The following is a 144,179-nucleotide window of genomic DNA, read 5'->3' on the forward strand; positions in this document are numbered from 1 at the left end:
GGCCCTGCCTGTCTTTGCGATCGCATTTCCATCTATGAACCAGCACGAACTCTAAGATCCTCCGGGGAGGCCCTCCACTGTCATAAGCATGGTTGGTGGGGACGAGAGAGAGGGCCTTCTAGGTGGTGGCCCCCCACCTCTGGAACACCCTTCCAAGGGAACTAAGACAAGCCCCATCCCTCCCCTCTATTCGTAAGAGTTTGAAGACTTGGTGGTTTCAACAAATCTTCGAGAGTGACCAGTGCTAGCTCAGGCCAGACACTGTTCGGACACGACCTAGCCCCCTATATATTACCCTGGTCATTCTTCTAACAGGCCCCTGGAAATAGCCTGTCCCAGCTTTTGTCGTTTACCTATTACAGTACTGTACCCAAATGCCGGTCCCATCTTACTTCAATTTGTATCAGTCTTGACCAGCCTTTTTAATTGTCCTGCCCCATTCCTTTTCCATGCCCTAACAAACAGACATGAAGAGCAGGCAGGATTTTTTCTTTTAATATTTAAGTGTTGTTGGGTAACTCCATGCTTATGTTGCTGTTACTGTTACTTTTTTGTTCTGTTGTGACTCTGTATGTTTTGATGTTGTTGCTTGGAAACTGCCTTGAGTCCCCCCCCACCCACCCCTGGGGGAGATAGAACGGTATATAAATAAATTATTATTATTATTATTATTATTATTATTATTATTATTGTCAATTTGCTTCTGACAAGATAAATAAACACTGGACAAGCAGGGGCACTTCCACACAGCCCTATATCCCAGGATATCAAGGCAGAAAATCCCACATTATCTGTAGTTCTCAACCTTCCTAATGCTGTGACCCCTTCATGCAGTTCCTCATGTTGTAGTGACCCCCAACCACAACATTATTTTTGTTACTACTTCAGAACTGTCATTTTGCTAATGTTATGAATCATAATGTAAATATCTGATATGTAGGATGTATTTTCATTCACTGGAACACATTCGGCACAAATACCCAATACGCCCAAATTTGAATACTGGTGGGGTTGGGGGGCGGGATTGATTTTGTCATTTGGGAGTTGTAGTTGCTGGGATTTATAGTTCATTTAAATTCAAAGAGCATTCTGAACTCCACCAATGATGCAATTGAACCAGACTTGGCAGAAATAACTCCTATGACCAACAGAAAATACTGGAAGGGTTTGGTGGGCATTGACCTTGAGTTTGGGAGCTGTAGTTCATCTACATCCAGAGAGCACTGTGAACTCAAACAATGATGGATCTGGACCAAACTTGGCACACATACTCAATATGCTCAAATATGAGCACTGGTGGAGTTTGGGGAAAATAGACCTTGACATTTGGGAGGTGTAGTTGCTGGGATTTATCATTCACCTCCAATAAAAGAGCATTCTGAAGCCCACCAAAGATACAATTTGGCCAAACTTCCCACACAGAACCCCTATGACCAACAGAATATACTGTTGTTTTCTGATGGTCTTTGGCGACCCCTCTGACACCCCCCTACGACCCACCTAGGGTTCCCGACCCCCAGGTTGAGAAACACTGGATTATGGTCTCAGAAAACCCAATTCAAAGCAGATATTGTGGGTTTTTCTGCCATAATATCCTGGGCTATAGGGCTGTGTGGAAGGGTCCCAGGAGACATCCATTGTAACTTTTTTTTTGTCGTGTCAGGAGCGACTTGAGAAACTGCAAGTCGCTTCTGGTGTGAGAGAATTGGCTGTCTGCAAGGACATTGCCCAGGGGACCCCCGGTTGTTTTGATGTTTTAACATCCTTGTGGGAGGTTTCTCTCATGTCCCCGCATGAGGAGCTGGAACTGATAGAGGGAACTCATCCGCGCTCTCCCCGGATTCGAACCTTCAGTCCTGCTGGCACAGGGGTTTAACCCCACTGTGCCACCGTGGTACATTGTAACTGTACTAAGCAGGCCATAGCCAGGATTTTGATTCGGGGGGGAGGGGGGGCGGCTGAGTTTGTTTTGGGGGGGGGGGCTGAGGATCTACCCTACCAAACCTTTTGTATCGTTATCCCAATAGCCCCATGCATATGAGATATACTGAGCATGGTGATCAGATCATGATATGAATAAATGTAACAGTTTAAATAATGTATCAGTATAGACTACTACAACGCTCTCTAGGTGGGGTTGCCTTTGAAGACTGCTCGGAAGCTTCAAATGGTCCAGCATTTGGCAGCCAGGTTGCTAACAGGAGCGGCACTCTGGGAGCATACAACTCCTCTGTTGTGCCAGCTCCACTGGCTGCCAGTTTGTACCGGGCACAATTCTAAGTGCTGGCGTTAGCCTATAAAGCCCTAAACGGTTCTGGCCCTACTTACCTCTCCGAATGCATCTCCTCCTATGAACCAACTAGGACATTAAGATCATCTGGGGAGGCCCTGCTCTCGGTCCCGCCTGCATCACAGGTGTGCCTGGCGGGGACGAGAGACAGGGCCTTCTCAGTGGTGGTCACTCGGCTGTGGAACGCCCTTCCTACAGATATCAGATCGGCCCCCTCCCTGTTGGCGTTTCGGAGGAAAGTTCGAACAAGCATTCGATTAAGCAGTGTAATTAAATATAGGAATATGGAATAATGGACGAGATTGGATTCTAGATTTTACTGATGAGACACTAATTGTTATATTGGTGTTTAATCGTTGATGATGCTACTGTTTTTAATTGTCCCATATTCGTTTTGTGATGTTTTTGCATTGAATTTTGCTGTTGTTAACTGCTTTGAGTTGCCTGGGGGCTGAGAAAAGTGGTATATAAATGAAGTAAATAAATAAATAATAATAAATCAGTAAGGCCTTCTTGTGGACACCCTGAGAATTTTGGGGAGGGGGGGCTGAAGCCCCTCAAGCCCCTCCCCCCCCCCCCACCGCTACATGCCTGGTACCAAGGTAATATTACCAAGATAATATTTAATCACCTCATATAAAGAACCATATAAATCACTAGCCATACCTGCCACGCGTTGCTGTGGCCCACATGGCGGTTCTGTGTGGGAGGTTTGGCCCAATTCTATTGTTGGTGGGGTTCAGAATGCTCTGTGATTGTAAGTGAACTATAAATCCCAGCAACTATAACTCCCAAATGTCAAGATTCTATTTGCCCCCAACTCCACCAGTGTTCACATCTGGACATATTGAGTATTCTTGTACAATTTGGTCCAGATCCATCATTGTTTGAGTCCATAGTGCTGCCTGGATGTAGGTGAACTACAACTCCAATACCAAAGGACACTGCCAACCAAACCCTTCCAGTATTTTCTGTTGATCATGGGAGAACTGTGTGCCAAGTTTGGTTCAATTGTATGGTAGGTGGGGTCCAGAATGTTTTTTGATTGTAGGTGAACTATAAATCCCAGCAACTACAACTCCCAAATGACAAAATCATAATTTTTTGAGGGATGGTCACTCCTTGTGTTGTGAGACGTTTTGTTGCCAAATTTGGTGTGATTTCGTTCATTGGTTCTTTTGTTTTTAAGGAACTCATTATGCACAGAGCATTTATAGATCGATAAGATAGATATAGATGCCCTGTTAGGATGCATCTACACCACAGAATTAATGCAGTTTGACCCCACGTTAACTGCCCCCGGTGGCGCAGTGGGTTAAAGCACTGAGCTGCTGAGCTTGTTGATCGAAAGGTCACAGGTTCGATTCCGGGGAGCGGCGTGAGCTTCCGCTGTCAGCCCTAGCTTCTGCCAACCTAGCAGTTCGAAAACATGCGAGTAGATCAATAGGTACCACTCAGGTGGGAAGGTAACGGCGCTCCATGCAGTCATGCCGGCCACATGACCTTGGAGGTGACTACGGACAACGCTGGCTCTTCGGCTTAGAAATGGAGATGAGCACCAACCCCCAGAATCAGACATGACTGGACTTAATATCAGGGGACTACCTTTACCTTTACCTTAACTGCCATAGCACTCTTTGGCAGAGAAGGCACAAGCCCTTGTAAAACGGCCACTCCCATGACTCCATACCATGAAGCCATGGAAGGTAAAGTAGTGTCAAACTGCATTAATTCTATAGTAATGTATGGCATTTCTTGCGATGGCGTTGGATGCACTCTGAGAGTCCTCAATCCAGGGAACGCTCCTGCACCTCGCTGTTTCATCAATCCCATGAGCCATTGCGCCACCCAGTCCGGAAGTACTGCCAAAGCGCTATTTCCGGGATGCTGGCGTCTTGTCGGCTCAGCCGCAGACTCCGTCAGCCAATCCGAAAACAACCTCTCAGTGTGAGAGGCGGGGCCTTTGGCTGGCCGGCCGACTAGGCCTGTTTCTTAGCAGCGGACCGACCTTTGGTTGCCCCTCCGAAGGAAATAGGCGGCAAATGGGCTTCCTTGGAGGAGGCACTGCCGCTCCTCTTCTTCTCCAGGCTCCCCTGAAGGCCTCCGCCGCTGGGCCGGGGGAGAAGGCCGCAGGCACGCACATGGCAACGTTGAGTACGTGAGGAAAGGTGAGTTGGAGAAGAGAGGTAAACTAGGGGGCAAGGGAAGCAAAGTGATGTTTGGAGGGCCTTGTTTGTGTCTCTGTGTGCCTTTGTTGTTATCTTCATAGTTGTGTGCCTGGCGACTTTTGGTGACTCAAAAGGTTTTCTTTGATAATTGAGAAGGTTTTACAGGTTCCATCCTTTAAAATATATTATTTCTTGACAACCTTTCTGAGCTTGGGAAAGGTGGCTTTTTTGGACTGTCATTCCCAGATTCTGGGAATGACAGTCCAAAAAAGCCACCTTTCCCAAGCTCAGGAAGTTCAAACCTGCAGAATTTGGTGGGCAAATAATAATAATAATAATAATAATAATAATAATAATAATACCACCATGTCAACTATTCTAGGACTTCCAAATTCAGACAGACATAGTTCTAGAGCACAATTCTCCTGACCTCACAATCGTGTTAAAAAACAAAGTATGGATTGTCGATGTTGCAATCCCAGGTGACAGCAGGATTGAAGAGAAACAACTGGAAAAGCTGACACGATATGAGGATTTAAACATCGAACTGCAAAGACTCTGGCACAAACCAGTAAAGGTGGTCCCAGTGGTGATCGGCACACTGGGTGCAGTGCCTAAAGTCCTTGGCCTGCACTTAAACACAATCGGTGCTGACAAGATTACCATCTGCCAGCTGCAGAAGGCCACCTTACTGGGATCTGCACACATCATTCGCCGATATAACACACAGTCCTAGACACTTGAGAAGTGTCCGACGTGTGATCCAAATCAACAGCCAGCAGAGTGTCTGCTGTGGACTCATCTTATTGTGTTTCAAATAATAGTAATAATAACTTTATTTTTCTACCCTGCCTCCATCTCCCCGAAAGGATTTGGAGCAGCTTACATGGGGCCATGCCCAGACAACATACAGTTAAAAACGGAACAGCAAAATATAAAACAGTATAAAAGCAACATTATCATAAACTATAAAAGCAAGCATCATAAGCAACAACACAGGTACCTCTAATCTCATTTTTTTGGGGGAGGGGATCAATATGTAAACGACTTAAAGGATAGGCTGGTCAAAAAGGTGGATAGAATGAATAGTAGAATAGAAATAGAGCAGTTGTAACAGGATCATTACAGCTTATATATAATATAATATAATATATAAAACCCGGACCAGATCTTGTTCGCACATGTGCCTTTCAGTCGCCTGCTGACTCATGGCAACCTAATGCATTTTTCATAAGTTTTTCTCTCAGGTGAGGAATATTCAGAGATGGCTTGGCTTGTTCCTTCCTCTGAAATACAGCCTGCGGCATCTGGTAGCCATCTATGTGCTAACTAGGGCCCATCTTGCTTAGCTTCCAAGATCAGCAGGGATCTGATTTATGTATGTATATAGAATAGGGGTTCATCAAGTGTTGTATGTCGCATATTCAGGTGACAGGCAACACCTCCTGGGATGTGCTCTTCTTGTGTCATGGCTTCACATTTTTCCTGATGTATGGTGGCTTTATCATGGGATTTCATGCATAATATTTTCAAGGAAGGAGTGCCTTTACTTTCCTCTGAGGCTGAGAGTTGTGGTAATGTGCCTTCCAAGTTGTTTCTTACTTATGGTGACTCTAAGGGCCCATCCACACAGCCATTATAACACAGAATATCAAGGCAGAAAATCCCACAATATCTGCTTTGAACTGAGTTACCCGAGTCCACGCTGCCATATATTGCAGGTCAAAGCAGATAATATGGGATTTTATTAAGCTGTGTGGAAGGGGCCTAATTTATTTATTTATTTTATTATTTTGGGTATTTATACCCTGCCCTTCTCAACCCCCGGGGGGGGGGGGGGGACTCAGGGCAGTACATATTTGATATCTACAAGTTAACACAATAAAATACATATCAAAATCAATAGTTATGAATAGTTAAAACATAAAAGTAATACAATAAAATCTATTAAAAAGAGAAAGCCAGTCTGGTGGTCATTGACTCACAGAGTTCAGTAGTTGAAGACTCCATTAAACTTATCCATAATCTGTTTCTATAGTAATTGTCTTCATTGAACTTGGAACATATAGCCGGGATTTCTAGGACTGATAGCATAGCTGGATTTACACTGCTTTTAATGTTAGTCGTGCTGAGTCTCCTTATGCAGAGAAAAAGCAGGATATAACTAAATATACTATTAATAATAATGTCAGTGTTAACTCATATAAAACAGTTCAGTGCAGTTCAACAGCATTATATGTGTCTACGCTGACCTTATAATGCAGATTCAACCCGCACTATATGGCAGTGCAGATCCAGCTTATGTGACTTACCCAAGCTCACCCAGTGGGTTTCTATGGCTGACTGTGGAATCAAATCCTTGTCTCCAGAGTCATACTCAAACCACTAGGTCACACTGGCTGAGAAAATAGAACCAATAAAAGGACAGGAGCCTTCTGTGTTTTTCACTCTGTTAATCCTGTATTTGGGGCGGAGGGGCTGTTTATGGGACCTTGGATAAACCTTATTCTGATAAGAACTTTGTGAAATAGAAATGAGGAAGAACACATCACTGTAACCCTTTTGGTTCCGACAGTGGCCAACTAGATAAACCAAAGAAGGACACAGGCAGAATATGTGAGCAATGAATTTCCCCTGTTTCTTCCCTATGTTAGTTATTCAGAGTATGCAGTCCCTGAACACAAGGACACAAACACATTAGGCTGCCAGTTTAAATAGCCTTCATTAAACCTATTCACCATGAATCTATTGGCTTCTAAGAACGCCTATCTAATAATTTACAGAGTTCTTTGTTCCAGCATAGCCACTAACTTAGATTTAGTAGTAGGATGTGTAAGAGTATAACTGAATCTAATCTTATATATTCTGTATGTCTTGAAAAAATATAAGTACATACTGTTTTCAGCTATTTCATGAAGTGATATACTTAGAAAGCCAGCCCCGTGTAGTGTTTTTTTTTTTTTTTGTCATGTCAGGAGTGACTCCTGGTGTGAGAGAATTGGCCGTCTGCAAGGACGTTGCCCAGGAGACGCCTGGATGATTTTGATGTTTTTATCATCCTTGTGGGAGGCTTCTCTCATGTCCCCGCATGAGGAGCTAGAGCTGATAGAGGGAGCTCATCCGCCTCTCCCCGGATTCGAACCTGCGACCTGTCAGTCTTCAGTCCTGCCGGCACAGGGGTTTAACCCACTGCGCCACCGGGGGCTCCACTGGTTTGGGTGTTAGACTAGGATTCTGGAGAACAGCTTTCAATTCCCCACTGAATTCCTTGGACAAGTTGCATCCTCTGAGGCTCAGAAGAAGCCCTAAGAAACATTGTTCTTTGACACAGCATTCAAAAGAAGGTGAAAGCAAACCCCCATTCTGATTATTGGCAAGAAAATGATTTGTTAGTGTCACTTTGGGGTCTCCGAAAGTCAACAAAGTAGCACTTGACACACATTGTGGAAATGAGAAATACTGTGGAGGTTTGCTTATTAAGATTGCAGGATTAGGAGCTTGCAGACAACACATGTCCTAGTTCTGTATAGAGTTGGTACAGCAGTAAGGAGCAAGTTTAATTTCCTGAGTAATGTGGCTAGTAGAGCTGGCTAAAGGAGGTACATCCAGGGCCGTAGCCAGAAAAAAAATTCGGGAGGGGTTGAAATTTGGGGGGGGGGTGTGAAATTTTCGCCGGGGGGGGGGGGGTTGAAACCTGCTTCCTAGCTCACGCTGAATCAAAGAGCACAGCAGGGGCAGAGCAGCCTTCAATAGCCTGCAGCTCCGCCCCTGTCAACCACCTCCCCCAAGTCTGGCCTCCTTAATGAGAGCATTCAACACCCCCCCTCCCCAACTTGGTTGCTTCGCTACATCGGCTATTGCTGCAAGTAATGACAGTGTGAATAAATTGTCAATATTTGCTTGAGATAGTGCTTGCAGTTCTGGAGGGACTCTTAATTTTTTGCATCTCATAGACTTAGCATGGGGATTTGGTTAACCAGTTGAAATTCATGAGTAAACCAGGTTTTTTAAAAATATCTGAAACATTTCGGGGGGTTGGGGGGTTGAACAAGTGTCTTGAAATCTGCACTGTTGTGGAATATTCTTTTGAGAGGAAGTTGTAAAATTAATTGCTTTTTCAAATGGTTTTTCAGATAAACACGCTCAGTAGTTTTAGTGTTCACATACCCTAATTCTCTAGTCCTAATGATTGTTCCATGGTATGCACTACTGCAGAGGCAGTAAACAGAAATGTGAACAAAATCTGGAGCTTTGCCACATAGAGAGATGGTTTATTTTAAGTAAAGCAAATATACTCTGTTACTTTTTCTCCTTCTGTTTGATCAGCCATGGATACTTTGTAGAATCCAGTTTTGCACCTGAAGCACTCAAACTACAACAGTGGTTCTCAACCTGTGAGTCCCCAGGTGTTTTTGCCTACAACTCCCAGAAATCCCAGCCAGTTTTCCAGCTGTTAAGATTCCTGGGAGTTGAAGGCCAAAACATCTGGGGACCCACAGGTTGAGAATCACTGAACTACAAGAAAGGAGATTCCATCTGAACATTAGGAAGAACTTCCTAACTGTGAGAGCCATTCAGCAGTGGAACTGTCTACCCCGGAGTGTGATGGAGACTCCTTCTTTGGAAGCTTTTAAACAGAGGCTGGATGGCCATCTGTCGGGAGTGCTTTGAATGCAGTTTTCCTGCTTCTTGGCAGGGGGTTGGACTGGATGGCCCTCTTCCAATTCTATGATTCTATTATTTTATTTATCGTGTCATCCGCAACCAGAACATTGTTTTACATTTCTAACAGAACAAAACAAACAAACAGATAAAAAAACCCACACATTTTGCAAACTTGGTAGCTGATTAAATGTCCTTTGACCAGTATCTGGCCACTTGGAGTGCCTCTGGTGTTGCCACAAGAAGGTCCTCCATCGTGCATGTGGCAGGGCTCAGGTTGCATTACAGCAGGTGGTCAGTGGTTTGCTCTTCTCCACACTCGCATGTCGAGGATTCAACTTTGTAGCCCCATTTCTTAAGATTGGCTCTGCATCTCATGGTGCCAGAGCGCAGTCTGTTCAGCGCCTTCCAAGTCGCCCAGTCTTCTGTGTGCCCAGAGGGGAGTCTCTCATCTGGTATCACCCACGGATTGAGGTGCTGGGTTTGAGCCTGCCACTTTTGAACTCTTGCTTGCTGAGGTGTCTCTGTAGATCTAAGAAAACTATTTCTTGATTTAAGTCATTGACGTGCTGGCTGATACCCAAACAAGGGATGAGCTGGAGATGTCTCTGCCTTGGTCCTTTCACTATTGGCTGCTACTTCCCGGCGGATGTCAGGTGGTGCAATGCCAGCTAAGCAGTGTAATTTCTCCAGTGGTGTAGGGCGCAGACACCCTGTGATAATGCGGCATGTCTCATTAAGAGCCACATCCACTGTTTTAGTGTGGTGAGATGTGTTCCACACTGGGCATGCGTACTCAGCTGCAGAGTAGCATAGCGCAAGGGCAGATGTCTTCACTGTATCTGGTTGTGATCCCCAGGTTGTGCCAGTCACCTTTTGTATGATATTGTTTCTAGCACCCACTTTTTGTTTGATGTTCAGGCAGTGCTTCTTGTAGGTCAGAGAATGGTCCGGAGTGATTCTAAGTGTTCAATCGGATTGCAACTTTTAGTCACAATCTTTTAAAGGGCTTTTTAACCTATAATCCCCCCCCCCCCCAAAAGCAGCTAAGAAACTGGATTGATGAAGGTCCTACAAGACTTTGCTAGGAAGCCTGCTTTTTCCAGGATTACCCAATAGAAGATTTCATTATGTCTATAGTACAAACAGACACTTTCCAAATGCCAAAGGAATGCCTCATAGATATGTGGCACAATTCCTGAAACTCCATAGAATAATGAGGTACAGCAGACAAGGAGTGTTAAGCTGCAGGCTCATTTCAAAACCTAGCTCAGCTCTAAACTGTATGGATAGCTCTGTCAAATCACTTTTATTGTTTTTAGGCAACCACTTAGGAAAATAAATGGACTATTGACAATAGGAACTTCCTGTTTGATCAGATTAAAACCCTATCTAGCCCCATGCTCTGTTTACACAGTGATCAACAAAATCCCTATGGGAGGGCCATAACAGGGCATCTCCTCATTCATGTTTCAGTCATAAGCGGAGGCAATTATGTGATTTTTTTTAAAAAAAAGTAAAATAGGCAATCTGAGGCTTTCCAGATGTTTTTGATTAGAGCTCCCAGAGGTCCTAGTCAGTATAACAAAGCCCCATGAGAAATGTAATCCAAATTCTTTGAAGGGCAGCAATCTTGCTGTATCTTCAGTGGCTTCTAACAGTAAGTTAGTAACCGGGATTGTGGCGCAGCTGGCTGAGTGTCAACTGCATTAAGATCACTCGGACCAAAAGGTCATGAGTTCGAAGCCAGCCCGGGCTGGAGTGGGTGTCCAGCCATTGTGTAGCCCATTGTCGATCTTTGCAACCCGAAAGACAGTTGCATCTGTCAAGTAGGAAAATAAGGTACCACCTTGTGTGGGAGGCTAAATTTAACTAATTTATGAGGCCATAAAGAAAAAAGACTCCGGGGAATGTGGAATGCGGAAGAACTTCATCGGTGTCGTTGATGGACGATGAAAAGCAGCAGCTCCCCTGGCGGCCAGAAAAAAAGTTAAATAGCCTCGGTGTATTTGTCTGTTAAACGTTGTTTGTCAAACTGGCATTGAATGTTTGCCATATATGTGTTACTGTAATCCGCCCTGAGTCCCCTGCGGGGTGAGAAGGGCAGAATATAAGAACTGTAAATAAATAAATAAATAAATAAGTTAGATAGAGGATTTCAGTATGCAGACAGTGGGGGAAACTGTCGCAGTCTGGTGACAGTATTGGAGTACAGTTCCCATAACCCTCAGACACCATCACCAATGTCCATTGATTGTGAGCTGTGTATCAAACTGGGGAAAGCTGTCATAAAACATGCTATCTTACAGATTCTTATGTAACCTTCATGCCTAAGGTCATCTGCCAGTTTTGCCTTTGCTATAGCACTGAGGGATTTTGTTTACATGATTCTTTCTGATAGGTTGTAGATAAGTGGTTCAGCTGCAGAACAGTGACCTGAAGAAGGGACAAGTAAGATCTGTGGTTCTCTGTTACTTGTGAGGAGTCTACAAACCTCTTCCCATATACTATCAATTTATAATATATTCAGAGTCCCGACCACCTAGTGAAATACTCAAATCTACCCATTTCCAAACTTGCACTCTCAGATGATTATAAGAGTACAACCAAACTTTCAGGATAGCAAAATAACATTTTGGGACAAGATTCAGACAGAAGGGAAAGACAAAGATACCAAGTTTCTCACCATTCGACAACCATCAAATTGCTGTCTTTTGGCCTCGACTCCCCATCTGTAAAATGGGAATAAAGGTCAAGGCTCTGTGATAATTATGGGTTGTACACTAAGCTATTGTGAGGCAGATAAATTAACTTCTGTGTTTATTCTTGACATACTGTAAGTTCACCTATGCAACTAATCATTGACTCAATAGGCTCTCAGTATCCACTGGAATTTGATTCTAAGACCCTCTCCTGTGGATTCCAAAGTCTAGGAATACCCAAGTTCCAGTATATACAGTAGTGTAATATAATGATGTCTCTTATGTAAATGGCAAAATCAAGGTTTGTTTTTTCAAGCTGTGGTTGGTTAAATCCATTGATGCAGAACCTGTGGAGATAGAGGACAAACTGTACATATGTCTCTGGTACTGCTTTTGAAAATGCCTCAAAGGTGCAAGTTTGTATTTTATTTCTTGTGAGTTGTAGATAGGGGAAAAGGTAGAACAAAATTGGGATACAGACAACAGCCTCCGCCTCCACATTGAAGCACACTCAGATTCTGTACTTCTGGTTCATTCTTGCAAAATAAAATGTGTGTGTTCCAGGCTATAGCCCCTGTTCATCAAGAATTAGAGCTGAGCAATAATTTTGAGAAATTCAGATATGAAAACAGAAGAGAGAGCAAATTATGTATATAGCACTTAATATTAGCAGTTCTTATGAATGAAAAAGCAGGAGAAGTAAATAATTTATATAGTTTTTCATACTAATGCTTCACTGTTAGTACTCACTTTCTGCACATTTTCTCAAGAATTTTAAAGTCATCCATGTAATCAATAATTTATGATTAGGGCATTTGTGCAGTGTAGACTGATATAGTCATAACTTCTGCATTGCAGATCTGGAAACAAGGCTGAAAAATTTATCCAGTAACTTCCTCAGGCTGAGCTGAGATCTTCAGTGACGTGCTTGATACAGTTAACACAAACACTACACAAGTTTCTATCACATTCCTTTAGACTATAAAGTTTAGTTCCAAGGAAGTCTCAATTCATGTCGCTCCAATTTACAACATTTCCCATTTCAGAATAGCAAGACTAGAACTTTTCTCCAGAAATACATAAATCTTGTACATAAATCTTATCCACACTGCACAGGCCGTGTGGTGTTTGGACTGGTTTCCTTTTCCTGTCTAGGTTAAAGAAATTATATGGGGCTGAAAGTAACTGGAGTCTTGGTGTTGCTGGGTCTTCTTTGCCTGTTCAGTAGGGGGAGTCTGAGAGGGAGGAAGAACTCAAGTCTTGCCTCCCTTTGGAGGAAGGGATTTCCTTTGCTTAGGTTTTATGCATTAAACCTCTTCAAAATTGAAGGTGGACAGAGTAAGATCACAAACTTGTGGCAGCTTTATCCCTTTGGTTTCCAGTGATACTTTATGAAAATGGCACCCCCATATATATCTGTCTGAATATTTAGAGAACCACTTGTACTGTTAAAAACAGTGTTGCTGAAAAGTGGTGGTCCAGAACTGTTGACTAAAGTCCCTGGCACATTTTCAGAAAAGAAGAAAAAACCCAACAAGCACAGTTATGGTATGGGCATCATAGGAGAAAAATATTATTGTCACACTCCATCAGATAGCTTAAGGTGTTCTGGTTTAAAGAAAAGATCATAGCCTTAAGAATGGAAGTAGTTATACAACTGCAAAGATTGTCCAGGAAATGTATGAGACTTTCTCCCTATCTAATTTGTTGTTAGCTGAATCAGCCATTAAAAAAAGAAAATACGGACTGCCCCACTTATACAATTGATATTGAACCAGATGATTGACTGAATCCTCTCTTGATTATCCTCACTGCCTTAGTAAAGGGGTGGTATACCTGTCTCTGGGCTGTGTTATTGCTACATCTCTCTCTGTGTGGTGAGGTGTTACCTAGGTGCTTCTATGTTAAATGCTTTTGCAAAAGTAACTTTCAGGAAAAGACAAAAGTGCAGTACTTCTCTCTTGGCATATAATTTCTTTTTGGCTTCTTTTTTGAAGTAGCATTTAGTCTGGTATTTTCCATATCTGCACTTTAAAGTATTATAGCATAGACATTGATTTCCCACCTCAGTGAGAATTAGGATTTTGATTCTTATCTTTAAAATGGAAAACGGTTGCTAATCTTTCATTCATCCCCTTGTAAAAAAACTGCTGTGCAGCACCTGCTAATTCCAAAGTACATGTGTGTGCAATGTATTAGTATTAATTCCGCTAGCATATGTGATGCATGCTGACACCTCCAGGTGGGGCTGGGTGTAGTCTGCATTTCAATGTGAAAATGAAGTGTGTCTGTCAGTTACATTTAGTGTTGTGCTTGCAGGAGATAAGAGCTTGCCTGTGTGCTGCCTAATACTGGTCCGCCATAAAGGATTTGAATTGTAGAGGCTGGAAGTACCCTGAGTTTCATATCCTAGATCAATACAGAGCTTGTCGAATTTCTGCTCATTTGTTTGCTTTTGGCATGAAGAAGATTAAATTGGGTGCTCACTCACCCATGGCGAGTAGAAGTTGCTCTTGGATAAGCTGCCAATTATGCCCACCTGCATTCCAGGTGGTGCTGTAATGCTGCCGTAAATGTCTTGAGGTAGTTGGCACTGTACTCAGACATTTCTATACCTTTGTTTTCAATGTCTCCAAGATAAGGAGATAAAGAACTGTATTAGTGGCCGTTGTGTTCATCACGAGAGAAAGAGAGAATGACATAATGCTGCAGCCTTACACAACCGGCCATCTGCATTGCCAGGCTTGACTTTTGTGGATTTGATTAAAATGTTCTCTAAGAATCTGTAGATCCCCTGAGGCAACTCTATAGTCAACTTGCACTTGAAATTGACCATAAATCCTAGTAGAGAACCAAGGGATTCCTAGAGAGAACACCTATCTAGGAATCTCTAGGTCCTGCAGTGCATTTCTTTTCAGCAGTCAGCAAGCATTGACCACAGAATTGTGCTGGAGGACTGGGAGGTTCTTATAGAGATGCTCTCACCAAAAATAAAGTAGCGTTTTTAAATTGAGTTTTTCACTTTCATATGAACCCTTTGTCCATAATCTCAGCGAATGTAGAGAACTAACTGTATACCTTTTTCGAATGCATGTGTGTGTATGTGTGTATTAATTAATATATGTTAAAGAGATGGAGATACACAAGCAGGACAGATACAAAGGAGAGGAGCCCCAGTGCTGAAATAACAGACTGGACACATCACCATAGAAGAAGAGTTCCATTGCTTTTTAGGAATTTTATGGTTTTCAAATTTTTGTGATTTTATTGATGAGATTTTACGCCCTATTAATTGTACTTGTGTCATTGTATTTGTGCTTATGTATTGTTGTCTATGTGTGGTACTTGGTGTGCTTCTCTGAGCCGGCCCAAGTTCCTTTGGGGAGATGGTGGCGAGGTACAAATAAAGATAAAGGTTTATTATTATTATTATTATATTATATAGCAGAGACTATGAGAGATAACAGACGAAAGAAAGGAGAAAGGGGGATGGCTGAGATTAGCTCTAAACTAAATATGGTAGTGGATTGTTTGAAAGCCTTGCACAATCTATTTCACTGTGTTGCTGTGAGAATAATATGAAAACAGTTCTGCACCCTCCCCCTGACTCCACTATAAAGTGCTGTTGGAGGATGACGCTGCAAGAACTGAGAAAATATGGGACAGAGGTGATTTTGCTGCTGCAGAAATGACCGTGAATAAGGAGGCCTGAATGTAGCTTCATTAGGGAGTATAAGAGTTTTCTTCTTGCAGTACAATTAACAGTTTATTCTTATGTAATCAGGTTCTCTGTCCAAAATAATAATAATAAAGGCCAGTTTGGTAATTAATCTAATGATACAGTCCCCTCTGAAATTATGCAACCGGAACAATGTTTGTTCCACACACAATGAGCTGGTAGTTTTTTACTTGTATTTTTGCAAGGCATGAAGTAGTTCCTGCTTATCACATCTTCCTTCCACCATCTGAAATGCTGATTGTATAAGATGTATAAGCAGCTACTCCCCTTTCCTGTGGCTCGGCAGATAATAGTTGTCAGCTAAAACTGGCTGGATGAAAAAGCATCCCAGTTGGGAGTGGTTGCTGCAGAATTGGATAGTGGTCAAAGGGGTTTTGCGCAAAGAACGTGCCAGTACATTTGAGACCATTAAGCCTTGTCTGTGCATAATGTAGGGCAGTTGCCTGTGGCATCCAAATTTGAAGCCAATTTCATGTTGCAGCAGTACAGAACAGACAATGGCGCTTTTCAGAAAACAGATCCTGCACCAACTTATTGTAAAGTTAATCAAACAAACTTAGATCCAGTTTCTTTTGTGAATTAATATATGTGGAACAGTGTTATGATTTTGTATGCAGTTCCTCCCTCTCCATGAATTTCACCATTCACCACTAGTCCACAAAAAACCTTGATATTAGCATGTGATGTTCCATTTCATTATGCCACTGTATGAGATTGTGTATCCATGGGTTTTGGTAACCATAAGAGATTCTGAAAGCAAACACCAGCAGATATCAAGGGCCTACTATATATTAAAAGTGAATGAATAACATGCATTTTAGTGTGTTGTCTTACCCTAGCTATCTGTAACTGACAAAATTGTGACATTTTCTGGAAGAAGCCCAATCGTCTTTCCAAATTCAGATTCAAGTGTTGTGACCATTTTGAAAACAGTATGTAGTCATGCTTTTCAGCCTAGATGAGGAAGTTTATTGTTTAACATCTATATGAAATATCCGGGGGAAGTAATCCAAAGATGCCATGTTAGGTGACACAAATCTATACCTTTGTTTCCAAGGGATTCTGTGGCTTGGAGGCCAGTTTGTAGTGAATTAATCTGAAGCTTAATTTAGTCACAGTGGAGGTAGTCTGAGTCTATTGATCTGGAGATATGAATACAAATGATACAGCTTTGCATTCTATCTAAAGGACCAAATTTATTCCTTGACGGTGTTTCTGGGCTCAGCACAGTGAAAGCATAAATGGGGGTAGTAGAAACCCTCTATTTTCTCATTGGGGGCACATATAGAAGTCCTTCCCAAAAGAGATATGATTGGCTGTATCGTTTTATTAGATTTTAAAGTGTTGTTTTATTAGATTTTAAAAACTCCCTGAGATTTCAGTTGAACACATTTCTTTGGCTACTGGTTATTTTAAGTGGAATTTAACATTAGGCTATGGTTTTGTGAATCTGTTATTAGGATAGAATATATGCTTATTGTAAGCCATGTTTAGGCAGGAGGGATTCTGTTTTATTAAGCAGATAGGATCTGTGTTATAAATATATAAAATAAATGCTCTTTGCTTGCCTTTCTACTTCTGGTCTGCATTCTTCATCTGCAGACTATTTTGTGCATATTGTACATTTGCGTAACAAAGTACTTCCAGGCTTGAGCTCTTAATGGGTTTTTTGGGGTACTGTATATAACCTTTATACTCCTGCTCATTGTTTCTTCCGTATTTATACATGTCTAGAAATTTTAGTTTAAAAATTGACCCAAAAGTCCTGGCATGAGTTATTCATTGGTGAGCAATGAGTACTGTAGCTTAACTCTTAGAAACTATTTCTTCTCTGAATAGAATGGTGAAAGGCAAGAGATTAATTCACCCTCATAGAACCTAAAGAAGCACCGGCCTCCTCTACTCTCTTTGCCATGGCACCTCTTCTGGCCTTTTTAAATTCCTGGGCAGGGAAATGGTGGTGGCATTGCTGCTTTCACTCCTCCACAGACTAAGTCTTGACTTATCCACATATTATGTCAAACTCTATAATTTTGGGCCCCAAAATCTTCCCTCAGTGTATAAAAGGTAAAGATTTCCCCTGACATGAAGTCTAGTTGTATCCAGCTCTGTGGGGTGGTGGTCATCATTTCTAAGCCAAAGAGCCAGCATTGTCCATAAATACCTCTAAAGTCATGTGGCCGGCATGACTGCATGGAGTGCCATAACCTTCCCGCAGAAGTAGTATCTGTTGGTCTACTCACATTTGCATGCTTTCAAACTGCTAGGTTGGCAGAAGCTGGGGCTAACAATGGGAGCTCACCCTGCTCCCTGGATTCAAACCGCCAACCTTTCGATCAGCAAGTTCAGCAGCTCAGCAGTTTAACCCACTGTGCCACCAGGGGACCCCTACACGAGTAGATACAGTAGTCTAATTTTACATGACTGTTTTGAGTCTGAGACTGCTGAAGACATGATTGCTGGTAGCTCTGCAAGACACAAATGTTGTGTTTTACAGGTGAACTGCATAATGGCTGAAAGTGCATCTGTAGGTATGGCGGGCATCACCCCTGTCCAGCAGATGTTGGCATCTGGGACAGGGGCCCTCTTCACCTCTCTGTTTGGTAAGTATCCATTGTTTGTTCTGTGTTTTCTTCTGCACTACTTTGAGTATTGTGGATGCATGTCATAGCATGTATTTATTTTTATTTAGAGAGTTTTTACCCTGCTCTTCAGCCACAAAGGCACTCAGAGTGGCTTGCAAAATATTAATTTGCCCTCACGCTTGCAATCTACATAAAATAAATAACATGTAACACATAGATGAGACATGATGTAGCTCTGTCTTGCTATCTGCCTCCCTCCCTCCCACTCAGTGACTAGTGAAATGGCAGTTGAAGGTAGTGAAGGTGTTCTGACCCAGACATGTAGTCTGAACTTCTATTATGTGACTTTGGTCACATAATATGTCGCCTTGCCATACTACCCAGTCCTACACAGCAGAAATTGTAACCAAACATTTTGATGTTCATTTTTAGTCACACCCTTGGATGTGGTAAAGATCCGACTACAGGCTCAGAGGACACCATTCTCCAAAGGTAGGTTATTATTTTTATTAGCCCACCAAGAGCCAATGGGGAGGAAAATGCTGTTGGCCACGATTAATTCCCTCTGGGTTTACAGAAGGAAGAACAGCAGGAACCTGGATCTTAACTAAAAGCCTTTAGTGTCTTCCTTGATTGAAAGAGCTTTGGAATACAGAACATTCTTTGTACAAATCCTGTCCTTCCTATTAATAAATGTCTGTATGTGTGTATGTCTGTGTAGTAATATCTCAGCATACTATACTGACTGCTTTTCTTGAATATGAAATTCCATGAAATTCAATTGTGAGTGAATATGGACTATGTATGTGCCATGCTGAGCAGAACTGGAGTGCCTTAATTTTGCCTGTATGGTTTGTAACTCTTTTCTTCATGGGACCTGACCCTATTGTGTCAGTTCCTTTGCACATATTAAACACCCGTCTCTTATATTTCTCAATGTCTTATCTAAAAATGGTACCGCCAAACTGTTGAACAACCTTCCTGACTTTGAAATATGCAGTTTCACTTGGCACTGGCTGCTGAATTTCAGGCACATTGCCATAAGAGAAAGGTCTACAAATTTGCTCTTTAAAAGCAACTAAACTAGCCAAATGCATGGAGAAAATTAATCATTGGTACTGTGGTTTTGTTTTTTGTATCACTGCTGAAGGGCTGCTTCCAGCCTCCGACAAAGGTCCTTGTGTCCCCATAGTTACTTGTCCCCCTCCCCACCTATTACTAAGTATGTCCATGTTGTGTCTTTCAGTGTTGTCAGTACAGTCTATACCCTGGAGCATTCAGCAGGCCAAATGTGAGTATTTCAGGTCATTTCCCATCCCAGCTGTTACTACCAGCTTTGTATGGGTGCAGTTCTGATCTATTTACTACTCACACTCCAAAGGAGAGTATTGTAATTCTTTCTCCCTCCTCTCCCATTTCTGCTGTAGAAAAGAAGTTCATATAATCCCTTCTTTGAAATATTTAGTTTTTGTGTCTGTAAAAAAAAAAGCTTTAATATAACATGGCGGCTGAAATAGTAAGTTATTACATTCTGTATTTGAGTTGCTCATAAAGCAGCTTCAACAAGTTAATCCATCAGCCTGTTTCAGTTATGGGGATAATTCTGACTTATTTCAGAATTATTGTAGCCATCTTCATAGGCAAGGATTTTCTGAAAAGAGCTGATATAAGTTCACTCTCCAGAAAAATAAAATGGTCCCTATCTAACCTATATTCTCATGTATACATTTAGAAAATTCAGTCAAAAAAGCAACCTCCCAAAACCTGGACCACAGGTTGCTGTTAGTACTGTACTTTAACTTTTATTTAAAAAGGGAACCACCCCTTTCTCTGAATTGAATAGCAAAAGACAAGAGCTTCTTCTATCCTAGAAGGACCTTAAAAGGCATCACAAAAGAAAAAAATAGGGTGAAAATATATAAAATTTGAGCACTAGTTCTAAATTACAAAGTTAATATTTGGCCATTCAAGAACTTTTGGAACTGGATCTAAGCTAATGAAAGGAACAACTGCATCTTTTCTACCCAGCAGCATCAACAATAATAGGTGGAGGAACAGGGGTTCTTTGGTGAAGCTGTATCTAGTTGTGGTGGAGGTGACAACCTGCTGCTCCTTCTCCTTCTGAGGGTATCTACAATGGCAGTTGCATGGATTAGGGATTTCTGCATCTGGATACTCGCTCTTTGGTTCTAACATAAGTGTTACATTATGTTAGAGAAAAGCATTATCTTACCTACTGCTTTTTCCATAAAGTCTTTGGGAATCTTTCACCTTGGAGTCTTTGACGGACTTGAGATGCATGCAGTTCGAGTTATGTGTACTCTGCTTGCAATTTGCTCCAGTTTGAATTCTTTGATCAGTTATGCAGAATACAGTTGGCACTCATTTGTGAATTTGACTTTTGTGGGTTTGTTTATTCAGGGATTTGATTAATATAGTATCTCTAGGAATCTCTAGTGCTTTCAATGTGACCGTAGTCAACTTCTCACAGATATTGACACAATTTCAGTGAAAGACTAGAACAGTGGTACTCAACCTGGGATCCCCAGATGTTTTTAGCCTGCAACTCCCAGAAATCCCAGCCAGTTTACCAGCTGTTAGGATTTCTGGGAGTTGGGGGCCAAAAACATCTGGGGACCCCAGGTTGAGAACCACTGGACTAGAGATTCCTAGAGAGTTGTTCTCTCAAGGAAAAAAACCCACCTTTTAGGATATGATTTTTCTACTTTCAAAGAGGTTTTGTGCCGCTGATCCCAGCAAATGTGGAAGACCTACTGTAATTTCAAATATGTTTGATTTTTTTAAAGAATCATTCTAGTTCGTAATGTGAAATTTCCAGATTGATCTCTCTTTTTTGCTCCCTTTCTCAGTTGGAAGTGAGGAAAAGGACAAAGAAAGAAACATTTCCATTTAACTCTATAGCCATGCCAGCTAAAATACTTGTTTTTAAAACAAAACTGAGCATATCGGAATGCTATGCGGAGCTAAGTGTCAGGTAGCACAGAAAACACTGCATGTGGTAGAATTGGGTAAAAGTTTTATCCCATGCTCTACATCTAGAGTTTGTGAGTTCTCTCTGTGTTCCTTTATAAATGTTATGATTTTCCTGAACCCTGTGCTCCTTTGAAATGGAATAGGTATGTGTTGAGTGTAATGTATTTGATATTGCCTTTGTGGAATTAAATGCTTAGGATATGATACACAACATAATGTGTTTTGAGCATAAAGAAGTTTGTTTGGATATAGTTCTGGCTTCTTACTACCAGACATGCCTCTGCAGATGGTGGTTGACAGAAGGGCCTCTCCTGAATAGTTCAGGGATATAGCCTAGACCAGTGGTTCTCAACTTGTGGGTCCCCAGGTGTTTTGGTCTACAACTCCCAGAAATCCCAGCCAGCTTACCAGTGAAATGCAATTATCACTTCATATTTAGAAGGGATTTTCCCAAAAATTCAACATTGTATCTTAGGGCTCCTTAACGTGTTCTATTTCTGAGGGCAAAATTAATAAAGTGATACTATATTGTCCCAAAGCCATGTGTGATATTAATTCATTTTGTTTTTCTGTACATTTCTGACAAGATTTTCTGTTAATGTGATCTCTCGGACTCTGCTTAAGAGAATTTCAATATTTCATTACTTCCAGTCTTGCAGCCACTAGCAATATTAAAATCAGTTCTATGTATTCAAGTGTTTTGTTATTTGAGTGTAGGAATAGTGTATCAATCTATGGGTGATGGCCACTTGTTGGCCTGATAGGTGTATTGTGTCCAAATTTGGTGTCAATTCATCCAGTGGTTTTTGAGTTATGTTAATCCCACAAATGAACATTACATTTTTATTTATATAAATCAGAGAGCGAGAGAGAGAGAGAGAGAGAGAACTGCAATATTAAAGATCTGTTTGAAAGAGTCTTTTCAAAATGCAACTCTACAATTCTATACACAGCTGATCACATTAAATACTAATTTGAGTCAGTGGGTCTTACACCCAAAAAAACATGGCATAGGAATTTGACCTAAACACTTAGAAATGGCTGACAGGTACCTGATGTAATGTGAAGAAAGAAGTATAAATATCTATGACCTTCAATTGAGTCATCTAATTATATGTTTATATAATAAATACTTTTAAAATTTAAAATTAAAATGGAATACTGATGTCAACTATGTACTGTATTCAAAATGATTATTTTAATTTGGGTAAAATAGCTTTGTATGACATTGATATCAATATTTTATTCCAATCAACATCTTTTTGTTGTATCTCAAAACCATCCTGCCAACCTCCTTGTATCCCCATCAATTTTCCACACTGAATATCAATTAGTCATTGGTGTATTCTGAGTTCTCTTAAAAATAGCCTCTCGCAGAATTTATTACTGTAAACTAAAGAGAATATAACCAAGAACCATGTAACTGTATGATCTGACATCTTCAGTGCAGGTGTACTAGTTCTAATTCTGGAAATACATTCCCAGTCACAGCAGAAATCTGGATATCCAAGCTCAAGGATTACTCCAGGTCCTCAAACATATCCGGCGGCAGGATATAACCACCCAGCAAAGATTAGATCACTATTCCCTGGTGTACTTTTCAACTGATCAGAAACACTGTGTTGTCCAAATTCATCTTTAGTTTATTAACTGTCATCCAATTTGTTACTGATGGCAAATTTAAAACCAAAAGTACTGGCATCCTAGCAGCCTCGACTTGCAAGCAACAGAGTAGTACCTCTCAAGGAGTAAGCATTCTGTTCTGACTTTTTCTATGTGGCCCATGTCCCTATATTTTTATATCTTTGGCATACCATTCTCCAAAGCCTACCATAACTTATAGAGGGTTTGGATACTATTTTGAGAAAGCACAGGTCATCCCATTTGGAATAAACCTGTAGGTAAACACAGGATTTGGTGTGTTTATTTTGGTGTTAATTTACTTTTCACCTAATTGTTTTGGCCACTGGTGAAAGGAGAATAATATGTACACCAGTGATAGACTTTTGGTCAGGGAAAATAACTTTTATTCCCAAGTTGAGAGAGTATTTTGCTTTAGACCATGCAACAGCTATGGCTGATCTGGATTTGAACTATGACCTATCTCAGGCCGCTCTGTATGTAGAAGGAGTTATGTGTGATACTCAGCCCCTGACCACCAGAAATGCTTCTTTGCTTTGTATGTTTGTCTCTTCTTAGTGTTGATAAGTACATACTCTTCTTAGTGTTTGAGAGAGCATCAACTATTAACTGCACATTTAGAACTTATTCTGCAGTCAAGGCTATAAACTAGATTCTCAAGAGGTCAAATTCTATTTTGAGAAGTGAATTCTTAAGTGGTTCTTATTAGGGCCTATGGGATTTACACAATCATATTTTGGGGACTCAGGGAGGCAACATATGTGGATTTTTTTTTTATAACTGTATATGGCTGGGTAGGGAGTGACCAAGCAAGAACATCTGATGGTGTAAGTTCCCCCTTTCCTGAGCACCATTCTGTTTTATTTTTCCCCTCTTCCCCTTCCACAGGGAAATGCTTCCTTTACTGCAATGGCCTGATGGACCACCTATATGTGTGTCAGAATGGCAATGGCTGCACTGCCTGGTATAAGGCCCCAACTCAATTCACTGGCACTTTGGTAAGAACTTACCTGTTGAAAAACTGAACCATCTGTCAGATAAGAGCCGTGGGAGTTTCATAGTCGCATTGAGTTAGCTATGTAAAGCAGTATGTTAACCTGAGTAGAAATGTGGCCGGATCAGTGTTTTGTAAAGTTACTTTGGGGTGAAGTGGGGGGACAGCAGAGGCCCAAGTCTGCTAGCCAGCATGGCTATGTTGGTTGGAGGGTTCTAGAGGCTATAACAAAGTTTTGCTAATGTCTGGATTTATCATAGTCTGAATGGCCTTTTAAAAAAGTAGAATGGCTTTAGTATTATGTGATAGACCTCCAGATGGCTTGTATGGAATTTGTTACATACATTTGTGTATGTGGCCTAACCTAATGCAATTAATGGCATCCTAATATAAAGTTTAAGCTTCTTGTAAATAAGCTTATGAACATTATTAGCTGAAGAGAGTAATAACCTTTGACCACAGATTTTGAGGAAACTTTATTTTGTGATTAGTGTAGAAATGAAATCAGATTAGAAGAAAAACCCTGACTTTTGTCAAGTAGTCTAGAGCACCACTTCTTGAACAGTGAGCCCTGAATGAATTTCTGGTCATCTACAGCTACTGAGGAAATTGATTAGTGTTGGATTTACTCCAAAATATGCATCAGTTCAACAGCTTAGTCTAAAGTACATTTTAGTGTTTTCTTTTTACTAACTTACTTTTCTTTTGTCTTTTTACTTGCTCCAGGATGCTTTTGTGAAGATAATACGCCACGAGGGCATTCGATCTTTATGGAGTGGCCTGCCACCCACACTGTGAGTCTAAGCATGATTAGTATACAACCAGAACACCACTACCCCATTTCCATATCACAAGGCATACAACACTTTTCAGTTATTTATTATAATAATAATTCTAAGAGAACTGATTGCCCTGAAATACTTCACTCTTACCACACACACATACACTAGACTCATCATATCCACAGATATGACAAGAATTCAACCCCATGAAAATATAGAAAAAGTGGGTGATCACAACTGATATTAAATGCTGTGGTGTGGACATGCATGCTTCAGCACATTCCCATCACTGCCATTTAATATTACGGAATGTAAGAATCCACTGTTGGTTGAAATCATGGCTCTGGTGGGCCCATGTATGCACATGTACATGTGTATGTATGTTTTTATGTGTGTGCCTGACATATATACAGGTAGTCCCTGCATTACAAACATCCGACTTGCATCCGACTCCTAGCTACAAATGGGGGTGAGACAATGCGTGGCCGCATTTCTATGTACGAACCCACACGATCTCTTCGATCATCTGGAGAGGCCCTGCTCGCGCTCCCACCTCCTTCACAGGCGTGATTGGTGGGGACGAGGGAGAGGGCCATCTTGGTGGTGGCCCCCCGACTCTGGAATTCACTCCCCAAGGACATCAGACATGCCCCAACACTGGCAGTTTTTAGGAGGAGCCTGAAAACGTGGTTGTTCCAGTGTGCCTTCTCAGGATAAACTCTTAGCAATATATCCTCAAATGCACTTTAATATTGATTTAGGATTGTCTGCGCGCCCTCATCTTTCTTTGAAAACCCTGTCCTAGTTATACCCTACCTTGTTCATGCCCAGCATTATTTTAAATTTTAATTATTACATTTGGCCCGGCCATAGGTTTTTAAATGCTTGTATGTTATTGTTTATTGTGTATTTTTTGTTTATGAGCTTTATTTTAACTGTTTTGTATTGCTTATTTGTTATCGCCTTTGTTTATTGATGTACTGTGGGCTTGGCGTCATGTAAGCCGCACCGAGTCCCTTGGGGAGATGGTAGCGGGGTACAAATAAATTATTATTATTATTATTATTATTATTATTATTATTATTATTATTATTAGGAAGTGAGAGGAAATCTACCCCTAGAAAAATAAATTCACTCCTTTAAGAGTTATCATGGTGAAAAGGTGTTTCCACTGAAGCTTGATCACCAATCCTTGTTTCTACAACTACTCAATTTTTTCAAAATGCAATTTTTACAGAGATAGAAAGTGAGGTCAAATCTTCTGAACATGGGCACAGACAGAAAAACAAACACCACAGGGGATGTTAAGGTTAATGCTATCAAAAACAAAAAAAAAAGGCTGGAATTACCGTACATTTTTAAAATGTACCTGTTCTGACTTACATACAATTTCATCTTAAAAACAAACCTACAAAACCTATCTTGTTAATAACCTGAGGACTGTTTGTATATACATACAGCCTCAAGTAAGAGATCATAATTCCCAGCTTAGCCCCTGGAAAAGATCTCACAACTCCATTTTGGGGTGGGTATAAAAAATCATTGGAGTGATTTGTGCTCCAAAAGGGAGTCATATGGCTTTTGTTTTTGACTATGTTAGATGCTGCAGGATAGGCTTTGTTTAGGGTTATTTTAAGGAAAGGCTTTTGCCTGTTATACTTCTGATGTGACCCTTTAAAAGATGTAGTAGATTTCTGCTAAAGCCCAAGAAATCGGAAGGGGATTTTAAGTGAGATCTCTTATTTTAATTTTTTCAGCAATATTGATTGAATTGTAGCTCTAGTTCTTGCCTTATTGGGGCCTTTGGCACTTTGTTATCAGAATTGTTGATGGGTTTGTATGATATTCATGCTATTCATGGTATTTTCATGGTATATTCATAGTATTCATATGCTATTTATGGTATTTTTGTGGTAGTTTCTATGTGTGTACACCCAAAGTGCTATCTTGAACCATGGTACTTAATGTTCACTTTTCAACAGAGTGATGGCTGTTCCCGCCACTGTAATCTACTTCACTAGTTATGATCAACTACGTGATTTTTTACATTCTAAGATGGATAGCCAAGGGCGCTACATCCCACTAGTGGCTGGAGCTGTTGCTCGATGTGAGTCTTACTTTCCTTTTATGTTTGTAATTCTCCCAGGGATTGTCTGCTTTGTTGTTTTAAATAGATATATATGTTTTAAAATCATTAGCTTTTAAGTGTTGTTCTTACCTAAGTGCTTTAGCCTCCATGTTTTGGTTCTGTTTAAGGGTGAGAGTGAGTTTCTTAGAGATAATACCTTTTTAGTTTTTAGTGCCAGTAACCGATTACTGGAGATTTGAGGTAGAGTATGCATTGTATTAAACACATACATGTGAAAGAAAGAAATGCATTCGAAAACAGAACAGATCTATAACCAATTAGCCTCAGTCCCTTGCAGCGCTGTGAATTTTTATAGGATACATGCTTATTGTAGTAAACACTGACTAGGAGATTTCAAGAGTTACATTTTTTTCCAAAATTATGGATAGTTAGCCGGGCACATTCTTGCCAAATGGTGCTTCAGTTCAGATTGTACTTCATTAGCTTCTCAGCCCTAGTTGCTTCTGCCCTTACATCTACTTGCAACAAAGAGATGATAATGATTATTTGTTTTACAGGGTATTTAAATTGATTATTCATTACTGAGTGTATGTGCTGCCTTTCTGCTGAAAGTCCGATAGCAATAACAGAATGTGGACAAATTACCAAATTATAGTTAGAGCATACTGTGATGCAGGAAATACCTTTTTAAAATACATCTACCAAATTAAAATTTACTTTAACACACAAATCTTTGGCTGAATGAAAATAGTTGCATCGTTTGGCAAAGGGCATTACAGATGCAGCTAGTTTGGCTATTTTAGCAAAGTTCCACTGAAAAGATCCTCTGTTGTGGCCCTGCCAAAAATGCTACTAAAGGTGGCCCGAGAGAATGAAGGGTCTCTGGTGTAGTGATGGTGTTTGAACACTTGTATGTTAGTATATAAATGCTTTAAAGTAAATAATGATATTGGCAAATACACTTTGATGTCTAGAGCCATTGCTAATCGTCTTTGTGTTTTTTATGCTTTTTTGCTTGGGGCCAGCAACAAAATGAACGGTTCTTAGAATCTGTTGGGATTTGGTTCCAAATCCTCCCCATGGCTGCCAAAATGTATGGCTTCTCAGGTCCCATTATATACAATGGCATAGTAAAATGGTGTCCTTTATATAAAATGGCAAATCTAGATTTACTTATTAGATTTTTTAAAAACTGCGTTTATTTATTTATTTATTTATTTATTTATTATTTCTTGCATTTATTGACCGCCCCTCTCAGCCCGAAGGCGACTCGGGGCGGTGAACAACGACAAAGAAAGACAGTATACAGTAAATCGTGACAATACAGACCAGACAAATACAACATAACATATACTATACTAAAAATCCGCTTCGTCAAGTCCTGGGGTCATAGCCGAAATTCATAGTCCTAGTTCATTCCAGTGTCATTCCAAGATACACTCAGTTGAAGGCCTGCTCGAAGAGCCATGTTTTCAGGCCCCTACGAAAGGCCATCAAGGAGGGCGCCTGTCTAACTTCGGTAGGGAGGGTGTTCCACAGCCGGGGGGCCACCACCGAGAAGGCCCGCTCCCTCGTCCCCGCCAGACGTGCCTGTGAGGCAGGCGGGACCGAGAGAAGGGCCTCCCCGGATGATCTCAAGGCCCTCGTGGGCTCGTAGGCCGAGATGCGGTCTGCAAGGTATTTTGGGCCGGAACCGTTTAGGGCTTTGTAGGATAACACCAGCACCTTAAATTGGGCCCGGTAGCAAATCGGCAGCCAGTGGAGCTGGGACAGCAGGGGCGTTGTATGCTCTCTGCGTCCTGCTCCCGTTAACAACATGGCTGCCGCGCGCTGGACTAGCTGAAGCTTCCGGGCCGTCTTCAAGGGCAGCCCCACGTAGAGAGCGTTGCAGTAGTCGAGGCGGGATGTGACCAAAGCGTGTACCACCGTGGCCAAGTCAGACTTCCCAAGATACGGGCGCAGCTGGCGCACGAGCCGAAGCTGTGCAAATGCTCCCCTGGTCACCGCTGAAACCTGGGGGTCCAGGCTCAGCGATGAGTCCAGGGTCACACCCAAGCTGCGAACCTGTGCCTTCAAGGGGAGTGCGACCCCATCCAACACAGGCTGTAACCCTATACCCTGTTCGGCCTTGCGACTGACCAGGAGTACCTCTGTCTTGTCTGGATTTAATTTCAGTTTGTTCGCCCTCATCCAGACCGTCACAGCGGCCAGGCACCGGTTCAGGACTTCGACAGCCTCCTTAGTAGCAGGTGGGAAGGAGTGACAGAGTTAGACGTCATCTGCGTACAGATGACACCGCACCCCGAAACTCCGGATGATCTCACCCAGCGGCTTCATGTAGATGTTAAACAACAAGGGGGACAAGATGGAACCCTGAGGAACGCCACAGGTCAACGGCTGCGGCGTTGAACAGGAGTCCCCCAGTAACACCATCTGAGTACGACCCTCCAGAAATGACTGGAGCCACCGCAGAGCAGTGCCCCCAAGACCCATCTCTGCAAGGCGCCCCAGAAGAATACCGTGGTCGACGGTATCGAAGGCCGCTGAGAGGTCCAGGAGCACCAACAGGGACACACTCCCCCTGTCTAGCTCCCGGCGCAGATCATCCACTAAGGCGACCAAGACCGTCTCGGTACCATGTCCCGGTCTGAAACCAGACTGTGCCGGATCCAGATAATCCGTGTCTCTCAAGAATACCTGGAGTTGTGAGGCCACCACGCTTTCCATGACTTTGCCCAAGAAGGGAAGATTGGAAACAGGCCGAAAGTTGTCCAATTTAGTGGGGTCAAGTGATGGTTTCTTCAACAGCGGCTTTATAACAGCCTGTTTTAGGCTCGCTGGAATCTTGCCTTCCCGAAGGGAGGCATTAACCACCACCGTTACCCACTCGGCCAATCCCCCTCTGGCCTCCTTCAGAAGCCAGGATGGGCAGGGGTCTAGGATGGACGTGGTGGGTCTCATTCCTCCAAGTACCTTGTCCACATCCTCGGGTTTCACAAACTGAAAAGAATCCAACAAAATCGGACAAGCAGGTGCTTGTGTCACATCCCCAGAGACTGCACTTAATGTGGCGTCCAGCCCAGAACGGATCAAAGCGACTTTGTCTGTAAAGAACCGAGCAAATGCTTCACAGCGCGCTGCCGAGTTGTCAGGGCTCCCACCTGAGATAGGGGGAGTTAAAAGACCTCTGACAACCCGGAACAGCTCCGCCGGACGGTTTTTTGCAGACGCAATAGTGGCCGCAAAGAAGGTTTTCTTTGCGGCTCTTATTGCCACGGCATATGCCCTTAAAAAGGACACAAACCGTGTTCGGTTTGGCTCGCTTGGGTCCGATCGCCACACGCTCTCTAGAACCCTCTTCCTTCGCTTCATCGCTGCCAGTTCCTCAGTAAACCAAGGAGCTGGTTTAGCTCGGTTACTTGAGAGGGGACGTTCCGGAGCGATCTTGTCAATAGCCCTGGTCATCTCCCCATTCCAGAGAGCGACCAAGGCCTCGACATGATCACCTACCGCGGTGGCGGGAAACTCCCCAAGAGCCGTCAGGAATCCATTCGGATCCATTAGCCTCCTGGGGCGGACCATCTTAATGGGTCCTCCACCCTTGCGGAGGTTAGGGGGCGCAGTGAGCCTAAATCTAATCAGGAAGTGGTCGGACCACGGCAACGGAGAGATGGACAACTCCTCCACACCGCCACCCTGCTCCCATCCCTGGCAGAAAACCAAGTCCAATGTGTGTCCAGCACAGTGGGTGGGGCCAGATATTTGTTGGGACAGCCCCATGGTTGCCATGGCGGACATGAAGTCCTGAGCCGCACCTGTGAGGGTTGCCTCGGCGTGGATGTTGAAGTCCCCCAGCACCAAAAGCCGTTGGGACTCCACCGCCAGGCTCGAGACCACCCCCGCTAGCTCAGGTAGGGAGACTGTAGTGCAGCGAGGTGGACGGTACACTAGCAGAATCCCTATTCTGTCCCGGTCACCCACCCTCAGGTGGACGCATTCAAAATTTGTGGTCTGCGGGATGGGGCTCCTGGTTAGATGGATGGAATCTCTATAGACCACTGCGACCCCGCCTCCCCGTCCTCTGGTTCTTGGTTGGTGTTGCACGGAGAAACCTGGAGGACAAAGCTGGGAGAGATTTACGCCCCCCGCTTCATCCAACCAGGTCTCAGTGATGCACGCCAGATCTGCCCGCTCCTCCAGGATTAAGTCCTGAATCCAAGTTGTTTTTCCGTTGACAGACCTGGCGTTCAACAACACCACCTTCAAGCCAGAGGGCCCGCTCACCTGGTTACACCAAATTGCCTTAGGAGACCTATTGGGGATAGTTAATTTGGAAAAGCGGTCCGAATTAGGCCGAATTCGAGGTCTCCTTCTCCCGCATCTCCTCCTTCCCACCACGACCTCTATGGGGACCCCTCGGCTAGTGGAACACCTCCCCCCCTCCATGCCGCAGTTATGAGCTATAAGATTACTTTCTCCTACGCTTGTTGTCATGTTTATTGGTTCTTGCCAGCATCCCCCCTCCCCCTCCCCCCCCCCTCCCCACCACACTCTCCATCACAGGCTCCGGGCCACCTCTTCTGCCTCCACACCAGAGCAACATAAACAGTACCCAAAGGGGGGCAGGGGGCCACATGGGTAGCAGCAATATGGGTGGTAGTCGATGTTCCGACTGCTTCAATAGTCCAGTTCTTAAAGTGCCTAGATTTCAGGAGCAGTTCATTGGTGGGCGTGAATGATCGTAAATTAATTAGCAGCAACACACATTCAAAGGCACATTTAATAAAGTGCTAGGTCTAAAGTGCTCTACTTATCGATATAAAGTGCGGCACAGAGGGACGGGGAAAGGGTGAAAGTGCTGGTGCAATCTAGCAGCAATGGCAGGCGCCTAGGTGCTCTAAATCGTTCTTATTACAATGATGACAGATGACAACAATGGTTACCAGGAAAGTGGTAGTTGGTATTATACGATTACCCCTTATGGGTGATAATGATGGTAGTTAACTAAATATTGCTATGACCCCGATGAGACTATAGACGGTTGGTAAACCAGCGGATATGCTTCCGGAGTTGATAACTCGGGGGTGGGGCAACACAGATGGTTAATCACATTCTGCTCAGTAAGTACCAGCGAAGAAGCCAGCTTAAGGTCTACACAAGCTTAAAGGTCAACACAAGAGAGGTCCACACAAGGACGGTCAGCACAGCTTAAAGATCTACACAAGCTTAAAGGTCAACACAAGAGAGGTCCACACAAGGACGGTCGGCACAAGGGTCTACTCAACTCGTTGCTTTGCCCTGGTGGAGTTTGGGCCGGGGAGGGGCCGTGAGTCTACAGCCGCCTGATGGAAGAGGGGCTGGATCATAAGATGGAAAACGGCGACAGCCCCCCCAGCCACGGCAATGACGACAGGATGGTGATGGACTCGTCGGGCAGCGGCGGCAACGGCCAGGCGGCAAAAGAGGCCACTACTCCGCAGCGGCCTGGTGAGAGGAGGCCACCACTCCGCAGCGGCCTGATGGAAGGGGCCGCAGTGGCGGCCTCACTGCAGTTGCGGCCTGGCTACCGTGGCGGCCTGGTGGCTGCGGTCCAGCGGTGGCCTGGCGATGGTCTGGTCGGCCCAGCACCTCCCCGTGGCTGGTGCCGTTGCAGGCAACGATCCCTTCCTGGGCAGGAGGCAGCGATCTCCTCCGGGCTACAGCGCTGGCAACGGCCCAATGATGGTGTCGGCCGCAGTAACTGCAGCCGCGGCAGCCGCGCCTGGTGGTGATCCGGCAGCTGTGGAAGTGGCAGCGGCGTCCGGCTGGGTCCTCCCTGGGCTCAAGAGGCCCCCAACGCCGAGGCTTCGTCAAGTGCAAGGCTTTCTCCAGGAACGCGGCGGCGCTAGGACCTGGGGCGGGCAAAAAGTGCTCAAGAGGCCCCCAACGCCGAGGCTTTTCGTGAAGCGCAAGGCTTTCGCCAGGAGCGCGGCGGCGCTAGGACCTGGGCGGGCAAAATGGCGGCCGCGACAGAGCTCTCGTCGGGCCAAACGGAACCCCCGCAGTGATCCCAAGGCCCAGGCGGCGGCGGGACCGTCGGCCAGCCAGGAGGCCCGCAGCAGCGTTGGCGAGCACCCTCCTCAGGGGCCGTATGCAGTCTCTTCTTGACCGCGGCAGCAGCGAGTAGCAAGTAGCAAGGCCCGGCTGCAGGCAAGATGGCGGCCGGGACGGCAACCACGCCAGCTCTCGCGCCGGGCTAGACAGGGCTCCACAGCGGTCCCAGGACCCAGGCGGCGGCGGAACCGCCGGCGGGAGGTGCCCAGGCAGACAGCTCACCAGAAGGCCAGCAACGCTGGTATGTATCTTCCTTAGGGGAGCCAGTCACAGTCGCGGCGCTCCCTTCCTCCGCCTCCTGCCTCTCCCGTCTCTCAGCCCTTGGTTCTTCGGGTTCTGGGCCTCAACACCTCGTCCTTTGGTGTCGGTCTCACCTCCCCCCAATTTTTGATGGTTCAAGGGGGGTTTTTTCTAAGGATTCCTTAGGATTCCTTAGGATTCTGAGCAGATGGCTAGCGCAGCTCGGTGTTGTCGCTGCCGCCCGCCATCACCGGAACCGGAAGTTAAGCTATTGATGGTTGAATCTGTAGATACATAATCCATGGGCCCAGATAGCTGACCGTAGTTATCCTCATCCTTCTTATTAGCATCTTGTGAGATCTTGCTGACCCATTGTGAGACAGAATACTGAGCTCGATGGACTTTAGATCATGCTCTCCTGTATTGTGATGCAGGAGCACCCCAATGCCACTTTGGTTGATAAGCCAGTTAGTTTGTAATAAAGATCTACCACGCTATGTTCTATGCATTTACATTCCAGTTGGTGTCTGAGGGTGGAGGGCAAAGAAGTATCTTTTATTTGAAGTGTGGTTTTCAGTTGCCATTCTCTTCTTTAGTGGGTGCAGTAACTGTGATCAGTCCCTTGGAACTCATCCGAACAAAGATGCAGTCCCGCCAGCTGACTTACCATGAGTTGCGTGTGTGCATCCAATCTGCTGTGGCCCAGGATGGATGGCTGTCCCTCTGGAGGGGTTGGGGACCCACACTATTGCGGGATGTTCCCTTCTCAGGTATGAATAGGATGAGGAAAAGGGAAATCATAGTCCCTAGTAGTCCTCCTGCTCCCCCTCCTCCTCCTCCTCATTATTATTATTATTATTATTATTATTATTATTATATTTTATACCCTGCTTTATCTCCCCTCAAGAGGACTCAAAGCAGCTAAGGGAAATCAAGATTTAAGATTTAAGGGGTTTGGAATGAATTACATACAGAAGCATGATAGGAGCTACCCATGGCTTCTTCTAGAGCAGGGGTCCTCAAACTAAGGCCCAGGGGCCGGATATGGCCCTCCAAGGTCATTTACCTGGACCTGGCTCAACCTAAGTCTGAAACAACTTAAAAGCACACAACAACCCTATCTCATCAGCCAAAAGCAGGCCTACACTTCCCATTAAAATACTAATAAATTTATATTGTTAAAATTGTTCTTCATTTTAATTATTGTATTGTTTTTAGGTGGGGTTTTTTTGCACTACAAATGAGATATGTGCAGTGTGCATAGGAATTCATTCATGATTTTTTCAAATTATAATCTGGCCCTTCAACAGTTTGAGGGACTGTGACCTGGCCCTCTGTTTAAAAAGTTTGAGGACCCCTGATCTAGAGCTATTGACAAATGTCAATTCTAGGGTATCCAAAAACGAGAGCCTGGCTGTTCACTTTTTCTTGAAACAATACCACTTTAGCTGATTATTGAGTACAGTGTCACACCTTTTCAGAACCACAGGACATTAACAGTATATGTGGTCCGTGTATATTGTGGCATTGTCTCCTGTAATGTGTCTGAAAGTGGATTGGAGGAACATCTGTCCGGTATATCCTGATATTGCATGGAGTTGGCAAGTAAGCCTTCTTGGCACCATTCTACCTTGGAGATACCCTGCACAGTAGCGCCCAAGTGATGTAGCCCACAAGATTGTTCCTCTCCAATTTGTCCAATGACAGGAGTTTCTGCCTTCTGCGGTAATGTACAGGTCAAGTAAATCAAAAGCCATTTCATCTGAACACAGTGTCATCCATAAAGATCCTGGGTGGGAGAGCTAAAAACCTTGCAAATGACTACATATTCCCCCATTATCAAATGGAAGTATAGTGTGTGTGTCTGGTATCTGCAACTAACCTTCTGCTTCCTTCTGATTTTTCTTGTTATTTCTTCACAGCTTTGTACTGGTTTAATTATGAGCTGGTGAAAGATTGGCTTTGTAGTCAATTCTGTCTTGACAAGGCCACCTTCATGACCAGCTTTGCAGCTGGTGCAATATCCGGGACGGTGAGTGCCAGTGTTTCACAGGGATTTGAAAGATTGTGCAAACAGTGAAATGTAGAGCAAAGACATAAAGGACTAAACTTCTTTTTTTCTTGCCAAGGATGGTGTTCCCCATGTTGATTGTGAATACGTGGTACTTCAGAAGCAGAGTAGGGCAATTGTTCCCCTTCACCCACCTTTCAGTGGGTTAGGTTCTGTCCATTAAGAAGCAGTGCATTGTTCTTCAAAACTTTTCACCAATTTACCTTTCTGTCAGCTTATTTTTTATTTCACTCTTTCCCAAAAACTCACTTAACTAGTTTGGTAGGGAAACGTCATCTTTCCCCTTGTTATTCACAAAAAGTGAGAAGTGCCCCAAGCCAAGGAAGGACTCTTGCCATTAAGAAATAGAGTTTGACACTAGCAATTTGGGATTTTTTTTGCCCTTGGGACAGTACAAGACCTTACCTTCTGCTCTGCTTTTCCCCTCTGAAGGATATGGAGCACTTGGACCAGTGTAATTGCTGTGGCAAAATAAGGTGGCAAAAAGGCAGTAAAAATGAAACCTGGATTGACAGGATTCAGTCTATAGGTCAGGGGTCCTCAAACTAAGGCCTGGGAGCCGGATTCGGCCTTCTAAGATCATTTACCTGGCCCTCGCTCAGAGTCAGCCTAAATCTGAAACGACTTGAAAGCACACAACAACAACAACAATTCCTATCTCATCAGCCAAAAGTGGGCCCGCACTTCCCATTGAAATACATTTTTTCTTTTTGGTCGTGTCAGGAGCGACCTGAGAAACTGCAAGTCGCTTCTGGTGTGAGAGAATTGGCCATCTGCAAGGACGTTGTCCAGGAGACGCCCAGATGATTTGATGTTTTATCATCTTTGTGGGGGCTTCTCTCATGTCCCCACATGAGGAGCTGGAGGTGATAGAGGGAGCTCATCCGTCTCTCCCGGATTCAAACCTGCAACCTATCGGTCTTCAGTCCTACTGGCACAGGGGTTTAACACTGCACCACCGGGGGCTCCTATTGAAATACTAATAATTGTCTAATTGCAAAAAACACTTAAAACAATAAAGTAATTAAAATGAAGAACAATTTTAACAAATATAAAATTGAAATACTAATAATTTTATATTTGTTAAAATTGTTCTCCATTTTAATTACTGTATTGTTTTAAGTGTTTTTTGCACTACAAATAATATATGTGCAGTGTGCATAGGAATTCATTCATGGTTTTTTTTTTCAAATTATAATCCGGCCCTCCAACAGTTTGAGGGACTGTGACCTGGCCCTCTGTTTAAAAAAGTTTGAGGACCCCTGCTATAGATGGTACTTGACCTCAAATGATTTTAGAAAAAGCCACAAAGAGGATTTACCCACTTCTTCCCTCTAGAATGGCAGGATGGTTAGGAGATAATTCTGTAACTTTCTGCCCACCTTGCTTTTCATAATGATCAAATGGGATTTGCTGTTGTTGCAATCAAAGTAGCTGATCTGAGGTAATGGCCATTCAGTTTAAATGCCGTGCTTTTCCTGGGCATGATTCAGCTGTCAGTACCTGTCAACCACGGCTTTGCAGGATGTTTAGCAGGAAGTTACAGTGGATCAAACTATCTGGTACAGCCTCACTCGATATAGCATCTTTGCCTGGACTTCTGCCAGGTGGACCAATAACTTTCAGAGCTCTCTTGTATAGTAACTGTATATTGCTCCAAAGAAACAAACCACTATCAATGTCCACATAAGCCATGATGAATCACACCATAATGCCAATCTGATCCAGAATTCTGTTTACACTATTGGAGGTCTGCCAGACATGAATGCAATTGCACCCCCATCTCATGATCACCGACAATTGCAGTAAAAGACACGTAGCATTCAATACTATAAATTATGTGTAGCCATCTGATTAATACCCTCTGATCTCTACTTTCATGAACTGGGTCTCAGCTTGTTGTCAAACCCATTAATATGCTTAAGTAGAATTCAATATTTTGAAGATTCCAGGAGCTCATGTCTCCTTCATTTTAGCCTATCCGTTTTAAATACAGAAAGTGGCATTAATGGACATCTGTTGTTTAAGTGCACAGCCTTGGGGTCCTTGTACCCAACCATGTAAATAGGAATGTTGCTAAATTTACCGTAGCCTGTTTAATCGTGACTGCACTTGGTAAACTAAGGAGGTGCAAAAAACTGCTGGTTCCTTAATGGATCATAGTTCATTCTAATATAAAAGTGCAGTTATTTTGGAATTGTTTAATTCAAATCACTCTTTAGAAGGAATTTTTAGGTTGATTAGTTGGTTTAATCCTTTGCAAAACATAAGTTAGCCATTTTCTCTTGCATGGAAATGACATTCAGAAGAAGGCTGCTTCACAAAGTTCTCTTAGCTGGATCAGTCAAGAGACTCAGTCACAAATATTATACTGACAGTATGAAACACACATGGGATGTCATCAGGAGAGAGAAATGCTGAAATATATCAGCATATTCCCTCTGAAGGGTGCACAGAAGCTATCAACCAGCATCAACAATATCCATGTCTTGTCCTGTGGCTTACAAATAATGTTAGAATAGCTAGCAAACTGTTTCTGGTCCACAGGAATAGACTAAATCTTAGAGATGATCATCAATTGCATCATCTTTATCGTAATATCTCTCATTCTAATATTTTCTGGTTTTGATCAAATTAGGAAGTTTTTACAGTAGTGACACACCTTCTGTGGTGTACCAGCTTCATAGTGTCATATTATTAAGTGGTTTGGGGCTATACACAGTGGATCCCACTTGCTTAATTTGTATAAGCTCTTCTTTTATGGAAAAGATAAGCAACTGTGGAAGGCTAGGAGGCTGTGTCATCTCATTGGAAAATCTTAGAAAAATGCATCCCCTACATTGCACCCACTTCTTCAAACGAATAAATAGCAAATTTGTCACAGATGTCCCCAAATGGTCTATAAAGAGACATTTTCACCATATTTTTAACTTGTCTAGACCATTTTACTCCCACATTTTTATATCAGGAAGTGAGTGGAAATTACTTTTATTTTTTGTTTCAGAGGGTTCCTTTGGATCTAAATTAGTTTGGGGGTTAAAACATAGTGTAAATGCTCTCCGTGACCTCTAGAGGGCATTTGAGTATTTTTTTTAAAAAAAATCACAAAATGTTTTAACCCCTTGAACAGTGGTTCTTAACCTGTGGACCATCAGTGGGCCGCGAGGACGAAAATCGGGTCCATGAGCTTACTTCCTCTTTATTTTATTTATTTTATTTCCACTCCTTTCACACCACCTGCCACCCCTTCCCTGTCGCTAACCAGTCCCGACCCCTTGGATAGACCACATTAGCTCTACATTATCATATATGGCTTTCTGTGGGTGAGCTTATGGCAACTACTGGATGGCATATGTTCTGTATTGGAAACTAGAGCTGATGTGGTCTATCCAAAGCAATTTTTGGAATCGGCACTCCAAATAAACAAACGGAATCTAAAGTTGACCAAAAACTGATTCGTAACCCTCTTGGTACTAATGTTGGGGAGTGGTCCATGGTCAAAGTGATCCCTGGTCAAAAAAAAAGGTTGGGAACTACTGTCCTAGAAGAACCAGGGGATCACCAAATGTTTTCTCTTCAAGGCAAATAGATCCCCTGGGATCACAGAAACAACCACTTTGCTCATCCCTGCTCTGAGGAGTAGAATTTACTCCTGCTGCCTGGTAGAAAAAACAGTCATGGGAATTGACAACATGCTCAAGTAGAAAAGACTGCAAAAAGGTATCCCATTAGCAAGTGTAACCAGTGATGCTGGTGATGGTGACTGACAGATGATCTTTCTTCTCCTGCAGGTGGCGGCTATCCTGACATTGCCCTTTGATGTAGTGAAGACCCAACGGCAGATTGAGCTGGGGGACATGGAAACAGTTAAAGGTAAGAAGCATTGAGATACCAAGAGTAAGAGGATACTAATATAAGCCTGACTGAAGATCAACAGCAGCCCTAAGCTTGTAAGCATTGGGTTACAGCTCATGCTAAAAAGTAATGCAGCACAAAAAAATCAGAATTAAGACCAACAGGTTGATGGTATTCAACTTAATTGTTGCACGTATTCTTGATAGTTTCAGGATTTGTGTTATTTTGCATCAAAAAAAGATAAACAGATTTGATGACTTATTATATACAAGATACAGAATGGGGGACTCCTGGTTTGACAGCAGTACATGTGAAAAAGATCTTGAAGTCCATGTGGACAACAAGTTAAACATGAGCCAACAATGTGATGCTGCAGCTAAAAAAGCCAATGGGATTTTGGCGTGCATAAATAAAGAGTATAGTGTCTAGATCCAGGGACGTCATGCTACACCTCTATTCAGCCTTGGTTACACCATACCTGGAATACTGTGTCCAGTTCTGGGCACCACAATTGAAGAGTGATGTTGACAAGCTGGAATATGTCCAGAGGAGGATGACTAAAATGATCAAGAGTCTGGAGAACAAGCCCTATGAGGAGCGGCTTAAAGAGTTGGGCATGTTTAGCCTGAAGAAGAGAAGGCTGGGAGGAGGAGACATGATATCCATGTATAAATATGTGAGGGGAAGTCATAGGGAGGAGGAACCAAGCTTGTTTTCTACTGCTCTGGAGACTAGGACGCGGAGTAATGACTTCACTACAGGAAAGGAGATTCCACCTGAACATTAGGAAGAACTTTCTGACTGTGAGAGCTGTTCGGCAGTGGAGCTCTCTGCCCCAGAGTGTGGTGGAGGCTCCTTCTATGGAGGCTTTTAAACAGAGGCTGGATGGCCATCTGTTGGGGGTGTTCTGAGCACGATTGTCCTGCTTCTTGGCATGGGGTAGGACTGGATGGCCCACGAGGTCTCTTCCAACTCTATGAGTTTATGATTTTCTTCCTTCCCTTGTTTAGCTAACACTCCCAGATCCTCATCTACATGGCTGCTTATGCAGAAAATCCGAGCAGATTCTGGCACCAGAGGACTCTTTGCAGGTAATTTGTTTATTTATTTATTTACTTACGACATTTATATGCCATCCTTTTCACCCCGAAAGGGACTCAGAACGGCTTACAAGATATATATATATACACACACACACACACATATACATACAAACAATATATTATATTATTAGCATAGTACAATATCAGTATTAAATATTACTATATTGTACTATACCATTATATTGTAATATTATGTCGCGGTTGCTCTGACACAACAAATAAATAAGTAATATTACATGTAATATAAATATATAATTATAATATATTAGTAGTAGTAGTAGTAGTAGTAGTATATTTCATTACATTATAATATTATAAATATTATATGTATATACAATATATTATATTATATTATATTATATTATATTATATTATATTAGTCGTCCCCTGCCACATTGCTGTGGCCCAGTCTGGTGAACTGGAAAATAAAGTAATGGGAAGTGTTGGTTTCTAACATATTAAATTTCTTTATGTTTGTGGGTAAATAGTATTTCTTGCTGTTTCTTTGTCAGTGTTGATGTGGAGATTGTCTGGTTTGCCTACTCTGGAATATGCAACATATCATTGTCCTTCTTTAGGGGTCCCTTTCAAATCTATGATACTATATCTGTGTGTGTATGAATAATATATATCTATATCTATGGCTGGATGGCTCTTTGTCAGGAGAGGCTTTGATTACGTTTTCTTGCCTTGGTGAAGGGAGTTGGACTGGGTGGCCTTAAGCACTTTCTGTTGGTCATGGGGGTTCTGTGTGGGAAGTTTGCCCAATTCTGTCATTGGTGGGGTTCAGAATACTCTTTGATTGTAGGTGAACTATAAATCCCAGTAACTCCCAAATGTCAGGGTCTATTTCCCCCAAACTCCATCTGTGTTCATATTTGGGCATATGGAATATTCGTGCCAAGTTGGGTCCAGAACCATCATTGTTTGAATTCACAGTGCTCTCTGGATGTAGATAAACTACAACTCCCAAACTCAAGGTCAATGCCCACCAAACCCTTCCAGTATTTTCTTTTGGTCATGGGAGTTCTGTGTGCCAAGTTTGGTTCAATTCCATCGTTAGTGGAGTTCAGAATGCCCTTTGATTGTAGGTGAACTATAAATCCCAGCAACTACAACTCCTAAATGACAAAATCATAATTTTTGAGTGATAGTCACTCCTTGTGTTGTGAGATGCTTTGTTGCCAAATTTGGTGTGTTTTCGTTTATTGGTTCTTTTGTTTTTAAGGCATCCAGAGCATTAATATAATATAATATAATATAATATAATATAATATATATAAATACTATATGTATATACAATATATTATATTATATTACATAATATTACATTGTTAGAATAGCACAGGAGACAAGGTGGAACGGTCTTCTGCCCTCCTTTCTCTTAACTCTGGCCCAGAGCGGCAGTTGGTGCTGGGAGGAGGGGTCCCCAGCTGATGACATATGCAGGAGACAAGATGGAACTGCCTTAATTTGCGGGGTTCTGGTCTTCCTTGCTATACCTTGCTTCCTGTACTCTGAAAGCAATGAATTTTTGCCCCATTTAACTAGAGTCTTAAGCACTAGCTAAGAAAGTAAGCTGGTTGTTTACATGGTTTAACATGTTTGTCCTCTCTTTCCTCCCTCCCTGCCATCACTTCCCCTCCTAAAATATCCTATAGGTTTCATGCCTCGTGTCATCAAAGTGGCCCCAGCCTGTGCCATTATGATCAGCACATATGAATTTGGCAAGACTTTCTTCCAGAAACTGAATCGGGAGCGGCAACTCAGCAGCTTGTGAAGTCCAGGAAAAGAGCCTCGATTGGCATCCTCCAGATGGACCAAAATCATGCTGGTGGCAGGAGTGTGTAGACGTCAACAGAGGCAAGGAGAGGAAACAAGGGATTGTGAATTTAGGCACTAGAAAAGGAGCATGCAGCAGAGATCTCTATCAATCAAGAAACATTTTGCTTGCTTTTCTTATTGGCTGTGTCTCATGACAGACACATCCCAGGTGCCTTCGAGCTGGTTTTTGCCCTACTATCTTTCTCCTTCACCACAGTGAACTCTTGCCCTTGGGATGTTGCAGCTTAGGGGCCTATTCTGTGTCTATTGCTAGAGCAGGAGTTCCACACAGCATTTTTCCTCTTTGCCCCCAAAACAAAACTCAGATGCACAAAGAGGTGAAAGAAAAACAAGAGAGAAGCACATTGGCTTTGGCATTCCAAAATGAGAATGAAACATTTTCTGTTGCTGCCTTTTTGTGGGCCTCCAAAGAGTTTATATTGCTGAACAAGAGACAGACTTCTCGATCCCTGCCTTAATTTTAAAATTGTCTTGTCCTGCATTGTCTACTGTTCCCTCACATAACCTATTCAGCGCATGATGGATACTGCTGGCTCAAGTTGTAACTCCACACTGGAATTGTCTGGGATCCTGGACAAAAACACTGGTTTTGAATGCTCAGGATCCACCCAGCCCTTCTCTTGACACCCACACGAACTGCCTGAACTCTTTAACTCTTCACGCCTTAGTTGATGGGTACCTTGGAGGGGAAGGATGTAAACCCCCCCCCCCCACACACACACACACACATGCACACCACCCCCTTCCAAAACACCTTCTAAGTCAAAGCAGGGAATGAATCTAAAACAGACCAAGGTTTGGTTTGTTGCTGGGGATTTTTATGTAGCATTTTTAGCACATAGTACCCTTACTCCTTTCCATGCTGTTAAATTATGTGCCTGTTGGTTATGTTCTTGTGGAAGGGGAGAATGCTGAACATTTGTTTCTTAAATAAAAGTCTCTTTTTAAAAAATCGGAAACAGAGAAAATAATTTTTTTTGGTTTTATTTGATCCTAGAAGGGTGGTGCAGCGGTTAAACTGCTAAGCTGCTGAACTTGCTGACCAAAAGGTAGATAGTTTGAATCCAGGGAGTGGGTTGAGCTCATTTGCATTACCTACAGACATTGGTTTTCTGATACTATATATGTGGATCTAGTTGCAGATGAGCTGCTGAACTTGCTGACCAAAAGGTTGGTGGTTCAGATCCGGGGAATGGGGTGAGCTCTTGCTATTAGCCCCAGCTTCTGCCAACCTAGCAGTTCGAAAACATGCAAATGTGTGTAGATCAATAGGTACTACTAAGGCGGGAAGGTAACGACACTCTATGCCAGGGGTCCTCAAACGTTTTAAACAGAGGGCCAGGTCACAGTCCCTCAAACTGTTGGAGGGCCGGATTATAATTTGAAAAAAAAAACCATGAATGAATTCCTATGCACACTGCACATATATTATTTGTAATGCAAAAAACACTTAAAATAATACAATAATTAAAATGAAAAACAATTTTAACAAAAATAAACTTATTGGTTTTTCAATGGGAAGCGTGGGCCTGCTTTGGCTGACGAGATAGGATTGTTGTTGTTATTGTGTGCTTTCAAGTCATTTCAGACCTAGGTTGATCCTGAGCGAGGGCCGGGTAAATGACTTTGGAGGGCTGTATTCGGCCCATGGGCCTTAGTTTGAGGACCCCTGCTCTATGCAGTCATGCTGGCCACATGACCTTGGAGGTGTCTATGGACAACGCCGACTCGTCAGCTTAGAAATGGAGATAAGCACCACCCCCATAGTCAGACATGAGTAGATATAATATCAGGGGAAACCTTTACATTTAGAAGGTTTTAGAACCAGAATATAGACCTTTTTGCTTTCATTTTTCTTTCCTTGTAGGCTCACCAGATAGCTTCACTTCTCACCAAGGATAGCTTTAGAAGAGGCAGGGGCAACTGCACTCTGGCCACTTTCCTCCCAATATAGGCTGCGTCTCCTGATTTTGAGGCAAAATTGAGCCCCGATAATTATCATGAGTTTACTTGCCTTAAATGTTTATCTTTTTGAATGGCAGCATCAGAAGGTCTTTTGCCTCTGGAGTTAGACATTGTTTGTTCCTGTTTTACCAGTTTTATAGTAAAACTTCATTGGAGCCACACAGGAATGTGAACTCCACCCTTTTTATTCTGATGCATCTTAAAGAGGCCGTTAGAAAAAACAGAAATATTCCATATTTTAATAAATCAATATCTAAAACACAAGAGAATTCCACACATCCTATTCTGGGTATGCGTAGACTGTGGTTGAAAGCTCTTGCATTGCTTTGCCTTTAGTATATTGAGTTTCCTGTCTTCCTTAGCAATTTTAAAGTATTATGGTATTTTCAAAATACTTAAAATGTTGGATTTTTTAAAGTTATCAACATGCTAAGCCAACAAATGGAGCTTCAGGCAAGAAAAGGGTTTTGGGAAAGGCAGCGCCATGATAGGTGTGGTAAAGAAGAGTTTGAGGAGTGGACTATGTGTAAGTAGAGATACAAGTGTGAATGAGACTTGAATATGTAACTGATTATGAACAAGGGAGGAGATAGGGCAAATCTATTTGTAACTTTTTAAAAGCTGGTATAATTCACATTCCTGGATATAAGAGCATTACTATTTTAGTTATTTGGCAGGCTCAGAATTTGGCTCCTTTAGTCACGCCTGTCACTGGCTGAAATCCTAACTGCCTTAAGGCTTGGCTTCATCCAAAAAAAATTGCACTGGCCCATTTTGTTCAACTTTGGGAAATTCCCTTACTTATGATTTGCAGGGCACATCAAGGACATTTTTGTACATAAGTAGTACATCAAACGTCTTATGAATGAGCAAAAATATCGCAATAGATTGACTAGGACACTGGCCAACTATCACTGTCCTATGCATTTTAAACTTCATTGTTTCTCATCTTAATATAGGATCAGACTGAACAAATATAAACTATAACTTGGGGGGGAAAACCCACCCAACCATCTTGTCAGCCTTCTTAGCCAACTTAACTATTCACTCCTCCCATCTGCAGTATGTAGATAAAAATGCCTTATAGTTCAGTGCTGTTCTGGTAGTAGTGAGATAGTGCACACGAAGAGCTCTCAACAGTTAAATTGTACAACTGAAAATGTTGTTTTGAGCTGTAGTTTCTGAAATACTGTGGCAAGGTTTAGAGTAAAGACTGTCATTTGCATTACCTACAGCCACTGGTTTTCCGATACTATATATGTGGATCTAGTTGCAGACAAGCTGCTGAACTTGCTGACCGAAAGGTTGGTGGTTCAAATCCGGGGAATGGGGTGAGTTCCCGCTATTACCCCAGCTTCTGCCAACCTAAAGGTAAAAGGTAAAGGTTGTCCCCTGACATTAAGTCCAGTCATGTCTGACTCTGGGGTGTGGTGCTCATCTCTATTTCTAAGCCGAAGAGCCGGTGTTGTCCATAGACACCCCCTAGGTCATGTGGCCAGCATGACTGCATGGAGCGCCGTTACCTTCCCGCTGGAGCTGTACCTATTGATCTCACATTTGCATGTTTTCGAACTGCTATGTTGGCAGAAACTGGGGCTGACAGCGGAAGCTCACGCCACTCCCCAGAATCGAACTGCAACCTTTCGGTCAACAAACTCAGCAGCTCAGCGTTTTAACATACTATGCCACTGGGGGCTCCCCAACCACTCTAGCTGTTCGCCAACCTAGCAGTTTGAAAACATGCAAATGTGAGTAGTTCAATAGGCACCGCTTCTGCTGGAAGGTAACGGCATTCCATGCAGTCATGCTGGCCACATGACCTTGGAGGTGTCTATGGACAATGCTGGCTCTTCGGTTTAGAAATGGAGATGAGCACCACCTCCTAGAATCAGACACGACTGCACTTAATGCCAAGGGGGAAATCTTTATCTTTAGTTAGGGAGGAAAGGGAGAACTATACGATCTGTCTAAATCTTCAATAACTTAACTGCTATGGAAATGACTAGTGGTTGCAGAATTTGAAACCAAGCCTTTGGAAAACAACCAAGCCTGAATGTGTTTGTGTGAACAAAAAACGTGGTATTTATTTATTTCTTATTATTTATTTCAGATATTTGTACCCGCCCTTCTCAACCTTCGGGGGGACGGGGGACTTAGGGCAGCTTCCAGCCGGCAACAATTCGAAAATAAACCTCAGCAGCCTTGGCCTATCGGCTCCTTAATCGATTTTAATTGTTCATTAATTTAACAATCTCCCCAGCTACCAGCCTGTAACAGTTTAATAGCTGTTGCAAGTGGTGGTCTTCTTATGTACCGCAGCATTCCCAAGTCCACTTTGCCTCCTCAGAATTCAAAGGGAGACGTCCAGTTGTGCATTGTTTGCCACATCAGAAGGCAGGATGTATAAACTGGCCCTCCTCCAGCTTCCGAGATTCACACTTCCTTCCCTAGAGCAGAAATTTCCACTGAGATAGAAACATGCAGGAGAAACGTGTAGGAAGTAGGTTTTCTGGGAGTCTTGTAGGACTGAGGAAGATGGAAGAGACTTCCTGAACTTCAAAGAAAAACAGTCTCTAGAATTGACTAGATTCCCCTCCCAATTTCAAGGAGGTATCAACTTTGTCCAAAAGAGGAGCTGCGATCTACACATCGATTGCATGAGAGAGGAGGAGAGACTGAGCAGATAAAAAATGGGTGCCTTCCCTTGCCACAGCTGCTTCTCAAAAGGCCTCACCGGACATGGTTCTGCCACCTTTTCTCCACCCTGTTGTTCATTGTGCAAGCAATCACTTGTGAAGAATGTGCAATGCATTTTGAACTGCACACTTACTTGGTCCCTGACAAAATTGGTCTTCCTCTGTCCTCCTCCTCAGAGGCTACAGCTTTTCAGCAACCTCAACCATATATATTATGTCTATATATTACATATAATACAGAATCATTTTACAAAAGCACTTTTGGCAGGCAATCCTTCCAGCTTCCAATAAGCGTGCAGCCTTTTAAAAAAAACACCAGGGAGAAAATTGTCGGCATTTCCCTGATCTCACTTTTAGGAAAATAAAACAGTCTGTTTATAAGAATGTTCCATTGAGGGTGTGAGCATTTTGCTCTTTTGCATCAGGATGGATGAAGAGTCCAGTTGCCCGCTCCACAACCATAAAGTCGCCGGGACTCAATTCTCAACTCATGTTTGCCTGCCAGGCAATCTCTGCTTCCCCACAGGCACCGAGTGGTTTGCAGGGATAGCCATCTGATGTCTCAGCTGGGACTATGCGCAGGGCTGGGCTCAATGCTGTCACTCACCAGGCACTCATTGGATTTTAGGCTGGCTAAAGACTTGCAACTGGGCAAGGAGGCCAAGGACCCACAGAGGCCCAGCATGGATGGAGTTGGGTCCTTTCCTGCAGAGAAAAATGAAAGAGTTGTAATTTATTTATTTACAATATTTATATTCCGCCCTTCTCACCCCACAGCAGGACGGATTACAATGCACATATATATGCCAAACATTCAATGCCATTTAGATATACAACATATATAGACAGACACAGAGGCAATTTAACATTCCAGCTTTTTCTGACTTAATGAGAGTACGCTCGATTCCAGCCACAGGGGGAGCTGCCACTTCACCGTCCACTTGTGACACTTAGACCTTTGATGGAGTATGTCCTCATTCTTATGCATGCTGCTTGAAGATTTTATGGCATCGTAAATTAGTTAAACTAACCTCCCCGAATAAAGTGGTATCTAAATTTCTTACTTGACAGATGCAACTGTCTTTCAGGCTGCATAGGCCAACAGCAAGCTAGACGATTAATGGTCAGGAGCTCACTCTGACCCGGGCTGGCTTCAAACTCATGACCTCTTGGTCAGTAGTGATTTAATGCAGCTAGCTATTAACTAGCTGCACCACAGCCCGGTCCTAATTTTAGCAGGGTACTCCAGCAGAAGCTTAGAATGGCATTGTCCAGACTAGAATATAATCTCAAAAGTTGAGAGCCATTGTTTATACCCATTTTGGGTATAGGTGAGGCTTATTTCGAACTACAGTTGAACCTCTTCTTGTTTGCACTTTTTGCACAAACCTCTGATATTATGTATTGGTCACACTAACTGAGGGACTTTTTATTTATTTATTTATTTACGACATTTATATGCCACACTTCTCACCCCAAAGGGGATTCAGAGCGGCTTACAAGATATATATATTGATATATATATTATGCTAATAACATATATCGTATGTGTGTGTGTGTGTGTGTGTGTATATATATATATATACACACACACACATATATATACACACACACACACACACGGTATATGTTATTAGCATAATACAATATCAGTATTAAATATTACTATATTGTACTATACCATTATATTGTAATATTATTAGTAAGATTACATGTAATATAAATATATTATTATAATATATTATTAGTATTATATTGCATTATAATATTATAAATATTATATGTATATACAATATATTATATTATATTATATTATATTATATTATATTATATTATATTATTAGCATTGCCCAGGAGACAAGGTGGAACTGTCCCCTGACCCTCTTTCTTCATGGAAACTGTCACTCAAAAGTATGGTACAGTAGTATGGATGTTGGAGTGGACCACGAAAGACCAGAATATTTAATCATGGAAACCCGCTTTTGGAGGGACCTTGGGCAAGTCTTGCACTTCCATCCTAATTAGGAAGTTGTGGCAAGCCTTATCTAAATACGTCTTAGGAAGAAACAGCATAAGAGGTAAGTCAACATGAAGGCATGAAAAAATAGCATTACCCCAAGCTTTACATCCCACAACATAAAAGGGGAAATGGAAGTTGGGGGAGATAAAATTATTAGTGCATCTGAGGAAGAAGATTGATATCCATGAAAGCTCGTGCTGAGTAAGTCACCACTGAAGATATATCTACTTAGGTTTTGAAAAAGAACATTTTTGAAAAATAATCCTGAACTGTTTCTGAGGGCAGATAGGCACCAAAACAAGAAAAGACATTTTTAATCACGTTAGAAGTAATTGAGAACAACTCCAGGGTAGTTTTTTTTTATCATGCAAGTCGCTTCTGGTGTGAGAGAACTGGCCATCTGCAAGGACGTTGCCCAGGGGATGCCCAGATGTTTTACCATCCTGTGGGAGACTTCTCTCATGTCCCTGCATGGGATGCTGGAGCTGACAGACGGGAGCTCACCCTGCTCCCCTGATTCGAACCACCAACCTTTCAGTCAGCAGTCCTGCTGGCACAAGGGTTTAACCCACTGTGCCACTGGGGGCCCTAGAACTTACGCTATGATCTCATGAAATGCATGAGATCAGAACTGTTACGTATTTTTGTAATCCTGACATATACATACATGCGTAATACCTTGTCCAGGAGATGGGACACAAGTATAAATATAAAATTCTTTTATGTTTCATATACATCTTTTACATGTAATTTGAAAGTAATTTAATTAATTTATTAAAGTTATGTGTATGAAACAAAAGTTTGTATTAATGACATCAACAGAAATCAAAGGTGCCACTATCTCAGCCACTCATTTAGACGATTTTGGATTTTGGAATATTTTGTTTAGTCATATCCAAAGCAGAACTTTAGTCATATCCAAAGCAGGCAGAATATAATTATTTGCCATCAAGTAGTAACTGATGGTAAGGAGGCAGTTTCAGAGCAGCAAATAGGAAGTCCACTACATTGCAGAGTATGAAATCTGAAAGATGTGTGCCCATTGGATTCTGACACTGAGTAAAAAAGGCCAGAGTAGGTGATCAAGAAGTATGAGTTAGTCTCCCAGGAATGGTGCATTTGTCCATGCAAGTAATTTACACAGCACACATATATGCCCTAGGACACCGTTTGAGGATAGTAATGATAGCATAGCCTCAGAGGAAGAACTCGATTTGGTCCAGAGTTGAGCTCCCGAGCTTCTGCTTTGTTTACATCTCTGCCCTCAAAAAAGGAAGCACAAGACAAAGAAGGATGCCTCTGAGCACACCTAGAGTCAACGTGTTTCCTCAAAACTATGTTGTACATATCTGAAACTTGGCAGGAAAGACTGTATTGGACTGAAGCCATGATAGCAAGATAAACATGAGTGGATACATCTTGTTTTCTAAAGAAAACACTGGTTGTTCTTCAAGCCACTAAACATTCTTACCCAGAGGTCCCCAGGGTTCTTCATGCTTCCCTTCGCCCATCCTCTGGGAATCTGAACTCAGGCTGATCTCCGCTGAGAGCTGGTCTGTGCTCATAAAGCTGTGCCTGATTGGGAAAAAAAGAATTGGGGGAAAATCATTACTGTCCATAATTCAAAGTAGTACCAGAAATAGGCTATTCTGAACACAAAACCACAGTAGATTGCATATGTACGAGAGTTGAATGAAAAGTAATGCCTCCACCTTTGTAACTCCTCAACAGATGGCAGTACTGGTATGCGGCAGGTACTGACGTGTTCAGTAGGTGTCACCCCAAAGGAAATTCATCAGATAACTCTTGTAGTTTTCATGTTGGAAGTTAGTTTGGTATTCTCACCATTATTCTAATTGGTAGTATCAAGGTGGCCAATTGAAACAGTCACACGTAGCTCCAAGAGACAAGAGCTCTTTCTCCCACCCTGGACCTTCCACAGATATATAAACCCAATTTTCCTAGTTTCCAACAGACCTCACAACCTCTGAGGATGCCTGCGTAAATGCAGGCAAAACGTCAGGAGAGAATGCTTCTAGAACATGGCCATACAGCCCAAGAAACCTACAACAACCCAGGTGCACAAATGTACTTACCTTCTGTATATTTTGGCATCTGGCCGACCTTCATTACTATTCAGAGTACCCAGCGAGGGCCACTGATTCACCAGGGGTGCTGCCATTTCCTTGGAGAGCTGAGTGAACTGGGTGTTGTCAGAAGGGATGAGGCCCGTCCTGGGGGCAGAGCGGGAGGAGGGAAGTCTGGTCAAGCAGGAGGGAATGCAACCTGTCAGCTCAGGGCAAGGGAACAAGAGGGAGAAATGCAGTACACCCCCCCCCCCCCCAATTTAATTCAGTCTCCAACTGTGGCAAAACATAGTCATTTAGAGCCCCATGGTACCTTCACCTCAGTTTTCTGAAGTTTATTTTTCTTTCTAAAGTTTTTCTTGTCCACTGAGGTGTGTTAATTTTACAAATTTTACATATAAACTTTGATCAGTTAATGGTTTACTGGATTATTATTATTATTATTATTATTATTGCAATGATTTGACTCTCTGGATGTCTTTGGACTGTAACTCCCATCAGCCGTAGCTGTTACCACCAATGGTGAAAGCAGAAACTGTACTACCTGAGACTTCTAAGGAACCAACAACTGAATGAAAAACTGCTGGTGACTTTTTACCACTGTGCTATAAAGAGTGTCCTAGCCTACTGCATCTGTGCATGGTTTGGCAACTGCAAAGTGGCAGATAGGAACGTGCTCCAAAGAGTCACCTCTTCTGCACAGAGAATCATTGGTTGCCCTTTCACCTCTTTGGAAGAACTTGATAGGTGCCACAGCCTTAAGAAAGCTCAGAGCATTCTTGGGAATTCTTGGGACACCGGGATTGTGGCGCAGCTGGCTGAGTATCAGCTGCATTAAGATCACTCTGACCAAAAGGTCATGAGTTCGAAGCCAGTCCGGGTTGGAGTGGGTTTCCAACCCACTTGTGTAGCCTGTTGTCGACCTTTGCAACCCGAAAGACTGTTGCATCTGTCAAGTAGGAAAATTAGGTACCACCTTGTGTGAGGAGGCTAAATAAACTAATTTATGAGGCCATAAAAAAGACTCCAGCAAAGCACTCCAGCAAAAAGCATGCGGGGAATGCGGAAGTACTTCATCAGTGTCGCAGATAGACGATGAAAGCAACAGCTCCCCTGGCGGCCAGAAAAAGTTAAATAGCCTCTGTTTATGTCTGTATACGTTGTATGTCAAAATTGGAATTGAATGTTTGCCATATATGTGTACACTGTAATCCGCCCTGAGTCCCCTGCGGGGTGAGAAGGGCGGAATATAAATACTGTAAATAAATAAATAAATAATTGGGAATTCATCTCACCCAGCATATTCTTTTTTTGAATTCTTACCATCTGGCAGATGGTACAGGGTGACAAAGATAAGGACAAACTGACTGAGAGACAGCTTTTCTCCTAGAACTGTGGCTATATTGTACTACAATGCTTTTGTATTGATGTGGCATTGGGGGCTGTGTGGTGGTGGTTGGGGTCTGGAGGGATGGGTGTGTTGTTTTGTGGTGTGTGCTGGGGAAGGCATTTAATTTCATTGTACAATAGTACAATAACATTAACACTATTATATTGTATTCTATACTGGGATTATTATTATTAATAATAATAATAATAATAATAATAATAATGGAGCTTCTGCCACAAATACCATCTGCCTGTGACAAAGAACTGGTAGGATCACAAGCCGGAAAAAGTTACATAAAATGAACACGTCAAGCTATTCTGGGACTTCCGGATTCAGACAGAGTTTTGGAGCACAACACTCCTGATCTCACGATCGTGTTAAAAAACAAAGTATGGATTGCCGATGTTGCAATCCCAGGTGACAGCAAGATTGAAGAGAAACAACTGGAAAAGCTGACATGGTGTGAGGATTTAAAGATCGAACTGCAAAGGCTCTGGCACAAGCCAGTCAAGGAGGTCCCAGTGGTGATCAGCACACTGGGTGCAGTGCCTAAAGACCTTGGCCTGCACTTAAATGCAATCGGCGCTGACAAGATTACCATCTGCCAGCTGCAAAAGACCACCTTGCTGGGATCTGCACACATTATTTGCTGATACATCACACAGTCCTAGACACTTGGGAAGTTTCTGACGTGTGATCCAATACAACAGCCAGCAGAGTGTCTGCTGTGGACTCATCTTGTAGTGAGTCCACATCTTTCAAATAATAATAGTAATAATAATAATAATAATAATAATAATAATAATAATAATAATTTAATAATTTTAATGCAAATAATGAAAATTCTTGCAATAAAGTTTTTTTTAAAAAAGAGAGAGTGTGTAAATACTGGTCCCACTTACAGTTGTTCCTGCAGTTCCAGGATGACTCCTTCCAGCTCCCGTTTCTCTAACTGATTCTGCACCTTTGCCTCCTCCAGCCGCAACTGCAGCCGCTTGTTCTCTGCCTCCAGGTCCTTAAGCTGGGACTCTCTCAGTCGAACCAACTCCTCCAAGTAACCCTGGGATGCAAAAGGTATGTCAAGAGATACATACATGAATTATTGTGATGAGGGAGAAATGGGACCTTGTTGCAGAGAAATCCCTTCTTAGAAAGGTTTACCTTATTAACAAGAAGAACAGGAAAGTAAATAATTGCAGGTTTAAAAAACATTTATTGCTACTATCAGACTGAGGGCCCTTCCACACAGCCATATAACCCAGGATATCAAGGCAGAATAATCCAAAATATCTGCTTTGAACTAGACTATCCACACTGCCATATATCCCAATTCAAAGCAGATAATGTGGGATTTTAGTCAGCTGTGGGGAAGGGGTCTGAGACAGTAATGGAGAGGTAACAGGCTACTTTTTTTGACGAAAGAAAACTGTATACTAGAAAGGACATGCAGTGACCAGTTTTGGCACTCAGTCTCTAAAAGGTATTATTGGGGTATTAAATCCAGAAACAATAAAATAAGCACCAGAAACAAAATAAATCTGTCATTGTACAGTACTAGGCATCAAAATAAAAAGCCTTCTTCAACCCTGTAAAATCTTTAATACTGAAAGAAAAATATTGCATACATTTTGAGAATTCTCGTTCACATAATAATAATAATAATAATAATAATAATAATAATAATAAGTATAAGTATATAAGTAAGGTAAATTAATAATAATAATAATAATAATAATAATAATAATAATAATAATAATTTGTGCCACAAATACCATCTGCCTGTAACAAACAACTGGTGGGATCACAAGCTGGAAAAAGTTACAGAAAATGAACACATCAAACTCCTCTGGGACTTCCGAATTCAGACAGACAGTGTTTTGGAGCACAATACTCCTGACCTCACGATCGTGTTAAAAAACAAAGTATGGATTTGTCGAGGTTGCAGTCCCAGGTGACAGCAGGATTGAAGAGAAACAACTGGAAAAGCTGACACGCTATGAGGATTTAAAGATCGAATTGCAAAGACTCTGGCACAAGGCAGTCAAGGTGGTCCCAGTGGTGATCGGCACACTGGGTGCAGTGTCTAAAGACCTTGGCCTGCACTTAAACACAATCGGTGCTGACAAAATTACCATCTGCCAGCTGTAGAAGACCATCTTACTGGGATCTGCACGCATTATTCGCCGATACATCACACGTGTCCGACCTGTGATCCAATACAACAGTCAGCAGAGTGATTTTGTTGGCTGTGGACTCATCTTGTTGTGTTTCAAATAATAATAATAATAACAACAACTTTATTTTTGTATCCTGTCACCATCTCCCCAAAGGGACTCGGGGCGGCTTACATGGGGACTAGCCCAGTCAAACATAGCCTGGTCAAACACATCATCACCCTAATGAAGTGGAATGGGACCCAACAGCTTACCACAGTTTTGTCTTCTAATAATGTGTTATATGTCAAAATAGCTTTGAAAAACAAGGAACATACAAGGGAAGGACTGAAAAAACAAAAATACTAAATTTTTACCAATTTTTTCTCTGAAATATAGCCTACAGAACTTGGTATTTCTTAGCAGTCTTTTACTCCTAACTGGACCTGATTCTGCTTAGTTTCCAAGATCAGGTGGGATATAATGCAAAATAAATAAATAAATAAATAAATAAATAAATAAATAAATAGATAGAGTGGGGAGGCAATGTCATTACCAAAAAGCAAGTAAAACTAAATCTCCTCCAACACCCATAATGAAATGAATTTAGAAGTCCTCTGCAAACATACAGTGTTATGGGTTCCAGAAGACATGCCATTTTAGTCTTTCGGACATGCTGAAGTGCATCTCCCATCATTCCTAGCTGATCAACGCTCATGCTAAATAGAGATGACAGCAACGGCTTTCCAACAAAGCTAGAAGGTATCATATTAGGGAATTTCTCCATCAGAACTGGGAAGACCCAGGTTCATATTTCACCTGATGCTGATTGTCTTTCTAGTACAATACAAGTTAAATATCCCTTACTTTGAATGCTTGGAACCAAATGAATTTTGGATTTCAAAGGTGGATTTTGGAAGACATATTTGGACTGTGAATGAATAATGAGATATCTTGGAGATTAGATCCATGTCTAAACACAAAAAGCATTTACGTTTCTAATAATAATAACATCAAAAACTATTATTATTATTATTATTATTATTATTATTATTTTATTTCTTACCCGCCTCTCCTTGTGGCTCGAGGAGGGTCACATTATAGCCAAAACACACAAACATGCAAAAACTCATGACATGTAGTTCTATAAAAGATATATATTAACATTTATTTCTATAAAATACATATTAAATACACTTGACAGAGATTAAAACACAGGTTATGAGTTTAAAATTCATACTTGAAACTGTCTGGGGAGGCCTACTAGAAGAAATAGGTCTTTAGATGGGTTTTAAATTTTGAGGGCTCATTTAACTGTCAGAGCTCTTCTAGCAGGTCATTCCACAGTCTTGGGGCAGCCAACAAAAAGGTCCTCTGGGACTTGTACATATTATCCTGGTGATAATTTTATACAACTTTCTAAATAATGTTGTGCATGTAATGAAAATTGTGCACACGGGTCCATCAGAAGCAAAGGTGTCACTGTCTCTCCTACCTATGTGGATATTTCAGAATTCCAGAAAAGGGACGCTCAACCTATATACAATAAAGAGACAACATTTTCCATAGAACTACATTAAAGGAAGACATTGCTAAATCCATCATGCTTGCTCTGATCCTGTTAATTATCACCCCTGATGACTCAATTTACTTTTTTTTTAAATGCACATTAGATGGAAAGATTAATTTCATATTGAATATTTTGGGCTCCAAAAGATACATATGCTTTGTGTTTGAGATTCAGGTACCTTTTGTGCATACACAATGCGGAACTTCTGCTCCATCTTGCGCCATTTATTGTACCAACTGTCTTCCGCAGTCACGAGAGGGAGGTAAGGATGGTCAGGCGAACTGTCCTCGCTTGTGCTGCTCTCCAAGCTCCGGTGGTCCTCCTCATCGCTCAGGTAATCATAGCTGCTGACAGAGAGCGTCACGTTAACTGTGTTAACAGTTCTAGGATTCTATCTTAAATTTTCAGGTGGTACATTTTAATAGTTCACTATTTCTCATGAGGAAAAATAACTCCTTCTGAGGAGCATCTTTTCAACCTAACCCACATCATCTCGAACAGCATTGTTTTAAGACTCTATAACCTAATTCTACTATACTACATCAGATTACAGGTACGAAATACCAATCAGAATCACACTGGAGACTTATGTCTTTGTCAGTGGAAATAGAGCTGCAAATTAGAATTAGCTAGTTCCATAATGTCCCTGTACAGTCAAGGGCTCCTGTTATGCTACTTCACATGGGACCTGGCAAAGTGGCTGATGTGCATCAGTTATGTTGTACATCTTTTTCTTTTTCTTTTTTGGAGATTTCTATGCTGCCTTTCTCCAGAGCAGACCCAAGGCGGCTCACAACGTATTTTAAAATGTACATACAAATATTAAAACCCATGTGGAATATTCAGTTTTGCTTAAAACTGTCCATGGCTGTTGAAGCAAATGGAAACGTATCAATACTGAAACAATCACTATCACATTATCTGCAATCACACTTTGGTGCTGTTTTGGTAATGTACAATCCCACAATCATTCTTTTGCACTGCTTTATTAACCCTGCCTTTCTGTCCATGTATAGCCTTCCCATAGCGTGCATGTCTTTCAAATTTTAATTTTTTTGCCATGATTGTTCAATTCTAGCAAATTGATATGGAAATATAAAACAAAAAATGAGTCAAAGTATTGTCTGGGAATACTAAAGGAGAGAGGAGGAGAATCAAGACCACTCAAAGTACATGATTGAAAGAATATCACAACTTTGGTAGAAGGGACCCGTTGCACCAGAGGCAGTATTGGGACAGCAGTGATATTGGGAGCCACTGACAAGCTTTATCCATCAGTGAAAAGAAGTACTCCACTAATGACTGCAATGCAAAGAGCAAAAGGACAGATACGTCATCTGATATGTATAAGAAAACACACTACCATCCTGCTGTCATTGGGATTTACCAGCCTTGTGATAAAGTTCTTATTATACACTAGTTGTCCCCTGCCACACGTTGCTGTGGCCCAGTCTGGTGATCTCAAAAATAAAGTAATGAGAAAGTGTTGGTTTCTAATATATGCAATGTCTTGATGCTTGTGGATAAACAGTACTTCTTGTTGTTTCTTTGTCAGTGTTGATGTAGAGATTGTCTGGTTTGTCTACTCTGGAACATGCAACATATTATTGTCCTTCTTTAGGGGTCCCTGTCAAATCTATAATACTATATCTGTGTGTGTGTGTGAATCATATATATCTATATCTATGGATGGATGGCTCTTTGTCAGGAGGGCTTTTTTTACATTTTCTTGCCCTGGTGAAAGGACTGGATGGCCTTAAGTATTTTCTGTTGGTCATAGGGGTTCTGTGTGGGAAGTTTAGCCCAATTCTATCACTGGTGGGATTCAGAATGCTCTCTGATTGTAGGTGAACTATAAATTTCCGTAACTACAACTCCAAAATGTCAAGGTCTATTTTCCCCAAACTCCATCTGTGTTCATATTTGGACATATGGAATATTTGTGCCAAGTTTGGTCCACATCCATCATTGTTTGAGTCCACAGTGCTCTCTGGATGTAGGTGAACTACAATTCCCAAACTCAAGGTCAAGGCCCACTAAACCCTTCTATTGTTTTTGTTGGTTATGGGAGTCCTGTGTGCCACGTTTAGTTCAATTCCATCATTGGTGGAGTTCAGAATGCTCTTGGATTGTAGGTGAACTATAAATTCCAGCAACTACAACTCCCAAATGACAAAATCAATTTTTGAGTGATAGTTACTTCTTGGGTTAGTAAATGTCTTGTGGCCAAATCTGGCGGCAATTCGTCCAGTTGTTTTTGAGTTATGTTAATCCCACAAACGAACATTACATTTTTATTTATATAGATTATGTAACATACATCATGAAAGAGAATTCTGGCTCACTTCCACAAGCTTCCAGCAAGAAGAAAACTATCACATTCCTCTCCTTGCTGCACTTTTCTATTTGCAGGGATGTTATATTATGCTTTATTTTATGCGGGGAGCATTCCAAAAATGTATCTCCACAAGGACACATACAGTAATACAACATATTGACCATTTTAGGCTGCTGCTACATAATCTATATTAAATTATCTGTATGACAATCTTTTAAATTCAGAAATGTCACTAAGGAATAGAGGAGAAAAGTGAATGGAGACATCTTTAAACATTATTATATGTTAGCATAATATCTGCCACTGAATCACAGAAACAAACAAACAAAAAGATTTGATTAAACACACACAAAAAGATCTACCCAAACTTGAATGTTTCAGAACAAATAGCTAGCCTTCACAGGTTCAAAAATATCCATTGTTGTTTTCCTCGTCTGGAATGTTAAACTGCGAATACTCAAAAGACTACCCAAAAATGTAGTTGCTGTTACCTCTGAGTAAACTTCAGGTATGGTGTATAGTCAATAACCACAGGTGTCTTGCCATCCATGATCTCCCCTTTCAAGCAGAAGCTGCAGCACAGGAGAGAATGCAAGCAAAGTCAAATTATCTTATAGTACCTCACAATGTCTGCTTTGGGAAGTAATGGAATACAGTAATTCTGTGTGTGTTATCTTAATGTCTACCACTAGAATGTCCAGGTTGAGGGAGGGGAGTTATATACGAGGGTTGAATGAAAAGTAATGCCTCCATCTTCGTAACTCCTCAACAGTAGACTCTCCTCCACAGTTCTGTTTTGGTGGGGAGCCTTAGCATTGAATGGTTGTGTTGTTAAAGTGCGAAGTATGGAACCCTGAGCAGACAGTCGGTCAATGCGACTTAAGCAATGTGCAGTCATTGAGTTCTTGATAGCAAAAGGTGTTACTTCAACATCTTTAAACTTACTCACCCAACAACACAGAGTACTCACATCAACACAATAACCATAAACAGCTTGCATTCTCCGATGAATCTCCTTTGGGGTGACAACGTCTGCTGTTAAGAATTCAATGATTGCACATTGCTTAAGTCATTTTAATTGTTTTGCGAAATGTTAAAAGGGAGGGGGGTCTATCTCTGCCTGTTACATTGCATTTGCAAATGCTTGCTCAAAAAGCCAAGTTTTAATTGTTTTGTGAAATGTTAAAAGGGAGGGGGGCGATCTAATCTCCCTGGGAAGGGGGTTCCACAGCCGAGGGGCCACCACTGAGAAGGCCCTGTCTCTTGTTCCCACCAAAGAAGAAGGCGGGACTGAGAGCAGGGCCTACTCAGACTACCTTAAAGTCCCAACTGGTTCGTAAGGTGAGATATGTTCAGACACAACTTGAACCTTTAAATGAACCTTAGAACAGATTCAGGAAACTGAAAGGATGTGTAAAATATGGTCTTCTAGTTGTTGGACTACAACACCTCTTAATTGTACCCAGCGTAGTCAGTGCTAATACCTCTGAAGCCCCTACTACACAGCTGAATACCACACTGGAATATATGGCAGTGTGGACTCAGATAACCCAGTTCAAAGCAGATATTGTGGGATTTTCTGATTTAAGATTCTGGATTATATGGTTGTGTGGAAGGGCCCTACTGTTCCCACTTAGCCATGGAAATCCATTGGGTGACTTTGGTCTAGACACACTCTCTTAGTATCAAAAGAAAGCAATGGCATATCTCCTCTGAATAAATGTTGCCAAGGAAACACCAAGGTAAGTTCACCTTTGGATGGCTGTAAGTGAGAAACCACTTGAAGGCACACAAAAATGTGGGCAATGAACTTTTAAATTAAGGACATCATTGCTTCTCAGTAGATAGATTTTTGGAAAATTACTTTCAGCAATTGTATTCTCAGAAGTGAGTTGGAAAAGTGAACGTACCTGAAGTCAATGGCACTGAGTCCAATCAGCATCCCCGTGAGGACCGTAGATTCTTCTCTCAACATTATTGCCCCATCATCATAAAATCTCCTGTGATGGGAGAGAAAAAGCAATTTGTTGGTTAAATGGAGAGGGAGTAGTTGTAGGGGGAGAGAGAAGTGCTCTTTCTCCTTGGGGCAATCTGGCTTCCATAGTTCTGCTGTCACAAATATTTTTCACAAAAACATTGACGTTTTGTTGTAATTACCAAGAAACACTTTGGGCTTACACACTGACAGAGATAATGAAATTGTTAGGATTTTTTTTCTATTTACGTTGAGCCCCAAAATTCAGTTTGCAGCTAGAATTGCATTGGAGGAAGGCCTACAAACATTTCTGGGGAGATATTTTTTCAAGTTATGTTTCCCATGGCTGGGCTCTTGTCTACAGGGCAAAAGAATTGTTTTAATGATGTCTCATATATCACTTACACAGGGAATAAAGATGTCAGAGAACATCAGTACTGCAATAGATTGGAGTGTGGTTAATGAAACCATTTATATTGAACTAGTTGTCCCCTGCCATGCGTTGCTGTGGTCCAGTCTGTGTATATGTGTTTTGTGTGTGTATATATATATATGTGTATGTGTGTATATATATTTCTGTATATGACACAAATATATATATATGACACAAATATATACACAGCTGTCTGAGTGTCAGCTGCATTAAGATCACTTCTGACCATAAAGTCATGAGTTTGAAGCCAGCCCGGGTTGGAGTGAGCTTCCAACCAATTGTGTACCTTGTTGTCGACCTTTGCAACCCGAAAGACAGTTGCATCTGTGAAGTAGGAAAATTAGGTACCACCTATGTGTGGAGAGGCTAATTTAACTAATTTACGAGGCCATAAAAAAGCCTCCAGCAAAGCACTTCAGCAAAAACATGCGGGGAACGAGGAAGTACTTCATCAGTGTTGCAGATGGACGATGAAAGCGACAGCTCCCCTGGTGGCCAGAAAAGTTAAATAGCCTCTGACCGTTGGTCTATATCTGTTGTGTGTCTTTGGCATTGAATGTTTGCCATATATGTGTACATTGTAATCTGCCCTGAGTCCCCTGCGGGGTGAGAAGGGCGGAATATAAATACTGCAAATAAATAAAAAAAATAAATGTGGTTTTGTGCATGCGTTATAATGTATTTCTTTGAGGGGGGGGGGGCTTTTTAAGTCTCTTCTGCTGTATTTTTCAGTGTTTTTATGAGTGATGGTCACTTGTTGGCCTGATAGGTGTATTGTGGCCAAATTTGGTGTCAATTCGCCCACAAACGAACATAACATTTTTATTTATATAGATACTAGCAATCCCCTGCCATGCGTTGCTGTGGCCCAGTCTGTGTATATGTGTTTTGAGTGTTTTGGAATACAACACCAAGAACATCACTGAGGAATGTGGGAATTAGAATCCCGAAAGTAACATTTCTAGATTCTGGGTTACAGAGACAGCCCAAAATAAATTCATAATTAGAAAAGGCTAAATATGAGATTATTTTTGCACCTAATGGTCAAAATATAAGGTGTGAAGTTTACCTTGCAATTGGACTCGTATTTTAAAATTTTTAATTTATTACATCTGGCCCGGCCATAAGGTTTTAAATTTTGTGTGTTATTGCTTATATGTGAGTTATATTAAGTGTATTGTTTTATTTGCTTACTGCTTTGTTGTTTCACTGATGTGTTGTTGGGCTTGGCCTCATGTAAGCCGCTCTGAGTTCCCTTGGTGAGATGGTGGAGGGGTATAAATAAAGTATTATTATTATATTGTCGAAGGCATTCATGGCCGGAATCACTGGGTTGTTGTAGGTTTTTCCGGGCTATATGGCCATGTTCTGGAGGAAATATTTCTCCTGACGTTTCGCCTGCATCTATGGCAAGCATTCTCAGAGGTAGTGAGGTCTGTTGGAAGTAGGAAAAATGGGTTTATATGTCTGTGGAATGACCAGGGTGAGACAAAGGACTTTTTTCTGCTGGGGCTAGGTGTGAATGTTTCAGCTGATCACCTTGATTTGCATTCAATGGCTTGGAAGTGCCTGGGGGGAATCTTTTGTTGAGAGTGATTTTATGTGCCTGTTTGTTTCCCCTCTGTTGTTTTGCTGTTGTAATTTTTGAGTTTTTTAATATTATTATTATTATTATTATTATTCTGAACAAGCCAAAGTGACCTGTAGGACATAACGTTGGGCTGAGACAAATTCGTTAAAATAAAGCCAAAGGAAAAACTTGCAAGTCAGCTTGAAAAAACTGACCCAGCTTTGTAAAGGCAGAGGGCATTTCGTACAATTCAAGTGCATCCTAGGGTCCGATCAATATATTTGCCTCCATGGAGTGAAGGATGCGTATTACACACATAGCAGCTGTTCAGACTGGATGTTAAACCTTTTTTCAAATCAGTACAAAATAAAGTTGAAAAAATACATTGACCATTGTTCACAGAGAAGCAAATGCTATGGAAAATAAACGTATTGTAGCAACAATTCATTTTGATGTAAGCCTTGGAGGCTCTCACCTGGTGGTTCTGGTGTCCCGTAGAGCTGTTGCAATATACTCAGACATGCGCTTCTCCATCAATGCCACACGGATCCATGCCCGTCCCTAAAACATAAACGTTATTAGGACAGGCAGAAAGGCAACTGATAACAATAGTGAAAGTTTGTGAAAAGCCTATAATCGCTTCAACATGGGTCTAGGGGCTCTTCCACACAGACATATAACCCAGAATATCAAGGCAGAAAATCCCACAAGATGTGCTTTGAACTGGGTTATCTCCGTCCACACTGCCATATATTCCAGTTCAAAGCACATAATGTGGGATTTTAAACAGGAGTATAGTGTCTAGATCAGTGTTTCTCAACCTTCTTAATGCCATGACCCCTTAATACAGTTTCTTACGTTGTGGTGACACCCCAAACATGAAATCATATTTATTGCTACTTCATAACTGTAATTTTGCTACCGTTATCAATTGTCATGTAAATATCTGCTGTATTTTCACTAACTGGACCAAATTTGGCACAAATACCCGATACACCCGAGTTTGAATACTAGTGGGGTTGAGGGGGATTGCTTTTGTCATTTAGGAGTTGTAGTTGCTGGGATTTATAGTTCACCTACAATCAAAGAGCATTTTGAACTCCAACAACAATGGAATTGAACCAAACTTAGCACTCAGAACTCCCATGGCCAACAGAAAATACTGGAAGGGTTTGGTAGGCATTGACCTTGAGTTTTGAAGTTGTAGTTCACCTACATCCAGAGAGCACTGTGGACTCAAACAATGATGGATCTGGACCAAACTTGGCACAAATACTCAATATGCCCAAATGTGAACACTGGTGGAGTTTGGGGGGAAATAAACCTTGACATTTGGGAGTTGTAGTTGCTGGGATGTATAGTTCACCAACAATCAAAGAGCATTTTGAACCCCACTAACAATAGAACTGTTTTATAGATGCTATAAATTTAATTAAGCATGAATAATACCGGCCTAAATCCTACTGGTATTCCCCATGAAAGCACACCCAGAGAATCAATTGGATTTCCTTCTGTGTTGAAGTCGATCCAATGGGCCTACTTTAGTTGGGACTAACCAACAGGATTTAGGCCATATATTATTTGTTTTGACTGTTTTGACGATTATTAATCAGGACAGCTTAAAGTTAAGCTCTCAATCCAAATCTGCCTTGATTATCTTCTCTAGTTTCCTATAATTAAATTTATTTAGATGTTTAGATGTTTAAATGGTTCATTCTACATGATTATATTAAAACGGGTCTTGATATTCAGTGCCATATTTTTGGAGATTAAAAAAAATCTCTTTCATCAATGTTAATCTTACAATCTAGTGCATTACTGATGTTTTCTATCATCTTTATTCCCTGTATGAGTGACAGATGAGATTTCATTAAAGCAATGCAATTTTCCTTTAGACAGGAGCCCATCCTCTGATGCTTGCATTTTGCTTTATAACAAGTGGCCAATATTTATTTTGTTTGTAGGCACTGGTGTTTCATGAAAACAAGTAAGACAATGTGTGAGAATTTTCCTAATGGCTAGAATACATTTTCTTCCCAAATTACAATGGAAAAGACAGGAAATTACCGTATCTTCTGGCATATAAAACGACCGGGCATATAAGACGACCCCCAACTTTTCTAGTTAAAATATAGAGTTTGGGATATACTCGCCATATAAGACTACCCCTCTTCCAACACACACCAAATAAAAATTTTAAAAGCATCAGATATGATTTCAATATAGTAATTTTCCTATTACTGTACCTCCTTCTCTGCCTCTCAGATCTTGCACATGCGCACCTGCAGTCTTCAGGAGCGAGATCTGAGAGGCAGAGGAGGAGGTACGATAATAGGATACAAGGGCGGGTCAGACAGGTAAAAGAGGTGTTTTTTTCTGGGCCCAGAGCCACTCTATCTCTTTTTTCCATACTCCGGGCGCCCCGGATGCTTGCAGCTTGCTCCGCCCTTCACTTACACCTTCCCAGTGAGGCGCCCTTTCACCTCACCATCGGGACCACATTAAGTCCACGAATCCTGATGAATGGATTTTCTTTTACCATACTTGTACAGCGTCACCCTTAATGCTTTCATACAGTTGCTGCATATGGCAGGGACGCGACTACTGCTATTTTTGAGCCAACCCTCCACCCCCACCATATGCAGCAACCACAGATTCTCCCATCCGGATTGGAAGTTTCAGCACCCGCTCTATTAGACGACTCTCGCGTATAAGACAACCTCTGCCTTTTACAAAGATTTTCTTGGGTTAAAAAGTAGTCTTATATGCCGGAAAATACAGTACCTATGATCGGTGCAGTCCATCAACTATGTTTTGACACAAAGCTCACAGATAGGATTTGCCTCAAGATTAGAAAGAAATGTGTGACTTGAGCACAAACGCAATGGGGAGCTTACTTTAAATTCAGGTGTCTATAAAATGGAAGTGAGGCTACAAAGATTTATTCCACCAATGAGGAAGCAATCGTTGTTCAAGTTGTTCATGACATTGCAGGATTGCTGGCTGGGTTTTTGGTCTGAATTTCTTAAAGATGCCCATGTCCATATTACCTAGACCCCTTAGAATCATATAATCAAAGAGTTGGAAGAGACCTCATGGGCCATTCAGTCCAACCCCCTGCCAAGAAGCAGGAATATTGCATTCAAAGCACCCTCGACAGATGACCATACAGCTTCTGTTTAAATGCTTCCAAAGAAGAAGCCTCCACCACACTCCAGGGCAGAGAGTTCCACTGCTGAACAGCTCTCACAGTCAGGAAGTTTTTCATCATGTTCAGATGGAATCTCCTTTCTTGTAGTTTGAAGCCACTGTTCTGCATCCTAGTCTCCAGGGAAGCAGAAAACAAGCTTGCTCCCTCCTCCCTGTGACTTCCTCTCAAATATTTATGCATGGCTATCATATCTCCTCTCAGCCTTCTCTTCTTCAGGCTAAACATGCCCAGCTCCTTAAGCCGCTCCTCATAGAGCTTGTTCTCCAGACCCTTGATCATTTTAGTTGCCTTCCTCTGGACACATTCCACACAGCTGAATAGAATCATGGTATCATTGAGTTGGAAGAGACCTTGTGAGCCATCCAGTCCAACCCCCTGCCAAGAAACAGGAAAATCCCATTCAAAGCACCCCCAACAGATGGCCATACAGCCTCAGTTTAAAAGCCTCCAAAGAAGGAGCCTCCACCACAGTCTGGGGCAGAGAGTTCCACTGCTGAACAACTCTCACAGTTAGGAAGCAGGGTGTTGGACTAGATAACCCATGTGATCTCTTCTAACTCTATTGTTATTCTATAATAATAATAATAATAATACTTTATTTATACCCTGCCACCATCTCCCCAAGGGGACTCGGAGCAGCTTACATGAGGCCAAGCCAACACATCAATAGAACAAAAAAAAACCATAAGCAAAAACAATACAATTAATATAATTCACATGTAAACAGTAACACACAAGGATTTAAAAAACCTATGGCCAGGCCAAATGTAATAATTTAAAATTTAAAAAAAATAAATGTTGGGCATGAACAGAGGAAAGATGTATCTGATAGGAGGGTTTTAAAAGAAATGAAGGGACAGCAACCCAACGAGTAGTTAAAGTGCTTCTGAGGACATTTTGCTTACTCAGGGAAGGCACACTGGAACAGCCACGTTTTCAGGCTCCTCCTAAAGACTGCCAATGTGGGGCTTGCCTGATATCCTCAGGAAGTGAGTTCCAGAGTCAGGGGGCCACCACAGAGATGGCCCTCTCCCTTGTCCCCACCAATCGCGCATGCGAAGGGGGCGGGAGCGAAAGCAGGGCCTCTCCAGATGATTGAAGAGATCGAGTGGGTTCATACACAATGTACTCAATAAAAGGTAAGTTTGAAAGAGAATAAATTTTGTTGTATACACTGTCTGGGACAGGTAAAATGGCTGTTATTACATTAAGACAGATCCCTATTTCAGATTACATAAGATTACTGGGGAAGGATTTTAGATTTTCCAGCTGATTGGCTAAACAAAGGCTGGAGAGGGTATAAAATAGATGCTTTCTGAGCAGCAAAGTATCAGATTTTGCTCTCAGGAAATTGGTCCACCTCTGTTGCCAAGCAATTGCTGATAACCCAAACTCCTATGTGCAGTTAGATATTCTTTTCTTAATGGAGAATGTAATCTATACCCAACAACATGTCACTATAGAAATAAGATTATACGGAGCCACTAGGAGGGAGAGTACAACACTTTGATATATAATTCTAGTGCTAGTATAAATTTGTTAAGAATATGCTTAGGCTGATTCAAAGTCTACATAAACTGTGATGTTGAGGACAGTGTATTTAATATTTATCTGTGCTGTGTTGCTAAAATAAATATTAGTATGAAGCCGGAACTTGTTCTCCTGTTAATGTCCTAACATGCCAAAGTTTAAGAATACTATACTATGCCAAAGTTTAAGAATACTATAGAAAAAAAATCAGATTTGACTATTGGAGAAGACTAGGTTTTGTCGTCTTGGAGCATTGAGATTTACATTGTAGAATCCATGCAGATTGACACTGGTTGGCTTGAGGCTCTGGAATCATGAGAGTTATAGTTTGGTGAAGCAACTCTTTGGCAAGGAAGGCCCTAGAAAGGCCTTATGAAGCTACAACTCCCATGATTCCACAGCATTGAGTCATAGAAGTTAATGGTATGCAACTGCATAAATTCTATGGTATAGGTGGATCCTTAGATAGATAGGAATAAGACAAAGAAATTTCACTCTTCTATATAAATAAAAAAGTAATCTTTGTTTGTGGGATTCACATTAGAAAGGCCTTATGAAGCTACAACTCCCATGATTCCACAGCATTGAGTCATAGCAGTTAATAGTATGCAATTGCATAAATTCTATTGTGTGGGTGGACCCTTAGACAGACAGGAATGAGACAAAGAACTTTCACTCTTCTATATAAATAGAAATCTAATGTTTGTTTGTGGGATTAACATAACTCAAAAACCATTGGAGAAATTGACACCAAGTTCAGACACAACACACCTATCAGGCCAACAAGAGATCATCACTCATGAAAACACTGAAAAACACAACGGAAGGGACTTTAAAAGCCAAAAAAGCAAAAAGATGCTACAGCGCATGTGCAAAAACAACTCCCCCTGGCAGACAAAACACACAATAGCTTATCCACACTCTCTTCCGGACTATAGCTCCTAATATCCCCTAGATTTGGCCCTTTAGAAGAGGAGGAGGATCCAAATGCACTGCTTCCAAGCTCCAAGCTTTCTTGTCCTTGGATTTCTTTGAGAGCATCCTAATCCTTGCATATTTCCAATTTCCTATTCCTGGACTGCAACTCTCAGCAATCCTCCAGGTAGATAAGATAGATAGATAGATAGATAGATAGATAGATAGATAGATAGATAGGTAGATAGGTAGGTAGGTAGATAGATAGATCAGGAGGAATGCTAGGAGTTGCAGTCCAAGAATAGGTAGAGAAGGAAGAAAGGGGAGAAAGAGGAAGAGAAAGAAAAGGGGGGAAGGAAGGGAAGAGGAAGACAAGGAAGGAAGGAGAGAATGAAAGAAAAAATGGAAGGTGAAATAAAGGAGGAGAGGAAGAGGGAGGGAAGGTTGGCCACAGTAACAGCTAGTCTTAAATATATTGGGGTGGAAGAATCATGTCTGTTTCAACTCACTTTGTGGTATGAGGGTAGTTATAGGCTAAAAGCACCTGGAGATCTACTCTGACTCAGGCCCCTTCTAGACTGCCATATAATCCAGATTTTTTTTTTTGTCGTGTCAGGAGCGACTGCAAGTCGCTTCTGGTGTGAGAGAATTGGCCGTCTGCAAGGACGTTGCACAGGGGACGCCTGGATGATTTGATGTTTTATCATCCTTATGGGAGGCTTCTCTCATGTCCCCGCATGAGGAGCTGGAGCTGATAGAAGGAGCTCATCCGCCTCTCCCCGGATTCGAACCTGCGACTTGTCGGTTTTCAGTCCTGCCCGCACAAGGGTTTAACCCACTGCACCACCGGGGGCTTTGAACTGGATAATCTGAGTCTACACTGTCATATGATCCAGTCCAAAGCAGATAATCTGGATTTTATATGGCAGCACAGATAGGGCCTTAGAAGAAATTATAACTTGTAGTGCAGTCCTTAATATTTTTGTGTATTCATACGCCAATGAGCTAACACAGAGAGTAAAATGACATTTTAATCTCCCGAATGTGATACTTATAGAATTATGTTCAGTATAAACAAACAGAGGATACATTTTTCTTCAGATTTCATAATACACTTTTAGCCTGCTAATAATACACCCTTAACCGGTTATTCCATGACCAAGAAAATCAGTCTGGCAGAGGAATCTTAATTCAGCACCTGAAAATTGGACAGTGGCAAGGCTGGCCATGACAGGTATTGCTCTAACCTTGGCTCTGGAAGTGCTGATGTTTTCCATGTTTTCAATACTACTGACACAGTTATTCGGAACCTTGCTGCAGGCCAGACGGATGTAATCCCAGAAGCCACGTTGCCCGTCAGAGCTGAACCAACTGACTGGACCTGAAGAAAAAGGAGGAATAACTATGATTGGCTATGAAGAGTAGAACCAGAGTTTATCAGCCATAATACTGGATGGCTATGGTTAGTACTATCAGAACAATCCATCTACTGGGCAAAGAGTTTGGAGAAAGCAATACGGGCTGGATCGAAATGTTTCTTCTTTCACCTTGATTAGAAGGCTCCTCAGCTCTTCCTCACTTTCGGCCATCAAAGTAGTATCATCTGCATATCTAAGGTTAATGTTTCTTCCAGCAATTTTAACTCCAACCTTGCATTCGTCAAGCCCCACACATCACATGATGTGTTCTGCATACAAGTTGAATAGGTGGGGTGAGAGTATACAACCCTGCTGTACGCCTTTCCCAATCTTGAACCAGTCTGTTGTTCCATGGTCAGTACTTACTGTTGCTACTTGGTCCTTATACAGATTCCTCAGGAGACAGTCAAGGTGGTTTGGTATCCCCATAAACTGGTCCCCATAAACTTCATTTTAAATATTGTATTGTTTTTAATGGATTTTTTTGCATTAGAAATATGTGCAGTGTGCATAGAGATTGCTTAATGGTTTTTTCAAACTGTAGTCAGGCCCCCAACAACCTGTGGGACCGTGAACCAGCCCTCAGCTTAAAAAGTTTGAGGACCTCTGATTTATGTAGTGATCCGAACTACATAAAATGAGATTGAAATCCAACATTATGTAGAGAAAGATTACATTCAAGGACCGAATTCCTTTGCATTTGTTCAAAATTAATTATAGAAAAGCATGTTTTGATGAAAGCTGAACTCCATATGCTTCCTACTTGTTGCTATGCCCCGTTTATAGTCTAAAGCACTCTGAATAGTAGGAATTTCTAATCAGCAATTGGAGATAAGGATCTGTTTCAAGCTTGGAGATAGCTGTCACATAGAACCGAGCTCTAGATTGGAGCTCTGAAAGCTCTTGTATGGAATTGCAACTTTATATATTTATTATTATTATTATTTACTTTATTTCTACACCGCTTTTCTCAGCCCTCAGGCGACTCAAAGCAGTGAACAACATCAATACAAAACATCACAAAACAAGTATAGGGCAATTAAAAACAATTATAACATAATTCATTAACATCAGTATAATAATCATTAGCGCCTCAACAGTAAAATCGGAATCCAGTCTCGTCATCCATTATTCCGTATTCCTATGTTCAATTACACTGTTTAATCAAATGCTTGTTCAAAAACCAAGGTCTTCACTTTCCTCCGAAATGCCAGCAGGGAGGGGGCCAATCTGATATCTGCAGGTAGGGCGTTCCACAGCCGAGGGGCCACCACTGAGAAGGCCCTGTCTCTCGTCCCTGCCAAGCGCGCCTGTGATGCAGGCAGGACAGAGAGCAGGGCCTCCTCAGATGATCTTAGTGTCCTAGTTGGTTCATAGGAGGATATGCGTTCCGAGAGGTAAGTAGGGCCAGAACCGTTTAGGGCTTTATAGGCTAAAGCCAGCACTTTGAATTGTGCCCGGTCGCAAATTGGCAGCCAGTGGCGCTGGCGCAACAGAGTAGTATGCTCCCTAAATGCCACTCCTGTTAGCAACGTGGCTGCCGAGCGCTGGACCATTTGAAGCTTCCGAGCAGTCTTCAAAGGCAACCCCACGTAGAGAGCGTTGCAGTAGTTTATAACTTTATATAGTGACACTCTAGACCAGGGGCCCTCAAATTAAGGCCCGGGGGCGGATATGGCCCTCCAAGGTCATGTACCTGGCCCTCGCTCAGGGTCAACCTAAGTCTGAAACTATTTGAAAGCACACAACAGCAGCAACAACAACAGTGCTATCTCATCAACCAAAACCAGGCCCACACTTCCCACTGAAATACTAATATGTTTATATTTGTTAAAATTGCTCTTCATTTTAATTATTGTATTGTTTTAAGTGTTTTTTTGCACTACAAATAAGATATGTGCAGTGTGCATAGGAATTAATTCTTTTTTTTTTTTCAAATTATAATCTGGCCCTCCAACAGTTTGAGGGTCTGTGACCTGGCCCTCTGTTTAAAAAGTTTGAGGACCCTTGCTCTATATTAATGACTACACACACCCCCTCAGGGGAAATCTCACCCATCAGTTGAAGACTTACCATGTTCCCCCTTAAAACGATGGCTGAGAATGTGCTCTAAGATGGCTGCGAAGTTCACAAACTCCTCCGATGAGTCATCAATTGGTTCTATGGTATATTTTTCCAGCAGCGTCTTCACGGAGAATCTGCACGTAGACAAAAATATAACTAGGTTTGAATGAGAGATAAACAGGAAGGGACCTGATTTTTCACTAGTTGGCTCATCTCTCTATGTCTTGATCTGGATGACAACTAGCGGTATCTCTAATTCTTTACAGAAATATTTGCATAAGAGCAACACTGTCCCTTTTTGCTTCTGGAATGGCATAAGCGTTTTAGCTGATTTCATTTGAAGCAGATCATAGCAGTTTCTGTTCTGGAATATACAAAGTGATCTCTTAGCCTTCATTCTTGGTTGGAATGACATCTCTGATACTAACAGATGGATGCATTATAACCACACCACTACCAGCAGATACCATACTGATTTCTTCTGCAAACCAGAGGCAATCTCTCTGAAACCATTTTCTTTTCTTTCTCCTGCATTTCTGCCTGGTTTCATGCCTATGATTCCAACAGGCAGCCTGCACTCCATCATGCCTCTGACACCCACAACACCAGCTGGCCTGCAGTTGGTTTGCCAGAAAATGAAAATAGATAGAAGTAGATGGATTTCTTTTCTATCAAATTATGCTATACTGGATTAGTGAATGTGGCTGGGAAAATCAAGAAGGTGCGTTCTCAGTTATATCCAGTTCTAAACTTCCTTAGATTGAGGCTTGTGCTTAAATCTAATTGTGACACCAACAAGAGATGATGATGATTTATGTATTTATTTATTTATTTATTTACTTTACTTTACTTGTATATTGCTGTTCTCAGCCCGAAGGCGACTCACAGCGGTTCACAACCAACAAAAACAGCAGAAATTCAATGTCAGATATAAAACAGTTAACAATCCCGCGCAGCACACAATTAATAAACACTTATTACAATAACTAATCACTATCATCTCATCCACAAAAACATAATCCAAACTCGTCAACCATTTTCCATTCCTATGTTCATTACCAATTATTGCACTAGTTATTCGAACGCCTGCTCAAACAACCAGGTCTTAACTTTTTTACGGAATACCATTAGAGATGGTGCTAGCCTAATGTCCGTGGGAAGGGCGTTCCACAGCCGAGGGGCCACCATCAAGAAGGCCCTATCTCTCGTCCCTGCCAACCGTGCTTGAGAAGCAGGCGGGATCGAGAGTAGGGCCTCCCGGAAGACCTCAAAGCCCTGGTGGGTTCATAGGCAGAGATGCGGTCAGATAGGTAACTTGGGCCGGAACCTTCTTTTGTTTTGTTTTGGCATTGAGGGAACAGATGATGATGATTTATTGCCTGCCTTTCCCTACAGTCCAAAGCAGGACACAACGTTAGAACTTTAAGATCTTCTGGGGAGGCCCTGCTCTTGATCCCACCTTCTTCGCAAGTGTGACTGGTAGGGACGAGAGACAGGGCCTTATATGTGGTGGCCTCCTCGGCTGTGGTACTCCCTCCCCAGTGACATCAGGCAGGCCTCATCCCTTCTAGGTTTTAGGAAAAAACTGAAGACTTGGATCTGTGCACAAGTGTACAAAGAATACGTTTCTATGGTTTCAACATGGTCTGGATTAACTATTATGAACAGGGTTATGGACAAATGGAACTATGCACTTTATATGATTTTTAAATTTTGTATGCTGATGTATAGGGAGCCCCCAGTGGCACAGTGGGATAAACTGCTAAGCTGCTGAACTTCTTGACCAAAAGTTCGCAGGTTTGAATCCAGGGAATGGCGTGAGCTTCCGTTGTCAGCCCCAGCTTCTGCCAACCTAGCAGTTCGAAAACATGCAAATGTGAGTAGATCAATAGGTACCGCTCAGGCGGGAAGGTAATGGTGCTCCATGCAGTCATGCTGGCCACAAGATCTTAGAGGGGTCTACAATACCGGCTCTTCGGTTTAGAAATGAAGATGAGCACCAACCCCCAGAGTCAGAGGAAAACCTTTACCTATACTGATGTATGTTTATGATTGCTTAATGTTAATAATTTTAACTGTTTAATTTTAATGGTTAGTACTGGTTTTTGCAGGCATTGATTTTTGCCAGAATTGTAAGCCGCCTTGAGTCCAACACACACATATAATACAGTAAGCAATTATATACATAACAAATAAGTAGTGGTGGATTGTGAAGGTTGCTATTTCCAACATAAAATTGACTAGATACTCTTAGGTGAAACCAATAGGATTTACAGGCTGTTCATTTTTAAGCTCAGATTTAATTTCAGAAAGAAAATCTATTTTCTAGCTATTCAACTGAAACATAAAAAAGACACCTAGAGGGATAATTGTCCTGTGTTTCATGCATGCGTTTCAAATTTTACCCCCACACAATGTAGTAACCCTTGCCGAAATGATGAATACAAACCACTTTGAACACTGTTGGAGCATTATGTAAACACTAACAGCACCGTTCTATGAATGCTTCTTCAAAAACAAGCTCTACTGTGTTCAAAGGATCTATTGTAGTTGGGTTAACAATAGGATCAAGGCCATTTTTTAAAAAGACACAGTAACACATGATGATGATATATTATAATACAATTATAATAATGGGTAAGATCCAGAGTTTGGAATAAATGAGTTCAAAACTGTGCACTACCGATATTTTTTTTTTACCTTTCTTTGTTTTGGAATTGAAGGAACAGATCTGGAATGAAGCCACATTTCAAATATAATCTAATGAGTTAAAAATGGCACAAAATGAAAATTTTTATGACACCAAGCAACACTGTCTAGTTCTTTTATACATTTCCTTTTTCAGAGGCATTTCAAGCAGAATTTTCCAAGCTTTATGAGGACTTTTAAAAGTAAAGAAAAAGGAGGAATGTAGTAAGTTACTTGGTAAAAATTGCAGTGTAACTAATTACTTGGTATTGTTAGAAAGTCTTAATTAACTCTGATATCTGACTGAATAACAGCTAATATATAATCAGTTAGTGGAGGTTCTCCTCCTTCACTTTTTCAATATTTCAATCAATAATATAGTAGAATAATTATATTTGTAATTTTATATGTATATGTTTATTTAACTATATATGTTTACTTTACTAACGGCGCTCCATTTATTTTATTTAAGACATTTACATTCCGCCCTTCTCACCCCGAAAGGGACTCAGGGCGTAGCTCAGCATATATTCGGCAAACATTTAATGCTGGGACAAGAATTCATTATATTTATTTTATTTTATTTTATTTTGAACATTTTTACCCTGCCCTAGGGGGCTTCCAATTGGTAACAATTCGATGCCGCATCATAAAATACAAAACAGCAATTATAACAGTTAGAAAGCATAAACATTAAGATATAAAAATTAAAACAATATATTTGCAGTCCATTGAGCTATTACCAGTTATTTATCTAGCCATATACTATTGAGTACTCTGCTTAACTTATCCAAATCCACTTCCAAGCCATAGTCAAACATTATCAATTATCCTTTAACCTAATTGCCCGAAGGCAATTGCCGGCCGACCTTGGAGGCGGACAACGCTGACTCTTCGGCTTAGAAATGGAGATGAGCACCAACCCTCAGAGTTGGCTACGACTGGACTTAATGTCAGGGGAAAACTTTTACCTACCTTACCTTTACCTATGTTTACTTATGAATTAATATTTTCCATTTCCCTCCTGTTCAAGGAGCTCCACTGGCTGCCATTTATCTTCCGAGCCCAATTTAAGGTGCAGGTGCTTACCTACAAAGCCCTGAATGGTTTGGGACCAGCCTACCTGCGTGACCGCATCTCCGTCTACGAACCCATGCGTTCACTGTGCTCATCTGGAGAGGCCCTGCTCATGATCCCGCCGGCGTCGCAAGCACGTTTGGTGGGGACACAAGACAGGGCCTTTTCTGTGGTAGCCCCCATCTCTGGAACACTCTCCCCAAGGATCTTAGACAGGCCCCTACATTGGCAGTCTTCAGAAAGAACTTGAAGACCTGGCTGTTCCGATGTGCCTTTCCCGATTAGGAAATCTCCAATACCAAGTCCCAGATGCATTTTATTAGAATTGAGATTGCCGCACACTGCACATTGCACTGCCTTATAATCCTTACATATCACCTGCCACATCAGCACTTTTTAATCTTGTACCCCTCACTCTGGCCCGGCCCAGTTTTTATCTTGTTTGATGTATTGTTTATTGGTTGTGGTTCTTGTTGTTTAATGATGCTTTAACTGTTTTTAATTTGCTTTAAGTGTATTGTTATGTTGTGTATTGAGGCCTTGGCCTTTGTAAGCAGCATCAAGTCCTTCGGGAGATGCTAGCGGGGTACAAATAAATAAATAATAATAATAATAATAATAATAATAATAATAATTTAAATAGTGCTGATGTTGAATACAGATAATGGATTTGCATGCTCATTGTGTTGAAAAGTTAACATTACCATTTAAAAGTACAGAGTGATTATTTTAAAAAATAATGTCTGCTGTAGTCATTGCCAATTTATTCAATATTTATGACACATAATGGCTCCTAGTATCATAAAGCATTCAGACAGGAGCGGAAGCGCCTGCATTTCTTCATGATTGACTGATCTGCTTATAGCTCTTTCTAATCAGATGGATGTGGATAATGTTGTCACATCTGTGGGCTCTGGGAGGATCAGACTAACGGCTCTTAACACAATAACCAAAGATTTCAGTTGCAATCCTATGCATTTTCACCCCTCTAGGTTCACTTCTATTGCACTTAAGGTATATAACCAGAACAGTGGGATGAAAAAAACATAGTGGATGGGATCTTCTGAGGGCATGCCATTTGTATTTATGCACATTCTAAAAGTCAGTCCTTGGGGAGGTTGAGATGAGGATTGCCGCAAATATTATATTGAAAGAATGGATTCCTCAGCTGTCAGACGCTTAAGAAACACCTGTCTCTTCAATGTTCTACAGAAAAAATGATACTTTTGGTGTGAACTGATGGCTAGCGGTATTTGTCTTGAATCAGTCTTTTGCTTGTGAAACTCGGTGGTTGCTGTCACAGGACATCCAACTCTTTGTTTGTCACACAATCAGATGTTCCCACCTCAACATCTTTAAACTTACAATGCACAGTACTCACATCAACACAATCACCATAAACAGCTTGGATTCTCTGATGAATCCCCTTTGGGGTGATACCTTCTGCTGTCAAGAATTCAATGACCGCATGTTGCTTAAGTCGCATTGACCAACCGTCTGCGCAGGGTTCCATACTTTGCATTTTAACAACACAACCATTCAATACTAAGGCTTCCCACCAAAATGGAACTGTAGAGGAGAGTCTACTGAACAAGCCAGTACTTGCCACATACCAGTACTGCCATCTGTTGAGGAGTTACGAAGTTGGAGGCATTACTTTTCATTCAACCTTCGTATGTTTTTCTTTGTATGATTGAATAAAAATAATTTACAAAGAAGGGTAACACAAAAGGGACTGTGAATTTTTATGCAATTTTCAGCCAAATCTCTCTTTGTGTGTGTGTGTGTGTGTGTGTGTAGTTATAAATAAAAGCCCAGTTTACATGCACTGTCTCAATATACATATATACAAGGCCAAAACTCTATGCCTATTGACTTTGTGGAACATTTAATGCACATGGACTCCAGCCAGAGTGTCATTATTACCCAATTACAAGGACACTTTGAAATCACATGGTTTGTCTGCACTTGCAACAAGCACACTGTTATTTCCATTAGCGTTGGGGTTTTTTTAATACACACTAATTTTTGCATTTTATTTGTAGTACTGTCACGGTCTGGTGCAAGAGAAGGTCCGTGAGTTACACCATGAATTACTGCACTGGGTGATCCTAAACCAAGTGACACCACTGGACACTATTTATTTATTTTATTTCTTTACAGCTTTTTTATTCCGTCCTTCTCACCCCACAGGGGACTCAGGGCGGATTACGGTGTACACATATATGGCAAACATTCAATGCCAATTTTTGACATACAAACATATACAGACATACACAGAGGCTATTTAACTTTTTTCTGGCCGCCAGGGGAGCTGTCGCTTTCATCGTCCATCTGCGATGCTGATGAAGTACTTCCGCATTCCCCGCATGCTTCCCTGCTGGAATGCTTTGCTGGAGTCTTCTTTATGGCCTCATAAATCAGTTAATTTAGCCTCCCCACACTTTAAGGTGGTACCTAATTTTCCTACTTGACAGATGCAACTGTCTTTCAGGTTGCAAAGGTCGACAACAGGCTACACAATTGGTTGGAAACCTACTCCAACCTGGGCTGGCTTCGAACTCATTACCTTTTGGTCAGAGTGATCTTAATGCAGCTGACACTCAGCCAGCTGTGCCACAATCCCAGTGCCACTATGAACAGATTTTTAAAATAATTTTATAAATATGTATCAGCCTTCAACGGTCATTTATGAGAAATTCCCGACTACTCACACCCATTTGTATAAGGAAATAAAGCCTTTTCCTTTTGCAGTTATTCTAGACTGCCTTCATCTGCTCGACTATATATTTCTATTTTAGCCCAGGGATTATGAGAGACCATAAGGACCAAATTAGAATCATAGAATCATAGAATCAAAGAGTTGGAAGAGACTTCATGGGCCATCCAGTCCAACCCCCTGCCAAGAAGCAAGAATATTGCATTCAAATCACCCTTGACAGATGGCCATCTAGCCTCTGTTTAAAAGCTTCCAAAGAAGGAGCCTCCACCACACTCCGGGGCAGAGAGTTCCACTGCTGAACGGCTCTCACAGTCAGGACGTTCTTCCTCATGTTCAGATGGAATCTCCTCTCTTGTAGTTTGAAGCCTAGTCTCCAAGGAAGCAGAAAACAAGCTTGCTCCCTCCTCCCTGTGGCTTCCTCTCACATATTTATACATGGCTATCATATCTCCTCTTAGCCTTCTCTTCTTCAAGCTAAACATGCCCAGCTCCTTAAGCCGCTCCTCATAGGGCTTGTTCTCGAGACCCTTGATCATTTTAGTCGCCCTCCTCTGGACACATTCCAGCTTGTCAATATCTCTCTTGAATTGTGGTGCCCAGAATTGGACACAATATTCCAGGTGTGGTCTAACCAGAGCAGAATAGAGGGGTAGCATTACTTCCCTAGATCTAGACACTATGCTCCTATTATTGAATGAAAACAGGTGGGATATAGAAGCAGGCCTCCCTGAGTCTGTAGCAGAATGAGCCATTTAGTTACAACAAGGCTTCTTGTTGAGTTGGAGGTATAGAAAGCCTTGTACCAATGAGCCAAATCCTGATCAAACTGCAGCCAAAATGGAGGCACAGAGCAGTAACTGATTTCAGGCAGTATTTGCTTCACATTTGCTTCTGCAAATGGCTGACAGAAAACAGCTTCATGTGAATCCATCTTAATATTATCAGACTGGAAATTCCTTCCCTTCCCTTTCTTACAACTATCTTTCTGTCTTTCTTTCTTATCACATGAAAACATAAACAGACAAAAATGCCTTTCCATCTAAAGCTCAACCACTTTCTTCTCCTTGCTTCAGTGATTCTTGTGCAAGGACGGAGAACGAGAATTGGAAATCGGAAGGCCTTGGCTGATGGCTGTGCTCCTTGCTTTGTTCCTTTTGTTGGGAAAGGGTCGTGGTTGTGCTACAGCATCCTAGTCGCTTCTTGGATCCCACTCTCCTCCTCCTCTCCCCTCATCTCTCCTTTCTGCTTCTCATAAGATGCTCTCCAGTGACGTCACTTCCCAGGTCTCGCCTCTTCCCCATCCAGGGTGTCTGCATTCATTTCCCCCGGTTCCACCATAGAGCTACTTCTTAGATCGCAATTTTCCCCAGCAGAAAAAGAGTGCGGGAAATAGAAGTGTTAACCCTGTCTCTCTGCATCACCCTTTCTTCTTTCAGATATTGGCATCATCACCCCTTGCCCAGAAGTTGAATTGCTCACAATGATCTCTGACAATACCATTCAACCTTCTTCCTGCCTGTTTTCTACCCCATTCAGCCTTCTGTATTGCTTTATAACACTACTGACCTTACACCATCTCAGAAGACTGCTCACCCCAAAGAGAAAGAACTAACAGCTGAGTAGAGTTGAAGCCATCAGTCTTTGGGTTGTTGTAGGTTTTTAGGGCTATATGGCCATGTTCTAGAAGAATTTGCTCCTGACATTTCACCTGCATCTATGGCAAGCATCCTCAGAGGTTGTGAGATCAAACCTCTGAGGAGGCTTGCCATAGATGCAGGTGAAACGTCAGGAGAGAATGCTTCTAGAACATGGCCATATAGCCCAAAAAACCTACAACAACCCAGTGATTCTAGCCATGAAAGCCTTCGACAATACACCAGTCTTTCTTTCCCCAAACCCTTGGGATCAAGAGGAGAGAATTTCTTAGGGTTGTAAGATTCCCAGGTACTTCTCATGAAGGCTCCAATGAATAAATAGTCTACACCAGGGGTGTCAAAATCATTTTCATGGAGGACTACATCCGCCTAACCCTAACTCTAACCCTAACACTTACCCTAACCCTAATGCTCACAACTTCTGAGGATGCTTTCCATAGATGCAGGCGAAATGTCAGGAGAGAATGCTTCTAGAACATGGCCATATAGCCTGAAAAACCTACAACAACCCAGTGATTCCAGCCTTGAAAGCTTTCGACAATACACCAGTCTTTCTTTCCCCAAAACCTTGAGGTCAAAGGGAGAGAATTTCTTAGGGTTGTGAGATTCCCAGCTACTTCTCATGAAGGCTCCAATAAATAAATAGTCTACACCAGGGGTGTCAAACTCATTTTCATGGAGGACCACATCCGCCTTATGGTTGCCTTCAAAGAGCCATTGAATCCATACACACACACACACACACATAACATTGTGGTCAGTACTCTAATTTTATATATATAACATAGTGGTCAGTACTCTAATTTTTACCCAGTTTGGGTTCTCAGGTGTTACTGAACAACAACTCTCATCACTTTTGATTATATGCCATGAGGACTGGGTATAATGGGACTCGCAACCCAACAGCACATGTGGCTCTGAGGCTGAGAAAAGGCTAAAGGGCATTTTAAAGTCAGGCACCATATCCACAAGTTTTGTATAATCTAGTCCATTATTCTGACTACACAGTACAAATGGAAGCTTTCCGGATGCTATTGTATTACAGCTCCCATCATGATGAGGAATACAGGAGTTAGAATCCAGCCTCTGGAGGAGGGGCACAGAAAAGGATACAGAGGGTGGATTCGGCCCATGGGCCTTGCGTATCACACATGTGGATTACACCAAGCCTTCTCTGAAACATGGATCACAACAGAGCATCTCATGTTGACTCCAGTTACCTTTGGCCTGAGTCTACCCACTCTTCCACCTTTCAGCTTTGAGCTTGCTCCCTTATCTCACCTTGATGCTCCCTTCTATTTTTTTTCCAAATGGCATACTATGTCAATGCCCTTCCAGATTGTTTTCTCTAACCTGACAGGTATCTTAAGACAGGAGCTGTATCTCAGAGTCCACCTTTACCATGCCAGGCCATGGTTGACCATTTCCTTAAACTGAGAACACCCATTCAGCCAGATCCATGAGATCCAAACATACATAAATAGCCTTCCATATTATGCTGATGTCCTTCCAGATTGTTTCTCTAATCTTACGAGAGGAGCTCTATCTCAGAGGTTCCACCTTTGCCATTTCACGCCAAGGTTGACCATTTCCTTGAAGTGGGGACACCCATCCAGCCTGATCCATGAGATCCAAACATACATAAATACATCTATAGCCTTCCATATTATACTAACGTCCTTCCGGATTGTTTCTCTAATCTTACGAGAGGAGCCGTATCTCAGAGGGTCACCTTTGCCATTCCAAGCCATGGTTGACCATTTCCTTGTACTGAGGACACCCAGTTCAGCCAGATCCACAACCAGATCCACACATACATTAATACACACATATATATAGCCTTCCATGCTATGCCAATGTCCTTCCAGAATTGTTCCTCTAATCTTAAGAGAGGAGCTGTATCTCAGAAGGTCCACCTTTGCCATTCCAAGCCATGGTTGGCCATTTCCTTGAACTGGGGCCATCCATTCAGCCAGATCCATGACTAGATCCAAACATACATAAATACACACACACACACACACACACAGACACCACATGGCCTTCCATACTATGCTGATGTCATTCCAGAATTATTCCTCTAATCTTAAGAGAGGAACTGTATCTCAGAAGGTCCACCTTCGCCATGCCAAGCCATGGTTGACCATTTCCTTAAACCGGAGGCACACCATTCAGACAGATCCATCATTAGATCAACACACACACACACACACACATATACGTGGCCTTCCATACTATACCAATGTCCTTCTGGATTGTTTCTCTAAGCTTAAGAGAGGAGCTGTATCTCTGAAGGTTCACCTTCACTGTGGTTGACCATTTCCTTGAACTGGGGACACCAGTTCTATTATCCAAACATACATAAATAAATACATACATATAATATAGATATATAGATATATATCTAGCCTTCCATACTATGCCAATGTCCTTCCGGATTGTTTCTCTAATCTTAAGAGAGGAACTGTATCTCAGAAGGTCCACCTTTGCCACGCCAAGGCATGGTTGACCATTTCCTTAAACCGGGGGCACCCAGTTCAGACAGATCCACGACCAGATCCACACATATATATATATATATGGCCTGCCATACTATGCCAGTGTTCTTCCATAATTGTTCCTCTAATCTTAAGAGAGGAGCTGTATCTCAGAGGGTTCACCTTCACCATGCCATGCCATTGTTGACCATTTTCTTGAACTGGGGATGCCCAGTTCAGCCAGATCCATGACCAGATCCAAACATACAAACACACACACACACACATGGCCTTCCATACTATGCTGATGTCCTTCTGGATAGTTTCTCTGAACTTAAGAAAGGAGTTGTATCTCAGAGGGTCCACCTTCACCGTGGTTAACCATTTCCTTGAACTGGGAACAGCCACATCTATGATCCATACATACATACACACATACATGTATGTATATATATCTAGCCTTCCATACTATGCCGATGTCCTTCCACAATTGTTCCTCTAATCTTAAGAGAGGAGTTGTATCTCAGAGGGTCCACCTTCACCGTGGTTAACCATTTCCTTGAACCGGGGACACCCAGTTCAGCCAGATCTTTTATCTAAACATACATAAATATATAAATACATACATATAATATAGATATATATTTAGCCTTCCATACTATACTGATGTCCTTCCAGATTTGTTCCTCTAATCTTAAGAGAGGAGCTGTATCTCAGAGGGTCCACCTTCACCATTCCAAGCCATGGTTGACCATTCATATGCAGAACATCTCAGCCAGATCCATGCATACATAACTACACATAACTATATATATGTATGTATGTAGTTATGTATGTGCATGGATCTGGCTGAGATGTTCTGGGTGTGAATGGTCAACCATGGCTTGAAATGGTTAAGGTGGACCCTCTGAGATACAGCTCCTCTCAGATAGATAGATAGATAGATAGATAGGATATAGATATATATACAAAGACTCCCAGCTGACCCCTTACCTGCAGACGGTGATGAGGTTCTTCCTCTCCACCGCAATGTTCCGGGAGGAGACCTTCTTGGAGGAGAGCCCCAGCGCCATGGTGGACTGGAGGCAGCTGGGTTCCATCCAGGGGAGGGATCTTCTGGATCGGCCGGGCGCCGCTACCACCCGCTTGCCTTCCTCTTCCTCCTCCTCCCCCTCCCCTCCCCCTCCCCCTCTTCCCTCCTCCTCCTCCTCCTCCCCACCACCCCCTCCCCTCCCCCGGCCCCTCCTTCCCGCCCTCCCCCAGAAGACGAGGCGTTGGGTGAGCCTCCCCCAAGATCGGATGGCTCGGAAGTATCGGCCTCCTCTCTCTCGTCCTAAAATTAGCTCCAGCCCCCTTTCTTGGAGGGATCAAGGGAGGCGGTGGGGAGGGAAGGGGGTGCTGGGAAAGCCGCCAAAGAGGAGATCGGGGTCGGAGGAGGACCAGGAAAGGGAGGGAGGGCGGGGGGAGAGAGGGAGGAGGGCAGGCCGGGAGGAGCTCTCCTTGGTGCTGATTGAAAAGCCGGCCCTCCTCCTTCCTCGAAGAGGAAGCAGCCCCCTCCCTTTGGAGGCCGGTGACGTCATGGCTGGTGATGGGAAGGAGTTGGGAAAGGGAGGGAGGGGGAGACAGGAAGGGATCGAGGGAGAGGAAAGGGATCAGACTACAACTCCCATGATTCTTGATTGTGGGGGGATGTATGGGAGTTATAATCCAATCCATCAGAAGGCAGCTTTCAATAAAGGATGTCCAATGCCTTGAAACTTTGACTGTGTGGATCATAATAAATTGTGGCAAGTTCTTGGTGGGATGGGCGTACCAAGCCACCTTGTCTCTCTTCTGAGGAATCTGTACAAGGACCAAGTCGCAACAGTCAGAACTGACCATAGAACAACAGACTGGTTCAAGATTGGGAAAGGCGTACGGCAAGGCTGCATCCTCTCACCCAACCTTTTAAACTTGTATGCAGAACACATCGTGCGATGTGCGGGGCTGGATGAATGCAAAGCTGGGGTGAAAATGGCTGGAAGAAACATTAACAACCTCAGATATGCAGATGACGCCACTCTGATGGTCGAAAGTGAGGAGGAGCTGAGGAGCCTTCTAATCAAGGTGAAAGAAGAAAGCACAAAAGCTGGGTTGCAGCTAAACATAAAAAAACCAAGATTATGGCAACAAGAAGGATTGACAACTGGGAAATAGAGGGAGAAAACGTGGAGGCCGTGACAGACTTTGTATTTCTGGGCGCAAAGATTACTGCAGATGCAGACTGTGGCCAGGAAATCAGAAGACGCTTACTTCTTGGGAGGAGAGCAATGTCCAATCTCGATAAAATAGTAAAGAGTAGAGACATCACACTGGCAACAAACATCCGCATAGTCAAAGCCATGGTATTCCCTGTAGTAACCTACGGATGTGAGAGCTGGACCTTAGGGAAGGCTGAGCGAAGGAAGATCGATGCTTTTGAGCTGTGGTGTTGGAGGAAAGTTCTGAGAGTGCCTTCGTCTGCGAGAAGATCCAACCAGTCCATCCTCCAGGAAATAACACCCAACTGCTCACTGGAGGGAAGGATACTAGAGACAAAGCTGAAGTACTTTGGCCACATCGTGAGGAGACAGCAAAGCCTAGAGAAGACAATTATGCTGGGGAAAGTGGAAGGCAAAAGGAAGAGGGGCCAACCAAGGGCAAGATGGATGGATGGCATCATTGAAGTGACTGCTGACCTTGAAGGAGCTGTGGGTGGTGACGGCCAACAGGGAGCTCTGGCATGGGCTGGTCCATGAGGTCACGAAGAGTCGGAGACGACTAAACGAATGAACAACAACAATGCCTTGAAAAAGAGCCATCCCTGTTATCCCTCCCTGCCCATTCTTTTCAGGCATTCATACAGTTGGACCTTCGAATCCACGGATTCTGTATCCACGGATCCAACCACCCAGAGATTGAAAATATTATCCTCCACCACCCAAACCCCCCCCCCCCAAAAAAACCACACCTTGATTTTGCCATTTGATGTAAAAAAAAGCATTTTCTTCTACCCTTCCACACAGCTGAATAAAATCCCACATTATCCTCTCTGAACTGGAATATATTTTATTTATTTAAAACGTTGATATTCCTCCCTGCTCACCCCAAAGGGGACTCAGGGAAGAGCACAGCATATTTATATATTTATTTACAGTATTTATATTCCACCCTTCTCACCCCGCAGAGGGCTCAGGGCGGATTACAATGTGCATATACATGGCAAACATTCAGTGCCATTTATTTATCGTGTTAGGGGCAACCAGACCATTGTATTACATTTCTAACAGAACAAAACAACCAAACAAATTTAAAAAACCACAAAGTTTGCAAGCTTGGGAGTTGATTAAATGTCCTTTGACCATTATCTGGCCACTTGGAGTGCCTCTGGTGTTGCTGCAAGAAGGTCCTCCATGGTGCATGTGGCGGGGTTCAGGTTGCATTGCAGCAGATGGTCAGTGGTTTGCTCTTCTCCACACTCACATGTCGAGGATTCCACTTTGTATCCCCATTTCTTAAGATTGACTCTGCATCTTGTGGTGCCAGAGCGCAGTCTGTTCAGCACCTTCCAAGTCGCCCAGTTTTCTGTGTGCCCAGGGGGGAGTCTCTCATTTGGTATCAGCCATTGATTGAGGTTCTGGGTTTTGGACTTTTGGACTCTCGCTTGCTGAGGTGTTCCAGCGAGTGTCTCTGTAGATCCTAGAAAACTATTTCTAGATTTAAGTCGTTGACATGCTGGCTGATACCCAAACAAGGGATGAGCTGGAGATGTCTCTGCCTTGGTCCTTTCACTATTAGCTGCTACTTCCCGGCAGATGTCAGGTGGTGCAATACCAACTAAGTAGTGTAATTTCTCCAGTGGTGTAGGGCGCAGATACCCCGTGATAATGCGGCATGTCTCATTAAGAGCCATAGACACACAACATATATAGACAGACACTCAGAGGCTACTTAACATTCCAGCTACTGGCCACCAGGTGAGCTGTCACTTCACCGTCCATTTGTGACACTGATGAAGTACTTCCTCGTTCTCTGCATACTTCCTGGAGATTTTTATGGCTTCGTAAATCAGTTAAATTAGCCTCCCCACATAAATGGTACCTAAATTTCCTACTTGACAGATGCAACTGTCTTTCGGGCTGCAAAGGTCGACAACAAGCTACACAATTTTGGTCGGGAGCTCACTCCGACCCGGGCTGGCTTCGAACTCATGACCTTTCTGTCAGTATTGATCTTAATACAACTGACTCCCAGCCAGCTGTACCACATATATGGCCAACGTTCAATGCTGTGACATGGATTCATATACGGATACATAAATATGAAAAACTTTTATTTCAATATTAAAATACACAATTTAAAACCATCCTGGTCATTAGTGTCAAATCTAATTGGCCTGGTAATCTTTCCTACTGCTGCTTTATTGCCCTGTCCTGAACCTTGGTCCCACAGCCAAGTTTTTACCATCCTTCTGAAGGACAGGAGGGAGGGGGCCGACCTGATCTCACCAGGAAGGGAGCTTCATAGCCAGGGGGCCATCACCGAGAAGGCCCTGTCTCTCAACCCTACCAATTGCGCCTGTGACAATAATGAAAAGGAAAGCAGGGCCTCCCCGGAGGATCTTAATCTCCGCAGTGTGGCAGTGTGGACTCAGATAATCCTGTTCAAAGCAGATATTGTGGGATTTTCTACCTTGATATTCTGGGTTATATGGCTGTATGGGGAGCCCCGGGTGGCACACCAGGTTAAACCACAGAGCTGCTGAACTTGCTGACTGAAAAGTCCATAGTTTGAAAGGTTGGCAATTCGAATCCGGGAAGTGGAGTGAGCTCCCACTGTTAGGCCCAGCTTCTGCCAACCTAGCAGTTCAAAAACATGCAAATGTGAGTAGATCAATAGGTACCACTCCTGTGGAAAGGTAACAGCATTCCATACAGTCATACCAGCCACATGACCTTGGAGTTGTCTACAGACAACACTAGCTCTTCGGCTTAGAAATGGAGATGAGCACCAACCCCCAGAATTGGACATGACTGGACTTAATGTCAGGAGAAACCTTTACCTTTACTTATGGCTGTGTGAAAGGGCCCTATGTAACATGATTTCTATTCCTGATTATAAATACAATTTCCTAATTGGTTCTATCTAAGGTTCTGTTTTATTATTCCGATGGAGGCCACTAGGGGGCACTAAAGAGAGAAAGATAGTCCATTTTACAGGGGGAAGGAGTTGAAGGAGGAAAACCATTTCCCCTTGTTTTCAGTGGTGATTCCCCCTCCCTGCTTTCCATTTCATAAACCTTTCCACAACAGGGACATAGGTTGAAGGAATAACAGGAAAATAGGAGGAAGTAGTTTTCCTTCTTCAACCCACCCTCCATGTCCATAAAATGGACTATCCTTTTCTCTCTAGCACCCCCTAGTGGCCTCCGGCCAGATAATGACACAGTATCCCATTTCCTTCTGCCATGATGTAACACACTTTTTGTTCCTGAATTATAAATGTCATTTCTTAATTGCTTCTATCATAAAAACATGGTAAAAACATGGATGCACCGTATGCTAAAACAGTGTTTCAGAGAGGAAAGATTATAGACAAAAGTGGATAACATTATGTAACACATTTTTCCTGGGTTATAAATGTCATTTCCTAATTGTTTCTATCATAAAAACATGGGGGAAGTTTATTAAACTGCAAAAAAATCTGCAGCACATTTTGCAATAGTTTTTCAATAAATATCTCCTAAAATGTGGATCAAGTTCTTGGTGGTATGAGGATACAAAGCCACCTTGTCTGTCTCCTGAGGAATCTGTATAATGACCAAGTAGCAATAGTAAGAACTGACCATGGAAAAACAGACTGCGATAGGCGTATGGCAGGGTTGTATATTCTCACCCAACCTATTCAACTTGTATGCAGAACACATCATGCAATGGGCAGGGCTTGATGAATCCAAGGCTGGGGTTAAAATTGCTGGAAGAAACATTATTATTATTATTTATTTATTTGCTTTATTTTTATACCGCATTTTTCAGCCTAATTCGGCGACTCAATGCGGTTTACAGTACAATTTATATAACAATCACAATTAGTTAAAACACAACATACATAACAGACAATACAAACAACACAACATAGTCATCAACGCCTCAGTGAAAATCAAATTCCGTTCTCATAATCCTTCTACCATTTCCTTGTTCATTTATACCGTCTTCCTGAGTTCAGTTGCATTGTTAGCCGAACGCTTGTTCATAGAGCCACGTCTTGACCTTCCTCCGGAACGCCAGCAACGAAGGGGCCTGCCTGATGTCTACGGGTAGGGCATTCCATAGCCGAGGGGCCACCACCGAGAAGGCCCTGTCCCTCGTCCCCGCCAACCGCGCTTGTGACGCAGGCGGGACCGAGAGCAGGGCCTCCCCGGACGATCTTAATGTCCTAGTCGGTTCATAGGTTCATAGATATGCAGATGATACCACTTTGATGGCCAAAAGCAAGGAGGAGCTGAGGAGTCTTCTAATCAAGGTGAAAGAAGAAAGTGCAAAAGCTAGGTTGCAGTTAAACATAAAAACAACCCCCAAAATTATGGAAACTGGACTGATTGATAACTGGCAAATAGAAGGAGAAAACGTGGAGGCAGTGACAGACTTTATATTTCTAGGTGCGAAGATTATAGAATCATAGAGTTGGAAGAGACCTCATGGGCCATCCAGTTCAACCCCCTGCCAAGAAGCAAGAATGTTGTATTCAAAGCACCCCTGACATATGGCCATCCAGCCTCTGTTTACTGCAGACGCAGACAGAAGCCAGGAAATCAGAAGATGCTTACTTCTTGGGAGGAAATCAATTACTAATCTCATAAAATAGTGAAGAATAGAGACATCACATTGGCAACGAAAATTCACATAGTTAAAGCAATGGTAGTCCCTGTAGTAACCTACAGATGTGAGTGCCACAGTATAGACAAGGCATGGGCAAACTTTGGCCCTCCAGGTGTTTTGGACTGAAACTCCGGTAGGCTGTTAGGAATTGTAGGAGTTGTAGTCCTGGAGGATTGAAGACAATGGACTGAAGTTTACCCATGCCTGATGTAGACAATGCCTTCTGAAAAAGAAAAGAACTTCCATCAGACAAAATGTCAGATGACCTTGCCATTTATAATCACATTGTTCCTTTATCAAACTTGTCTCAGTGTTTGTGTATGTGAAGCCTTAAACCTGGGACTTATTCATTCCTTTTGACGTCCCAAAATTCCCCATGATAACTCTTTCAGGAGCGAATTTCCCTTCCTAAGGGTAGATTTCTCTCACTTCCTGTTGTCTCACTCCTGTTCTTAACTATGAGTTGTTTGTAAGTTGAATGTTCGCTACTTGGGGACTGTCTGTATTTTCCCTACGGTCATTTAGACAAAGATATCCAGCATGATGTAGGGGTTTGGGTTTTGGTCCCCGATTCTGGAGACTATGGTTTGAATATCCATTTTGCCATGGAAACCCACTGGATGGCCCCTAAAGCCCTCTGTTAGGCTCACCTTGGGGTGACCATAGTTCGGAAAAGACCTGAAGGCCCACAAAGGCAATATCCCAACAGTTATTGAATCTGCATTCCAAAAACATGTTGCAATTCCCAGAATCTCTCAGCCAACACAACCATTTTATGTTTTGTCGAAGGCTTTCATGGCCATGTTCCAGAAGCATTATCTCCCGATGTCTCACCCAAATCTATGGCAAGCATCCACAGAGGTTTTGAAGTCTGTTGGAAACTAGGCAAGTGAGGTTTATATATCTGTGGAATGTCCAGGGTAGGAAAAAGAACTCTTCTCTGCTTGAGACAAGTGTGAATGTTGCAATTGGCCAGCTTGATCAGCACTGAATAGCCTTGCAGCTTCAAAGCCTGGCTGCTTCCTATGTTCCACAGATATATAAACCTCACTTGCCAAGTTTCCAACAGACTTCTCAACCTTGATTAGCATCAGCACTAAAAGAGGAATGCCTGACATGAAATAATCAGGGCCAGCTAACGCCTCCCAACAAAGGATTCCCCCAGGCAGGAAGCAGCCAGGCTTTGATGCTGCAAGGCCATTCAGTGCTAATCAAGATGGCCATTTGCAACATTCACACTGGCCTCAAGCAAACAAGAGTTCTTTCTCCCACCCTCAACATTCCTCAGATATATAAACCCCATTTTCCTAGTTTCCAACAGACCTCAAAACCTCTGAGGATGCCTGCCATAGAACTGGGCAAAACGTCAGGAGAGAATGCTTCTGGAACATGGCCATACAGCCCGAAAAACTCACAGCAACCCAGCATAACCATTGTTAGGGTTTCTGGGCACAGCCATCCAAAGTATTTTTCCCCCAAGCTGTGGTTTAGTGCCTTTATGTTCTGTTTACTCCTGCCCCCTAGTGGTGTGTTATGGCATATTCTGCATTTGTGGCAAAGCAGAATAGGGAAATAATCTCCCCAGCCAGCCTGAGTCTGGCAGGGAGGATCCTGGCTCTGAATAGCCTGTGAGGTGTGGTCTTCTGCTCCCTCCCAACTGTATGGTCCCAGATAAAACTGGGCATCACCCAAAGGCTTGCCAACAGATTCAAACAAGAAAAGGAGAAATGCCCTGTCTGCTGTTATGCTTTAACGCTGCTTGATCGGTACCTTTTCATGACATGAAGTCTATAAAATGTTAATTGTTTGCATACTGAGCTTCTGTTGAAAGTGCAGGAGAAGAGAAACACTGAAATTAAATTGGAAATCTTGACATTATTAATGAATTCATATAGAATGGATCCATCATTGGCTGGCTTCAGAACAATGAGAATAATAATAATAATAATAATAATAATAATAATAATAATAATAATCTTTATTTATACCCCGCCACCATCTCCCCAAAGGGGACTCAGGGCGGCTAACATGAGGCCAAACCCAAAAATACAATACAGCACAATAAAATACAGAATGCAGACAGCAAAAAATTACATCAGAAAATACAATAGCAAAATAAAATAAATAAAACAAATTAACAAAATATAAAATTGAACAGAATGGGTAGGCCAAATGGATGAGATAAAATGATAAAAACCCTGGATGAAGTAGGAATAGAAAATATGTAAGTGAGGGGAGTCCAAAAAAAATGGGTTCTTTTTTACATACCAAGGCTGAAACATTTCATAATAAAATGCCCACAAAGTGCTTTTCCCTGCAACTACTGAAGGTGATGTGATCATCATCAATAACACTATGTAATTTCAACAGAAAGGAGGAAACCATGAACATGAATAAAATCTGGCTACCAGTATTTAAAAAACTCTAAAATCAAAACAGTTAAGAAAGAACAACACTCAAAAACAGGGAAATTCCAGACAAGAAACAATCATGGCCAGCTAATCACCTCCCAAAAAAGGATTTTCCCTAGGTAGAAAGCAGCCAAGCCTTGAAGTTGCAAGGCTTTTCAATGCTAATCCCCCAGGCAGGAAGCAGCCAAGCCTTGAAGCTCCAATACTTTTCAATGCTAATCAAGGTGATCAATTGCAACATTTACACTTGCTTCAAGCAGACAAGAGTTATTTCTCTCACTCTGGACAATCCACAGATATATAAACCTCACTTGCCTAATTTCTATCAGACCTCTCAACCTCTGAGGATGCCTGCCATAGATGCAGGCGAAATGTCAGGAGAGAATGCTTCTGGAATATGACCATACAACCCGGAAAACTCACAGAAACCCAGTGATTCTGGCCAGGAAAGCCTTCAACAACACAACACTATGTAACACAATTTTTTGTTCCTGGATGATAAATGTCATTTCGTAATTGGTTTTGTCATTAAAAAAACATGGTTTATTAACCTGCAAAAACTTTGTTTTTGCGGGACATTCTTCAGCACATTTTGCTATAATTTTTCAATGAATATCTCATAGAGTCTCAACTAATTCAAGATAGGTTGTGGCAGCCACAAAAATGAAGTTTCTGGAGTACAACAACTAGTTTCAAAGTAAGTACCACACAGTTAAACAGGATATGACACTTTCAAACCAGGAAGAGAAAATGTTTCAAAATTATTATTATTGTTATTATTATTTTGACACAAAAACACAGTATATCACAGCAAACAAGATCTATATGCTGGATTTCGTATCACAAAATCACAAGTCAAACACTTCCCAAGCATCTATGACTATGTTGATGTATTTTCGAATCATGCAAGCAGATCCAAGTAAAGTGGCCTTTTGCAGTTGACAGATCGTGATTTTGTCAATGTTTATTGTTTCCAAATGCCAGCTGAGATCTTCGGCACGGCACCCAGTGTGCCCATCACCACTGGGACCACCTGGACTGGTTTATGCCAGAGCCTTTGCAGTTCGATGTAGAGGTCTTGACACTTCCCAAGTGTCTAGGACTGTGTGATGTATCAGCAAATAATGTGTGCAGATCCCAGTAGGGTGGCCTTTTGCAGCTGGCAGATGGTAATCTTGTCAGTGCTGATTGTTTTTAAGTGCAGGCCAAGGACTTTTAGCACTGTACTCAATGTGCCGATCACCACTGTGACCACCTTGACTGGCTTGTGCCAGAGTCTTTGCAGTTCGATCTTTAAAGCCTCATATTGTGTCAGCTTTTCCACTTGTTGTTGCTGTTATTATTATTATTATTATTATTATTATTATTATTATTCTACCTCCCTATAGCTCATCAACACATGTCCTTACAAAGAGATGATCCTGGATGAGCCCTGAATTTCTTAATCCAGAGTCTGTTGGACTGCAGATCCCAAAATTCCCAGCTGGCAGGCCACTAGTTGACATTGGTGGTGAAAGATATTCAGAGTCTTAAGGCTGGAGAAGGTTTTATGCATTCATTTATTGAGACATTTGTGGGTGTGCATATTCAGTATGCCAAGTACATAATTTATTCCATAGAGCTGGTGAGCTGCAGAGAGCCTTGGAGAGCATGCAAGGAGGAGCTCCTGACTCCAGCCCAGCTGGCTTGTTACTGGGAGATAAAAGGAGTCACAACTGGAGGCGGGCTTTCTCCAGTGATAGGCATAATCATAAAGCACCTGTCTGCGCTGGGAGGCAACTGGCAGCGCCCAAACCCAGACAGACAGGCAGAACCCAACACTCTGTGCACACTTTAAAAAATACTAGAGATGGAATTTCATTGGCTGAATCCATTCACAACACATTTGAAAACTATTTGAAAGCTCCTCCTTTGCTTTTCTAAAATGGGTTTTAGGACCTGCGTGGTGTAGAAGGGGCCTAAGTCTTTCCCAAAATCACCCAGTGGTTGAATATAGACTCAAACTCTGTTGTGCAATGTCTCAGTCCAACATTAAAACCACTACACCATGCAGGAGAGGCTGACTACCCATAAAAGATTACTACTAACACATCAGCTCTAGATCATTAAATATGGTTTTCTGTGGGCAACTACTGGATGTCATATGCTCTCTATAAGAAACTCGAGCTGATTTGCAATTTTCTGAATCAGCACCCCAAATAACCAAACCAAATCTAAAGTTGACCAAAAACCAATTCGTAACCTATTAGGTACTAATGTTGGAGAGTGGTCCCTGGTCAAGTGGTCCCTGGTCAAAAAAAGGTTGGGAACCACTGGTCCAAACAGCCAAAACATTTTGTCCTCCTTCCTTCTCCAACATTAAATCACTCTTTTTGGCTTCTGTTGTTCAATCATTCTTCTCTGCTGCTCCCCTTCCAACAGCTAGAGCTTCAGAAGAAATAATCTATGCTTCATGTTATGGGTAAAACTTACGGTAGGAGTTATATCATCAGTGAGGAAAGCATGATGGAAGACATTGAGCAAGGTGTCACCACTTCTAATGCAACTTAATTTAATCATATTCATTGTGATGACTAGCCTAGAGAGTAGGTTTTGCCAGGAAACAACCCAAAGAACTGGCTAGATGTCAAGTTTCAAATAATATGAAAATAAGAGTTACATTCATCAGATGCAGAGTGTTTTTGCTTTTCCATGGAGCAGCACATTTTCGTTTATCCCCCAATTGAATTGATAGATATGCTAGGACAATTATTTATGCAATTCGTTTTTAGAAAATAAAAGGGAATGTTATGTTCAATGCTATGTTTCTCTGCAATTCCATACTCTAAAGACAATGACTCTGAGGGCCCTTCCACACAGCCATGTAACACAGAATATCGAGGCAGAAAATCCCACAATATCTGCTTTAAACCAGGTTATCTGAGTCCACACTGGCATATATTCCAGTTCAAAGAAGATAATGTGGGATTTTATTCAGCTGTGTGGAAGGTGCCTGAGGAAGTACTAAGTATGATGTTTCCATCTACTCATTATATATAGGCAATTTTCAAAGGTCTGGAATTAAGTAACCTTGCCAGCTTTTATTTTACTAATCCAAACCAAAGCACTGAACTTTCCTAGGCTGTTGTAAACCACCTGGTTCTTTATGCTTACTGTTTGCCTGTGAATTGTACAACTAATCTAAAACATGCTTGCAAATATTTGATCAGCTTAATGATCTCTTGACAATATAAGGACTTTCCTTCTGATCAGCTGCAAGTGTTGTTGGTGGGAGCAGTAGGTTCATGCAGACTGGTGTGAATTTTTCAGAGAGATGTTACAATAGAAAATACAGTTCTGCAAAAGAATTGTGTCAAGACTTTGGTGGCATGGCAATGAAAAGTAAAAGGACCCATTTACCTTCTGTAGGCATTAGTTAAGTGGAAAAACTATGTTATGGACATGCAATGCGAAGTGATTTTGTCCTGCTTTTTGTCTACACTCTCAAAGCAAGGATATGTAGCTTCCACCATAAATGCAGCCTTCGTTCCAGGTAAGGCACCTTATTTGGCCTCTCTCTCAGATGCATTTGTATGGGGATCTTATTTTGGACTGTATTATTAGCGTTGAGAAGCTTTTGGAATCAAAGACTTCCATCAAATTTGCTTTTTCTACATATGTCATGTGTTATATCCAGAGCTTGGAAAATGTTCCTTGTTTATACTATAGTTCTCAAAATCTGCCACAGCAAAGTCATGGTGGTGATGGGATTCTGGGCGCCCTCATCCAAAAGGTATATGTTCTGCTTATATCTAAACATATACTGTGCTAATATATATCTCATGTGAAATGATTGGGATCTTGGAATAGAAGGAATCCTTATCAAATTCTCAGATGACACCAAATATGGTAGTGCATACCCCATAGGACAGGATCAGAATTCAAAATGACTTGATAAGTTGGATTGCTGGGCTATGTAAAGTTAGCTATAATTTCTATCTTCTCCAAGATAAACATACTCAGCTCCCTAAGCCATTCTTCATAAAGCTTCGTTTCCATACTTTATCATGTGGGTTGTCCTTCTCTTGATGAGTTCCAATCCAACCTATCAAGTCATTTTGAATTCTGATCCTGTCCTATGGGGGATGCACTATTTGTCCCCTTTGAAATTCATTCAAAATGAATTTCAAGAGGGACAAATATAAGGTTCTACATCTACACAGGGAAATGAACATGCACAATGCAAGAAGAATATTGACAGATTGGAACATAGAATCAGAAGAGGCCACAAGAACTATACAGTATTATTTCAGGAGAGGTCTGACCATAGCATAATAGAGTGGTACTATTACTTCTCTTGATCTAGATACCGTCCTCCTATTTATTTACTTATTTATTTATTTTGAGTATTTTTACCCCGCCCTTCTCAACCCCCGGGGGGGGGGGAGACACTCAGGGTGGCTTCCAGCCAGCAACAATTCGATGCCCCCATGTACACATAATGAAATACAAAAGAGAACAATAATTATATATAGTTAAAAACAATCAGTCAATACAATTAAAATCTACTATAATCTACTAAATCTACTAAAATATTCCAGTCAGGTGGTCATTATCTAGACGAATTCTGTAGTTGGAGACTCATCAAGCTTGTCCATTGTGCATTACCATAGCAATTGTCGTCATTATCATTGAAGCAGCCCAGCTTTTTTTGTGGACTACTGACACCTGTATCCCTTTTTCATGCACTATTATCAAGCCAGTGTCACTTGTCCTATACCTGTGTATTTCATCTGCAGTCAGTGAAATAGTGAATCTACTTTGAGCTAATGGTCATATTTTAGAGGTTGTCCAAGGTATTGGCCCTAACCCCATGACAGGTTGGGTTTTATGGATAGCTCTTACAATGTTTGAACTATAATTCATGGTGGATTTACCACTTCACTGACCAGGACATCTGTAGGGATACCAAGGTGCTTGTTTATAAAGCTATTGTACTCCCAACCCTGCTATATGCCTGCGAGACGTGGACTGTCTACAGATGTCACATGCAACTCCTGGAACGATTCCATCAGCGCTGCCTCCGGAAAATCCTACAAATTTCTTGGGAAGACAGGCGGACAAACGTCAGCGTTCTGGAAGAAGCAAAGACCACCAGCATTGAAGCAATGGTCCTCCGCCATCAGCTCCGCTGGACCGGCCACGTTGTCTGGATGCCCGACCACCGTCTCCCAAAGCAATAGCTCTACTCCGAACTCAAGAAGGGGAAATGGAATGTTGGTGGGCAGGAAAAGAGATTTAAAGATGGGCTCAAAGCCAACCTTAAAAACTCTGGCATAGACACTGAGAACTGGGAAGCCCTGGCCCTTGAGCGCTCCAGCCGGAGGTCAGCTGTGACCAGCTGTGCTGCAGAATTTGAAGAGGCACAAATGGAGGGCAAAAGAGAGAAACGTGCCAAGAGGAAGGCGTGTCAAGCCAACCCCAACCGAGACCGCCTTCGACCTGGAAACCAATGCCCTCACTGCGGGAGAAGATGCAGATCAAGAATAGGGCTCCACAGTCACCTACGGATCCACCAGAATACTGATCCTGGAAGACCATCCTACTCGGCCAACTAAGTATTGCCTAAGTGAAGTAAGTAAGTAGATATCCAGCTCTAAAGGGGGGCGGGGTGCATAAGCATGCCCTCATTCATTCCCTCCTGCAATCAATCAGCCCCATAGTGAGTCCTTTTGTTGCCCTGAGATAAGAGAGACCCTTTTGCTGGGCCTCCTCTGAGGAGGTTTCAGTACTCTCTAAATTAACAGCTTATACCAAAGGTCCCTGTTTGGAAATCCACTTTGCAAAAACACTTTCTCCTTTTTTCTTCATAGGGCCCTTCCACACAGCCATATAACCCAGAATATCAAGACAGATAATCCACAATATCTGCTTTGAACTGGGTTATCTGAGTCCACACTGCCTTATAATCCAGTTCAAAGCATATAATGTGGGATTTTATATAGCTATGAGGAAAGGGCCCCAATCTTCCTCTTCCAAGATCAGCCCAAGACATTTTGCAACCTGAGACAGCATCAAATAGTGCCTTACTTCCAAGGCCTTTGTATACACAGTAGTAGATAGTGTCTTCCATACCATGAGAGAGGTGAAGCTATTCTGGGTTGTAGTGGGACCATTAATAGAGCCAGCCAAGTTCCCAAAACCATTTGAGAGGCAGGTCTTGGCACCTTGGACAGCTCTGTTAAAGTTCAGTTTAAAACTGGAGCAAATCACCTGTCCACCAACATGGGAGACAATCAGTACTGCTGGATATAATGTGCCCAAAGGCAAGAAAATAATCTTGACATTTGAGGCAGAAAATCCTACAATTCCTTTCCTTTCCAATTAGAGCTGGAAAGACTGCTGTCTGAAACCCTGGAAAGCTGATGCCAGGCAGTGTAGCTGATAACAGCGAGCTCCATGGATTCCTGGTCTGACTCAGTATATATTAAATCAGCTTCCTATCCGCCTGATTTCAATCATTGGCGTCTCAAATTCAGCAGTGTCATTTGGCAAGACCTGTGAAATAGATCATCTCTTGAGGTTTGCTGTCAGACAGTTACTTATTATTAAATATTATTTTTCAGCATACGGTAGATATATGGCAGAGCCATACATTGATTTTTTTTTTATAATGGTCATTCAGAATGTTTGGAAACATTCCCAGCACAGAGATGAGTCTGACTCGCTGCCGGGCTTTGCATTTGACTTGACCTTTTCCTTTAACTTGTTCTCTAGTGCTTATGATTATGACTTGATGCAATGGCATCACCCTATCTAATGTATCACAGCATGGGTGTGAAATGCGAGGTCTCTGCTGCCAAAGAGATTACAATTTAAAAGCCGTCTTTATAGAGAAAATGTAGGAAGAAATGAGATTGGAGAGACAAAGGCAGAACCTGGGAATTTTACTTACTTAAACGATCCATCATTGTCCAAGTAGGATAGTCTTCCAAGATCAGTGTACTGGTGGGTCCGTAGGTGACTGTGGAGTCCTATTCTTGATCTGCATATTCTCCCACAGTGAGGGCATTGGTTTCCAGGTGGAAGACGGTCTTGGTCGGGGTTGGCTTGACGCACCTTCCTTTTGGCACGTTTCTCTCTTTCACCCTCCATTCGTGCCTCTTCAAATTCTACAGCACTGCTGGTCACAGCTGACCTCCAGCTGGAGCACTCAAAGGCCAGGGCTTCCCAGTTCTCAGTGTCTATGCCAGAGGTTGGTTTTGAGCCCATCTTTAAATCTCTTTTCCTGACCACCAACCTGAGAAAATATTTTTTTGGATGATATATACATCTCTGCAAGTTCCCAAAGGTTATAATCAAATAAATATTTAATTTTTGCCAAATTCTGTGCTTGTTGACAAGAAAGGGATGTGAGTAATGCTGCTTCTGGAGAAATCCCTCTGAGGATTATTAATTCAAAGGCATTATGCAGGGATTCAACCTTCATTTCCTTAATGGATTTTTAAAGTGAATGACACACCATAAATGCAATGGAGAATCATATTGACTGGAAGAGTTGTAGAATTCTGTGAATGAGATCAAGTGACTGCATGATGAATGCTTCATCTGGAAACACTCCAGAAGCAGTTATAAAATGGATTATCCTTACAGTATAAAGATAGTATAGTGTAGTGTAGTGTAGTGTAGTGTAGTGTAGTGTAGTGTAGTGAATGGGGCTTGGAGGCATTGCTCTACAGTAGCTCCTGGAGGATCACTCCTGGAGGATCGTTCTCAGAAGGTATTGTTGAGGGACACCTGCTCGGCCCTGCAGACCTTGTCTTGTGGGGTCCCAGAAGGTTCAGTATTGTCCCCCATGTGGTTTAACATCTACATGGAGCCTCTGGGGGAGATCATCCAGAGTTTTGGAGTTCTGTGCCATCTGTACAAAGATGACCTCCAACTCTATCACTTCTTTCCACCAACTGCTAAGGAGGCTTTCCAGGTCCTAAACCAGTGTCTGGCAGCTGTGATGATCTGGATGAGGGTGAAGAAATTTAAATTGAATCCAGACAAGACAGAGGTACTCCTGGTCTGTGAAAAGGCTGAACAAGGTATAGGGTTATAGCCTGTACTGGATGGGGTTACCTCCCCCTGAAGACTCAGGTTCACAGCTTGGGAGTTCTCCTGGACACATCGCTGAGCTTGGAACCCCAGGTTTCAGCAATGGCAAGGGGAGCTTTTGCACAATTAAAACTTGTGCGCCAGCTGCACCCATACCTTGAGAAGCCAGACTTGGCCACAGTAGTCCACACTCTTGTTACATTTCAAATAGACTACTGCAACGCACTCTAAGTGGGGATGCCTTTGAAGACTGTTTGGAAGCTCCAAATAGTTCAACGGGCTGCAGCCAGGCTGTTAACTGGAGCAGTGTACAAGGAGCAGACATGCCCCTTTTTACATCAGCTCCGCTGGTTGCTGGTTTGCTACCGAGCACAATTTAAAGTACTGGCTTTGGCCTATAAAACCCTAAATAGTTGTGGCCCAACTTATCTGTCCAAACGTATCTCTCCCTAACAGGCATGTAGCCAGGGGAGGGGGACTTGAGGGGCTTCAGCCCCCCCCCCCCCCGCCCAAAATTCTCAAGGTGGTCCGCGAGAAGACCTTACTGGTACATTATTTAAGCTGTTACGTTTATTCATATCATGATCTGATCACAATGCTCAATATATCCCATATGCATGGGAGTATTGGGATAATGATACCAAAGGTTTGCTAGGGTAGATCCTCAGCCCCCCCCCCCCCCCGAATCAAACTCAGCATCCCCCGAATCAAAATCCTGGCTATGGGCCTGCTCCCTAATAACCAGTTAGCATGTTAAGATTTGCTGGGGAGGCCCTGTTCTCAATCCCATCCCTGTCGCAGGTGCGATTGGTGAAGACAAGAGACAGGCCCTCTCAATGGTGCCCCTTGGCTATGGAATTCCCTTCCCATTGACATTAAATTGCCCCCCCCCCCCCCCCCAGTATTAAGGAAAAGATTAAAGACCTCAGTATGATACCAGGTTTGGGGAATAATGTAATATGGAATGTGACACAAATGTATCAGCACTAACAATGACTATGGGTCTAGGCACTGTGTTTTAATCTGTTATAATTGTATTTATATGTTTTTATCTGTTTTTATTGCTTTGTATGTTTATTTATTTATTTGTAACGCAGCATTGAATTTTGCCATAACTGTAAGCTGCTCTGAGTCCCCTTTAGGGTGAGAAGAGCGGGGTAGAAATATAGGAAATAAATAAAATAAATAAATATAGTAGGGGGACTGTGCAGTGAAGTAGTTATAGCACTGGCTTGGGAGATCCTGTTTTAGTTCTCAACAAGCCACAAAACTCACATGTGGGTTGTTTCGGATCAGTCCTCCTCTCTTGGTTTATCTATCTCACAGGGCTATTGTAAGGATAAAGTGGAGAAAAAGAAAGCAGGGTTCCCAGAATTCAGGGTCTAACCTTAGCTTGCAGGGTTTTGGCTCTATTTTCTAGATTGCAGAGACTGGGGAGGAGAGGAATCTCTGGGCAAGTACACTGTCTTTAAATGTGTGTGTATTGCTTATTTGTTAGAGTTGGCATTACTTGAACCAGAATCTCTGTGTAAGTGTCCTTGATGTTCAAGGTATCACCAAGAGCTGCTTATTGTAACTATCATTATAACATCACATCCCAGTTTCTGCGATTGGACTATGATTGTGGGTAGTGCAATTTTAATATGGAATGTAATGTTTTTTAAATGTTTAATATGTATTAATTTAATATTAATAATAATATTTTGGAATTGTACGTGTTTTAAGGCATTGAATCGTATGCGTTTTAAGGCTTACGTAGAGGCATTGCCTTTATGTAAGCCGCTTTAAGTCCCATTCATGGTAAAGAAAGGCAAGGGATAAACAGGGTAAATAAATACATTTCTGTAATATTGCAAGGGTCACCCTGAGATACAGATCCCAGTCCTAAAATCTCAGAGAGTTGACTGTGTGGTTGGAGTGCAGTTTGAGCTAATGCAAAATCATGGTGATATTCCCTGAACTGTGTACATGTCTCTATATGGATTATGCTTTTTGGTCTACTTCCTAGAATCATTTGAGCACCTCAAGCATTCTATTGACAGATGTGCACAGATAGTTCAACAAAACAATAAATATGCAAAGAAAATTTTCACAAGCCTGAAAACATAGATCTTCTTTCCTTTTTTAAATCCCAAAACACAGTAGTTGTGGCTGTAAATACAACCATTAAAAACATGTCAGTTTGGGTGATCCACTGAAGAGCAGCAGCCTCAACACTGTCTCAGTTCTTCCACTCATACTAGAAGTTTTACATGAACACATGCACTGCAGATCATTCGATAAATAATCTAAACAGTAATGTTTTAATTCTCCTTGGCCTTTTAAAAATTCTCTTTTTTTAATCATAATAGACGAGACAAGGAAACGTGTTCTCATTGGCCACTATTTTGGAATCGCCATTATTATTATTATTTTTGTGGTGCAGATTACTTTACTTACTTAGGCGATCCCTCGTTGGACGAGTAAGATGGTCTTCCATTATGGATTTCCTTGTGGGTCCGTATGTGGCTGTGGAGCCCTATTCTTGCTCTGCATCTTCTTCCGCAGTGGGGGCATTGGTTTCCAGGTGGAAGGCGGTCCCGGTCAGGGTTGGCTTGACGCGCCTTTCTCCTGGCACGTTTCTCTCTTTCACCCTCCACTCGTGCCTCCTCAAATTCTGCAGCACTGCTGGTCACAGCTGTCCTCCAGCTGGAGCGCTCAAGGGCCAGGGCTTCCCAGTTCTCAGTGTCTATGCCAGAGTTTTTAAGGTTGGCTTTGAGCCCATCTTTAAATCTCTTTTCCTGTCCACCAACGTTCCGTTTTCCATTCTTAAGTTCGGAGTAGAGCAACTGCTTTGGGAGACGGACAACGTGGCCGGCCCAGCGGAGTTGATGTTGGAGGACCATTGATTATGCATATAACGGCTCTCTCACACATATAATTTTGGGAGATTGCATAAACTGCTGAAATTTCATAACGAACATTTTACAGTATGTCTTTCTTTGGACATTTTCCGGACAGAAGTCTTCCCACATCAACAATCAGAATTGCACAGCTATTCTGTTTTTTCTCAGTTCTTGTGGGTTTTTTCGGGCTATATGGCCATGTTCTAGAGGCATTTCTCCTGACGTTTCGCCTGCATCTATGGCAAGCATCCTCAGAGACCTCACCTCTGAGGATGCTTGCCATAGATGCAGGCGAAACGTCAGGAGAAATGCCTCTAGAACATGGCCATATAGCCCGAAAAAACCCACAAGAACTGAGGGTATTCTGTTTTTTGTTTGTTTGTTTGTTTTTGCCTTTATTTCCCTCAGTTTTAAAAAAGTCAGATGTAATGATAAAAGAATGAATGGGTATTCATAGAAAACAATGGTAGCTGACTCACAGTTTGAGAACTACTGCTCTAGTCTAAGCAGTTGCCCATTGGGAAGCCCACATACAGAACATGAGCCTCGTCTATAAACAAGGAAAGAACACTAGTTTTTATTCATAAGACAATGTATGTAAATGTAATTAAGAGACTTCTCACTGTTCAAGTTGCAAAGAATTCATAAACCATTTCTTCCACAGTTTACATTCAGTGAAAATTTTCCAAATTGGAAACAGTGCATGTAGTTAAAGCTACAGTTCAGGGAAATGATTCTTGACTTTTTCTACCCTCAACAAGCCTTTTGATTCCTCTAACCAAGTTACGATTACAATTTAGACAGATGTTTTGGCATATATGGCTGCCGTTTATTTTCCGGTCCCAATTCAAGGTACAGGTTATCACCTATAAAGCCCTAAACGGTTTGGGACCCACCTACCTTCGTGACCGTATCTCGCTCCACGTACCAACCTGGGCCCTTCGTTCCTCAGGGGAGGTCCTCCTCTCACCCCTGCCAATCTCACAAGCTCATCGTGTGGGCACAAGAGAGAGATCCTTCTCTTCTATAGCCCCCCAACTTTGGAACTCTTTACCTGGGGAGATCAGGAAAGCCCCTTCACTAGAAACTTTTAAAAAGAACCTCAAAACCTGGCTTTTCCGCTGTGCCTTTGGCAAGTAGGTGCTCAGTATGATTTTTTATACCGCCTCATCATTTTTGACTAATGGAGTTTGTGCCCTCCAAATAGGATGTTCTGCCCCATAACTCTATGTGTTTTATGAGTTCCATTTAAACTTCCTGCTCCAATTTATCTCATCATAGTCTGTTAATTGTTTTTATTTGGAATATGTGTCCCACCCATTGTAATTTCTATCGTGATTGTGTCTATTGGTATTTTATTTTATTTTATTATCATTTACTATTTTGATGTCATTTTGATAATGTTGTTCTTGTCTGATGTATATGCTTTGATTTTATTGCTGTATTATGTTGTCCGGGCTTGGCCCCATGTAAGCCGCACCGAGTCCCAATTGGGGAGATGGTAGCGGGGTAAAAATAAAGATTATTATTATTATTATTACTATTATTATATTTGGCAAATAGTATGCAGTATGACACCCTCAAAAGCTGTGGTGAGAAAGAACAGGTATCCTAAGCAGAGCCTTGCTTCTCTGTATGCCAGGTAAAAGGCACCTGTTAGAACTCATTCAAAGTTAATAAGGTCAACAGAGATACAGTTCCTGCCCCATTCTCATTCTCCTTTCTCTCTTCTAGGTGAGCCATTTCAATGGAGAGCTGTGAAATGTGCTCCTTGTCTTGTCAAAATCGTCATGAGAAACTCTAAAAACAACCCAAACACTTCATTTGAGGATTTCCCCCTTCGTCTACTATCCATCTACCAAAGGGAATCCCCTTGAAATCTGAAAACATGTTTATCTCCAGGATGCGAAGCTGAGAAACCAACGTAATACTGGAGGACTACAAGCTGATTGGGGGAAAAGAGGGGGGATCCTTGCTTGGGGATTCCTTGAACCTGACCAGTTACTTTCTCGTGCCATTGAGACCAAGGTTGGTCAGATGTGAGGGGCGTGCCATGAATGTTCAAGAGGGCAGAAACTTCGCAGGGAGGCTGCACCACATGGAAACCCCAGATAATGTTGTTTACTGGCCTTTGGAAAAAGAGGTAGAATCTAGAATATCCAGCACCTCCAAAGCCAGGTGGCAAGACAAGATTAAAGCAGCAACCATGAGTCAGGACTTTGAGGCTCCTCAGGAGAGATCCCTCGTCTCATTTGCCTCTTCTGTGGTCTGGAGGAAACCACTACGGAGACAGGGATTCCACGGAGCAGCCAAAAGCTACCTGGCTTAAACCGCCTTCACCTTTGCATTGAGAACTTCCTCCAAACATACAGGTAGGTAAGCCCTACCAATTGTTAGGAGACGTTAATGGGAATGCGTTCTTGCACTTGGGTCCTGCCATGGCCTTCCCAGAAGTATTGGTTGGCCAATGTAGGAGCAGGAGATTGGTTAAGATAAGCCTTTGTTCTGGTTCAGTATGGTTCTTAGTTGGCCTGTCAAGGAGCCTACCAGATGCTGGCAGAAATAGAAGGAAATGGACAGTAGGAGAAGGAATTCTAGAAGATGGAGCAAAAGTGGCTTTGGGAATAGATGAGTCTGAAGGCCCTTCCAGACAGATCCTATATCCCAGAATCTGATCGCAGGTTTTCTGTTTATTCCAGATTATCTGGTAGTGCGGACTCATATAATCCATCATAAAGCAAAAACAAAAAAACTGTGATCAGATCCTGGGATATAGGGCCTGTTCGGAAGGACCCTGAAAGAATGCCTTCCTAGGGTGCCTTCTCCCCACATTTGTCTCCCTCACCTATTTGCTCTTCTTCTTGACTTCTGAAAAACTGTCCATCTTTGCTTCCATCTCTTTTCGAGATCTGTGCTTGGATTCCAGAGTTGTCTTCATATCAATTCACTTATTTTTGGGTTTTGTTTTGTTTCGGATTTTTAAAATGTTTGTTTCTTATGGGGACTGTGTCTACCTTGTCACAAGAAGTGATTATGGTTTTGTCTGCAAGCATTCGAAATGAAATTGTTCAACCTACTAAGCTTTTAGAGTGTGGGGAGAGAAACATTCAAACTGGGGGTAGAAAGGATATATTTGCTAGTTGAATTATGGAATAGTTTATGGAAAATGTATTGTCGAAGGCTTTCATGGCTGGAATCACTAGGTTGTTGTAGGTTTTTCAGGCTATATGGCCATGTTTTAGAAGCATTCTCTCTGATGTTTCACCTACATCTATGGCAAGCATCCTCAAAGGTTGTGAGGCCACATAGATGCAGGCGAAACGTCAGGAGAAAATGCTTTTAGAACATGGCCATATAGTTTTATGGAAAGTTTGAAAAGCCTGGCAGATATATTTGGAAGACATAGTGGCTCTCTGGCATGACACACTAGTATAAAGAACCTTGCTTACAAACATTTTTGACTTAAAATCCCAGAATAAGTCAACCAACATGATTACTGGGAAATTGCTGGGAAATTTTGGATCTACAGCCCAAACAAGTAACTCTTGTGAACTCTTACAAGCAATATTAGATTTTTTTTCCCCTGTTGAACCAAATCAATGTTCAATTGTCTCTGAATGGTGGCCAGTTGAGTTCCTTTGAAAAGCCTGTAAGCTGGTCAAAATGTTGGTAGCTAACTGTTTTTAACCTCCGTGTCCATACCGCAGGGGTGGAAAAATTGGTCTTCCAGGTGTTTCAAGGGCACTAGTTCCACAGCTCTGGTCTATTGCATCTGTACATGGAAGTTTAAGCTATGTCCATGGGGGGGGGGGGGGGGGGGAGAGAATCTCTGGGCTTCCAGATCTTGTTGGACTGCAGTCTCCATCATCCTGGCTGTTGAGCGTGCTGACTAGCCTAATGGGAGTTGTACAACAAAACAGGGAGAGAGATAGGCACCTTATCTCTTCTGTTTGAATTTGTCTGTCTCTTTTCAAAACCTGTTAAGCCAGCACTACTCCCAATACTTTATGGTAATGCATTTCAAAATTTAAAAAGCATACGTTGCTTTTTCAAAACTTTCCCTGGATTTTAAATGCTAATGAGTAATACAATTTCTCTTTATTTTTTGACATATATATTAATTGTTTTTCCTCTCCTTCAACAAACTTGCAATATTATTTTCTGCTGATAAGACACATAAGCGATAGATATGAGACAAACAGACAGACCAATGTGGGGTGAACCAGTGTGGTGTAGTGGTTTGAGTGTTGAACTATAACTCTGGAGACCAAAGCTTGACTCCTTGCTCAACCATGGAAACCCATTGGGTGACCTTGGACAAGTCGCATTCTCTCAGCTTCAGAGGAAGGCAAATGCGACATTATAACATTGTGATTTTATCTATATTTGTTTTTAATCATGTTGTAAACTGGTTGTACGATGTGATTGGACAATATTTTTAATGTTCATGTTTTTATTGATTTTTTATGGTTTTATTATCCGATTGTTTTTATTGTATTGAATTTGTATTTTATGTTCTTGGCACCAACTGTAAACCGCCCGAGTCACCTCCAGGCTGAAAGGGATGGTATATAAATATAAATAAATATATTTATCTATAAATATAAATATATATAAATAAATATAAATAAATAAACTGCCACAAGTCTCGCTTGGAGAGAAAAGCAAGCTATATATATCAACTTTTTAGCAAAGACTGAAAAATGTGAGAAGACAATTGTGAAAATTGAACATACTCCCTGTTGCAGCATGTTGTCTTTTGGTTTGGGGTGAGGAAGATGGGCATTGTGCTCTTGCCCTATATGTCAGTTTCCAGCATAACAGATCTTTTAACTTTGACACCCTTTCTGCAACTGCTTATACTTTGTCATTCAAGTGATCATTGGATGAAAGAGATAAGGAGCAGATGACTGGGTGAACCTCTCCAATACATAAAACAGTGTCTGATAACATCAGGGAAGATCTGGAGAAGCCTAAGCTTAAGGATATTTTATTTATTTTATTTATTTTATTTATTTATTTCATTTATATGCCGCTTTTCTCACCTCAGTGGGGGGAGCCTCCGGTGGCGCATTATCTGCTTTGATAATCTAGATTATATAGCAGTTTAGAAAGGGCCTTCTTCCCCATAGTCAAGAAGCTCCTATGACATTTACTCATGAGGGATCCCATTATGTTTTACCATATATTTTTAAATCTTAGGTTTATTACTTCCTGATAAGCATGGAGAGGAAATTAATTTAAAAATAATTTATGAATTTCCATTTCTGAATAGCTTTCCTTAATTGTATGCACTTTTGGGGAGGTGCTTTCAACATTCATTACTGTTTTTCATTTCAATCTCATAGATAGATAATACTGTTTTGCTAATAAGTATTGTTTTATTACATTTTACCCTATTATCATCTAACTCTTCGTTCCACCCATCATTCCTGGAAGAGGAATTAATCAAGGGAAAATCGATAGATCATTATCCCTAAAATCATGTAATGTCAATGTGAGGGACATACTTCCTCATGTGAACTATGAGCTGCTAATCCCAAACTGGTTCACAGTAGGAAAAAACAGGGAGAACCCACAAATAGGGAAGCATTTCATGAATGGCAAAGGGACCACATTGCATTTTATTACCACAAAACAGCCCTCACAAATCAGGTTAAAATATGTTGGGAGGCCAACATCAACAAAAGGCTAGACTGCAATGTTGTTATCGGATTGTTCCATAAAACACGAATGAACAAAGCATAGTGATTCCATATCAAAGGCCAACATGGAAGTGGCCATAGATTATGGTTCGGGTTCTCTGCAATTCACTCTGAGGTTTGTGGCTTCCATGTCTATTGGGTAATGAAGCCACTTGAAAGGATCTATCCAAGGTGCTGAAAAACAACAGGCAATAGGTCCAGCACTTTGGATATTTCTTATGAAATTTGGACTGCAACCCAGACTGGATTCATTGTCTCATGATCAACAATTGCTACAGACAGAAGAGTCACAAGGTGCCGTAACTGTTCCTATTTTCAAAGGCTAACCAATCTGTTTCTTGCATATAGAGCAGTAGTTCTCAACTTGTCCCCAGATGTTTTGGCCTTCAACTCCCAGAAATCCTAACTTCTGGTATACTGGCTGGGATTTCTGGAAGTTGTAGGTCAAAACGTCTGGGAACCCACAGGCTGATAACCTCTGGTCTAAAGGTTATTCTATACAGTAATGCACTGTGACACCACTTGAACTGCTTTTTCTCAATGCAATGGAATCATGGGAGCTGGAGTTTTGCAACCTCTTTAGCCTTCTCTCCATCATCAAACTACAAATTCCAGGATTCCATAGCATTAATCCATGGAGATCAAATGGTGTCAAACAGCACTAATTTTACAGTGTAGATGTTGCTTTCTTACTTAGGCTATCCCTTGTTGTCTGAATAAGATTGTCCTCCAAGTGTGGTGTCCTGATGGTGGGTACATAGGTGACTGTGGAGCCCTTTTCTTGACCTTCATGTTCTCCCACAGTGAGGGCATCAGTTTCCAGGTGGAAAGTGGTCCCGATTGGGGTTGGCTTGACGCGCCTTCCTCTTGGCATGTTTCTCTCTTTCACCCTCCATTTGTGCCTCTTCAAATTCTACAGCACTGCTGGTCACAGCTGACCTCTACCTAGAGTGCTCAAGGGCCAGGGCTTCCCAGTTCTTAGTGTCTATGCCAGAATTTTTAAGGTTGGCTTTGAGCCCATCTTTAAATCTCTTTTCCTGTCCTCCAACAGTGCAGATGCATCCAGAGGCAGATCAGCACCATCCATCTAGTGAAACCCATTCAGCACAAAGAGATGCAATGATAAGTCCATGAGCCTAGGACCACTAACCTGTTTGCCTTCCTTTTGGATTTCCTACAGATCCAGTCAACCAGGGCATGTTACCTCCAGGCTGAGTGTTAATAGAAAAAGAAGAAGAATACAGAAAGAGACAGACTGGAGGCCAAAAGGGAATGGCAGCTCAGAGTGAGGTGGGGAAAAATCCTCAAAGCAATATCCTACTGTGTATACATTGAGGGCGAACCTTCAAAATCAGGACTAGTTGAGAAGGTGTTTGGGAGAACAGCATGGTAGGCCAGAACAAAAGTGCATTGATTCCCTTTATCATTGTCTCTCCATATCCACAGGTTCTGGATTCATTTGGAGGTGGGGGGAGAGGATTCAGAACATCCACCACACTGATATATAGGCATTCCTGCTGTAGTTCCCACCATTTAACAGATCCTAAGGCTCTCTTTGGCATTCATTTTAGTTGTTCATTCCTTTATATAAAAGACACCATTTTACCATTTCATATAATGGTACACCATTTCATATAATGGGACTTGAGCTGCCATGGATTTTGGTATCCACAGGCGGCTCTAGATATCAAACCCGTGGATACTGAGAGCCCATTGTATCTGTTTTGATGAGATAGTTAAATTTATCTTTTTTTTTCTCAAAGGAGGACTACGAAGCTGGTTTTCAAAAGAACCTGGATGTTGATGCATATGATGATCCTGTATTGAAAAGTTCCAACATGTCGCTTGAAAGTGAAAAAAGTGAGTAATTCAGAGCCATTTTGGGGGGAGGGATCTTTTTGTGGATCAACCAGGCAACAATAATTCATATTGCAGGAAGTTTCCGGTTATAAATCAGAGGTGATCAAGGTTCATATGGATCAAACTTAATAAACACCTGAGCAGATGTGACACAAAGTTTTGGTTACTGGGTGATGCACGTGAAATAAAAAATGAAAGGTGGTGAAAATGAAATGAACTCTAAAAATTGGGGAAACACATATCCTTGGAATTCACTTTCCAATGCTGTGCATGAAAAAAACATTTATATATACTGGATCATCGGAAAGCAAAGACGTCATAATCTCTGTCATCCATGTGGCTAATCTTGGATTGTGGAATATTACAGAATTCCTAATAAAGGGTGCTCAATCTGTATGTGAAATTCTATGCATTTTGTATTTTCCGCCATTTATCTTTTGGCTCATATATAACTTTTCCTGTCTGGAATTTCTTTGCATGTGAGGGGAGGGATAGGTTCTACCACTGTGGTCCTTAAACAGGTAGGAAACATTCAGTCTGTCATATGTCCCCCAATCCCCTTTTCAAGACAGTCAAGGATGCTTTTCTCCCTACCCATCTCTCTTTCTTTTTGCTCCAGTTATTCTCTTGTGGAAGTGTGTGATACTGTACAATTGTCATTTTCAAGAGAACATATGACTTCAATGCAAGCATTCTCTCTCATGCTTTTTGTGAAATAATACACACTAAAGGATGTGAGTCACTGCACAAAATGAGTGTCTTCTTAAACCCCATGCTGATGTTTTTAATATCTCCAATTGTTGTTTTTAGAGCAGGGGTCCTCAAACTAAGGCCCAATACGGCCCTCCAAAGTCATTTACTCAGCCCTCGCTCAGGGCCAACCTAAGTCTGAAATGACTTGAAAGCACACAACAACAACAATAATACTATTTCATCAGCCAAAAACAAGCCCACACTTCCAATTTAAATACTAATAAGTTTATATTTGTTAAAATTGTTCTTCATTTTTATTATTTTATAGTTTTTAAGTGTTTTTGCACTATAAATAAGGTATGTGCAGTGTGCATAGGAATTCATGGTGGTTTTTTTTTCAAATTATAATCCAGCCCTCCAACAGTTTGAGGGACTGTCACCTGGCCCTCTGTTTAAAAGGTTTGAGGACCCCTGTTTTAGAAGTATAAGTTTGCTCAGAGTTCTCATCAGGGCTGCCATCTACAATTCTCTGTTTGCCATTTATATTTTCAAAGCACAGGGCAGGGTTAAAGTGAACAATCAATAAGAAGAGCACCACAGGCTGATAAGGATGTGTATCATCATGATGTTACTTTCCGATTCCCAGCCTTATCGTCTTGAGGCATGAGTGGGTGTAGAATTATGAGCTATTTGGCTGTCCTACCTTCTTCCCTTCTTTTGGTAGGCAGCAGGTGGGAGAATGAGTAATGAACCATTATTTATTTATTTTATTTACCATGTTTATATACCGCTTTTCTCAGCCCGAAGGCAACTCAAGGCAATTTACAGTTGGCAACAATTTGATGCTCCAACAACATAAAATACAATTTAAAAAATTTAGCATATAATATAAAAAACCATAGAAAACTAATAAAAGCACATATCTTCAGCATTTCCTTACTAAAATCATTGTCCAGTCACATTGTCCAATTGTGCCATAGTTCTATATTTACCTGTTACACTGCATTTGCAAAAGCTTGCTCGAAAAGCCAGGTTTTGATGTTTTTACGAAATGTCAAAAGAGAGGGGGCGATCTGACATCCCTAGGGAGGGTGTTCCACAGCTGAGGGGCCACCACTGAGAAGGCCTGTCTCTTGTCCCCAACAGATGCATCTGCGAAGAAGGTGGGATCAAGAGCAGGGCCTCCCCAGACAATCTAGATTATTTATAAGGAGAGATGTGTTCCGACAGGTAAATTGGTCCGGAAGCGTTTAGGGTTGTTTAGGGTTGTTGTCTGAAGCGACTCATCTTTTCTGGCCCATCCAAATCAAGATGCATGCTACCCAAAACCAGCAGATACAGTAGAAAATCCCATATGCGGAACTTCCACCTAACCACCGACTCTAAAAATACACAAACATAATGAGAATTATGTAGCCCGGATGTTGTCAATTTACATCTCCAAGTAGACTTATCTGGCATAGCCAATGGGAAGAAATCCTGTCCATTGCAATTCAACCACGTCTGGAGGACCATATGATGGCCACTAATGATATACAATGGCAAATTAAATATCAAATAATTTGCTGATTTTTTCACAACACCTGCTTCACTTTGCCCCATGGTAGTGCAGGCAATTACCTGAATTTTTATTAACTGTTTACTTCAGAACTTTTTGAATATATGTATGTGTATGTGTGTGTATGTGTGTATCAGGCTAACAATTCAGACCATTTTATATAGGAGGCGGAGGCCAATCTGGGTGGTGGAACAGACCTTGGTCACGATGTCTCCTCTGGTGAGTTTCTGCTTCTCAGAATAGAGACTGTTTCTTGAGTTAGGGGATCCATGACGTAAAGTTGAAATTTCAGCAGTAGGCAGAAAATAAAGTGTGCAATAGAAAAAAAGGGTTCAAAATAACAAAAAAAAAACTTCTTAAAGATACACAAAAGGACTTTGTCAGGAATAGAGTGCAGGAAGCAGAAGGTTTAGGTGAACTTCCTTTTTTCAGGCAGTATAATATGATTTTTCTGTAGATGTTCATTGGATGTTTTTTGTAGTGTTCCTTAGGAACTAGGTATTAGACCAAATACAATCCCTGGCAATGATACCTTGAGGCACTGATATGTGTCAGGAAGTGAGATTTAGTTTGAAATTTGAAAGAGAGCCATCCAAGCTACTGAATCTGTTTAGGAGACAGGAGTCATCACCTTGGAGAGGTCTCTCAAAAACTTTGAGCAGAACCATTACCGCATTAACATGGGAATCCCCCAATGCCATAGAAGGGAGGACTTGGTTTTCACTTATGAAACATTCAGTTGGCAGATTGTAATCTAGATAGGGGCTCATTCCAACCCAGCCATGACGACGTTTTTGTTGGAAAGCAACCAACAATTTATGGATCACATAAACAACTCTTCAGAGACTTCCTTCTCTGTCCCATCGCCCCCTGTCTGACTAACCTATAGACCAGCGGTCCTCAAACTAAGGCCCGAGGGCCGGATGCGACCCTCCAAGGTCATTTACCCGGCCCTCACTCAGGTCAAACTAAGTCTGAAATGACTTGAAAGAACACAACAACAATCCTGTCTCATCAGCCAAAAGCAGGCCCACACTTCCCATTGAAATACTCATATGTTTATATTTATTTAAATTGTTCTTCTTTTTAATTATTGTATTGTTTTAAAGTGGTTTTTTTACACTACAAATAAAATATGTGCAGTGTGCATAGGAATTAATTCAATTTTTTTCAAATTATAATCCAGCCCTCCAACAGTTTGAGTGACTGTGACCTGGCCCTCCTTTTAAAAAGTTTGACTCATTCATGTTTGTCAACAATTAGAATATTATCGAAGGGTTTCATGGCTGGAATCACTGGGTTGTTGTAGGTTTTTTCGGGCTATATGGCCATGGTCTAGAGGCATTCTCTCCTGACATTTCGCCTGCATCTATGGCAAGCATCCTCTACCTCTGAGGATGCTTGCCATAGATGCAGGCGAAACGTCAGGAGAGAATGCCTCTAGACCATGGCCATATAGCCCGAAAAAACCTACAACAACCAAACAAGCAGAATTTTTGCAGGGCTGGGGGATGAAACAGCATGCTGGTGCATGGTGCCCAATTGTTCTCATTGCAGGTAGGAACAACTAAACAAAATACCAATTTCCCTATGGTTGCTTATCATAACATCTCAACTCAGTCCTCTGGTTTGCCTTTTCCCTGAGAAGCTAAAGCAATAACAAGCCATGGATCATTTCTCTGCCTTGTGTCGGATGGCATGTTTGCGTAAGCAGAGCAACAGCTTACAATTCTTTTAAAAGGTTACTTTTTCAGATTGCAACTCCCAGATTGCCCCAACTATAACATGTATAGTGGTCATTTTGGTTGGGAATTCTGGGAGCTATTGTCTGAATAGTAACTTCCCGGTTCTGGCTCATTCACTTGCAGTGGGCACAGTTGGGAAACTACATCACCAAGCTGCCTGATCCTCAATAAGCCAAAATTCTAAAGTCGTCTTGTTTACTTTTTGCCTGCAGACAAAACCTCTGTACCCACATTTGTTTCCTAAACATTCCAGGTTTTTGTCTAGCTCTTGGCAAAATAAGCAGAGGTTAAGAATGTAGATGCTTGCACTGTATACACATGTACAGAGATGCTTCTCATATCTGTACATTTTGTTCACCAAGTTAGCACTCACCAGCATCTCTGTGTGGTGTGTATATCTTTCAGCCATTCCTCCTGGCCTGATCAACGGGGATCATATAACCTGAGTAAGAGAAGGAGGATGGAGAGGGTGCCCCCAGGAAAGGCAGGACACTATCAGATGCGTGAGAACAGTGGACCAAGTGAGTGCATTTTTAGCCCAAGAGTGATAGAGCGTAGCACCTAAGAATCTGATCAGCAGTAAATGTGGGTCCGTCCTAATGGAGGTATCCTAGTAGTAACTATCTGAAGAAATTGTGCAGTGTCTCCGTTGTTGTTTCCCTGCAATGGATTCAGGATGGGGAGAATGAAAAAAGACAGAAGAAATGATGTGAAAAGACAGGAAAGGTACAGGTTTGAGATAGAATCATAGAGTTGGAAGAGACCTCATGGGCCATCCAGTCCAAGCCCCTGCCAAGAAGCAGGAAAATTGCAATCAAAGCACCCCTGACAGATGGCTATCCAGACTCTGTTTAAAAGTGTCCAAAGAAGGAGCCTCCACCACACTCTGGGGCAGAGAGTTCCACTGCTGAACGGCTCTCACAGTTACGTTCTTCCTAATGTTCAGATGGAATCTCCTTTCTTGTAGTTTGAAGCCATTGTTCCGCGTCCTAGTCTCCAAGGCAGCAGAAAAGAAGCTTGCTCCCTCCTCCCTATAACTTCCTTTCACATATTTATACATGGCTATCGTGTCTCTCTCAGTCTTCTCTTCTTCAGGCTAAACGTGCCAAGCTGTTGAAGCTGCTCCTCATAAGGCTTGTTCTCCAGACCCTTGATTATTTTAGTTGCCTTCCTCTGGACACTTTCCAGCTTGTCAATATCTCTCTTCAATTGACGACAATATGTAGAATCTCCTTTCTCCTTTCTCCAATAATATGTGAATGGGGGGAAGTACAGAGTCAGACTGAGCATCCCTTATCTGGAATCCCAAAATCTGTAATACTCCAAAATTGCTCACTTAAAGTAGTGATATCTTCAGTTTTGGAACATTTTTGTATTCCAAATTGACAAATATCCCTCAAATATGTAATTTATCTACCACTCTGAAATCCAGATGTATGTACATGTAAAACATGAAATGTGGCATATCCATATCACACAATTTAGCACTTCCACTGCCATGACTCCCTCCTATGGAGTTTCGGGATGTATAGACTTAATGTCAAGAGGAAATCTTTACCTATGGAAACAGCTCTGGAACCTCAGAAGCAAAAAAAGTATTGTAGGCAGGCATGGGAGCCAAGGAGAAGAGTTTGTGGTGGAGACGAGGGCTGAATGAAAAGTAATGCCTCCACCTTCGTAACTCCTCAACAGATGGCAGTACTGGTGTGCAACAGGTACTGACTTGTTCAGTAGACTCTCCTCTACAGTTCCTTTTTGGCAAGAAGCCTTAGCATTGAACGGTTGTATTGTTAAAGTGCGAGGTATGGAACCCTGCGCAGACAGTCGGTCAATGCGACTTAAGCAACATGCAGTCATTGAATTCTTGACAGCAGAAGATGTCACCCCAAAGGGGATTAATCAGAGAATGCAAGCTGTTTATGGTGATTGTGTTGATGTGAGCACTGTGCATTGTTGGATGAGTAAGTTTAAAGTTGTTGAGGTGGGAACATCTGATTGTGTGACAAACAAAGAGTTGGACGTCCTGTGACAGCAACTACAGAGTTTCACAAGCAAAAGGTTGACAGATTGGTTCAGGACGATCATCATATCACTCAAAGAGAAATTTCAAGCATAATCGGCATTTCACAAGAACGTGTGTGCCACATTATTGCTTTGCTTGTCTATCAGAAGATCTGTGCACGATGGGTACCCAGGATTCTGATGCCTGAAATGAAAGCGCACAGACTTGAAACTTCAGAGACTGGATCTCACCACCGTACGACACCCTCCATACAGTCCAGATTTAGCACCATCTGACTTCCATCTGTTCCCAATAATGAAAGAAGATCTGCGGGGACATCATTATTTATTTATTTATTTATTTATTTATTTATGTATTTGGTTTACTTCTACCCCGCCCTTCTCACCCTGAAGGGGACTCAGGGCGGCTTACAAAAACAAGGCACAATTCGATGCCCGTATCACACAACAGTAATAAAACAAAATAGCATAAATTAGCAATCAACCCACAATTCTACATTCTACATTACCGATAAAACAAATAAGACCAATAAAAATCCATACAAACCAATATAAACCAATTACTCCTTGTTGCTGGTCAGCATTCGCTATCTCATAGTTCAAATTCCAATTCCACAATTGTCAGTCCTGTCAGTCCTATTCGTCTGGCTGTCCTTATCTAGTTAGTAGATTGCCCGAAGGCCTGGTCCCACAATCACGTCTTTACCTTCCTCCTGAAGGAGAGGAGGGATGTTGATGCCCTAATTTCCCCCGGGAGTGAGTTCCACAGGTTTTGATGAAGACATTGAGAGAACTATGAGACACTGGTTGCAGAAACAGAGTGTCTACTTCTTCCATAACGGCTTCAGAAAACTTGTTCATCGTTGGTAGAAATGTATCCAATTGTCTGGTGATCATGTGGAAAAGTGAATAGTGGTAGTTAAAGAGCACATTCTAAGGATTATTTCTGTGTTTGATTTATTAAAATATTCCCATCCAAACCCTAGTAACGAAGATGGAGGCATTACTTTTCATTCAACGCTGATATAAAGTTGGACATATTGTGCAGTTTAAAATCCTGTTCTGTAAGGTTCCTAACAAACTTTACAACTAGGGCTTTCTCATTCTCAGAAAAGTTATTCAGTCAGAGGTCTGAAGTTTGAGCCAATTAACATGTGAATTTAGTGAAACGTCTTGGTGACGAAAGCGGTATCTTATCTCTCATCTTGAAGAAGCTGGGTGATACCTGACCGCAGCCATCTTACATCTAGATCTAAGCTTTTCTCCCTTATCAGCAAATCAGTCACCCACAAGGACATTTGCTTTCTCCTCGCCTTAACCGCTTCACTATTGATGATAAATAAAGGTTTTGTTTTAAGTGAAGACAACAAGTCTCTTGAGTCTGAACTGTTTCTGTTAAAAACTGGTTGAAAGCAGTTGCTTTGGATTTTGATGGCGTGTATGAGTGAATGAAAATGAAAGCAAATAAAAACATATATGATATGACTTATTGGTTGGTAGCAGGACTTGGTTTCTTAAAAAAACATTGAAACAAATCAAGGTAATTTGAGTTCTTTGCAAAGGAAATTTGGATTCTGTAGGCTGTGGTCCATATTTACATTATATTTGCTTCTTTTGAATAATTTTGAATAATCATTCTTTTGAACAATGTAGTCAATTGCTGGTAGGCAGGAGAGTAAGGAATACAGAGTGAGCATTCCTGATCCAAAATTACAAAAAAAAATTAAATGTCAAAATCCAAAAGTAATTGTATGGTTGGTTGAAATAGTGACACCTTTGCTTTCTGATGGTTCAATGTGCATAAACTTTGTTAGTAAATAGAAATAATATTATGAAATATATGAGCACATATTTATAAAATATAAATATATTTAAAGAAAAATATGCTATACATGGGGAGGGGGGCGGTGGCTCAGCAGATTAAACCACTGAGCTGCTGAACTTGCTGACCAAAAGGTCGGTGGATTGAATCTAGGGAGTGGGTAAGCTCCTGCTGTTAGCCCCAGCTTCTGACAACATAGCAGTTCAAAAACATGCAAATGTAATTGGATCAATTTGGTAGAAAGGTAACAGCACTCATGTTGGCCACATGACCTTGGAGGCGTCTATGGACAACACCAGCTCTTCAGCTTAGAAATGGAGATGAGCAGCACTCTTTAGAGTCAGACACAACTAGACTTAATGTCAAGGGGAAACTTTTCCCTTTCCCTTTATGCTATACATATGTTTACTCTAGCTCTGTCATGCTGATTTCCACATTTTTAGAAGGACTCATGGAAAATATACAAAAAGCAAGGAATTCTGAATGCAAATGATACTGAATTCTGTATTGCACTTTCAAATGAATTCTGACTTATGTTGATCCCCAAACCAATCTATCTCAGGGTTTTCTGGAGCTGAGGGAATATGATTTGCCCAGGATCACTCAGTGGGTTTTCATACCTGAGCATGGAGTCAAACTGTGATCTTCAGAGTCATAGTCGAATATTCAAACCACTACACCACTTGACCATTTGGGTGAACCTAGACAACACACTCTCAGCCCCAGAAAATAAGTCAGAAATTATTTGAAGGACAAAATACCTCTCAGAAATTCTGTTCTTCATCATGGAAAAATTGGGGAACTTGTTCTGAATAGCACCCCCAAAATAGTGCCCTATTGTGTAGAAAAGTGTCCCATTGCTGACTTTTTCTAATGGGTTGAGTGCACCTATATTCTTGTTTTTTTTTAGTTTATCTTGCGTTGTCATACTATTCTCTGCCATTCCATCCCTCCTTGGGACTAGAAAATAAAGAGCACCGAAGTCCTTTCATATTGACCATAGCAGTATCCAAGATAATACCTAGCCTAATTATGAATAAACTAAACTATTGCTCTCAATAGTTAAACCTGAACTGTGAGTTATGGCTTTGTAATGAATCATTGCTACCTAAGCGATTTCTTCAATGCCTGCGGGCTGATCCCCTCACCTAGATAGGAGCGAAAGGCTCTTGTATTTACTGTCAGCAAAGTTAAAGTGGTTTTGAATTTACTATGAATACAAAAACTACTTGCGACAGGAATTTGAAGGTGGGGTCAGGGTGTCCTGTCCCATTGCCAAAGTGGGGAAGTGGGACATATAGAGCCAAGACTCTATATTTTCTTTTGGATGTTGGGCTGTGGACACTGCTTGCATCCAGGCCAGGTAAGATGAAGCTGGTGTTATGGCTCTATGGTTGTTGCGTTGGTCATTTTAATGTGGATTATTTTTCCTGTTGCTCAGATAATATTTGTCATTGGGTGACTGATAAATGAAATATATAACGTGTTCAATGGTGGGGATCTTTGCATAAACTAAGTTTTTTCTCTAGAGATCAGGCATGGGCAAACTTTGGCCCTCCAGGTGTTTTGGACTTCAACTCCCACAAATCCTAACAATTCAAAACACCTGGAGGGCCAAAGTTTGCCCATGCGTACTATAGATCCGTATTGTGGTAAACACACTAGAAAATGTGTCCCAAACCTCTCAGGAATGAAAGTGGTACCAACAATTAATACTGGCCATGGCAAAATGGTGCAGCTGGCGTGCAGCAAAAATAATCTTCTAGATAAAGTATAAAATGGGATCATAGATTTTGTGTATACTGTGCGTGGCACATACCACCTAAAAGCCAACATAAGTCTCTTAGAATGCTTTAAGAAAACAAGTCTTAAAATCTAAAATTATTTCCCTCCAGAGAATTGGATAATTATGTTTTACCCAAAATTCAGAATCTAAGTGGGAAATTGTGCTTAATGACTAGTAAGATATCATTCACAAAAAGAAGGGCTGCTGATGTTGATGTTTACTATTTAAGGGGCCGCAGTGGCACAACGGGTTAAATTTTTGAGCTTCTGAACTTGCTGGCAAGAAGGTTGGTGGTTTGAGTCTGAGGGATGGGGTGAGCTCCCATTCCCATTCAAAATCATGCAAATGTGAGTAGATCAATAGGTACCGCCTCAGCCAGAAGGCAAATGGCACTCCATGCAGTCATGTCGGCTACATGAAGGGGTGGGGGCTGTCTACAGACAATGCAGGCTCTTTGGCTTAGAAATGGAGATGAGCACCATCCCTCAGAGCCAGAGATGAGCACCACCCCCCAGACCTGGAAATGAAGGCTTTTACCTTTATCTTTGGGTCTGTGCTAGGTTGTTTTGAGACATTTAATGTTTGCCTTTGTGTTGTATATACTGGAATCCTTCCTGAGTCCCCTCAGAGAGATAGGGTGGAATACAAATAAAGTGTCATTATTATTATTATTATTATTAGTAGTAGTAGTAGTAGTAGTAGTATTTGGGTCTACTTTGATTCTCCTTCCCTTGTATTTATTTATTTATTCATTTACTCTATTTATTTCCCGCCTTTCTCAAGGCAGTTTTACATATGGTGACTATTTGATGCCTTTGAACAACAAACTGTTAGAATACCCTTAAGTTAAAAAATAAATTAAAATTAAATGCACATTAACATATATAAAAGATTGCATTCACTATTAAAATCACACCAGCACGGCTTGACTTGACAGGTTAAGCAAATTCTGTAGTTGTTTATCTGTAGTTACTTATCCACAGGAAATTTTCATTAATGCACTTATTTATTTACAGCTTTTATATTCCGCCCTTCTCACCCCGCAGGGGACTCAGGGCGGATTACAGTGTACACATATATGGCAAACATTCAATGCCAATTTTTGACATACAAACATATACAGACATACACAGAGGCTATTTAACTTTTCTGGCCGCCGGGGAGCTGTCGCTTTCATCGTCCATCTGCGATGCTGATGAAGCACTTCCGCATTCCCGCATGCTTCCCCGCTGGAATGCTTTGCTGGAGTCTTCTTTATGGAATCATAAATCGGTTAATTTAGCCTCCCCACACTTTAAGGTGGTACCTTATTTTCCTATTTGACAGATGCAACTGTCTTTTGGGTTGCAAAGGTCGACAACGGGCTACACTCAATTGGTTGGAAACTCACTCCAACCCGGGCTGGCTTCGAATTCATGACCTTTTGGTCAGAGTGATCTTAATGCAGCTGACACTCAGCGAGCTGCACCACAATCCCGGTGCACGACAATCTTGTTTTTTGATTGTGAGTGATTGTTGTGCAGATCTTGTGGGCTGATTCACAAGGTGTTTGATGGATAGATGGTTCCAAGTATGGGTGAAACTGAATGTGTCACTAAGGGTTTTGTATCTTCAACAGCTATTTAAAAAAAAAAAGTAAAGTGAAAGCTGTTTCAGATCAGAAAGAGATGAGATGGTGCTGAACTCTTCTCTTTTATTTGCTCTCCAAATTTCTCATCCTAGACACTATTTATCTACATTAAGCCAAAGGTTGCCAGGTCAAGACTATCCCAAGCCGGGAGATTTCGATACTAGAACATGACCTAGGAATGACGAGGGTGATGTTATAATGTAACAAGTGGCAGCCTCTAGTGGTAGCATTATGCACAGTACCTTTTGCCTCAACCACAGCTACTATTTAAATAAAAACTAACACATATACACATATTAAAGAAATTCCCTTGCTGAAACCCAGCAATATCAACAAATATCCCATTTATACAGAAAATAGAAAATAATAGAATGCAGGATATAATTATATAAACTTGTTATACTGTTCAAATTCACAGTAAACACAAACAATATTATATGGGTTTTTGTACAAACACTCTGAAATGGTATCAAATACTGCTCAAATTAACAGTAATTACAAACAATATTGTATAGGTTTTTGTACAATCACTCTTCAATGATATCAACGCCATGCCAAGTTGAATAAATTTTGAGAAATTATAGAAGAACAGCCTTATTTTCATTTGCAAAATACTAATCACCTAGGGGTTACCGAACATCTGATATCTGCCTAACAATATTGTTTGTCTTGTGTCCACTGCAGAAGTGCCATCTCCTTTAGAAAAGTAATGATAATATTTTTATTTATAACCCGCCCTCTCTCCCCAAAGGGATTCAGGATGGCTTACAAAGACAAAAAACAAAATAGAAATAAGCATCAGTATAAACCATTAAAACAAGTAATTAAAAATTCCCATATAACACAATAATAGTTAAAAACAGTTCCATAAATAACATAGTTAATTAATAGGATCAACAAGAGAAATGAACAATAAAAACATGACTGTGCAGTGAGTTAGGGTAATATGATCTCAGTCAGCCTCATCAGGCAGAATAGAAGCATAAGAAGTTAATAAAACCTAATCATCCTCCTCTCCAAAAGCCAGTGTACACAAGTGTGTTTTAATTGCTTCTTGAATGAGAGGAGTAAGTTGTTCTTACTTCCAAAAGAAGGGAGTTCCAGAGGGAGGGGGCAGTCACAGAGAAGGCCCCTCTCTCATTCCCATCAATGGGAGTCAGGGATGGGACCGAGAGCAGGGCCACCTCTGATGACTACGTAGGTTTATATGCAGAGATACGGTTAGTTACGTAGCCTGGACCTGAACCATTTAGGGTAATAACCAGCACTTTGTATTTATCCCAGAATCAGATCAGCCACCAGTGGAACTGCCATAACATGGGAGTTGTCTGCTCCCTATACAGCGCACCAGTTAGCAACCTGGCAGCCGATCTTTGAATGGTCTGGAGCTTCCGAATTATTTTCAAGGGCATTCCCACGTAGACAGCGTTGCAGAAGTCCAGAAGGGCTGTAACTAGCGGGTGGCTAGGTTTAGTGTCTCAAAGTATGGGCACAGGTGGTGCACAAGTTTTAACTGTGTGGAGGCACTTCTGGTCACTGCTGACACCTTGGGTCAGCTGCAAGTCCAGGATCACCCCCAAGCTATAGACCTGTGTCTTCAGGGGGAATGAACCCCATCCAACACAGGCTGTAACCCTAAACCCAGTTCCACCTTCCAATTGACCAGGAATACCTCTGTCTGAGATGGAGCTCAGACTCTTTGAAAATGGCAATTAAGTTGAAGGGTTGCAAATATACTATACAGCAATGAAGGTATACTGTAAATTAAAAATTTTCCATGACATCATTTGTACCTCTACACTACAAGGTGTAGAATCAACGTCTAGACATCTACATGAATTAACCCTTGAAAGTATTCTACTCTACTGGATAAAGCGCTCTGGATCTGAACATAGGAGAGATGTATACAAAGCTTATGGTGTAATTTTAAATGAGTCAATGTCTACTGATTTTACCTTGCAGGATGTTTGGGAACAAATAATGGGTTGGCTTCACGTATGTCACACTGAACTCCTTAAAAGAAATGGAGAAGGAACAAAATTTAAAAAGTAGCTAACAGTACTTATTTTCTTTCGGACCAGGTGGCTCCTCGGCTGGAGAAGAGCCAGGGAGTGCAAAGGCTACCAAACGGCCATACACTGTCCACAGGGCATCCCATGAGGTAAGTTTCTAAGACCTGGAGAGATTTGGGTAGATCATTTTTAGTTACCACCAAATTGAGTTTCAAGACAATTTGGACATTTTTTAATGAAAAGCTATTTTTAAAAATACATTATAAAACACTGTAAGAAACATAAAACCCTGCTGGTTCGCTTCTCTAGTAAGTATTTAGAACTTGAGTTCTATTGAAAACCATAAATTGGAGTGCTCTGGTATTACTTTCCTTGAGAGATCTTTTTTTTAACATGGGTTACTATGGTAAAGAAACCAAATCTCCTCCTACACTGGATTTCCCATATCAACACACTGTATCACATTTTTCTAGAAGTTTAGAACAATCTGTGTAGGAGAAGAATCCATACGAAAACATGCAGAGAATACCCGTATTTACTGGAGTCTAATAAACTATCGAATCTAATGTGTACCTCAGGTTTCAAAACCCTGAAACCAAAAAAATGTATTTGCTGATGAATGTAACACACAGCGGCAAAAAGTGCACTCTTTGTCATTTGGGCAAAAAAAAAGTACGCATTACAGTGGCTGCATGCTAATAATTCCTACTTTAAAAACAAAAGTGTTAGAACATCAAAACTTTTAGCAATGGATAAGATAACCTTTGGGTGTATCTATGCTGTAGAATGAATCCACTTTAACTGCCCTGGCTCAGTGCTATAGGGTCATGGGGACTGCCAAAGATTGCTGATGTCTCACCAAACTACAAATCCCAGGATGGCATAGCAATTAAATTAGAGATGCCATCCCTCAAATAGAAGCTCCAGGTGCTCCTGAAGTAGCTCCCTCCTTTACTTTGGCTCAGCACTAAGATTACCATATTATGCAAATCTAATGCACACCCCAATTTTGGGAAGGTAATTTAGCCAAAAAAAGGTGAGCATTAGATTTGAGTAAATACAATATATTGTAGAAGAGGAAGTTGAGAAATTGTTGATGTGGTAGGCCGCCAAGTTTTTTCAAGGTGAACAGGATTTATTTGAGATGTTTTCAACAGGATTTTTCCTTTGGATTTCTCTGAAAGTGAGAGAGTATGACTTGCCCAGGGTTGCTCAGTGGGTTTCAATGGCTGAATACGGCTTTGGGTCCAGGTCACCTGGAGTCATGGAGTCCACAAAGTGGTATTTTATTATATTGAGCTATGCATTTTAGATCTACCTCATGTGTAGTTTGAGCTTAAATACTTATCCACATACAGAGTAGTGTCTCAAACAAAAAGAAATCATATTTGCCATTATCACTTATCAAGATCTTCAGTCTGTAGGATGAGCAGTGCTGCTTGACACCAGCACAGCTCCATACATATAGGCAAGGTAGACAGCAGCTGACTCCAGAATCCCTTATAAACAAAGGGATTTTATCTCTCATACCCACCAGCTACCCCTGGCATGTTTAAAAGATTTCTGTAAGGTTTACCACCAAAATGGAAGACTGGTGTGAGAGAGTCATGGAGTCCTACAGAGTCCTACAGTAGAGGAAGATGGCAGACATCATAACAACAGTCCTTTGTCACATCCCCCCAGGCATATGTGGAACTTCACGAACTGATCATGGACCAGAACAATGAGTGTCGCTGGCTGGAGGCATCTCACTGGATCAAACTAGAGGAGGACTTTGAGGAGCTGGGACATTGGGGTAGACCTCACCTCTCGTACCTGACTTTCCAAAGCCTTATGGAAGTGCGCCGGGCTTTCACCAAAGGTGAGGAAGAACTTCTGGGATTTCACTCCATTTCATTTTTAGGAATTCACCAGACCCCAAAACTGAACTAGCCATTTAGTTGAGCAGATGTTAAATTGCTTTTCCCCATAGTGATCCTACACTATCTCATTTGTTTATTCATTAATTATTTAAATATCATTTATGTATGTATGTATGTATGTATGTATTTATTTGCCACACTTGTACCCTGCCCTTCTCATGGGGATGAAGATTTTTTAAAAATATCTGAAAAGTTTTTCTGATACTCATCTTTTGCACCTTTTAAATATTAGCAACAGTGAGAAAACACTGGTATTCTCACATGCACACTGATGTTCCATCACTAATTCATCCAGCAACATTAAAATGTTTTCGAAAAATTGCCAAATTGCTATCTTTTTTTGCAAGTGTTTATTTTAAACTGAAAAATCAATCAAAAAATCAATCAAAAACTCACAACTCACCTAAATGTGATCAATTAATGCAAAAGGTATTATCGTTCTGTCAGTGATATCCATGACAGCACATGCTAAAAGATAAATCAGTCTTAAAGGTGTTACTAGATTTCTTTTTTAAACCCTCCCCTTTTTATGTTTCAACAAGGGATGTTGCTCAAAATCGTTACAATTTAATGATAAATGAACTTTAAGACTATTGGTGAAAATTGTGGTGATCCAGTGAATCACTGAATTAAATTTCAAATAAATTCTTGCCAACTTCTGCTTAGTGATGAATGATCTTGTCTGAGTTGCCACATGTTAGCTGATGGTTTCTTTTGTTGCATCTCTAGGAACTGTCCTTTTAGATTTGCCTGAAAAAAGTCTAGCTGGGATTGCCAACCAGGTGCTTGACCAAATGATCTACGAAGGACAGCTCAAGCCAGAAGACCGAGAAATGGTGTTGAGAACCCTTCTGCTCCAACACAGGTACTCATGTCATTAGCCTGATCTGACAGCTTGGTATCTTCCGTGCTGATAGTGCTTATAGAGAATCACAGGGCTGGAAGGAACACAAGGGCCATGTAGTCCAACCCTGCCTTCTTCAGAGTAAAGGTAACCCCTGCTTAGTTTATAAAAAGGGTGAGTTTGCAGGCAAGAAGGACCAGAAGCTCTAATCTCTCCCAGGTCAGATATATTCCACAGGTGGGACTAGTGAAAATTGGGGTAGGTGTAAGTCACCTACAAAAAGGAGAAAGGTGAGGAGCCAAGATGGGTGAAATCATAGAATCATAGAATCAAAGAGTTGGAAGAGACTTCATGGGCCATCCAGTCCAACCCCCTGCCAAGAAGCAGGAATATTGCATTCAAATCACCCCTGACAGATGGCCATCCAGCCTCTGTTTAAAAGCTTCCAAAGAAGGAGCTTCCACCACACTCTGAGGCAGAGAGTTCCACTGCAGAACGGCTCTCACAGTCAGGAAGTTCTTCTTCATGTTCAGATGGAATCTCCTTTCTTGTAGTTTGAAGCCATTGTTCCTTGTCCTAATCTCCATGGAAGCAGTAAACAAGCTTACTCCCTCCTCCCTGTGGCTTCCTCTCACATATTTATACATGGCTATCATATCTCCTCTCAGCCTTCTCTTCTTCAGGCTAAACATGCCCAGCTCCTTAAGCCGCTCCTCATAGGGCTTGTTCTCCAGACCCTTGATCATTTTAGTTGCCCTCCTCTGGACACATTCCAGCTTGTCAATATCTCTCTTGAATGGTGGTGGCCAGAAATGAGCCAAAGCACCAGACCAAATAGATCAGGGGTCCTCAAACTAAGGCCCGGGGGCCGGATGCGGCCCTCCAAGGTCATTTACCCGGCCCTCGCTCAGGGTCAACCTAAGTATGAAACTACTTGAAAGCACACAATAACAACAACAATCCTATCTCATCAGCCAAAAGCAGGCCCACACTTTCCATTGAAATACTAATAAGTTTATATTTGTTAAAATTGTTCTTAATTTTAATTATTGTATTATTATTTTTAAAAAGATTGCATTATAAATAAGATATGTGCAGTGTGCATAGGAATTCATTCGTATTTTTTTCGAATTATAATCTGGTCCACCAACAGTTTGAGGGACTGTGACCCGGCCCTCTGTTTAAAAAGTTTGTGGACCCCTGAAATAGATGATCCAAAAGAAAAAAATCCTTGTTTGCTTCCTCTGCTCACCAGCATTGGGGTTTAGTGTATTTTTTATATATTTATATCCCACTGATCTTACATTGTTGAAGATGAGGTACATAGTTGCCCGACTTTATCTTCATAACAATCTTGTGAAGTAGATGTTGTTGATACTAGCTGGCCTAAAGTCGCATTGCAATTTCTCAGTTCCCAATTATAATACTTTGGTAGTAGAAAGACAGAGGGGAACACTATTAATACAGTCTTGAAATTGTTAAGGAAATGTAGGATAAAATTTACGTTTGATTCATTAATCATTCATTTTAATGACACTTAATTTTTAGAAGTACTGCACATTTGACCTAACTCCTCCATTCAACTTTCCACTCAAACTACACTAATTCAGACACTTTGTTACAATTGTATGTTTACAATTAAGGATTTTATGAGGAAATGGTCAGGAAACGAACCTCCAAGAATTCATAAAATAATATAGAGAGTAGTGGAGTACCTATATGTCATCATATTCCCTATATACATACACCTTCCCATGCTTTCCTATCACTTCTTCCATATTTTCTTTTATCACCCAATTTCTCTTAAAGATGGACCTTTTTTTAACTTCAGAAAATAATGCTGTTTGCTAAATGTGCAATTTCAGAAGGAAGAAAAATAGTTAAGAACGACTTTTGAATATTCCTAACAGGAAGCAAATAAATAAATAAAATTATGGATTACTGCAGAGCTTGGAATTTTTTCTCTCTGACATGACACCCAAACCCATTGTAAACCCACCTTGTTCATGTTTTCCACATGCAAACAGTCATGTAGTGGCCAGTAGAAAATAAAGGACATCTGAAAATCTGATTTTATCCCTATAGCCAGATACATTACGATGACACCGTCCTCTAGAACAGCATTTTCAAAGTGTTGGACTTCCAAATGTTTTGTTTTCCAACTCCCATAATTCCCAGTTGTTGGCTAAGCTGTAGGTTGAAGTGCAAAACAATGAATGGGCCAACATTTTGGAATCACTGCTCTATAACCTTCAGAAGACTTCTTGGAAGTCTCTGAAAAAACCTTCACCCAGCTATAAGGACATAGCTAGATGCTGTGTTTGGCCAAGGTCCATTATTGGTGGGCTTCAAAGTGCTCTCTGGATGCAGGGTGAACTACAACTCCCACTGGATAGTTCAGTCTCCCCCAAAACCCTCCAGTATGTCTTTTTGGCCCTGGGGTTTCTGTGTGCCAACTTTGGCCCAGATCCATCATTGGTGTACTTCAGTGTCCTCTGGATGCAGGGTGAACTACAACTCCCACCCCCAAACCTACCACATACATACACCTAACACGGGAGTACAAAAATTACGAGTTTAGAAAGAGAAAAGACAGAAGACATGGTACTTGAGTAACTTTACAATGCAGAATCTTAGCCAATGTATTTATTGATTTTAATTATTTATTGTCTAAAGGCCTAGAGAATAGTCCTCTTATACTTTAACCACCTCTTTCCTCTCTCTTGTTGCTTCCCCTACATCTTTCTTCTCCAGCCACCCTGATGCATCCACTTCATTAAGCAATGTTTCCCCAGCACGGCTGCAGCGATCTGAAACCAAAGATGTAACACAGCCCCTTCTGGCAGAACATCAGCAAATTGAGATGAAGACCTTTCTTCCTGATCCAGAGCAGGTAAAGCAACTTTAGGCCTTTCGATTTAGGACATGGGAAGAAAACGTATTTTGTGAATATAGAGCTAGGAACTCTAAGACTAGAACCTGGACTGACCCATCTTAAGCCTAGGACTGATTTGTGTCTGGGTCTGATTTGAAGCCTCTTCAGGCACAAAAGGAACAAAAAGCAACAATTGTGACCTCAGTCAGAAATCACACACCTCATGATCATTCCAGATCCTGAGATTTCCAAACCCAAATCTGAGACTTATTAGAGATGGCCCCTAGTGATGTCACGAAACATTATGGACAAAGTCCCAAGCACAGTTGCTGATACATTATCATTCAAATATACAACCACGCTGCTTGAAATTATGGAAAAAATCTTAGGTGAAGGTCAATGTGATTTGAAATTATTCCATCTCACACAGTGGTCCCCAACCTTTTTTTGACCAGGGACCACTTGATCAGGACCCACTTTGACCAGGGTCCATTCTCCATCCTTTATATGAATCAGATTTTGGTAATCTTTAGATTCGGCTTGGTTATTTGGGGTGCTGATTCGGAAATTGCATTGGATAGAACACATCAGCTTTAGTTTCTGATACAGAACATATGCCCTCCAGTAGTCACCATCTGCTTGCCCACAGAAAACCATATTTAATAATCTAGAGCTGATGTGGTCTATCTAATGCAATTTTCTGAATCGGCACCCCAAATAACCCAAGGAACAGGCCTAAACACGAAGTCACCAAAGTGCCCCTGCTTCCAGGAGCCATATGGGACGGTTCTGCTCAGGGGGAAGGAGGAGGAGGAGAAGCAGCAGTCAGGAGGCTTGTTGTCATACCTTTCGTGCGTATTCAGACTCTCCCCTCCCAACACCCCTGTTCCCTCGATACTATAAGAGGGTTTTGCAAGACCAGTCGCTCTGATTGCAATGGTGTAGTAATGGTGAGGCTGCATACCATATTTTAGTTCTTGGGGACCACTGAGTTAGAGACTCAGGATAATTAACATCTAGACTATTTAGAAGATTAGCTAGAAGACTGATGGAGAGTAGAGTGGAAGGTGAAGTCAGCTACCACAATGAATGGGAGGTGAGGAAGAAGCTAAATATATAAATCCCCTGTAATGTTTTTGAAAGTTGTAGCAATAAATTAATTAAGACTTGCAAATTTAGCGAGCATTTCTTTTTCAAATTGCACTGGCTATCAATACATTCTGGCCTGATTTCAAGCTATTAGTGATGAGATTTAAAGTACTAAATGACACAGAACCTTCATATTTGAACATCCGTTCCCATATATGCCTACCTGAGGTCTGCTAGAGGGCATACCCAGGCCCGTAGCCAGGATTTCGATTCGGGGCGGGGGGCTGAGTTTTTTAAGGGGGGGTTTCGTGGCGGGGGGGTGAGTTTTGGGGGGGGGGCTGAGTCTGAGTGACTCAGCAAACCTTTTGTATCATTACCCCAATAGCCCCATGCATATGGGATATATTGAGTATGATGATCAGATCATGATATGAATAAACATAACAGTTTAAATAATGCACCAGTAAGGGCTTTTCGCAAACCACCATGAGAATTTCGGGGGGGGGGCTGAAGCCCCTCAAGCCCCCCCCCCCCCCGGCTACATGCCTGGGCATACCCCATGTGTTCTGCAAGTGGGCATAATATACTGTAGGAGGCTGTTGGGAAGGCCTTTTTTACTGTGGCACCGCACTTTTGTGTGATCGGAACCAATGCCAGCTTCACTCTGGCGAGAGAATGAAAAAATAATTTTAAAAAACCCCTTGATTTTAGCATTTATCCAGAAATTAAAAACAATGTACAGACACATGGTTTTTAATTTTAAAATTTCTTTAAAACAGATCATGCCCATATTCAGAAGGACGTCCCATTGAGTAGAGCTGGATTTAACCATCCAGTATATGTTTTGGATTACAGCCTAAGTCTACAATGTTTGCCCTGCTTTTATGTAGGGAGATCCAAAATATTTAATCTGAGAGTAGAATTCTGTTCCAATTTTCAGTGCTCTGTTTTGTAAAATTAAGAAGGTGTTTATTACAGATTTTTTTCCTAGAGAACACATTAAAAGTGTCTGAAGCAACAATAGGGATGTTTTCATCTCTAAAAGTTTTTGTATTGATAATTCAAGTGACACTTGCCAGCATAGCCAGTAGTGAAGAATCCAATCCAACAACAGCTGTTGGACCAGATTAATCTCACCCTACCAAATTGTTAAACGTTATTATTCAGCAAATAAAAATTAAGAATCCTTTCACAGATTTTCATTTTTTTTTTAAGTAGTAAGCAGAGAACAACCCCTTGAATGATCCTTGACTGCCCTCCATAGCATTTTCCTATTAATTTTCTTGTTTTAGGGTGAGCCGAGTAGCACTGCTTTTAAGAAGCCACTTTCAGAGAAGATTTCCCCTGATGCAGAAGCCACACTGGTTTTGGTTGGTAAGTAGTATGTAAAATGTCTGTGCAAAATGGAACTTGTTGTGTGGGAGGGGGCAACTGGGAGGTCAGAGGGCTGGAATCCAGCATTGTCTCTGCTCTTGCAAAATATATTCTATATATCAAATATTTTATCCCATTCCCCCAATAGACTCCAAACATCCTCTGAGGGACATGTGAACATTCTTATCATGTTTTTATTTATTTGTTTGTTTGTTTATTTATAGTATTTATATTCCATCCTTCTCACCTTGCAGACGACTCAGGGCAGATTACAATGCACATTCAATGCCATTAGACATACAACATATATAGACAGATTCAGAGGCCATTTAACATTCCAGCTTTCCAGCTTCATGAGGGTATGATCAATTCTGGCCACAGGGGAAGCTGCCACTTCACTGTCCACTGGTGACACCAAGTCCTTGATGGAGTACTTCCTCATTCTTACGCATGCTGCTGGAAGGTTTTATGGTTTCATAAATTAACTGAATTAGCCTCCCTGAATAAAGTAGTACCAAAATTTCCTACTTGACAGATGCATAGGACAACAGTAAGCTAGGCTATTAATGGTCAGGAGCTCACTCTGACCCAGGCTGGCTTTGAACTCATGACCTCTCAGTCAGTAGTGATTTAACACAGCTGGCTACTAACTAGCTGCGCCACAGCCTGGTCATTCCTGGCCCATTAGAGGACATTTTTGAGCATTTTGAGCAGTCCAAGGTACTCCGAATATGGTAGACAAGCCCTCCACATCCCTAGAGGTAATTTTGAAGCATGTTACAGCAAAAAATAATGTTGGAGGAAGACTTATCTTTATTTTTAATTGCCTTTTCTTTTTCTCATTTAAAGGTGAACAGGGCCAAATCTAACATTTCAAAATGGTTAGGCAGATGTAAAATGTATGTCCAGATGAGTCTGGACCATTTTAACATTTGAGGTGGAAATCATCAAAAGATTCTCTCCATATGCTGCCAGATTGACAAACCGATAGACAGACAGATAGATAAGCAGGCAGGTAGGCAGGCAGATAGAAATTTCCCACAATTTATCAGATTTGTTGTCTCACACGTCTATAGTTATATCTGATTATTCTGCACCACAACGGGATTTCCATCCTTCTACGAGTAATAGGCTAATCACACAAGATTTTGTCCCTCTATTGCATGTGCTTCTGGCAAGGGAAGAGCTGTGCTTTGCTTCTCTATCTGGCTTGTCAAAACTTGATTGCCAACTTTGCTCACTTTTGCTATCTCTCGTTTTCTTCCCTTTTGCCCATTCTCTTCCATCCCTTTGCTTCTGCTTGGATCCATTCCCTTCCTGCCCGTGGTCTGCCTTTCTCATTCTCTTTGTGCCAAGGCTCCTAAATGATGCCCCATACCCATCCATCCTCCCTTCAGGCTGTGCCACCTTCCTGGAGCGCCCAACTTTGGCCTTTGTACGCTTGAAAGATGCTGTGGAGCTGGACTCTGTCCTGGAGGTCCCTGTGCCTGTCAGGTTCCTCTTTGTGGTTCTGGGCCCGGATTCCCCTCATACCAGCTACCATGAGATTGGGAGAGCCATCTCTACAATGATGTCTGAAAGGGTAAGTAGGAATCTCTCATCACATCAAGTTGTGTGAAGATGGGAACTATGGAACCCTTGAAAGCAATTTGAAGAGAGATTGCCATGAGTGTGACAGTTAGCTAAGAACACACTTGAATTGGGCCACAAAGAGGAACTGGGCTCAGATAGACAGCGGGAGGGCCCTTATACACTGCCATATAATCCAAATTACCTGCTTTGAACTGGGTTAAAGCACTGAGCTGCTGAGCTTGTTGACCGAAAGGTCACAGGTTCGATTCCGGGGAGCGGCGTGAGCTTCCTCTGTCATGCCTAGCTTCTACCAACCTGGCAGTCCGAAACATGCAAATGTGAGTAGATCAATAGATACCGTTCCGGTGGGAAGGTATCAGCGCTCCATGCAATCATGCCGGCAACATGACCTTGGAGGTGTCTATGGACAACGCCAGCTCTTCGGCTTAGAAATGGAGATTAGCACCACACTCTAGAGTCAGACATGACTGGACTTAATGTCAAGGGACAACCTTTACCTTACCTTTTACACTGCCAAATAATCCAATTCAATTTGGATTTTATATGGCAGTGTAGGTGTGACCTTGGAGAGAAGATAAATAGATAGATAAATCCAACTGTCTGAGTCTGAAAGCAGAAAAGACAATCAAGTTTTCTTGCTAGTAGAATATTTAGTAGCAAAGGTTAATTTGGTACAAGGATGAAAGTAATTCTTAATTTATCATTTATTTTAGGATGGAGAACTTATATAAGGCCTCATAGCATGTTAGGTTTGAAAACAGCCTCTGATTGGTTTAGACGAGTGGCAATTTAAAAGCCAATTTGACTGTTTTCAATAGGAGACTTTTAAAACCCTTTGTTGGTGGTGGTGTTGTGTGTGAGAGACAGACAGACATGCAGACAAGCAGTCAGAACAGATGTCTGAGAAGTGTGTAGTTTTGCATGTATCCACCACTAGTGTGCAACACCCAAATAACTAGTATGCAACACCCAAATTCAGATAAAAACAAAAGAGAAAAAAAGCTCAAATATTTCAGCCATTTCCTCGCAATTGTATCTGGGATTTTTTTATACTTCTTCTAAATAAAACAAACATCCCAGTGACTTGTGCTGAGGAGATTTTGCTGCCTTGGAAATTATTTTTAACCCAGAACTGGAAATAAGAGAAGAGCCCCCATTTTGTAAGCCACACCAAGGCATTTTTGCTACTAGTTAGTTCAAGTGTGAGAAATCTTTGACCCCATTTTGGATGATAAATTCCATAATGTTTTATTTGTGGACTCAATAAGGAGGCGGTTTGGAATTCAAAATATCTGGGAGACTAATTGTTCCCCACTCTGAGTTAGTTTTTTTTTCTTTTTTAAAAAAAAATCACTCCATTTTCTTTGGGTAGGTGTTTCGCAATGATTCCTACTTGGCTGAGGGAAGGACAGACCTTGTGAAAAGCATGGAGACGTTCCTGGACTGTTGCATTGTCCTGCCTCCTAGTGACATCCAAAGTGAAAAACTCCTCAAGACATTGCTGCCAGTGCAGAAGGAGCTCCTACGGAAGAGGTACCAGCCAATGGAGAAGAAGGTGTCACCAGAGACTGAGCTCTTGAAAGACTTAGGTATGGCCCAATATATGAAACACAAGAAAGTTTGAAGTTCTCACAACCTTTGAAGATGCTTGCCATAGATGCAGGTGAAACATCAGGAGAAAATGCTTCTAGAACATAGCCCAAAAACTTACAACAACCCACAAGAAAGTTTGCCTGCTGGCTTTCAGACTTCAAAACATGGAGGGGAGCCATAGTGAATTGCTTTTAGGAGATAGTAGGGTTGAAAAGTGCCTGAAAGCTATTAGCTGTCACCTAGACGCTCTACTCTCTCATTCTAAACACACGAGAATACGAGGAGCCCAGGTTGTTGTAACTGTGCCACTGAAACACAGTCATAAGCATTGGGTGATGCAATTCAGCAACATGGCTAAGCATGCAAGATGTGTCCAGATACCTTCACAGCACAGCATGAAGGAGAATAACTGGGGGCAAGCTAGGAAGAGGTATAAATGGGAAAACAAGATTTCCATCAGTCAGATAATGGAACATCAGTACTTTGTTTGGTTTTGCTCCTACCTTTGCAGGAGACAGTTGGGCAAAATAAGTAAACGTACAGATATGCATGGTTTAGAAAGTTCCTATAAAAATGAAATGTGGATTAGACACAACCCTGATGAGAAAGTGTTTTGTACATGTGTATGTACATGCACATACACCAGTTTGCGATTACTTTGTATATTTTGCAAACAGACTGAGCTTTGATTCATATTAAACCCAGACAGCAGTGACAGCTGGTAGCATCCAATGTCGATGAGATGGTGAATTTGCTCCAGGTTTTAGACCATTATAGGATCTATTCAAGGTGTTCAACCATACCTCAAAAATAGGTTCTGCCTAATTAAAGTTCAGACTGAAAGTCAGACATTTGCCACCTCCACTGTATGATAACCAATCACTACAGGCAACTCTGCAACCATTACAGAGCTGATGCATCCTTGGCTAATTGCTGGGCCCTCATACTCAGGGTGGAGGCTTCTATTTATGTCTGTGTTGCCACCCTCATTTTTTTCCTGATCTGGCACTATGGGCAACTCTAGGCAATTTGGTCTAGCCATAGTTTAAATCCTCAAGGCTATCCAAATCTTCCCAAGAAAACCTCTATGGTAGGTTCATCTTAGGGTTGCTGTAAATAATAAATGACTTGAAGAAACTCAACAACAAAGCATCACTCTGGGGTACTGTGAGAAAGTACCTATGGTCTAGGCCCAGACACCTCAGGTCTCCTCAACTCTGGAGCCAACCATGGGCCAATATTCCTGTATTTTAAAGCTATCCTACATGATTTTGAAGAAAGAAGCTCCAAAGAGCTTCATCATAGCCTGGACCTACACTGCCTTATATCCTAATATCTGATCTCAGAATATCTGCTTTGAACTGAATTATATGAGTCTGCACTGACAGATAATCTGGGATAAGCAAATAATCTGGGATCAGATCCTGGAATGTAGGGCTGTGTAGATCCAGTCTAAGAACAAGGCTTGTATCTTGTGAGGTCCTCTTTTGAAAACCAACCTTCCTTCACCTGGTCTTTTCATTGTCTGTTCTTCTGTCTCAAACAGAGAAAGAACTGAAAGCCCATGCCCTGAAAGGAGGTGATGATGATGATGATGATGACCCTTTGCGTAGGACCAAGAGACCTTTTGGGGGACTGGTGAGGGACATAAAACGCCGATACCCCAAGTATCTTAGTGACATCAAGGATGCCCTTAATGCCCAGTGTCTGGCTGCAGTCATCTTCATCTACTTTGCTGCCCTTTCTCCTGCCATTACTTTTGGGGGCCTTCTGGGTAAGAGATTATTCCCTTTCTATGATGGAATTCTACCTACTTACGACCACTCTTATCAGGTTATCTCTCTTACATACTGATTTTTGTACTGCAAGACCTGTTTGCCTGCAAGAACAGTGAAACAAAGGAAGTAATATGTGTATCACGGTAGTTCACTATCTCCTTTGCATATGGGTCCCAGAGATAAGGTCCTGGCCCTGAAACTTGAGGCTCGACACAATGTATTGTCAAGTGAAAGAGGAGAAATCTCACCTCAAGAATGCAGACACATGCCTTAAAAATATGTGTTGGTTAGATTGGTTTCTGGGTATTTCAAGAATGCCATTATCTTTCCCCTATCATTTCCAGTTTCTGAGATACAGAGTATACAGAGTATATCAGCTGCTCACCCATAAAATTTTATTTATTTATTTATTTCACGCATTTCTACCCCGCCCTTCTCAACCCCCGAGGGGGGACTCAGGGCGGCTTACAAAAGGCACAATTCGATGCCAACACAACAATAAGATAAAAACATATATCAACAGCAATTATAAAACAATTAAACTATCAATTCTACATCATCAATCAATAAAACCAATCTAATGCTCAACGTTCGCCAGCTCAGAATCCGTAAATTCATTCCACATTGTCAAATCCTAACAATTCTAGTCATCATTGTCCTTTATCTATCTGCCAGATTACCCAAAGGCCTGGTCCCATATCTATGTTTTTAGTTTCCTTCTAAAAGAGAGAAGGGATGTCGATGACCTAATTTCCCCGGGAAGTGAATTCCACGGGCGAGGGGCCACCACCGAGAAGGCCCTGCTCCTCGTCCCCACCAATCTCACTTGTGATAGAGGTGGGGCCGAGAGCAGGGTCTCCCCAGAAAATCTTAAACTCCGAGGTGGGACATAGAAGGAGATGCGTTTGGACAAATATGCTGGGCTGGAACCATATAGGGTTTTGTAGGTCAAAACCAGCACTTTGAATTGTGCTCGGAACTGGATCGGCAGCCAGTGGAGCTGACATAACAGAGGGGTGGTATGCTCCCTGTATGACGCTCCGGTGAGTAATCTGGCTGCCGCCCGCTGGACTAATTGAAGTTTCCGAACAGTCTTCAAAGGCAACCCCATGTAGAGTGCGTTGCAGTAATCTATTCGGGATGTAACAAGTCGTGGACCACTGTGGCCAGATCTGGCGCACAAGTTTTAAAACATCATGATAACCATATCTAAGCAACTACAGCTGATATACTCTGTATCCAATACAATTTTCTGAATCAGCACCCCAAAGAATTCCAGGAACAGGCTAAAAAACAAACCACCCATTTGTTTTTTGTTGGGCTGTGTAGTTAATATATCATGCTTAATGACATTATGATGAACTGCTCTTTGCAACATCACTCTTGTAATATATCAGGGCTTATCTCCTGTTAACATTGCTAGCGATCATTCCTAAGTCTCAGGTTTTGACCTCAAAAGCTCAGGGCCCAGGATGGTTGTTGACCTGGTACTCCTTTCCTAGTAGTCATGTTTGTTTACAGGCATAAGGTTTTTCAACTCAGAAATGAGAAGCTGTTTCACAATGATGCTCCTGGGATCTCTGAGTTTTTCAAGAGAGAAAAGGAAAGTCCTAGCCTCAATCTTTTGAGCAAGCTGAAGAAGACAACTATAAGGAATAGGAACTGTTTAAAAGGACAGCATAGCACATCTTTCCTGTTAATACCTGTTGCTCTTTCCAGATGAGAAGACTAACAGCATGATGGGAGTATCTGAGCTTCTTCTCTCCACTTCAGTCCAAAGCGTAATGTTCTGTTTGCTTGGAGCTCAGCCTTTGCTTGTGCTTGGATTTTCTGGTCCCCTTTTGGTCTTTGAAGAAGCCTTTTATAAGGTAAGCATCGTGTTATAAAATCCTTGATAAAATGTTTACATCCCAGTTGAATGATGGCCTGTTTCCTGTGTTGAAGAAGACATGAAATTGCTATCTAGTACCATTTGTCTTGCCCACACCATCATTCATTTATTACATATAGCAGGGGTCCTCAAACTTTTTAAACCGGGGGCCAGTTCACTGTACCTCAGACTGTTAGAGGGCCAAACTATAGTTTTTTAAAAAAAAATCAATAAAAAATGCCTATGCACATTGCACATATCTTATTTTGCTGTGTGGAAGGGCCCTTAGAGGGGGTTCTTTCTAGCCCTCTTTAGGCAGTAATTCCAGGAGCAGAGAATGGGAAATTTTTCTATTTCTAGTCTGAACAAAATCTGGCTACCAGTATTAAAAAAAACTCTAAAATTATAACTGTAAATAAAGAACAACACTCAAACACAGGGGAACTCCATACAAGAAACAATCAGGGCCAGCTAATCACCTCTCAACAAAGGATTCTCCCTAAAAACTGTCAGGCTATGAAATGGTAATCAAGGCGGCCAATTGAAACATTCATACCGAACTCCAACAGACAAGAGTTCTTTCTCCCACCCTGGATCTTCCACAATTTTCCTAGTTAAAGGTTTTCCTCTGACATGAAGTCCAGTCGTGTCTGAGTCTGGGGTGTGGTGCTCATCTGCATTTCTAAGTCGAAGAGCCAGCGTTGTCCATAGACACCTCCAAGGTCATGTGGCTGGCATGACTGCATGGAGCGCCAGGGCCCAATGGGCAGCGTGAACCTGCCAAGGGAGAAGCAGCATCGCACGGCCTACACTTGCGTAAAGCACCTCGTAAGGTGCTTTACGCAAGAGTAGGCCACGTGGAGCAGCCGCCCTTGGCTGGCTCACGCCGCCCATCGGGCCTGACGGAAAGCGTGAGCCAGCCAAGGGAGGGGCACTATGTGTGTGGGGGGGGGTACTCCTCCTCCACGGGCCAGATATGTGCCCTTGGCGGGCCAGAAGTGGCCCACGGGCCATAGTTTGAGGACCCCTGACATATAGCAACGTGATGGCTACTGACTTAGATAGATTTCAAAAAAGGATAAACAACACTGAAAGTGCTAGAAGATCAATATAATATGGAGCCTCTAGCTTCACTTGCAGGATATCTCTTATTACCAGATGCTTGAGAACAACTGAGATTATTCTTATCCCCATTGTGAGATTCTCAATGCTTTTATTAGACCACTCTGGGAGATAAAAGGGTGTCTTAGCCAGATATTGATGCAAAAAATGATTCTTATCTAATTGGGCATCGATCAACATCAAATATTTTCAAGTGAGCAGCTACAATGTCCATTATCCTTAACAGCACGACTATAAACCACACTGGGTTGGGGATGATAAGGAGTGTACTCCCAGACATCTGGAAAACAGCAAGCTGAAGACAAGTGTAAGGGATAGAAATTGTAATATATATATATATATATATATATATATATATATATAGCATAGCATATCAACATTGTAAATATCCCATCAGATACTAAATTATGGGCTTTTGTGATCCAAAGCCAGTGGAATAAAGAGCAGACTAAAGAAGAAAATGGGTATCAAAAAGGGATTGATATACAAAATAATAATAGAGATTAAAGGGGGGGGGGGAGAAAAGGGATACAAACAAGGGAACTATGGAAGGAAGAATTGGGAATAAAAATAGGGGGGGAAATTGGGAAAAATTATGGACATCAAGACACCTCAATAATTTATCAATTAGAACAGGAGTCCTCAAACTAAGGCCCGAGGGCTGGATATGGCTCTCCAAGATCATTTACTCGGCCCTCACTCAGGGTCAACATAAGTCTGAAATGACTTGAAAGCACACAACAACAACAACAGCAGCAACAACAGCAACAACAGCAACAACAGCAACAACAACAACAATCCTATCTCATCAGCCAAAAGCAGACCCACACTTCCCATTGAAATACTAATACGTTTATATTTGTTAAAAATGTTCTTCATTTTAATCATTGTATTGTTTTTAAGTGGGTTTTTTTTTTTTGCATTACAAATAAGATACGTGCAGTGTGCATAGGAATTCATTCATGGTTTTTTTTAATTATAATCCGGCATTCCAACAATTTGAGGGATTGTGACCTGACCCTCTGTTTAAAAAGTTTGAGGACCCCTGAATTAGAATAAAAGAAAACTACTACAAGATCGTATGGAAATGGTACCTGACTTCAATAAAGATACACTATATGGACAAGAGCTGTTGAGAAAAATGTTGGAGGGGTTGCCAAGAAAGGGGAACATATATTCATATTTGGTGGCAATGCAAATATGTACAGAATTTTGGGGAAAAGTTATAGTAGTGATAAAAAGTAGTATAAAGAAAAAATAATATAAATCCGGCAACTATACTGTTATCAATTTATAATACAGATGTATGGAATGAAAATGAAAATAATTTTATAATGATGTTGTGAACAGCCGCAAGGCTACTATAGCAAAAAAATTGGAAGGAAGAGGTGGAAATTAAGATACAAGAATGGTATAAGGAAATTTGGAAATTAGCAATAAATGATAAATTAACATGTGATCTAAAAGTTTAAAAAAGCCTAAGGAAGAATAATGATTTTGAAAGTATATGGAAAATTTTTGCCAAAGAAACATTTAAAAAAGAAGATGGGAACCAACCCCCACCAGAAGAAATGAGGTTCTGGTGGGACCATAAAGAAAAGAAGATGGGGAGCACAACATGAAGCATAATGGGGGAAAGGAAAATAAAAAATTATATGACTTGTGGGGATTTTTTTTTTGTAACAAAACAAATAGCAATGTAATTTTAAAAAAGAAAAAGGGAACCATAACATGCACCATAATGTTGCCTCATAAATAAACATAGAATCATAGAATCATAGAATCAAAGAGTTGGAAGAGACCTCATGGGCCATCCAGTCCAACCCCCCGCCAAGAAGCAGGAACACTGCATTCAAATCACCCCTGACAAATGGCCATCCAGCCTCTGCTTAAAAGCTTCCAAAGAAGGAGCCTCCACCACACTCCGGGGCAGAGAGTTCCACTGCTGAACGGCTCTCACAGTCAGGAAGTTCTTCCTCATGTTCAGATGGAATCTCCTCTCTTGTAGTTTGAAGCCATGGTTCCGCGTCCTAGTCTCCAAGGAAGCAGAAAACAAGCTTGCTCCCTCCTCCCTGTGGCTTCCTCTCACATATTTATACATGGCTATCATATCTCCTCTCAGCCTTCTCTTCTTCAGGCTAAACATGCCCAGTTCCCTAAGCTGCTCCTCATAGGGCTTGTTCTCCAGACCCTTGATCATTTTAGTCGCCCTCCTCTGGACACATTCCAGCTTGTCAATATCTCTCTTGAATTGTGGTGCCCAGAATTGGACACAGTATTCCAGATGTGGTCTAACCAAAGCAGAATAGAGGGGTAGCATTACTTCCTTAGATCTAGACACTATGCTCCTATTGATGCAGGCCAAAATCCCATTGGCTTTTTTTGCCGCCACATCACATTGTTGGCTCATGTTTAACTTGTTGTCCACGAGGACTCCAAGATCTTTTTCACACGTACTGCTCTCGAGCCAGGCGTCCCCCATTCTGTATCTTTGCATTTCATTTTTTCTGCCAAAGTGGAGTATCTTGCATTTGTCACTGTTGAACTTCATTTTGTTAGTTTTGGCCCATCTCTCTAATCTGTCAAGATCGTTTTGAATTCTGCTCCTGTCCTCTGGACTATTGGCTATCCCTCCCAATTTGGTGTCGTCTGCAAACTTGATGATCATGCCTTCTAGCCCTTCATCTAAGTCATTAATAAAGATGTTGAACAGGACCGGGCCCAGGATATTTTGGTGATTAAATAAAATTTGCCATAAAAAAGCCTGTGGAATATATATTGTTGTTATGTGCCTTCAAGTTGACTGCAGAGTTTCCTTGACAAAATTAATCAGAGGGAGTTGTCATTGTGTTTTTCTAAAGCTCAGAGAAGGTGACTTCGCCAGTGTGGGTGATTGGGGATTTAAACCCAAATCTAGTCCTAGTCCAAGATTCAAAGAACTATACCACATATATAGACAAATATATTATTTAAAAAGTTTCTTTAGAGGAGCAAGCCTGAAGATCCAACATGGTTTCTTTAGAGGAGCAAGCCTGAAGATCCAACATGGTTGATACAGTTGTTTAGTTCCAAAGGAAGTGGAAGTCAGGAAAAGTAGTCTTCATTGCTCATTGCAGGGAAAAGCAAGAACTGCCAGTTTCACTAGCTTCTGTATTTTTCTCTACCTTTCTCCCTTTATTTCTTTACTTAGTTTTGCAAAGATAGTGGGTATGAATATATCGTGGGAAGAGTCTGGATTGGCTATTGGCTCATAATCCTGGTGGTGATCATAGTGGCTTGCGAGGGCAGCTTCCTGGTGCGCTTCATCTCCCGTTACACCCAGGAGATCTTCTCCTTCCTAATCTCTCTCATCTTCATTGTGGAGACTTTCGTCAAACTTATCAAGGTAGTATGTTTGTTTTTTTTTAAAAAAAATGGTTATGATATCTGCTTCTTGCTCATTGTCTTGATTGTAGGTCAGCAGGCAGCAGAAGCACAGAACAACATGACAGTCTTTGTATTGGGAAATTTGTAAATGTTTAGGTGGCTCAATAGATTAAAATGTCAATTTAAGCCAAATTCTATTACTGAGCAGTTGGAGAGGATGACATTCTCGATGCCATGTTTTTTCAGACCCATATAACAAATTATTTATTTATTTACAGTATTTATATTCCGCCCTTCTCACCCTGCAGGGGATTCAGGGCGGATTACAATGTATGTATACATGGCAAACATTCAATGCCATAGACACACAACATATATAGACAGACACACAGAGGCTATTTAACATGTCAGCTTTTTCATGAGGATATTCTGGCCACCAGGGGAGCTGTCGCTTCACCGTCCATTTGTGACACTGATGAATTACTTCCTCATTCTTTGCATGCTTGCTGGAGATTTTTATGGTGTCGTAAGTTAGCCTCCCCACATAAGTGGTACCTAAATTTCCTACTTGACAGATGCAACTGTTTTTCGGGCTGCAAAGATCAACAGCAAGCTACACAAATTGGTTGGAAGCTCACTCCGATCCGGGCTGGCTTCGAACTCATGACCTTTTGGTCAGTAGTGATCTTAATGCAGCTGACTCCCAGCCAGCTGTGCCACAGTCCCGATAAATGTAATTCTAAGCTTGTTTGGGAACCTTACCACTGGTTGTTTTTTTTTCCACCCGATAAAAAAATCAAGTTGGAGAAATGTAAAGTTTTGACTAAGGTCACCCTCTAAGTCTATGAGTGAATTTAAATAATAATAATAATAATAATAATAATAATAATAACACTTTATTTGTACCCCGCTACCATCTCCCCAAGGGACTCGGTGTGGCTTACATGAGGCCAAACAGGAATATAACAATACAAGCAATAATAACAGTACAAGCAAATTAAATAAAACATAGACAAAAAAAATATACAACATTATCAATAAGACAATGCACAATTAAAACAGTGGGAAGGCCAAATGTAAAATTAAAATTGGAAGTAATGCTGAGACATGGACGAGAAGGTGATAGTGGCGTTTGTGGAAGGGCATACGAGCAGACCTAAAAAATGTAAAGTGCTTTGGAGGACAAGGTGCTATGGAATCAATTATGCCGGGAAGGCACACTGGAACAACCACGTCTTCAAGCTCCTCCTAAAGACGGCCAAAGTTGGGGCCTGTCTGATGTCTTTAGGGAGTGAGTTCCAGAGTCGAGGGGCCACCACCGAAAAGGCCCCCTCTCTTGTCCCCACCAATCACGCCTGCGATGCTGGTGGGATCGAGAGCAGGGCCTCTCCAGATGATCGTTATCGAATAGATAAAGAAAGATATTTGCTAAAGTTCAAGTGACTGGCTGAGGCATCACTGTGTCCTTTGTCTCACCTTATGAAACAGCTACTTGCCTGTATAACTTTGAACACTATTACTCACATTACATCTATTATAGGATTCCTTCTTTCTGAATTGTTTTGGGTAGCTGTGCCTCCCACTCCCACGTTTAGGAAGCTGGATTTTCAAGATATGGTTACCATAGAAACTAAAGAGCAAAAGAAAAAAGGAAATGAAAGATGCAGAAAGAAAGGGGCATGAATCATTTATTTCAAAATGATCATTTCAGTTTCGAACTAGATGTTAATTAAAATATATTTACCCTATTATGTGAACCTGTTTCCCCTCCCACAAGAGGATTCCCTCAGATATGTGTCTAAGCAATTAGAGTTGCAAATTAAATCAATATTTTACTGC

The 144,179-nt window shown here is 41.7% G+C and overlaps 3 protein-coding genes across 9 annotated transcripts in view; 2 read left to right on the plus strand and 1 right to left on the minus strand.

Annotated features, from left to right (window-relative positions):
• Positions 1 to 4,169: 4,169 nt before the first annotated feature.
• Positions 4,170 to 42,812, plus strand: SLC25A39 (solute carrier family 25 member 39). 2 transcript variants are annotated; one of them, XM_060781121.2, is made up of 12 exons: positions 4,170 to 4,458; positions 18,059 to 18,164; positions 18,579 to 18,638; positions 19,393 to 19,437; positions 23,670 to 23,779; positions 24,502 to 24,569; positions 26,540 to 26,664; positions 33,576 to 33,749; positions 34,902 to 35,011; positions 38,842 to 38,923; positions 39,916 to 39,996; positions 41,670 to 42,812. In XM_060781121.2, the coding sequence occupies exons 2-12, from the start codon at positions 18,071 to 18,073 to the stop codon at positions 41,786 to 41,788; spliced, it is 1,068 nt and encodes a 355-aa protein (XP_060637104.2). In that variant the 5' UTR covers positions 4,170 to 4,458; positions 18,059 to 18,070; the 3' UTR covers positions 41,789 to 42,812. The 2 variants fall into 2 exon arrangements, with proteins under 2 accessions (XP_060637104.2, XP_067326173.1); XM_067470072.1 differs by lacking the exon at positions 19,393 to 19,437 and having other exon boundaries at positions 4,171 to 4,458.
• A 3,214-nt stretch (positions 42,813 to 46,026) lies between these two features.
• RUNDC3A (RUN domain containing 3A) lies at positions 46,027 to 82,993 on the minus strand. Of its 4 annotated transcripts, none has more exons than XM_060781125.2 (11): positions 82,801 to 82,993; positions 71,198 to 71,322; positions 68,954 to 69,087; positions 62,526 to 62,611; positions 59,983 to 60,072; positions 58,564 to 58,644; positions 55,913 to 56,078; positions 52,914 to 53,071; positions 50,631 to 50,768; positions 50,006 to 50,109; positions 46,027 to 47,219 (listed from the first exon to the last, which is right to left on the minus strand). In XM_060781125.2, exons 1-11 carry the CDS (start codon positions 82,905 to 82,907, stop codon positions 47,077 to 47,079), a joined length of 1,332 nt encoding a protein of 443 aa, XP_060637108.1. In that variant the 5' UTR covers positions 82,908 to 82,993; the 3' UTR covers positions 46,027 to 47,076. The 4 variants fall into 4 exon arrangements, with proteins under 4 accessions (XP_060637108.1, XP_060637106.2, XP_060637107.1 ...); XM_060781123.2 differs by having other exon boundaries at positions 50,631 to 50,795; XM_060781124.2 differs by having other exon boundaries at positions 55,913 to 56,081.
• A 21,289-nt stretch (positions 82,994 to 104,282) lies between these two features.
• The window catches only part of SLC4A1 (solute carrier family 4 member 1 (Diego blood group)), a 49,835-nt gene continuing 9,938 nt past the window's right edge, over positions 104,283 to 144,179 (plus strand). Inside the window, exons 1-15 of one of the 3 annotated variants that reach the window (XM_060781126.2) lie at positions 104,283 to 104,453; positions 108,967 to 109,076; positions 109,550 to 109,646; positions 112,062 to 112,116; positions 114,048 to 114,163; positions 122,984 to 123,063; positions 124,598 to 124,775; positions 125,566 to 125,701; positions 128,435 to 128,573; positions 130,937 to 131,018; positions 132,416 to 132,600; positions 133,984 to 134,200; positions 135,751 to 135,978; positions 137,702 to 137,850; positions 142,165 to 142,359. In XM_060781126.2, coding sequence (XP_060637109.2) covers positions 109,059 to 109,076; positions 109,550 to 109,646; positions 112,062 to 112,116; positions 114,048 to 114,163; positions 122,984 to 123,063; positions 124,598 to 124,775; positions 125,566 to 125,701; positions 128,435 to 128,573; positions 130,937 to 131,018; positions 132,416 to 132,600; positions 133,984 to 134,200; positions 135,751 to 135,978; positions 137,702 to 137,850; positions 142,165 to 142,359 — 1,875 coding nt within the window. In that variant the 5' untranslated portion in view covers positions 104,283 to 104,453; positions 108,967 to 109,058. The remainder of the gene's footprint in view (positions 104,454 to 108,966; positions 109,077 to 109,549; positions 109,647 to 112,061; positions 112,117 to 114,047; positions 114,164 to 122,983; positions 123,064 to 124,597; positions 124,776 to 125,565; positions 125,702 to 128,434; positions 128,574 to 130,936; positions 131,019 to 132,415; positions 132,601 to 133,983; positions 134,201 to 135,750; positions 135,979 to 137,701; positions 137,851 to 142,164; positions 142,360 to 144,179) is intronic. The other 2 variants (XM_060781128.2, XM_060781129.2) reach the window with 2 other exon arrangements.

This window comes from Anolis sagrei, chromosome 6 (genome assembly GCF_037176765.1).
Source record: "Anolis sagrei isolate rAnoSag1 chromosome 6, rAnoSag1.mat, whole genome shotgun sequence".
NCBI classification, from domain to species: domain Eukaryota; kingdom Metazoa; phylum Chordata; class Lepidosauria; order Squamata; family Dactyloidae; genus Anolis; species Anolis sagrei.

Bases quoted from the DNA above. Each gene is read 5' to 3' on its own strand.
- SLC25A39 (XM_060781121.2), top strand. From the start codon at position 18,071: ATGGCTGAAAGTGCATCTGTAGGTATGGCGGGCATCACCCCTGTCCAG. The intron at 18,165-18,578 runs GTAAGTATCCAT...GTTCATTTTTAG, and splicing joins CCTCTTCACCTCTCTGTTTG to TCACACCCTTGGATGTGGTA. The intron at 18,639-19,392 runs GTAGGTTATTAT...TGTGTCTTTCAG, and splicing joins GAGGACACCATTCTCCAAAG to TGTTGTCAGTACAGTCTATA.
- RUNDC3A (XM_060781122.2), bottom strand. From the start codon at position 82,907: ATGGAACCCAGCTGCCTCCAGTCCACCATGGCGCTGGGGCTCTCCTCC. The intron at 71,323-82,800 runs GTAAGGGGTCAG...GTCTACGTGCAG, and splicing joins AACCTCATCACCGTCTGCAG to ATTCTCCGTGAAGACGCTGC. The intron at 56,082-58,563 runs GTAACAGCAACT...GCTCTCTGTCAG, and splicing joins TACCTGAAGTTTACTCAGAG to CAGCTATGATTACCTGAGCG.